Source organism: Rattus norvegicus, chromosome 15 (assembly GCF_036323735.1).
Source record: "Rattus norvegicus strain BN/NHsdMcwi chromosome 15, GRCr8, whole genome shotgun sequence".
Taxonomy (NCBI): Eukaryota; Metazoa; Chordata; class Mammalia; order Rodentia; family Muridae; genus Rattus; species Rattus norvegicus.
Genome location: NC_086033.1, coordinates 89,699,320 through 89,843,498, shown reverse-complemented (window position 1 = coordinate 89,843,498; position 144,179 = coordinate 89,699,320). Strand labels below are relative to the sequence as shown.

General features: G+C 38.1%; 1 long non-coding RNA gene across 4 annotated transcripts; it reads right to left on the bottom strand.

Moving 5' to 3' along the window:
* Window positions 1-64,881: 64,881 nt before the first annotated feature.
* LOC120097072 (uncharacterized) lies at window positions 64,882-115,080 on the bottom strand. 4 transcript variants are annotated; one of them, XR_005494263.2, is made up of 4 exons: window positions 114,867-115,080; window positions 98,111-98,288; window positions 80,211-80,275; window positions 64,882-65,160 (listed from the first exon to the last, which is right to left on the bottom strand). It is a non-coding gene; the product is annotated as an uncharacterized LOC120097072 (long non-coding RNA). The 4 variants fall into 4 exon arrangements; XR_005494265.2 differs by lacking the exon at window positions 80,211-80,275 and having other exon boundaries at window positions 98,244-98,288; window positions 114,867-115,077; XR_005494262.2 differs by lacking the exon at window positions 80,211-80,275 and having other exon boundaries at window positions 114,867-115,065.
* Window positions 115,081-144,179: the final 29,099 nt, after the last annotated feature.

Below are 144,179 nucleotides of genomic sequence, written 5' to 3'. Positions count from 1 at the left end.
AAAAAATTATCTCTGAAAACCATGGCAAAACTCTAAGCTGGGGTTTAACATTCCAGAAGTTCCTTCTTTTTTTTCTTCTTAATTTAAAAGAGGCTCAAAGGAACATCAAGTGTTCAACTATTACCTTGGGAATACCTGAACTTTTTCCTAATAGGCCTGACTAACACAGCCTGGCCTTTGCTAAAGGACTGTCCTTTTGATGAAGTGTGACCGTATGCATCACACCTTTACTCTCCTAGATTCAGTGAAGCAAAGGTGTTTCCATGCTTCATATAGAAATTTTCTTGTTGGGCATAAACAGTGTTCACATAACAACCAAATACGATTGCCAGCAAACGGGTTAGGGAGAGCATTGTCTTCAGTAAATTTATACCGGCTGTTCATGCTAAAGCGATATGTAAGCTCTATATTTCAGTCTTTCTCCACAGCATTCATTTCATTGCACAGCAGATAATGCTTTGAGATTGATTTCAAGTTGGATGTGAGTAAAAGGCAACATTCAAGGTTCTTTACTCTTTCTAAACATTAAGATTTATGAAGCCTACACAACAGCCCGCAGGCTCTTCCGAACGCACGCTTTCAAGAATATGAAGTGTCTGGTTTCCATCTGCAGGCACTTGATTCATTACGTAGTGACTGTGTAAGTTATCACAAATTAACCATAATGATAAATCATGCAATCCTCAAGTTTGAAGTATAATTTAACAAGAGCGGACATCGAGTGTGGAAAATAATGCAAGTAAGTTTGACCTTTGTCCTAATTTGGTCCCTGTTGCTATGATAAACACCATGAAAGCCACTTAGGGAGGAAAGGGTTTTGTTTGTTTGATTGGTTGGTTGGGTTTGGATTTTTCATTTGTTTTGTTTTGTTTTTCAGCTTGGAGATTAAGTTTTTCATCAGAGAAGTTAAGAGAGGCAATAAATTTTTTTCTTAAGTATTCCAAGCTTTTGGGCTAATATCCACTTTTCAGTAAGGGCATATTATATGTGTTCTTTTATGACTGGGTTACCTCACTCAGTGTGATATTTTCTAGTTCCATCCATTTGCCTAAGAATTTCATGAAGTAACTGTTTTTAATAGCTGAGTAGTACTCCATTATGTAAATGTACCATATTTTCTGTATCCATTCCTCTGTTGAAGGACATCTGGATTTTTTTCCGGCTTCTGCTATTATAAATAAGGTTCACAGATCATATGAAGCTCAAGAAAGAAGACCAAAGTATGGATGCTTCAGTCCTTCTTAGAAAGGAGAACAAAATACTCATGGGAGGAAATAAAAGGACAAACAGTGAATCAGAGACTGAAGAAAAGGTCATCCAGAAACTGCCCCACCTGGGGATCCATCCCATATGCAGCCACCAAACCCAGTCACTATTTCTAATATCAAGAAGTGCTTGCTGACAGGAGCCAGATATGGGTGTCCCCTGAGAGGCTCTGCCAGAGCCCTACTGATACAGATGAGGATGGTTGCAGCTAACCATTGGAGTGAACAAGGGGACTCCAATGGAGGAGTTAGAGAAAAGACTGAAAGAGCTGAAGGGGTTTGCAACAACACAGGAAGAACAACAATATCAACCAACCAGACCATATCAGAGCTCCCAGGTACTAAACCACCAACCAATGAGTACACATGGAGGGACCCATGACTCCAGCCACATATGTACCAGATGATGGCATTGTCTGGCATCAACAGGAGGAGAAGCCCTTGGTCCTGTGAAGGTTCATTTCCCCAGTGTAGGGGAATGCCAGGGCATTGAAGTGGGAGTGGGTGGGTGGGACTGGGAGCATCGTCATAGAAGCAAGGGGAGGGGGTAAAGAAGAGGAGGGAAAGGGGATAACTTTTGAAATGTAAATACTTAAAATATCCAAGAAAAATAAAATTTAAAAAAAGAGAGAGGTAGTAAAGAGTAAAGGCAGGAAATTGGAGGCTAGACCTGAAGCAGAAACTGTAAAGGGAAGTTCCTTACAGATTGCTCAACATGACTTGCTGAGACTGGTTGCTTAAACAACGCAGGGCTGCATGTCCAGTGATGGCACATCCCACTCTGGACTAGCTCCTCCAACTTGAACTATTAGTGAAGACAGTAGCCCACACACTTGCCTAGAGGCCGATCTTACCGAGACATATTCTCACGTAATACTCATCATCACAGATATGCCAAGATTGTGTCGCGTTAACAAACACAACCAGCACAGTCTTCCATTTCAACTTATACCAAGTGCTTAGGTTTAGCTCCTTTTTGACATGTTTTGTCTAACATAAAAGAATTATAACTCTTATAGCAATTAAACACTTATGACCTAGTATGGCAGAACCTTCCACTAATGAATAAAGATTTCAAGGAGCGAAGGACTGGGCAAGTAGGTGGGACTTCCACTTCGGAAAGGGGAAGAGGGAAAGCAAGAGAAAAATTGGTCTTTTGGATGAGAGAGATGATGGAGAACAAAATGTAGGTAGCAACTACCACCCCCCCCAAGCGAGGGACCTGCTATTGGAGGAATTGTATCTTAGAAGAGCTTACAAATTAGGATGCTAGTTGCTGTGCCCAGCAATTGTGTTATCTGTTGATTCTAAACTAAACCTGTGAGGTGTTTTCTTTCATGCAGAGACTCAACTGGGTTCCAGAGCGAAAGGTACTGCAGGAAAGCTTGGGTTCGAGGAGTGGCCCCAACTAGCCGTGGGAATTTGGAAGTGTGGGGCTGTCATGACAGTCACCAGCCATGGGAACTTAGCAAGCCAGGTGGAGAGATTTCAGAGCTCTGGGTCAGAGAGTCTATTGGGATGACAACAGGTCAGCCAGCCTGCTGGGCTGAGAACAGGCCAACCTGTCCGCAGGGGCCCTGATGGCAGTAGCATGGTTCTCATCCTTTTTTTTATTTCACATTACAATTAATTAGTTAATTAATTAATTAATTAAATTTGTTTAATAACAAACATGTTTCTCAATAAAAAAATTATTGCAATACATTTAGTATTGCATATAGTAAAAAAAAAAAACGCATACAAACACAATAAGCTCATGGAAGGAAAATGCAACCCGGTTGTATATTTATTAGCTGAACACCTATATTGGGCAGATCTGCCTCTATACCACTTTCTTTCCCAGCTATGAAATCCCGGCTACTTCCAGTCTCTCCAGGCCATGTGCTCCACCTTCTTCCAACAACTCTCCCTCTGTCTTCCTTTGCGGTCTTGTCCAACTCCTCCTCCTCTCCTCCACTTCCTGTCTTGCTGGGAAACCCCGCCTCCTTTTTTTCAAGTGATTGGCTATTTGTCATCCTTCCCAGCCAATCAGATAATTAAGGGAAATTCCTCTACACGGCAGTATAAAAATTCACTCAAAATATGCCTCTTACTTTGAAATTATGAATTAGCATTAATTTATATTTGTGCTGCTTTTATATGTGCCTGTGAGATTATTAGTAATAAAAGCAAAACTAGCACGCCATTTGATAATTTTTCATGAGGAATATCATAGATCTTGGAGAATTTTTTTCCACCGTGTAAGAAAGCAGGCAGGAACAGATGTGCAGAGATTTTCCACAGATCCTGTGGAAGCTCTGCATTCTTCCTCAGAAAGTCAGAGATTGCACACAGGAGAGGGGGTGGGGCATAAATCCTGAAACATACGCTGCTTAAAGTAAATGGATAGACAAGTTTCAGAGAGCAGGGAGGGAAGTAAAGGCTGGAACAGATTATGGATTTACCTTCTCAAATGTCAGGATTTGATATAAGACAGAGTCATGGTATTTCCTAAGAGGTGAACAAGGAAAGTAGAGAAGAAAAATACCTTTCAAGTAATTGAGCTGAAAGAGAGAAGGTGAGACCTCCTCTGCGGGAACACGGAGAAACAACAAGCAGGTGACTGTCTGAACGTCCTTTCTAGGTGCTTCATTGTAAATCATGCCCAAGGCTCATTAAAACATTGTACCACTCTATCTACCATGAGAGGAACCAGGCAACTTACCATAGAAATAGTATAGAAAATTTGGGGAAAATGTGTGTAAGCAAGTTAATTTCCAAAATTGACTCTTGTAAAGTGTTTATCTTTATATGAGTTGATTCCTTTAGATGGGTTGGTTGGTGATAATGTTCATGGTGTGTAGATTAGAAGATTAAATTCACATCATTTCCATGACCCTCTCTCCAAATAAGCCAAGTTTTGCATCTCTCTAACTCCATCCCTAGTCTAGACCATCCCCCTATCTGTGTGAGGAGCGCCAGTCGTTTACTGCTGGTAACTGATTGTTAATGAAAAGAAAACATCAAATTGTCAAATATCTCCTGACTATGTGTTTCTTATACCGGCGGGGTTATCCTACGATGTAGTGAAATATCAAATCTTATCGTTTAAAATTAAGTATTCAGAGCCTACAATCTCAAGGAGATTGTCAGATTCTCATCAGAAGTTTAGAGATGTGTGTGTGTGTGTGTGTGTGTGTGTGTGTGTGTGTGTGTGTGTGTGTGACTTGATGCACAATTTAAACTTATTCTGGGTTCTAAGATGATGTAGGGATCTTAGACATGTCATCAGGCAGTTAAATGTGCCCATTAAAACATCTTGTTATAGAATGTAAAAGGACTAGAATTGAAGGGGCTCTCCATAAGTGCACATATTGGAAGCTTAACCTCCAATGTAATTATGAATACAGGTGCACCCTCAAGAACTGATTTGGTCATAAATGCTATCTTCAAGGTTCAGATCATACCATTGTCATGAGAAAGAGTTTCTTACGAAAGGACGGTTGCCCCCAGCCATCTTTCTCTAGTGGTCTATATTAGAGTCCATGCTTGATTATGAACTTCCTGCCTTCATAAAAATGAAACTAAACATATTCTTATTTATTTATCTGTAATCTGATCTGCAAACATTTAAAATGTCAGAAACCTGCCTGAGCAGCAATGTCTGCATTCTTCTTTGGCCCCAAGTAGCAAGCAGAGTTTCAAGGCTGCCCAGAGCTTCTGCGCTGTATTCAATTCTTATTCTGTTGAAACTGATTCCCCACCACACCAGCTCAAGAAGCACTTTGTGATACTGGATGAATGGATGTCCATGGAGTAGTTTTAAGAATGAGATGTACAGAATAGAATTGTAAATGCCAGCAGCAAACCACTGAACTGAGAACAGGACCCCCGTTGAAGGAATCAGAGAAAGGACTGAAAGAGCTGAAGGGGCTTGAGACCCCATATGAACAACAATGCCAACCAACCAGAGCTTCCAGGGACTAAGCCACTACCCAAAGACTATTCATGGACTGACCCTGGACTCTGACCTCATAGGTAGCAATGAATAGCTTAGTAAGAGCACCAATGGAAGGGGAAGCCCTTGGTCCTGCCAAGACTGAACCCCCAGTGGTCGTGATTGTTGGGGGGAGGGTGGTAATGGGGAGAGGATGGGGAGGGGAACACCCATATAGAAGGGGAGGGGGAGGGGGTAGGTCGATGTTGGCCCGGTAACCGGGAAGGGGAATAACAATCAAAATGTAAATACGAAATACTCAAATTAATAAAGATGGAAAATAAAAATTCTCACAACAAAACTTACCTTTCATTTAGTCAATAGTGGCCAGAACTGTGGTCAGGCACAGACAGAAGCAAAGGCAGCCTACCACAACCTTGTTATAGTAGGAAGCCCAGAAGAGCTAACCACACAGACTTCAGGTTCTTACTAATTTTGAACAAAACTGAGTTGTAGAGAAATTTTTAAATATTCAAATGTCAAAACACAGACTGGTTTTCAGAATATGCTAAAGCCTACCTTCACACTTGTCTTTTCTCTTAAATCGTCTTATATTTCTATATATTGATAAAATGGGTGATTGAGACATAAGGAATAGACTAATCAAATTTCTCATTCAAGTGGCATCTCTCCAAAAGCAACTGAAATATTATGGGTGGTTTTTCCTAGAAAAAAATTATATAGACACTTTTCTTATGAGTCCAACATTTTTCATTTTATGAACAATAGGTTCTTTTCTCATATACTATATCTTGATTACATTTTCCCCTCCCTCTACTCCTCCCCATGTCCCTTTTCATCTAGATCTAACTCCTTTCTGTCTTTCATTAGAAATGAACAGGCTTCTGGGAAATAACAAAATAAAATGTAATTAGAGAAAAAGCCATTACATTGAAATCAGACAAGGCAAGCCAATGGAAGCTAAGAGCCCAAGAAAAGACTCAAGAATCAGAGACTTGCTTATTCCATACTCAAGAGAGACTTAAAAATAATAAACTGAAAGCTATAATACATATGTGGAACACCTAGGGCAGACTTGTGCAGGCCATTGCACACTGATTCAATCTCAACGGACTCTCCTACATTCTTAAAAAATAGCATTTTGATGAGGAAGTAATCACAGACCATGTACTAAAGTGACTTTGGAGTTAAATTGTTTATAAAGATTTATTTTTACTATACATTAGCCATGCATGTTATCTGTATTTGGAGATACATTTGGGGGCAAATGTCCTTAGAAGCCAGAGATATTTAAACATATTAGCCCAATGAAGGCGGACATACACGCAGTCCTGAGCTGTCTAGCATGGCAGTCTGACTATACTGCTTACTGCTAACTATTCACAGTGACCTAGCTATGTAATCATCCCAGGTATCCATTCATAAGTGATTGAATAAAGGAAAATGGTACATGCATGAAATAGAGTTTGTATAAGAAGAATTAAGTTATATCATTTGGGGAAAATATATAAATTGGGAGATAGTATGAAAAGAAGTAGCTGGACTAAGAAAAGCAAATATTGAATGCTTCCTCTCCTCTGTAAACCTAAAACTCAAATCAAAATCACAGGTTAGTAGAAGAGGGATGTACTTGGAAAGGGAAAAGAGGTTGGAGAAAGGAATTATATATGGGTTACTAATTTGAACAAAGTACCTTATATATGTATTACAATGTCATAATTTAAACCATTTATTTTTATATAATCCCATCAACAAATAAAAGTCAAATAAACGATGTATGATCTAACAGTCAGATATATCATTGCGACAATTCTCATCTAAAGGACAGAGAACAGATTCAGAAATAATGTGAAGAATTTTTAAAAATCTATTAAACCATGACAAAAGTCAGAGGTCATTACCAAAAACTCCTCTGAAGAAGGAAAAGACAAACCTGGAGAGTGTTTATGTATTTTGAAGAGAAAAGCAAGAACTAAATGTATCCTTGCAAGGATATGAATGCTGACGAATTACTGTACTGCTTCCAAGATGGTTTTATTTGACGTGATTGGAAGGACTTCTTTATGTTCTGTAGCAGTGGTTCTCAACCAGTACATGAAGACACCTCTAGGGTTCCATGAACTTTTCACAAGTGTCACATACCAACTATCATGCATGTCGGATATTTATATTATGATTCATAACAGTAGCAAAATTACAGTTATGAAGTAGCAACAAAACTAATGTCATGGTTGAGGACACCACAATGTAAGCATCTGTATTAAGGAGTCACAGCATGGAGTAGGTTGAGAACCACTGCTCTATTGGCTGCTTCCAAAGGTACAAGAAGGCCATCATCACCACCAGTTTAAATTCTAAGCTGAGTGGCTTTTGCCAGGCATGTATATGCTAGGCTCAGCCAATAAAAGAGTGAAGGTGACACACACAGACCTCACTCTTCACATTGTGTTATTTCACAAGGTACCATTTTCTTTATCCTTGACTTGAAATCTTTGTTACTTTGGACTTCTCCAAGAATGAACTATTTCACAACTTCTCCTTTCTTTGACTATATTCAATCTCTTACACATATATTCAAAACTCATACCTACATAAAGTCCTGGAGCATACATTGTCCTAAAATTTAGCAAGGAAAAAGAAACCATTAATGGTTAAACCAATATATTCAGGAAGCAAATAATTTAATATTTGCACTATATCCCTAACATACTCTAGGGGCAATGTCCAGAATGTTTTACATCCCTTTGGTCAGAATTGCAAGGATAGAGTATCTGAGATAAAAGTGATATGCTTTTAGGCTGAGTTGTAACAATATTTTCTATTGAAAAAATTGTCAGTATACTGCAGTTACTTGTTTAATTATTTTATATTAGCCTGATATATTATAGATTTTCTCACAGTCTTATATGTAGTTTCAAACAAAATAATAAAAGGTGACATTTCTGAAAAAATATACTCAGACATAAAGATGTATGAATACAATCAATATCTCTTGTTTCTTTGCAGGCTATAGTGATAGATCATTGTAAGGAAACATGAGATTTGGTTCTCAGGAAAGTTTCTGAACAAAAAGTAAAGGTCTGTTCATGTTTGTTTCTTCGTTTCTTTGTATTTACTTAAAAATCTTTTTCAATTAGATATTTATTTATTTGCACTTCTGCTCATGTTTTTATGAATGCATGGAAATCTACACACGCATTGGAGGTCCAAATAACAGAGATGTAACAGAAGATGATAAGAGTCTTATAAAAGTATAAGACCAACACTAAATTCCAGAAATTGTTCGGAGACAGAATTCCTGCCTATATGTTAATGAGAGCTCTTACAAAATAGTGAGAATACCGGTTATATCAACAATGCATTTTGTCTTCCAGATTCCAAATGTACTAATATTCATAATAAATAGCTAACGAGTAAGGGATAAAAACGTCATATTGATTCATTTTGTGTTCAAGACATCATTCATAATCAGGTACCAGCCTCAAATTTTCCAGAGAATAATTGCCTGACTATAGGAAAACAATAACAACAACAACAAAAGCCAATATAACATCATTTTCCATGCATAAATGTAATTTTGTATTTTTATCTGACATGAAAAGTTACAGTAAAATAAATTGAAATATTAGAAAGTCCAATGTTGTGAGACTCTAATGTGTATTGAAACATCTCATGTGAAATTGGTAATAGGATTTGCTAAATATAAATTGCACCGAACTCATTTATAGCTCCAAGAAGACTTATCCATAATAAAATATACATTTCCAAGAAGACAGAGCTAGATATTTCTTTCTGCTACGATGCCTACAGTGATGTTTTTAAGATTTCCACCCAGAACACGCAAATGAGGCAGTAGTAGGTGTCCCAGTGCTATTAAAGGTCAAGTAAAGAGTGCCATGACTTATCCGTGACGACTCACATAATTAGCTTCAAAATTTTATAAATTTTCAGTATTTCAAATACTTATGTTGCCACCATTTCACCGAATGGGTTCTAGATTTATTACCTATTCCCAGTGAATGGAATGTGATGCCTTGGTATCGGGGTAAGGTTAAGAGGAAATTCTATGATACACTTTAGGACCTATGCCCAATGCCAAAAGACTAATGGCAGCTTATGTCCAATATGTAAGGAAGCAAGGAAAAAAGGAGGTCTTAGCCCCGCTTCAGTCCCACCATGACCACCACCACTACTACCCATCATGGAAGGACTAAAGCCTGCAAGAACTACACAAGCTCTGGAGGTTGATCCTCTCAGTAAAGAATTTAGATAAGACTATAGCTCTGACTAAAAGTTTGACCAAACTTTATACGAGATGTGATTTTAACAAACAGGTTAGACTGCGCCTTCATTTTAAGCACAGATAAAAATTACAGACAAATAATCGATGGCTGGCTTAAGTTGTTAACTTTTAATCCAGAAAAATTATCAGTTGCTTGCACGGTGCTATCTTCCATGTATTATACTAATGAAGCACTAATTCCCATAACTACTGACACTTCTCTTTACTGACAGCTTGATGTCCACACACCCGGAATACATTGAAACACATAGCAAATATCGATATGAGCCTTCAGTTGTCCCGCAGAGGTGGAAGCTATCCCTATTGCTAAAGCCAGCATGAACTTCAGACACAGGCCCCAGAACTCTTTGAACTGGAGCTAACCAGAAATACTCCTCCTACGAACTTTCATGGACTCAGTAAGGACAGTGAAAAGATAGAGAGGTATTGAACTTGAAAGAGAGCAAGGGAAACAGTGTGTACAAGGTTTTGAAGGGAATAAAAGGAAGAGAGGGGTGATGTCGATGCGATCTCAAAATTATAAAAACACGAGTTAAAACTTTTATAATTGTAGTTTTCACATCAGTGCAATGCAGTAATGCTGAAAGAAGAAACCAACTGAAGCCATTTTGAATACAGCTACCATCTTCAATAGGGGTCAAATAAAGTTTAAATTCCCAAGACTCCCCTGCATAACTGACATCATGCTTGCCAGAGAAAGAAATGTGTATGGGTAACTGATATCCTGAATAACAAATTGAGACATGAATGCTAGACAGGTCACCCTAGGTCCGTTGAATTACGAATAGGATGAATATACCACATAGAGAAATGATCCCTAGAAAGTCTCCTCTCCCTAAATTCTGACTGGTCAAAAAGCATAACTGTAACTTGACAAAGATGTTTGGGGTTTCCCAGCTTTAGAATGACATTGTGGCTCAGAGTCGCAGTGTAGCTCCCAGATCTGTGCTGCTTCCCTGATCTAATCAGTAGTGGCTTGAAAATAATGAATTTTTATTATCTGTATTGACCTGGTACTGGAGTTGTGTTGGTTCTAGGTGGACCCCACAATAATGCAAATTCAAAAACTTTCCATGTTTCCAGCATAGCTGATTTTTTTTTAATCTCAGAATTCTTTGTTTTCCTCTATTGTTTTTTTTTTTTCTTTTTTACAGAAATACTGGAATGAAACTCTTTTTTTGTTGTTGTTCTTTTAATTTTATATTTAAATTGGCACACTTATTTTTCTCTCTCTCTCTTTTTAATTGGGTATTTCTTATTTACATTTCAAATGTTAATCTCTTTCCCGGTTTCCTGTCCATAAGCCCCCTAACCCCTTCCTCATCCCCTTCTATAAGGATATTCCTTTCCACATCCACCTCCCCCTTACCTGTTCCCCGACAATCCCCTATACTGAGGGTCCAACCTCGGCAGGACCAAGGGCTTCTCTTTCCATTGGTGCCTAACAAGACCATCCTCTGCTACATGTGCAGTTGGAGCCATGGGTCAGTCCATGTATAGTCTTGGGTAGTGGTTTAATCACTGGAAGCTCTGGTTGGTTGGCATTGTTGCTCTTATGGGGTTGCAAGTCCCTTCAGCTCTTTCAATCCTTTCTCTAATTCCCCCAATGGGGGTCCCGTTCTCAGTTCAGTGGTTTGCTGCTAGCATTGACCTCTGTATTAGACATGTTCTGACTGTGTCTCTCAGGAGAGATCTATATCTGGTTCCTGTCAGCATGCATTTCTTAGTTTCATCAATCTTATCTAGTTTTGGTATATATATGGGGCACATGTGGGACAGGCTCTAAATGGCTGTTCCTTCAGTCTCTGTTTGCTCATATTAAAGGTTTTAAAGTTAAGCTACCATGTGGGGGTAGGGGGCATATATGTCATGGCATACATGTGGAGAGACAGATGACAATTTTTAGGACTCAGTCCTCTTCTTCCATCATAGGGGTCCCCAGGATGGAATACATGCTGTCGGGCATGGTGGCAAATTTATTTTCTCAGAGCCATATCACTGGCCCCTAAGGATTTTTTTTTTTTTGAGATACAGTCTTTCTACACAGCCCGAGCTTTCTCGGTACACCCTTGGTAGACCAGGCTGGCCTCGAACTCACAGAGATCCACCTGCCTCTGTCTTCCAAGTGCTGGGATTAAAGAGTGTGCTACCACACCTGGCCTTAAGGATTTCTTTGTTTGTTTCTTTGTTATTTATTGGATTTTTTATTTACATTTCAAATGTTATCCCCTTTCCCGATTTCCCATATGGAAATCCCCTATCCCATCTTCCCTTCCCCTTCTTCTATGACAATACCCTCACCCACCCACCCACCCGCTCCTGCCTTTCTGCCCTGCATTCCCCTACACTGGGGCATCAAGCCTTGGCAGGACCAAGGCCTCTCCTCCCATTAATGCTGGACAAGGCCATCCTCTGCTACATATGTGGCTGGAGTCATGGGTCCCTCCATGTGTCCTCTTTTGTTGGTGGTTTAGTCCCTGGGAGTTCTGGGGTGTCTGGTTGGTTGATATTGTTGTTCTTCCTATGGAGTTGCAAACCCCTTCAGCTCCTTCATTTCTTTCTCTACCTCCTCCATTGGAGACCCTGTTCTCAGTCCAGTGTTATAAGAACAATAAATTCCAAAAGAATTTGCATTTCCTTTTAAAGTAATAAGGAGAAAAAACAAAACAAGTAATGGAGACATGTTTTCAATGGTTGAGAGATTGCCAAGCACAAAAGAGTCCATGAATTTAATACCCGGTATCAGAAAAATAAGAAATCAAATGCTTTAAATTAATTAAATTACCTAACTAAAATATTATTGGTAGTGGTATGATGTGTTGTCTATAATAAAAATATGAAATTTTCATTGATAAAAACACTATTTCACTTTAGCTGTTGCTTTTACATGCTTTAAGATGCATTCTTTTAAAGAACAGAAAAGACTAATAGAATTAAGTGGTTAGTCTACCTAGTCAAGCTTTAATTTATATATATAACAAACAGACTGTTGTGACCCAGTAATAGATAAAGAATTGAAGATGAAAAGGTAAAATGAATGTCGATTTAAATGAAAAGGGGGTCATACACCCTTCATAATAGACCCAAACAATATAAAGTACCTCGGTGTGACTTTAACCAAGCAAGTAAAAGATCTGTACAATAAGAACTTCAAGACTCTGAAGAAAGAAATTGAAGAAGACCTCAGAAGATGGAAAGATCTCCCATGCTCATGGATTAGCAGGATTAACACAGTAAAAATGACCATTTTACCAAAAGCAATCTTCAGATTCAATGCAATCCCCATCAAAATGCCAATCCAATTCTTCAAAGAGTTAAAACAATTTGCAAATTCATCTGGAATAACAAAAAACCCAGGATAGCTAAAACTATTCTCAACAATAAAAGGACTTCAGGGGGAATCACTATCCCTGAACTCAAGCAGTATTACAGAGCAATAGTGATAAAAACTGCATGGTATTGGTACAGAGACAGACAGATAGACCAATGGAACAGAATCGAAGACCCAGAAATGAACCCACACACCTATGGGCACCTGATTTTTGACAAAGGAACCAAAATCATTCAATGGAAAAAAGATAGCATTTTCAACAAATGGTGCTGGTTCAACTGAAGGTCAACATGTAGAAGAATGCAGATCGCTCCATGCTTATCACGCTGTACAAAGCTTAAGTCCAAGTGGATCAAGGACCTCCACATCAAACCAGATACACTCAAACTAATAGAAGAAAAACTAGGGCAGCATCTCGAACACATGGGCACTGGAAAAAATTTCCTGAACAAAACACCAATGGCTTATGCTCTAAGATCAAGAATCGACAAATGGGATCTCATAAAACTGCAAAGCTTCTTTAAGGCAAAGGACACTGGGGTTAGGACAAAATGGCAACCAACAGATTGGGAAAAGATCTTTACCAATCCCACAACAGATAGAGGCCTTATATCCAAAATATACAAAGAACTCAAGAAGCTAGACCGCAGGGAGACAAAAAACCCTATTAAAAAATGGAGTTCAGAACTAAACAAAGAATTCACAGCTGAGGAATGCCGAATGGCTGAGAAACACCTAAAGAAATGTTCAACATCTTTAGTTAAGGGAAATGCAAATCAAAACAACCCTGAGATTTCACCTCACACCAGTGAGAATGGCTAAGATCAAAAACTCAGGTGACAACAAATGCTGGCGAGGATGTGGAGAAAGAGGAACACTCCTCCATTGTTGGTGGGATTGCAGACTGGTAAAACCATTCTGGAAATCAGTCTGGAGGTTCCTCAGAAATTTGGACATTGAACTACCTGAGGATCCAGCTATACCTCTCTTGGGCATATACCCACAAGATGCCCCAACATATAAAAAAGACACGTGCTCCACTATGTTCATAGCAGCCTTATTTATAATAGACAGAAGCTGGAAAGAACCCAGATGCCCTTAAACAGAGGAATGGATACAGAAAATGTGGTACATCTACACAATGGAATATTACTCAGCTATCAAAAACAATGCGTTTATGAAATTCATAGGCAAATAGTTGGAACTGGAAAATATCATCCTGAGTGAGGTAGCCCAATCACAGAAAAACACACACAGTATGCACTCATTGATAAGTGGCTATTAGCCCAAATGCTTGAATTACCCTAGAACATATGCATAGAACACATGAAACTCAAGACGGATGATCAAAAAGTGAATGCTTCACTCCTTCTTTAAAAGGGGGAACAAGAATACCCTTGGCAGGGAATAGAGAGGCAAAGATTAAAACAGACTGGAAAATATCATCCTGAGTGAGCTAACCCAATCACAGAAAGACATACATGGTATGCACTCATTGATAAGTGGCTATTAGCCCAAATGCTTGAATTACCCTAGATCCCTAGAACAAACGAAACTCAAGACGGATGATCAAAATGTGAATGCTTCACTCCTTCTTTAAATGAGGAAAAAGAATACCCTTGGCAGGGAAGGGAGAGGCAAAGATTAAAACAGAGACTGAAGGAACACCCATTCAGAGCCTGCCCCACATGTGGCCCATACATATACAGCCACCCAATTAGACAAGATGGATGAAGCAAAGAAGTGCAGACCGACAGGAGCCGGATGTAGATCGCTCCTGAGAGACACAGCCAGAATACAGCAAATATAGAGGCGAATGCCAGCAGCAAACCACTGAACTGAGACTAGGTCCCCTATTGAAGGAATCAGAGAAAGAACTGGAAGAGCTTGAAGGGGCTCGAGACCCCAAAAGTACAACAATGCCAAGCAACCAGAGCTTCCAGGGACTAAGCCACTACCTAAAGACTATACATGGACTGACCCTGGACTCTGACCCCATAGGTAGCAATGCATATCCTAGTAAGAGCACCAGTGGAAGGGGAAGCCCTGGGTCCTGCTAAGACTGAACCCCCAGTGAACTAGTCTATGGGGGGAGGGCGGCAATGGGGGGAGGGTTGGGAGGGGAACACCCATAAGGAAGGGGAGGGGGGAGGGGGATGTTTGCCCGGAAACCGGGAAAGGGAATAACACTCGAAATGTATATAAGAAATACTCAAGTTAATAAAAAAAAAATAAAATAAATGAAAAAAAAAAAAAAAAAAAAAACAGAGACAGAAGGAACACCCATTCAGAGCCTGCCCCACACGTGGCCCATACATATACAGCCACCCAATTAGACAAGATGGATGAAGCAAAGAAGTGCAGGCCGACAGGAGCCGGATGTACATCTCTCCTGAGAGACACAGCCAGAATACAGCAAATACATAGGCGAATGCCAGCAGCAAACCACTGAACTGAGAACGGGACCCCCGTTGTAGGAATCAGAGAAAGAACTGGAAGAGCTTGAAGGGGCTTGAGACCCCTTATGAACAACAATGCCAACCAACTAGAGCTTCCAGGGACTAAGCCACTACCTAAGGACTATACATGGACTGACCCTGGACTCTGACCTCATAGGTAGCAATGAATATCCTAGTAAGAGCACCAGTGGAAGGGGAAGCCCTTGGTCCTCCTAAGACTGAACCCCCAGTGAACGTGATTGTTGGGGGGAGGGTGGTAATGGGGGGAGGATGGGGAGGGGAACACCCATGAGGAAGGGGAGGGGGAGGGATTAGGGGGATGTTTGCCGGGAAACCAGGAAAGGGAATAACATTCGAAATGTAAATAAGAAATACTCAAGTTAATAAAAAAAGAAAAAGTTTAGGAAAAGGGGGTCCTATTCCCTAAATATAGCCATGGAAGGATCCGTGACAATCAGAAATGTGGAGAATATGTATTAGCTGAGTTGCTAACAGGGACAATCAAGCAGAGAAGTGAAAGGAGCAGGGTTGTTTACTGGCACATCTGCATTACATGAACAAGTCCTCTTTTGAGTCCTCAGTGTGTGCAACTATTTCACAACTAGAAATGTAACATGTATTTTTAATTTAATCTAATAATACACTAGTATTGATATAATTTATATCTTAAAGTGAGTCCTGTGCAACACTTTAGAATTATTGTTTCTGTGACACGCTTTAACAATACGATTTTGACAGATCCATAACCCAAGAAATCTAGTGTCCAGTGTTCCAGAATTCATTAGACAACCATTCTCACAGATACCCTAATATCGCTTTACCACGTGACTTTCAAACAGGAAATAAGTCATTGCCAACATCTCAGTCAGATCTCAATGTACCACTAAAAGTTTAAAGAATTTCCTATTTTCTGCTATTCTAATAGGAACTCTAAAATTTTGGTCTAGGTCAATAATACTGAACTGAGGAAGAAGGGGGGAAATGCATAAATGCCATATGTACAAAAGACGAAAATCTTAAATGAAATGAAAAACATTACGATTAGCAAAGAACGTATTTCCATATTAACATAGATTGAAAATGGAGAATAAAACTAAACAAAATTAAGAAAGCATAATTTAGCACAAAAATATTGCATGTTAATAAGACTGTGTATTAAGCATAGTTAAAACTAGAAAAATGAAATAGAAACAAACATTTCCTAAACAAACTTAAAATTGACAAAATATTTATATAATTAAACACATCAAAATAAACTTTGAAGAATTTTACAAATGAATACTGTGTGCTATTGGAAAGGAATATATCTAGGGCCTTAAGATTAAACAAAATTTAAATATTCTTAATTGCTTAAAAAGGGGGAAAGGAGAAAGAAATTTTCAAAATCTGTTTGAAAAATAAGAGGGGAGATCAATTGCTCTTCTTTTCTTAGGATGGGAATTTCCCCAGAAAATACATTCTGAGGAAGATCTTGGGAGTTCATATTTTATAAAGTGGTAGAAATCCATGAATACTGTATTGATTGCACAGGTAATAAGACTCAGAATGGAAAGTATTTTTCAAGGTGCATATTGAGCAAGCTTTCATTTTTATCTTCTATGATTTGTTACTGCACTTCTCAGGAATTTTATCTGGGAAGCATTTCTGGAAGTCCTTTCCACATAAAAAAAATGGAAAACCATTTATTTTTTTCTTATACTGTAACTCGGATAAAAAGCTTTTCTCTATGAGAGATGAATTCCCCTTTACTTCTGGTTGCATATGATTGAACAAAGTGTTGTTCCATGCAGACATACGATTGCATGCCAAGGAGAAAACTTAGCATCCTCACATAACTAATGCATCATAATGAAGAGGAAAGAGTCTTGGCTCAGTGACGATTGCATACACATTAGATGATTCTCAATGAAAGTGATGAAAGCATAATCTGTCAAATGACCCACAGTTAAAGACATGAGGTGGTCATAAAACACTGGTTCTGCATATAAAGAGTTAAATTACATTATTCATTTCCACTATCTAGCATCAATTCTGTAATACATCCCTGATTTCTGTAATTTATATCTAATTTCAATACTTTCCTGGGAAACTAAATAGAAATGTAGATTGTTTCAGATTCCTTTTCAGTTAGTTTTTGTTTCTATAGCTAATTTCAAATATGTACTAAACACTATAACTATTGATTCTTCAGCAATCCAGCTCCATTGACTAATTTTATGTCAACTAGACACAGGCTAGATTCATTTATAACTAGTGAACTCAATTGGGACCAGAACCACACCATATTGGCTTGTGGAAAAGCTCATAGCTCATTTTTAAATTAATGATTGACATAGGAAGGCCTGTCTCACTAAGTGCTGGGCCACCTCTGGTGCCAAGTTCTGCATGGCAGTGGATAGGACTCTGGGAGACAGTTCTTATTCCTGGAGCAGAGGCCGCAGTTGCTAGGAATAAAGCTTGCTTGTATAATAATGTATATATTTTTATGCTCCTCCATCAGGTAATGTTCTCCCTGTTAAGGTTAATGACTCCATGAAATAGAGTGAGTATCTGGAGCAAGAATATGTTCCCCAACAGGATGGTAAATGTTGTGACCTTCAGGATAGTGCTTTAAGAAAATCTCGAAAATCATAAGTTCAAGAATGCATAATTTCCCAACTATGCAAAATATAAGGATGCAATATGAATTGAGTGAGGGACTTCACAGACCTAATAAGACAAAGGAAGTTGCACTAATGAGCGAGCTTGTCATACAAAGACACACAGATTTCTGAGTTCAAGGTCAACTTGGGACAGTGAAAATTTAGGTCCAGGCATGGTAGAAGTGGTGATTTCACAGCCAGACCCCACCCAGCTAGCTCACTGTGCTTGCAAAGGCAGGAAGATTCCTGAGTTTAAGTTCAGCCTGAGACAGAGCAAGTTTAGATCCAGACATGGTATGTATGATAATATCAGAATGGGATTCCACACAGCTAAACTTATTGTTTGTACTCACAAAGACAGGCAGATCTCTGAGTTCATTTGCTATGTTAAAAAAAAAGTGCTTGCTGTCTCTTTAAGAATCAAAGGGCTAAGGTCATAAAATGATGATTCATGGAATAATCAAAGGGAGCCTGGGATAATAATTGAATTGCTATCTAAATGAAAGACTGGATTTTGGTCGGCAAGTGTGGAACTATCTATATGTATATATAGAAAGCAGCCTAGAACAGAACACAGAACTGTCAGTTTGTACCCATGATTCAATCCAAGTCATTTCAATGGCTCTCAAACATCCCTTCCTCAAGATCTCCTCTCCATGCTGAGGCTGGTCCTTGGCACTCTGGAATGGTAAGCCTGGGTACTATAAGAAGGCAGGCTAAGCAAGCCATGAGGAGCAAAGCCAGTAAGAAACATCTCTCCTTGATCTCAGCATCAGGTTCTCACTGGAGTGTTTTCTCTTACTTTCCTGAACGATTGGACTACGAGCCTTGAAGCAAAAATACATGCTTCCCTCTTCAAGTTGCTTTCAGCCATGATGTTTCATGATAGTAATAGTAGACCTCAGACACTATTCTAGAATCTTTCCCTTGCTAAGCATTTCAGCTTTTTTGGGTTGCTTTCTTGATAGAGGCAAACCAGACCTTTAATCCTTTTACTGTCTTCTCTCACATAGCTCATGCTTACTGCATAGCTGTTCTGAGCTTGTCCCTGTTGATGCCACAGGAAGGTTTTGGCATACTTTTTCTGCCTGTCATTATCCTGACATTTTATGCCCCAAGGTGTCCACCATTTCTGTGACATAGTAAGTCATCCCTTTGGCTATTGATCCATGAAAACGGAAACCCGGAAAGGGAGAGATGAGGCACAGAGTTCGCATTCATTAAATGAATCCTTACTCTCCCGGTAGGTAGTGTGAATCATTGTCACCATCCTAACCCCAAGAACAAAAATTTCTAACCCAAACCATTAAAATATAGGGATGGGGAGTGTGGAATTATAAAGTAAATCGCATGGGCTTGAGTGAAAGTATCAGTGCTTCACTTACCTCATTCCTTGAACACACTCATAGGTCTCCGTGACAGTGATCTATCACCTACTCAATGTCACCTATCATCTCCAAATTAGCAGTTCATTCACACTTTTCATAAAACATCCACATAATATATAGATATAGATAGATATGGATATTATACACATATTATACCAGAAAATGGTCTCCATGTCTAGGAGACCAAAATAAACAGTAAATTATGGAAGAAATGATACATTTTAGGGATCAGAAAGTAACTTGGCACTGCTACCTTTATTTCCTCTATGGAAACTTTAAAAAAACTGCATTCTCTAGGTGAACAGCTGTTCAACAATATCTACATGGCTCTGTTTCACTCAAGAAACCACATGTGCGGCTAGTGAAGAGATTCAGTGGGTAAAGAAATTGACCTCCAAAGACTGACAACTTGAGTAATCCCTGGGATCCATGCAATGAGAACACAGAACCATTCACACAAGTTGTCCTTTGACCTTCATATGCACGGCCATCCATAGACAAAGAAAGCAAGCATGCAGAGTAGGGAATCATTTTTAAAAAGAAACCTCATTTTTTGAAAATAAATACAATATACTTCACCTCAGTCAATATGGGATAATGACAAATGATCTACTACGTTCCACTTTCCCCTTACTCGAGAAATCTGACAGCATGAAGGAAAAAGAAGTATGACAAATGACCCCTCTTACCTTTAAGTGTTGTAGAGTGTGACTTCTGAACCACTGGCATGAGAGATGTAAAAATTCTCAAGGTTCTATTTTCTCTGCTCTATCAACAAGACTCATAGCAAAGATTAGAAGAGCTTATAGCTATCTCATTAGCTGTATGGTGTTCCCATCTAAGTTTTGTTCCTATAAAGAATAAGAGTCACTGGAACAACAATAAGATGCACTTTGGATGGCAATTTCACTGAATACCTAGAAAATTGCCATGACAGATAGAATTCTCCATTCTCTCAGACTATGTTATGTATCATGGACCCAACCAATAATCTTCATAACTTCCCCTCACTTATCACTGCATTGATAGGTTTATGCCACTGTTCTCAGGATAAATACAGAAAAAAAAATTTAATTTTTATTCTAAAAGTGACATAGATGCTCAAAGTGACATGGAAATTCTAAGCTTAGCCGTCCTCCATTGTCTCCATGTCTTGAGAGTCTAAAGACTGTCAAACTAGTCTTTAATTTGCTCAGTATTTTCCCATTAGTCTTCCTCTTGTATGCATTTTCTTTTCCAATAATGCAAAGAATCAAATATGAAGACTACCATTACTATACAAATAAAACTCAATCATAACAGAATTTAAACATTCACAACTAAACCGGATGAAAGATGGTGAAGATAGAATATAAACTTTGGTCAAAATAATCTTGCCACATGTTACAGAACTTATTGGATTGTTTGTAACATAAATCTTATATCACTTTTAGAATTTAGATAGAAAAATATTACTTTGTGGCAGGATTTCAATTATTTTAACATTTGCGAAAGTTTTGCCTTTGGGAAAGACAGGATAAACTGATGAGTAACACTTTATAAATTAATAACCAAAAATATGTTTACCAAAAATCATAAAATTAAAAATTCATAATGCCCCCTAAGAAAAAACACACCAAATTACACATATCATTAGAAAGATTACCAGCTAGATAAAATTTATTTGGAGAACATAGGGAACAATTCATTATGTCAAGTGTGAAATAATAAGGAAGAAAATTTAATACATAAAAGAAAGTATTCCTCAGAAGTGAAATCATGAAGATATATATATATATATGTATATATATATACACACATATATATCTTGAATATATATATTGCATTTTATGTTGCCTAAGATCATTGGTTTCCTTAAGAAACAAATATTTAAGTATTTCTAACCAAGATATTATCGTTGAGATGAATGATTCCAAAAAGATTATTTTTTTCAAATTAATATGTGTAACTCAAAAATGATGATTTGTAACTATTTCTGACAGGTAAAACATTACTGCATGCTAATCCATAAATTTCAACAAGCAAGAAATATCACAAACATGTTAAAATAGTGGAGGAAAGTTATGTCTGCATGTATGTGATGAAAATTTTTACCAATACACACTAATGGAGGATAATATTTAGAAGGAAATATTTCACAGTTTTGTAAAAGAATAAGCCCTTTCTTGTCCTGAGAGTTCTTCATGCATTGAAGAGTAGAGTGACAGGCTTGCTCTTCTGGAGTCTGTGCAAGATAACAAAGAAGCAAAACTTGTGAACACGTCAGAACTAGACAGGAGAGAAGATACTGTAGAAACAACACAGAAGCTCAGGAAGGACCACCTTCTCCAGTTCTGTGTGTCAGCTCCGGAGGAATGTTGAGAAACTTGTGTTAATATCACATTAAAAACAGAGCAAAACGTTAGAAAATCATTCCATAATTCCATAGAGAAACTCGGAGTAACTGAATTTCATTGCATAAAAATTAAAAATAATATCCTGATTCATTTCTTTTAAAAATTGCAGTGAAAGTTATTAATAAGGAGTAATTTTGAGAGTGTAATGCATTTCTTTGTAGGTCATCTCAAACATTTTAAGAATTATACTAGTTAACATAAACTACAAATTAATTGTTATTATATATTGAATTTGGTTTTAATAAACTTATTAAAATGTAATGACATTCATGTAAATATTCAAGATTAATTTTACTAATTATTCTAAAGATTATTGGCTTGTAAAACTAATTGCATAGTAAATTTGTGTTTATTTATGGAACTAATTCTCAAAAACTATGCCTTCTAACAAATTATATTTCTTATAAATTTGAATTTGCTCACCAGTTTTCTTATAATTGTGCTAATTATTTTGATGTTGGTATAGTCTCAAAATTAGCCTACATAAACAAACACTGAGGACTCAACAGTTAAAAATCCCTGCTGCTCTTTCAGAGAACCAGAATTTTAATTAGCACACATGTTAGCAGTTTATAACTACCAACAACTCCAGTCCTAGGGGATAGATCATGGATCGGGCCTTAGCAGGCATCCACATAAACATACATGTGAATGTACACATAAGAACACATATACGTAAACAATAAAATATTTAGAAACAGGAACTAACATGATCTTGTTATTTAAATATACAATTTCGAAGCATCGCTTCAAGTATAGCCTCCTGGAGCTGGCTGACCTGTTTTGTAGACCCATGACAGAACTTTTCCTAGGAAGTGTTCATCTTTAGAGTCTGTCTTCATGGGAAGAGACTTGGCATAAGACAGTGTATTACAAACTCCCAAGTAACAGTTTAATAAAGGAAGAGAATTGATATAAAAATGTGTATGCTGTACCTTAGATAGTAATAGCTGAATAAAAAGAAAAACACTAGATACAGTGTTCTCTGCATAGAAGGAGCCTGGAGTAACTAATAACTGGCCTCAAGTTGCACTACCTACTCACTCTAGACTCCATCGCTGATGGCTGTCAGCAATGTACTTTGTCCTGGTTACAAGTACCAAAAGAAGACCTGCCTGAAGAGAGACAAGATGAGGGACTTGCACTTGCAAAGAGATGGCTGAAGTGACAGCCTGTGTAGAGGGAGTAGAGTGTGTTGTCACAGTAGCATTGTGATTTGCCATCAGCTCCTTGTAAGGAAGAACCCGGAAAGAAACCACTCCCACTACCAATGGGTCCTGAGGGAACATAACACCATGGACCAATTTTCCCAACTAGGGAGAGAACTTTCTTCAGGGAGAGGAAGCATACTTTCCATATCGCCTCAACAGCGAAGCATAGTAACCACATTCTTCATGCTCTTGCTTTCTTGCACTGCTTGGGGAAGACTCAACAAGAAAACAACTGTCAAGCAAAGCACATCACTCCAGTGTCTGCCAGGGCCTGTGATTTTGTATTTGAAGTGGATGGTAAGAGAAACTACTTCTAGATCTCTGAATGGGTGTACAACTCAAAATCCACCACACCCAGGTTTTTAAAAGAACAAAATCGGGGACTTCAAATCCTGGCTGTGTTAGTTGTTTCATATTTGACTTATTTGGTTGAAAAACAAATCCCACAATGCCCTTTTTAAAGTGACACCCACTAGGTTAGATTATGAGACATTCTTTTTTTTTTCATCTTTATTAACTTGGGTATTTCTTATTTACATTTCGATTGTTATTCCCTTTCCCAGTTTCCAGGCCAACATCCCTCTAGCCCCTCCCCCTCCCCTTCAATATGGGTGTTCCCCTCCCTGTCCTTCCCCATTACTGCCCTTCCCCCAACAATCACGTTCACTGGGTGTTCAGTCTTGGCAGGACCAAGGGCTTCCTCTTCCACTGATGCTCTCACTAGGATATTCATTGCTACCTATGAGGTTGGGTCCCAGGGTCAGTCCATGTATAGTCTTTGGGTAGTGGCTTAGTCCCTGGAAGCTCTGGTTGGTTGGCATTGTTGTTCATATGGGGTCTCGAGCCCCTTCAAGCTCTTCCAGTCCTTTCTCTGATTCCTTCAACGGGGGTCCCATTCTCAGTTCAGTGGTTTGCTGCTGGCATTCGCCTATGTATTTACTGTATTCTGGCTGTGTCTCTCAGAAGAGATCTACATCCGGTTCCTGTCACTTCTTTGCTTCTAAAGGAGAGTTGAATGACAACTGTGACCTGTGATGCTTCTGTAGCGTGCAGCAAACATGCCTTCTCTCAATCTAATGGTAGTCTAGGTACCACTCTGAGGCGATTTTGCAAAGATGATCATAGTTTCTAATCAGTGAGTTTGGGTAGATTAATCAGTGGACCACTCTTGTGGAAAGATAGAGGGTCGGGCTTTTGTAAAGTGTATGTGTCTCTCTGAGAGCAGAGGCCAAGTGAACACAGAGTTTCCTATTGCAGTTAGATTTTCAACAGTCCACTCCACTGCCTGACTGCCTGTCTTCCCAAGGGATTTGGCTTGGTTTTCATAAAGTGAACAATTACATAGCTTGAGTTAGTACTTTATTAGACTGTATATATCACACAGTGAAGATGATGGAGCTGGAGAAATGGGGCATGAGGAAGTAAGCATGGTATTTAAAAGAAGCATCGTAACCTCTCAATTCAGCTTTATGGGGAAAAGTTGTCATTGAAGATTTAACCAAATGAAAGCTATTCAGGCAACCTGAAAAAAAAAAGGTAGAAAAGCAAAATAAAACAAAACAAGGCAAAATAATAGAAAAGCAATTCACTGTGTGATAAACAGCGAGGCCTTTTGTATGCTGCACAGAGAGGAAGCCACCTTCAGTTATTACCATTTAAGGCATTGGATTTTGTGTGAATTTTAAACAGAAAATGTCCTTGACTTGCTTCCCGAGAGCAACAACAAGCAGAAAAATTTCCAAGAACGTGCTGAAAATTGCAAGTTAATAAATTGACTGCAGGGAAAATGAAGTGCATGACACAGAAAATCAGAAATAATAGAGCCCTAGATTGATTGAGTATACAGATCATGATGAAGACCCTCAGAAGTGTGTTTGTGGAGAGAGTAAATTAAAGTACCAGAGGAATTCCACTGCGTAGTTCTGAATGTTATCACCTATACCATAAATTATGTATAATTCCTATTCTGTAACATGCCATCAGTCATCATTAAAAAAATCCGTGATTAATGGGAAAAGTCTCAATTAAAGATACCAAAAATAAATTGCCATAGTTTGATATATGCACAGGAAAAATCGTTTTGGATTCAGGTGGTGAAAACATGCAGGCAAGGGAAATATTAACTTTTTATGCAGGTATCCTTAAAAGAATGAATTATTTCTACAAGCAAGAAACATCAAGTTTATGTACACCAAACACAACATAGGAGTTCTTCCACATAAAGAAAGAGATGGCTTTATTTTTATTCATATTGTCTTAGGGTAGATGTGTGTGTGTGTGTGTGTGTGTGTGTGTGTGTGTGTGTGTGTTGTCAAGGCACAGTAGATTAGAGTGAATTTTAAAATGGAAATGCTTAAAACATATGAACACGTCCAAAATTTAGTTGTAATTTTAGGTATGTCATATTTAATAGATTAATAAATGCATTAATTTTTATTATAATCTTAGAAGTGAAAGTTAAAAAGTTAAGACATAAATATTACTTCAAAATTCAAGAGATTATTATGAATACATCGTGATCCTAGGAATCTTTTATGTTTGCATTGCATTCTTCTTCTGTGTCACCACCTACAATTATAAAAAGCTCTGGGAATGTTTGGTTCTGGTTTTGTGTAAATGCATTGATTCCTCACTTGGGCCTACAAGGTAACGAAAGCATAATAAAGTGTAGTACCTGAGCTTCATTATGCTTACCCTGTAGCATGGGTCACATACTAAGTGCTGCCTGTGGGGATCTTAATCCGACAAATGTTAAGTCTAGAACTGGTGAAATGGAAGACATACTTTACCTACTGAGTGTTCAATGTACAATGATACGAGAGATCCACATATCTTACTACAGTTTTTAAGAGTGTCCTTTCTCAGATTCCCTAGAAGGCTTGTAAATCTGAAGTCACTTAAGAATTCATCGAATAGCAAAGGAATGTAAGACAGACACCATGCCCTGTCCCTCCTCTTTAGATAAGCAAATGGTGAAAGTGATTCCTGACATAATGTCAAAGAAGATATACCCTGGATTGGGAATAAACTCCTGAGAATCAGCTTGTCCTGACAAGCAACAAAGGTTTCTTCAGGGTATTTGACAGAACCAACACTGAAACAACGATCAGTCAGAAAAATCTTATGTGACTATTAATCGTGTGTGTGTGTGTGTGTGTGTGTGTACATGTGTGCATGTGTGTGTACATGTGTGCATGTGTGTGTGTACATGTGTGCATGTGTGTGTGTGTGTGTGTGTGTGTGTGTGTGTGTGTGTGTATTTTGTGAATGGTACTCCATTTCTTCCTTTACTTAAATTTGAAACTGGAGTGCATAACCCAAAGATGAACTAAGGTGTATCAATTGTATCTGCTTCTCTAATCAATGCAGAACTTGATTAGAACACTATCCTCTTTTATTCATAAGAACACATCTTTTTAATTGCATAGAAAGGAGAAAATAAACTGATCAGCTGAGGACAAGAATCCATCACCCCTTGCTTCATAAGTGAGTGAAGTGGAGGCAGCCATCTTCTATTCCTAAGCCAATATCTATCTCTTCTGCCACAATGAACCATGTTCCTTTGAACTGCAGACAAAATAAACCCTTCCTTATCTTGATTTCAGGAGGTGTATTTTGGTAGTCAGAGAAAAAAAGTAACCACCACAACATCCAAAATTTGTGATCCTTTGGGAACCTGTACTGGCTGGTATTGTGTGTCAACTTGACACAAGCTGGAGTTATCACAGAGAAAGGAGCCTCTCTTGTGGAAATGCCTCCATGAGATTCAGCTGTAAGGCATTTTCTCAATTAGTGATCAAAGATGGGAGGGCCATCTTTGGGTAGTGCCAGCCCTGGGCTGCTAGTCCTGGGTGTTGTCAGAGAGCAAGCTGAGCAAGTCAGGGGAAGAAAGCCAGTAAGCAACACCCCCTCCATGGCCTTTGTATCAGCTCCTGCCTCCAGGTTTCTACCCTGTTTGAGGTCCAGTCCTGACTTCCTTTGGTGATGAACAGCAATGTGGAAGTGTAAGCTGAATAAACCCTTTCGTCCCCAACTTGCTTCTTGGTCTTGATGTTTTGTGCAGGAGTAGAAACCTAACTAAGACAGACCCTAATCCTAGAGCTTTTCCCCTAAAACTCGATTTATTTCTCTGAATGTGTGTGTGTGTGTGTGTGTGCGTGTACTTTGGTGTGTGTGTGTGTGTGTGTGTACTTTGTGTGTGTTTGTACTTTTGTGTGTGTCTCTGTGTGTGTGTCTCTGTGTGTGTGTGTCTCTGTGTGTGTGTGTCTCTGTGTGTGTGTGTGTGTGCGCCCCTGTGAAAACTAGTTTGAAAACAGGCTGAAAGCATAGGCATAGATTGAATCATACTCCAAATCTAGTACAATAAAGTGAAATCTGGGTTATGTCAGTGAGAAAACGACAAGTAAGTCTTGGGAAAGTCTGAGAAAAGGATCTAGAGGCACAGAACCAATCCTTCAACAAATATAATTTCAGAAAATCTTGGCAGAAAACTACAATAGATGTGGAGAGATTGGAAAGTTAATTCCCAAATCATCTTGGCTTCAATTTTCTTTTTCTGGTAGAAATCCCATATCCCATTTTTATTATTACTTCTTTATAAATACCCCCATGACCTTATTTCTCTTTCCTTATACTTTGTTCTCCTTACAAATCCCAGGACTTGATGAACGCTCTCACTTTCAGAGTCTCTTGTCTTGAATCTTGATGTAGCAAAAAACCCAGGAGCCTTGACTGGCTTCATGTAGTAGTTTATGGCCTCTCATTGGACATCGGCTATTTCATAGCAGCTGTCTTAGGCTGCACAATGCCATACTCCATCCAAATATTTCACGAATTGATTACCATCCCTTGACACATTTCACCCCGATCTGAGGCCAGCATAGCATAGTTCATTGTGCATGTGGAAGACCACACTGAGGAATCTTTACTCCTCCCTGCCACACCTAGGCACCATTCTCCCCTTTTCTCCTCTGGACCTTACAACAGACAATTACCACAGTTGAAATGATGCATCAAATGCTTAATCCTCTGTTACATGTAAGGTCTTAATTTATATACTTATTTATATCTATCCAAGAAAAAATTTCTTTTTCTGAATACACAGCATAAAATCCAAAGTCATCTTTGTATTCTTGCTCTTTTCAAATTATCTTTAATTCAAAAGATTATATTATAGTATAAAAGTTAACTGTGGTATATATTCATACATAGGTAATGGATGGGTTGCTTAATACAGTTAGGACTCTACCTGAGAATAAAATGATTCATTCAAATTTTGTTCTTTAATGGTTAGATGCTGTATTTCTATGTTATTTCACTTTAAATGTAATTGTCAAAATACCATAAGTGTGTGTGTGTGTGTGTGTGTCTGTGTGTGTGTGTGTGTGTGTCTGTGTGTGTGTGTTTATGGGTAGGCTGAGAAGTTGAGAGGAAAAGTGTAGTAATAACCAAATGTAATAATTGTGGATAATTCCTCTAAAAGAAAAGGCCTATTTAAAATGTATGAACATAATCAAAAATTAAATGATGGGTACTGCTGCCATCTTTGTGGGCATTCAATTTTAAATACTCACGGGTTCATAAAATAGAACCCACATGCAGTCTCATTTACACACACAAGGTATACTGTTTGAGCTAATTGGCTCTTCTATGGTGCAAATCCAATCTCTGTGTAACCCTCAAATGTGAAGACTTGAACATTAGAATGTTTATTAGCATAAGTTCATGTGCAGTGGTGCACTATACCTCCATAATCACCGTCTCTACATAAGAAGTGACAAGACAGATAGTCATGGGAGAAAAGCAATAGGAAAGCACAGCAAGACAATGGCCACTGCCAAGCCAAGGAGAAAGCTCTCAGGAAGGAATCCCTCACAGCACATCCTTCATCTTCGGATTTTGCCTGCACTGTATGAAAAAAATAAGGTTTGAGTTTGTTTTTGGCATTTATCACAACAGCATCAGCAAACTATGCATTGAACTACAACTAACATATGTATAGACTACAGCTTTCCTCTTCTAAAATCACACACATACATGACTGCATACAACTGCCATGTACCAAGTAAGATTTTTTTCTTTAAGATTTTCTATTTTATTTCTAGAATGCCAACCTCATATCTATGGAAAGGGCTTTCAGCATCGTTCCTATTTTACTCAAATTGCTTCTCAAATTTTGCGAATTCATCTTCCTTTCAAGTACTATCTTACTTGCTCCTCCCACACTGTTACCTCCACCTTCTACAATGTAGAGTTTACACCATTATGTTTCTCCATTGTGGCTTTATCCAAAGGCTGTGCTATAGCTTGAAATCTCATGATGTTTTGATTCTCTTAGTTTGTTTAGTCTTCTAGTCCAAATGGGGAATAATTTCTATAACAATAAATTTATAGTTATGTTCATTTTAAATTTTCATATCCCTAACACCAGCACAATGCTAGAGCATAGGTAATCTCATAGTTTGTGAATATATGAATATAAAACATTCCTATATTTATTATTTTGTCTACCAATGAGTCCTTATATATGTGTGGTATTTGACATATGGACATATATGTTCACATTTGTGCAAGTGTGTCTTATTTTCTGCTCAATATAATAAAAATAAAAACAACGAATATAGGCATAATGTTTTTGCACACTGTGTAAGTGTTATCCTTGTGTTATTAAAATGCTGATTTCTCTACCTTCATATCTTGTTTCAATCTGGACATGGCATTGCAATGCTTGAGTGAAGAATCTCCTGTCTCAAGTTGTGCAAACAATTCTTACCATTTATTCTCTGCCTTGTCATTAATGCTGATCACCCAATGGCTAGGCAGAAGAGAGAGTATAGTGGAAGCTTCCACCACCCTAAGTAGAGGGACATGAGAAGCAGGAGGAGGAGTCAGAGAGGTCAAAAGGAGAAGAGTATGTGAGAAGATACCGTAGGAAAAGTATCTGAAGTCCAAAGAGCGAGATCAATATACAGGTATCATGGGACCTTGGCTGCGAGGTAGCAATGATACCTTCCCAAGATATGGAGGTGCAACCTGAAATAAATCTTGGTTTCTCTGTGTGGTTACTGAAAACTAGCAAAGGCAAAGAAATACAGCTGCTAGATTAATCTACTAATTACATTGTATCAAAAGTATTCTTTTTACAAGGGAATAAGTAACCCACAAAAGCTTACAAAATGGTTGTCTTAGTTCTGACATTCTTCAGAACCATTTTGGTTTGTTTGTTTGTTCGCTTTGGTTTTGGTTTGTGTTGTGTTGTCTTATTTTATAAAACAATAATGCTTAATTGCTCAGCTTACTGAATTCTGCATTATATTGTTTGTTCTGTAAGCAGTTGCCATACCTCTTAATATGGCACCAGCATGAGATAATGGATCAGCCTGTGACTAAGTAGCCATGAAGAACATGAGAAAGATAGACAAATAGTGACTCAAGATTATATGACATAAATAATGTTTTTGTCCCTGGTAGAGAAATGTTTCATAAGCAAAACTATATATAGGAATGGAGAGGGTAGATAATTCAGTTTTATATGTGCTCCTTTCAATATCACATTGCTATATCCAAACTAAAGAGTCTGGTCACCTGTACAAATTTAGTTTGACAACAACGATTTTACCCAGGATTCAAAATCCTGCTAATGCAATATGACAGTCTTCTCATTAAAGCTATATAGTAAAACAGAATTGCATATATTAGGTCAAGAATGACTGTAGTTAAACTAACAGATTCCCATAAAGCCTGTCAATGTCTAGTTCAGTAATGGCTCTAAATTACCGCAAGTTCTTCATTCAGCTGCAGCATTGTTTCTACGTAGAGTCATTTCTTTGGTTTCATCATTATTTTCAGCAGAAGTGTTGCTATTTTAGACATCTAGTTGATTTTAGTGTTTAGCAGGTACATGTGTTTTACTGATTGCTAGTTAAGTCATGTCATCAATGTCATTATATAAGTATTAAAAAGTACAACATCAACAGAAATGACTATCACTTTGAGGCCCCATTTCTTCTTGGTCGAAGAAATGTCTTTCACAAAATTCATCTTCTATGATGGGGTCAGCTTTCTTGTAAAACAGATAATAATACTCCAGGTCCTAAGCCCTGTTGTACAGAGGAAAATTCCTTGAGAAGAAAGGTCAAAGGTTGAGTCCTATGAAATAGAGTATGGTAACATGCCTCCCAAAATTTATAAAATAAAGATTGTGCATAATTGTTAATTATATACATAATTCAATGAATGATTAGTCAAGAAAACTAAAATAGCAGTATATCAATAGTTGAATATCATACTTAATGTCATACATAATTGTGCATTGTTAGAGGAAAAAATATCTATTGTGGCGTTCCAGTAGTAACTATACTACAAATTTAAAGTACACAGAATTGAAAGTTAGACTTCCAATAGCTAAAATTTAAATTATTTTTTAATAATTGATTTGTGGCAAGAAGTTTTACTATATCCCATAAAAAATACTACTGGTTTTTATAATGGTAACTTAAGAGTAGCTCAGATTTAAGAATTTAAGTTTGCATTGGTTTTGCTTTTAAACTGCAAAAATGTAATAAAAATTGAAGCATTTAGTGTCTTATTGTTACACAAATTCTTCAAATAGAAACAAGGCTAAAATTGACGGTATATATCACAATTTTAAAGACAATACTGTCTGAGCCATGGATATATCGTACTTGAAAATAAACCTAGGGAAGCAAACCTGAAAATTCCAGACCCAAGTGCCACAGAAAGTTCCATTACCAAAGCATTCTTCAAGACCTTTGAGTTTAAAAAACAAACAAAAAAACAAACAAAAAACCAGGGCTTTGGTGTGTAGCCTTCCTTTGATGGAGTTTGTAGGTTCTTTCCCCTAACACACCCTTCCTCTAACTGTTCCCAGATCTTTTGGCAGAAACAAAATAGTGAATAGTGAACACCTGATTACTAGCTACAAGCCAACCTTGCAATCTTTGCCTCTGTAGAAATAAAGTTTGAATCTTAGAAATCTAAAGCTCTACCATTCTTCTCTATGATACAATGTCTTTATTTATGAGAAGACCATATTGCTTAAAGAAGGAATCAATTAAAACACAGCTTAATATTTGATACTGTGTGAGCAAGTAGAAATGTGGTTAAGATGGTCTGCAACCTACTTGTCATTGTAATGTGACTCTATTCACAGGGAGACCTGAACAAATTTCTATTCACATCAGATAGATAACCAACAGAGCCCACCTTAGTAAAACAATACTTACAGGAATTATGGGCAAGGTTATGTATAGTAGCAAAAGTGACTCAAATAGATCTTCATCAGCAAAAGCTGACTCCAACATGAATGAGAGTTCATGAACACCTGGAGCATACTGCACAGCCAGCAGGTAGCTCAAAGGGTTAGAGAGTGTCATTTCTAAGTAGCTCAGTTGAGAGCCTCTTCCGAGAAGCACAGATAGTCTATGCTTCTGCTAGGCAATTAATACAATCTGTGTTTCTTCCAAGGAGCTCTGCTGGCCTGACTTTCTTCTAGGTAGCTCAGCTTGTTTGAGAGTGTCTCTCAGAAGTCATCACTGCTTTTGTGTACTTGAAAAGGATGGGGCCTAGTGAATCTGTTCAGTTTCAGGGAGTTTCTCAAACCTTTGTGTTGCTTGCTTCCAGAAATTAATGAGTTCCCATACAGGATAGACTATTTCACCTCCCTTTAGATTTTTAAGTTTAGATTCTAAAGTTCTAGAGTTTAGACCATCCTATGTCTTAATGAGCTTCTTTTCAAGATGGAAGATTTTAATCTCAAAGGAATTGCTACACAATAGAATAATATCATTTACATATTCTTATATATAAATAATTTCACTTTAACATTCTTTCTCTCTGCTTAATATTATGTTGAAATGAAAGTTTAGGGGACCATGAGAAATGTTAACTGGAATTAACATTCATTTTTAAGTCAATTATATGTGTTATGTGTGTGTGTGTGAATATTCCACATACTAACAATCATGTTAGTCTGAATAAATGCTTTATCAACTATGCCTCAACACTTACACATTATTTTCCAAATTATAGCCAGTGTTCTCTATCTTCATGGAAGAATGCAGATTTAAGGAGACTCTAGTATTAACCTTAAGAAGCGATGTTAATTAATATAAGTTTATTTATGAGTGTAAAATCATTAATATATAATAAAGTGTATTAAATAATATAAGAGCTGGCTTTACATTTCAATCATCATAATTGGCTTTATGTATTTTTTTATGAAATCATAAAAATAAAAGTATGGATCTGATTTTACATACAGCCCAATTTAAAATTAGTTTTCTTACAATAAACAACCTAACTGCAGCTGAACTTGTTGTACTTCATGTAGTACAGGTAAATATAATTAAAATAATGTTATGTCTCTCAGTAACACTAGAAATACAAAAAAAATCTTAAAATTAATTTTATTTGGTAACTATGGGAGTGATAAGTTATTGCATATGTCTGTATAAGTAATCCATATGTATCAGAGAAAAGATGTCTACCTCTGTTGCCTACCTGTAAACAAAACAATTAGCCTTGGCCTGGAAGAATATACCAGGAGTAGGAGTGGCATTGCCAATACTGTAGCTGACACAGCTTCGTGGATCTGTTTCCTTCAGACTAGTGAGCCAATGGAGAATTTATCAGTGGTCTAGATTGGCGTAAAGCACTTTAGGCATAGGAAAACACCAACTGGAATGATCCAGAGTCAAATATTCAGTAGATTTTCACAGTCTTTTCTTTTTCTTTTTCTTTTCTCTTCTGTCTTTTTCTTTTTAGCAAGACTATGCCTTATTAAAATATAATAATGTTCTAGCCATATATACATACATAGGTACAAGCTGAGACATGAACTGTAGTTCATTTTTTTATATTATTCACTTGACAGCCTAAACACAACCTCCCATCCCCCTCTCCTCTCATTCTCATCCTCAAACCACCTCCCCCATCCTCTTATTCCCTTATTCTCCGAGCCCCCACCCCATGGATACCCTCCCACCCAGGAACATCAAGTCACAGCTGGACTAGTCCATTCCTCTTTCCTAGAGGTCAGGCAAGGCAGTCCAACTATGAGAAAGGGATACAAAGGTAGGCAACAGAGTCAAAGACAACCCCCTTTCTAATTGTTAGGGAACCCCATGAAGAACAAGCTTCACATCTGCTGCATACGTGTAGAGAGCCTTGGTCCACCCCTTTTGCATGCTCCTTGGTGGGTGGGTCTGTCTCTGTGAGATCCTAGGATGCAGGTTAGTTCACTCTGTAGGTCTTCATGTTGACACTCATCCCACGACAGTGAGCCAACCCCTGACTCTAATTCATGATACTCTCTTCTCTGCTTGTAGACAGGAGCCTAGCATGACTGTCTTCTGCGAGGCTTCATCCAACAGCTGATGGAAACAGATGAAGAGACCGACAGCCAAAGGATAGGCAGAGCTCAGGGAATCCTTTAGAAGACTGGGAGGAAGGAGAGAGTGACCCGGAGGAGTCAAAAACACCACAAGATAACATTCTTAATGAAAATTAATAGAGTTTCTCTTAAATTCTGATTTTCCTTGTATAAAACCACGCAAGTGAAAATTAACACCTAGGTAAGATAACAGTCATTCCAAACACCTTTCCTTGTTGCTATTGTGGTTTTTCATTTTAGATTATAACATAATCATTTCCCCTTTACGTTTCCTCCTACAGAGCCCTCCTAAGTAACCCTCCCACTCTCCTTCAAATTCACGACCTCCTTTTCCGTTAATCGTTATTGCATTTCATTATGCATATTTGTATGTATATGTATAATACATATTCCTAAGTATAACCTATTCGATCTATATAGTGTTACCTTGCATGTATGTTTTTAGGGCTGACTGTTTGGCAAGTGCAACCAGTATGTACGCTCTTCCCTGGGGAACCACTTCTCCTCCTCCCAGTTTTGCTCAGTTACATATGTTCCTTTGTATAGAGCTGAGGTCTTGTGAACTTTTCTCATTTGCTTCGACATGTTCATTGGTGTCCAGATTGTTCAGTTAAAGTTTCACCTTAAGCGTTCTTTTTTTAAACTTAAGAATCCTATACCGACCCGCGGATCCCGGCCCGCAGCAGCTCTCTGCTCCCAGACCCGGTGAGAGAGAGACCCAACCGCCTGGTCAGGTGGGCACTCCTGAGGCTGCAGAGCGGAAGAGACCACCAACACTGCTCACCCCTGCCCACATCCCTGGCCCAAGAGGAAACTGTATAAGGCCTCTGGGCTCCCGTGGGGGAGGGCCCAGGATCGGCAGGACCCCTGCGCCTGAGACACCGCCAGACCCTGAAGGAAACAGACCGGATAAACAGTTCTCTGCACCCAAATCCTGTGGGAGGGAGAGCTAAACCTTCAGAGAGGCGGACAGGCCTGGGAAACCAGAAGAGACTGCTCCCTGCACACACATCTCGGACGCGAGAGGAAAAAGCCAAAGACCATCTGGAACCCTGGTGCACTGAAGCTCCCGGAAGGGGCGGCACAGGTCTTCCTGGTTGCTGCTGCTGCAGAGAGCCCCTGGGCAGCACCCCACGAGCGAACTTGAGCATCGGGACCACAGGTAAGACCAAATTTTCTGCTGCAAGAAAGCTGCCTGGTGAGCTTGGGACACACGGAAGCAGAATTTCTCTAGAACCGGGCACGTTCTGGGTTTACCGGAAGTCCCACACCCGCGGATCCCGGCCCGCAGCAGCTCTCTGCTCCCAGACCCGGTGAGAGAGAGACCCAACCGCCTGGTCAGGTGGGCACTCCTGAGGCTGCAGAGCGGAAGAGACCACCAACACTGCTCACCCCTGCCCACATCCCTGGCCCAAGAGGAAACTGTATAAGGCCTCTGGGCTCCCGTGGGGGAGGGCCCAGGATCGGCAGGACCCCTGCGCCTGAGACACCGCCGGACCCTGAAGGAAACAGACCGGATAAACAGTTCTCTGCACCCAAATCCCGTGGGAGGGAGAGCTAAACCTTCAGAGAGGCGGACAGGCCTGGGAAACCAGAAGAGACTGCTCCCTGCACACACATCTCGGACGCCAGAGGAAAAAGCCAAAGACCATCTGGAACCCTGGTGCACTGAAGCTCCCGGAAGGGGCGGCACAGGTCTTCCTGGTTGCTGCCGCTGCAGAGAGCCCCTGGACAGCACCCCACGAGCAAACCTGAGCCTCGGGACCACAGGTAAGACCAAATTTTCTGCTGCAAGAAAGCTGCCTGGTGAACTCAAGACACAGGCCCACGGGAACAGCTGAAGACCTGTAGAGAGGAAAAACTACACGCCCGAAAGCAGAACACTCTGTCCCCATAACTGACTGAAAGAGAGGAAAACAGGTCTACAGCACTCCTGACACACAGGCTTATAGGACAGTCTAGCCACTGTCAGAAATAGCAAAACAAAGTAACACTAGAGATAATCTGATGGCGAGAGGCAAGCGCAGGAACCCAAGCAACAGAAACCAAGACTACATGCCATCATCGGAGCCCAATTCTCCCACCAAAACAAACATGGAATATCCAAACACACCAGAAAAGCAAGATCTAGTTTCAAAATCATATTTGATCATGATGCTGGAGGACTTCAAGAAAGACTTGAACACACTTAGGGAAGCACAGGAAAACATTAATAAACAAGTAAAAGCCTACAGAGAGGAATCGCAAAAATCCCTGAAAGAATTCCAGGAAAACACAATCAAACAGTTGAAGGAATTAAAAATGGAAATAGAAGCAATCAAGAAAGAACACATGGAAACAACCCTGGATATAGAAAACCAAAAGAAGAGACAAGGAGCTGTAGATACAAGCTTCACCAACAGAATACAAGAGATGGAAGAGAGAATCTCAGGAGCAGAAGATTCCATAGAAATCATTGACTCAACTGTCAAAGATAATGTAAAGCGGAAAAAGCTACTGGTCCAAAACATACAGGAAATCCAGGACTCAATGAGAAGATCAAACCTAAGGATAATAGGTATAGAAGAGAGTGAAGACTCCCAGCTCAAAGGACCAGTAAATATCTTCAACAAAATCATAGAAGAAAACTTCCCTAACCTAAAAAAAGAGATACCCATAGACATACAAGAAGCCTACAGAACTCCAAATAGATTGGACCAGAAAAGAAACACCTCCCGTCACATAATTGTCAAAACACCAAACGCACAAAATAAAGAAAGAATATTAAAAGCAGTAAGGGAAAAAGGTCAAGTAACATATAAAGGGAGACCTATCAGAATCACACCAGACTTCTCGCCAGAAACTATGAAGGCCAGAAGATCCTGGACTGATGTTATACAGACCCTAAGAGAACACAAATGCCAGCCCAGATTACTGTATCCAGCAAAACTCTCAATTAACATTGATGGAGAAACCAAGATATTCCATGACAAAACCAAATTTACACAATATCTTTCTACAAATCCAGCACTACAAAGGATAATAAATGGTAAAGCCCAACATAAGGAGGCAAGCTATACCCTAGAAGAAGCAAGAAACTAATCGTCTTGGCAACAAAACAAAGAGAATGAAAGCACACAAACATAACCTCACATCCAAATATGAATATAACGGGAAGCAATAATCACTATTCCTTAATATCTCTCAATATCAATGGCCTCAACTCCCCAATAAAAAGACATAGATTAACAAACTGGATACGCAACGAGGACCCTGCATTCTGCTGCCTACAGGAAACACACCTCAGAGACAAAGACAGACACTACCTCAGAGTGAAAGGCTGGAAAACAACTTTCCAAGCAAATGGTCAGAAGAAGCAAGCTGGAGTAGCCATTCTAATATCAAATAAAATCAATTTCCAACTAAAAGTCATCAAAAAAGATAAGGAAGGACACTTCATATTCATCAAAGGAAAAATCAACCAAGATGAACTCTCAATCCTAAATATCTATGCCCCAAATAAAAGGGCACCTACATACGTAAAAGAAACCTTACTAAAGCTCAAAACACACATTGCACCTCACACAATAATAGTGGGAGATTTCAACACCCCACTCTCATCAATGGACAGATCATGGAAACAGAAATTAAACAGTGATGTAGACAGACTAAGAGAAGTCATGAGCCAAATGGACTTAACGGATATTTATAGAACATTCTATCCTAAAGCAAAAGGATATACCTTCTTCTCAGCTCCTCATGGTACTTTCTCCAAAATTGACCATATAATTGGTCAAAAAACGGGCCTCAACAGGTACAGAAAGATAGAAATAATCCCATGCGTGCTATCGGACCACCACGGCCTAAAACTGGTCTTCAATAACAATAAGGGAAGAATGCCCACATATACGTGGAAATTGAACAATGCTCTACTCAATGATAACCTGGTCAAGGAAGAAATAAAGAAAGAAATTAAAAACTTTTTAGAATTTAATGAAAATGAAGATACAACATACTCAAACTTATGGGACACAATGAAAGCTGTGCTAAGAGGAAAACTCATAGCGCTGAGTGCCTGCAGAAAGAAACAGGAAAGAGCATATGTCAGCAGCTTGACAGCACACCTAAAAGCTCTAGAACAAAAAGAAGCAAATACACCCAGGAGGAGTAGAAGGCAGGAAATAATCAAACTCAGAGCTGAAATCAACCAAGTAGAAACAAAAAGGACCATAGAAAGAATCAACAGAACCAAAAGTTGGTTCTTTGAGAAAATCAACAAGATAGATAAACCCTTAGCCAGACTAACGAGAGGACACAGAGAGTGTGTCCAAATTAACAAAATCAGAAATGAAAAGGGAGACATAACTACAGATTCGGAGGAAATTCAAAAAATCATCAGATCTTACTATAAAAACCTATATTCAACAAAATTTGAAAATCTTCAGGAAATGGACAATTTCCTAGACAGATACCAGGTATCGAAGTTAAATCAGGAACAGATAAACCAGTTAAACAACCCCATAACTCCTAAGGAAATAGAAGCAGTCATTAAAGGTCTCCCAACCAAAAAGAGCCCAGGTCCAGACGGGTTTAGTGCAGAATTCTATCAAACTTTCATAGAAGACCTCATACCAATATTATCCAAACTATTCCACAAAATTGAAACAGATGGAGCCCTACCGAATTCCTTCTATGAAGCCACAATTACTCTTATACCTAAACCACACAAAGACACAACAAAGAAAGAGAACTTCAGACCAATTTCCCTTATGAATATCGACGCAAAAATACTCAATAAAATTCTGGCAAACCGAATTCAAGAGCACATCAAAACAATCATCCACCATGATCAAGTAGGCTTCATCCCAGGCATGCAGGGATGGTTTAATATACGGAAAACCATCAACGTGATCCATTATATAAACAAACTGAAAGAACAGAACCACATGATCATTTCATTAGATGCTGAGAAAGCATTTGACAAAATTCAACACCCCTTCATGATAAAAGTCCTGGAAAGAATAGGAATTCAAGGCCCATACCTAAACATAGTAAAAGCCATATACAGCAAACCAGTTGCTAACATTAAACTAAATGGAGAGAAACTTGAAGCAATCCCACTAAAATCAGGGACTAGACAAGGCTGCCCACTCGCTCCCTACTTATTCAATATAGTTCTTGAAGTTCTAGCCAGAGCAATCAGACAACAAAAGGAGATCAAAGGGATACAGATCGGAAAAGAAGAGGTCAAAATATCACTATTTGCAGATGACATGATAGTATATTTAAGTGATCCCAAAAGTTCCACCAGAGAACTACTAAAGCTGATAAACAACTTCAGCAAAGTGGCTGGGTATAAAATTAACTCAAATAAATCAGTTGCCTTCCTCTATACAAAAGAGAAACAAGCCGAGAAAGAAATTAGGGAAACGACACCCTTCATAATAGACCCAAATAATATAAAGTACCTCGGTGTGACTTTAACCAAGCAAGTAAAAGATCTGTACAATAAGAACTTCAAGACACTGAGGAAAGAAATTGAAGAAGACCTCAGAAGATGGAAAGATCTCCCATGCTCATGGATTGGCAGGATTAATATGGTAAAAATGGCCATTTTACCAAAAGCAATCTACAGATTCAATGCAATCCCCATCAAAATACCAATCCAATTCTTCAAAGAGTTAGACAGAACAATTTGCAAATTCATCTGGAATAACAAAAAACCCAGGATAGCTAAAGCTATCCTCAACAATAAAAGGACTTCAGGGGGAATCACTATCCCTGAACTCAAGCAGTATTACAGAGCAATAGTGATAAAAACTGCATGGTATTGGTACAGAGACAGACAGATAGACCAATGGAATAGAATTGAAGACCCAGAAATGAACCCACACACCTATGGTCACTTGATTTTTGACAAAGGAGCCAAAACCATCCAATGGAAAAAAGATAGTATTTTCAGCAAATGGTGCTGGTTCAACTGGAGGGCAACATGTAGAAGAATGCAGATCGATCCATCCTTATCACCCTGTACAAAGCTTAAGTCCAAGTGGATCAAGGACCTCCACATCAAACCAGACACACTCAAACTAATAGAAGAAAAACTAGGGAAGCATCTGGAACACATGGGCACTGGAAAAAATTTCCTGAACAAAACACCAATGGCTTATGCTCTAAGATCAAGAATCGACAAATGGGATCTCATAAAACTGCAAAGCTTCTGTAAGGCAAAGGACACTGTGGTTAGGACAAAACGGCAACCAACAGATTGGGAAAAGATCTTTACCAATCCTACAACAGATAGAGGCCTTATTTCCAAAATATACAAAGAACTCAAGAAGTTAGACCGCAGGGAAACAAATAACCCTATTAAAAAATGGGGTTCAGAGCTAAACAAAGAATTCACAGCTGAGGAATGCCGAATGGCTGAGAAACACCTAAAGAAATGTTCAACATCTTTAGTCATAAGGGAAATGCAAATCAAAACAACCCTGAGATTTCACCTCACACCAGTGCGATTGGCTAAGATCAAAAACTCAGGTGACAGCAGATGCTGGCGAGGATGTGGAGAAAGAGGAACACTCCTCCATTGTTGGTGGGATTGCAGACTGGTAAAACCATTCTGGAAATCAGTCTGGAGGTTCCTCAGAAAATTGGACATTGAACTGCCTGATGATCCAGCTATACCTCTCTTGGGCATATACCCAAAAGATGCCTCAACATATAAAAGAGACACGTGCTCCACTATGTTCATCGCAGCCTTATTTATAATAGCCAGAAGCTGGAAAGAACCCAGATGCCCTTCAACAGAGGAATGGATACAGAAAATGTGGTACATCTACACAATGGAATATTACTCAGCTATCAAAAACAACGAGTTTATGAAATTCGTAGGCAAATGGTTGGAACTGGAAAATATCATCCTGAGTGAGCTAACCCAATCACAGAAAGACATACATGGTATGCACTCATTGATAAGTGGCTATTAGCCCAAATGCTTGAATTACCCTAGATCCCTAGAACAAACGAAACTCAAGACGGATGATCAAAATGTGAATGCTTCACTCCTTCTTTAAATGAGGAAAAAGAATACCCTTGGCAGGGAAGAGAGAGGCAAAGATTAAAACAGAGACTGAAGGAACACCCATTCAGAGCCTGCCCCACATGTGGCCCATACATATACAGCCACCCAATTAGACAAGATGGATGAAGCAAAGAAGTGCAGACCGACAGGAGCCGGATGTAGATTGCTCCTGAGAGACACAGCCAGAATACAGCAAATATAGAGGCGAATGCCAGCAGCAAACCACTGAACTGAGAATAGGTCCCCTATTGAAGGAATCAGAGAAAGAACTGGAAGAGCTTGAAGGGGCTCGAGACCCCAAAAGTACAACAATGCCAAGCAACCAGAGCTTCCAGGGACTAAGCCACTACCTAAAGACTATACATGGACTGACCCTGGACTCTGACCCCATAGGTAGCAATGAATATCCTAGTAAGAGCACCAGTGGAAGGGGAAGCCCTGGGTCCTGCTAAGACTGAACCCACAGTGAACTAGTCTATGGGGGGAGGGCGGCAATGGGGGGAGTGTTGGGAGGGGAACACCCATAAGGAAGGGGAGGGGGGAGGGGGATGTTTGCCCGGAAACCGGGAAAGGGAATAACACTCGAAATGTATATAAGAAATACTCAAGTTAATAAAAAATTATAAGCCCGTGGGGAAAAAAAAAAAAAGAATCCTATACCATCTTCACAGTAATTGTCAATGTAAAACTCTAGCATTCATGAACTTAATACCAGATTATCTATATTGTATTGCTCTTTTGTACCTCACTTTATCACTATATAATTTAGTAATCCCCACAGGATCCCTCAAGCCTCCCAGTTCTTGCTTCTTTTGTGGTTCCCCAGGGAAGAGCATTCATATTGGTTATGCATGCCAAACAGTGGTTTTAATTCTGCTTGTTTCCATTCTCTATTTATGCCACTCTATTATGACGTGCTTTTATGCTTTCATGATCAACATATATGAGGCCCAAAGTTCTGTTTTGAAGTGAGACTGCCCCTTTTTCTTATCCACTGTGCACATGTCCTCTTTGACATCTTCACATCTGAACACTTCACAAGGGGGACTGAGAAGAATCTCCTTGATTGAAAATTTCCTTCCTAATATTTAAAAAGTTATTTTTCAAGTATACATTATTTAAGACAATTTTAAAGTACTTCACAGTGAAAAGATGTGAATTATTATCAAGATTGCAGTAAATTTATTTCAAAATGATGCTATAATTTATACTGATTTATACGTGATCTATGCATTAATCAGAGTTGCTTACCAATTGATGTTATTGAGACCTGGTATGTTTTCATTTTATTTTACTCGTCTGAATATACATCATTAGAGTATTTTGGATAATATGTTTTGAAGCCCCGTTTTCATTTATGTTGAGTAAACACCAAAGAGAGAAATTTCTGGAATATAAAGCAGTAATATGAAAGTTGACAGAACATTTTTCTCAAAGGAGCTACATTTTATATTCCTATTAAATTCTCTGCATTGTTCTAGTAACAGAACAAAGAGACAATAATCTCACCAACATTTAGCTTAATCCATCTTATCAATTTTACTGTGGTAAGGAAAAACTGACATTATATGATATCCATAATTTATACTTGGTAATGACTAAAGATACAAGAAGTATTTTCATGTGCTTCTTGGCATTTTGTGCATCTCCTTCTGTAAGGTTTAGTTTAAATAATTTTCCTCATTTAACTCAGTACTATGATATTTAATTTTTTTATTTTATTTTTTTAACTTGTGCATTTCTTATATATATTTCGAGTGTTAGTCCCTTTCCCGGTTTACAGGCCAACATCCCCCTCATCCCTCCCCCTCCCTTTCTTTATGGGTGTTCCCCTCTCCACCCTCCCCCCATTGCCACCCTCCCCCCAACAATCACGTTCAGTCTTAGCAGGACCCAGGGCTTCCCCTTACACTGATGATCTTACTAGGATATTCAATGCTACCTATGAGGTCAGAGTCTAGGGTCAGTCCATGTATAGTCTTTAGGTAGTGGCTTAGTCCCTGGAAGCTTTGGTTGCTTGGCATTGTTGTTCATATGGGGTCTCGAGCACCTTCAAGCTCTTCCAGTTCTTTCTCTGATTCCTTCAAGGAGGTCCTGTTCTCAGTTCAGTGGTTTGCTGCTGGCATTCGCCTCTGTATTTGTTGTATTCTTGCTGTGTCTCTCAGGAGAGATCTACATCCGGCTCCTGTCTGCCTGCACTTCTTTGCTTCATCCATCTTGTCTAATTGGGTGGCTGTATATGTATGGGTCACATGTGGGGCAAGCTCTGAATGGGTGTTCCTTCTGTGTCTGTTTTAATCTTTGCCTCTCTATTCCCTGCCAAGGGTATTCTTGTTCCCCTTTTAAAGAAGGAGTGAAGCATTCACATTTTGATCATCCGTCTTGAGTTTCATGTGTTCTAGGCATCTAGGGTAATTCAAGCATTTGGACTAATAGCCACTTATCAATAAGTGCATACCATGTGTGTTTCTCTGTGATTGGGTTACCTCACTCAGGATGATATTTTCCAGTTCCAACCATTTGCCTACGAATTTCATAAAGTCATTGTTTTTGATAGCTGAGTAATATTCCATTGTGTAGATGTACCACATTTTCTGTATCCATTCCTCTGTTGAAGGGCATCTGGGTTCTTTCCAGCTTCTGGCTATTATAAATAAGACTGCTATGAACATAGTGGAGCACGTGTCTTTTTTTACATGTTGGGGCATCTTTTGGGTATATGCCTAAGAGAGGTATAGCTGGATCCTCAGGCAGTTCAATGTCCAATTTTCTGAGGAACCTCCAGACTGATTTCCAGATTGGTTGTACCAGTCTGCAATCCCACCAACAATGGAGGAGTGTTCCTCTTTCTCCGCATCCTCGCCAGCATTTGCTGTCACCTGAGTTTTTGATCTTTGCCATTCTCACTGGTGTGAGGTGAAATCTCAGGGTTGTTTTGCTTTGCATTTCCCTTATGACTAAAGATGTTGAAAATTTCTTTAGGTGTTTCTCAGCCATTCGGCATTCCTCAGCTGTGAATTCTTTGTTTAGCTCTGAACTCCATTTTTTAATAGGGTTTTTTGTCTCCCTGCAGTCTAACTTCCTGAGTTCTTTGTATATTTTGGATATAAGCTCTCTATCTGTTGTAGGATTTGTAAAGATCTTTTCCCAATCTGTTGGTTGCCGTTTTGTCCTAACCACAGTGTCCTTTCCCTTACAGAAGCTTTGCAGTTTTATGAGATCCCATTTGTCGATTCTTGATCTTAGAGCATAAGCCATTGGTGTTTTGTTCAGGAAATTTTTTCCAGTGCCCATGTGTTCGAGATGCTGCCCTAGTTTTTCTTCTATTAATTTGAGTGTATCTGGTTTGATGTGGAGGTCCTTGATCTACTTGGACTTAAGCTTTGTACAGGGTGATAAGCATGGATCGATCTGCATTCTTCTACATGTTGACTTCCAGTTGAACCAGCACCATTTGCTGAAAATGCTATCTTTTTTCCATTGGATGGTTTTGGCTCCTTTGTCAAAAATCAGGTGCCCATAGGTGTGTGGGTTCATTTCTGGGTCTTCAATTCTGTTCATTGTTCTATCTGTCTGTCTCTGTACCAATACCATGCAGTTTTTATCACTATTGCTCTGTAATACTGCTTGAGTTCAGGGATAGTGATTCCCCCTGAAGTCCTTTTATTTTTGAGAATAGTTTTAGCTATCTTGGGTTTTTTGTTATTCCAGATGAATTTGCAAATTATTCTGTCTAACTCTTTGAAGAAATGGTTTGGTATTTTGATGGGGATTGCATTGAATCTGTAGATCACTTTTGGTAAAATGGCCATTTTTACTATATTAATCCTGCCAATCCATGAGCATGGGAGATCTTTCCATCTTCTGAGGTCTTCTTCAATTTCTTTCTTCAGAGTCTTGAAGTTCTTAATCACATTTTATTTTATCATACATTTGTAGTCTTTGTGTGTACATGTGTGTGCTTGAGTGTCTTTGTGTATATGTGAGTGTTTGATGTAATAAATATCAGTCTTTGATCAAATAATTATTTTATCCTGGTTGAATCTTGCTTGCTATGTGTCTGTTGGATTTTTAACAAATAGATATTGTCATTTATCTATGCAAATGTAACTGTATTTTATTTTCTTATTAATACTCTTTATGATAAACATAGAAAATGAAAAACAACTACTCCTATGGTATAGCAAGATGCTCAGTGATCTGTGCTTCCCTCTGGCTTTAATATTCTATTTATATCTATGCTTCACTTTTAATTAATTCTGTTGTATAAAACTAGTTGCACAAGTATATTTTGACACTTCTCAAATCTCATCAGAAAATAAACACATTCCTGGTCATAAGTCTTCATTTTCATACCCATGTTTAGATGAATGCCTAGAAGTAATCTAGGTCACCTCACTTGAGTATAATACATTATCAAAATATAAAATGTTAAAAATTGTATCTTAACCATAACACACATTACTTATTACAGTATAAAGACTAAACATGATGAATGTTTTTGAGACAGGCTCCCTCTACGTAGTCTTGACTGTCCAGGAGCTCATTAAGTAGCCTCAAATTCACAGAGCTCCTCCTACCTCTGCCTCTTGAGTGCTTGGATTGAAGACTTGAACCACCACGCCTGGCTTTGAATGAATTTTTGTTGTGTTTTTTCTTTTGAGTTAGCCTTTCCAATTTTTTTCTTTTATGGGATATTTTCCTCATTTACATTTCAATGTTACTCCCTTTCCTGGTTTCCTCTCAGGAAATCTCCTATCCCATCCCCCTCCCCGTTTCTATGAGGGTACTCCCCTCATAGGGCAGAGGAAGGGAGGAAGAGACCTAGGACCTAGGTGGGAGAGGGTACAGGGAGGGGAAAAGGGGAACCTGATCAGGTATTGGGGGCAGGAGTGAAGGGCTGAGGGCCAGCAGAAAGAATAGAAACAGGCAACGTCAGGAGGTAGGAAGTGGGAGGACCCTCTAAAATGTACCAGAGACCTAGGAGGTGAGAGATGCTCAGGACTCAAAGGGCGGGACCTTAGATGAAATGTCCAAAGGTAGGGAGAGGGAACTCGTGGAGTCCACCTCCAGTAGAAAGATAGGGCATCAAGTAGAGGGATATAGTTGCCATCCCACAGTCAAAAACTCTCACCCCAAATTGTCCCTGTCTAAAGGAACTGCAGGGAGAAAAATGGAGACGACATTAAGGGAAAGGAGGTCTAGTGACAGTTCCAAATTTGGATCCATCTCAAAGGAAGGCTCCATGGCCTGACACTGTTACTGATGCTATGAAGTGCTTACAGACAGGAACCTAGCATGGCTACCCTCTAAGAGGTCCAATAAGCAGCTGAAAGAGTCAAAGGCAGATACTTACAGCCAACCAATGGACGGAAGCCAGGACCACTAAGGTTGTACTAGCGAAAAGCTGGAAGAAGCTGAGGAGGGCCATCCCAAGGAAGACCAGCAGTCTCAACTAACCCAAACCCTTGTGATCTCTCAGACACTGAGCCACCAACCAGGCCTCATACACCAGTTGGTCTGAGGCCCCTAACTTATATACAGCAGAGAACTGCCTTGTCTGACCTCAATGAGAAAAGAGGCACCTAACCCTTAGAAACTTGAGGCCCCAGAGAATGGGGAGGTCTGGTAGGGGAGGGGAAGACATCCCCTTAGAGATAGGGTAGGAGGAGAGAAGGAAAATCTTCCCTTCCTATTTCCATTTCTTTTTAATTCCCTTGGTTTGTTTGTCGGACCAGTGTATTTATTTGGGATTGCCAAGATTTGGGGGCAGGAGTGAAGGGCTGAGGGCCAGCAGAAAGAATAGAACAGGCAACGTCAGGAGGTAGGAAGTGGGAGGACCCTCTAACATGTACCAGAGACCTGGGAGGTGAGAGATGCTCAGGACTCAAAGGGGGGGACCTTAGATGAAATGTCCAAAGGTAGGGAGAGGGAACTTGTGGAGTCCACCTCCAGTAGAAAGATAGGGCATCAAGTAGAGGGTGAACAGGGGCAATTTTCTAAGAGTTAACTACAAGAGAAAGATAGGGCTTCATGAGGTCTTCATCCATTCTTGATGGGGTGTAAGGAAGCAAGCCCTGAGAAGCTGTTTTGCAGACATCCACTACTGCTGTGTGTCCTGTTCAGAAGACGTTGTTTCACAGAACCTTCGCATCTGCAGATCTTTGAGATTATTTTCTGCTCTACCTTCTGAGATATTCCTTAATTATAGTGAAGTCTATGAGCTATTAAATTCTAATTATACTTAATTGTCAGGAAAAATACACTAATTCAAATAAAGCACTAAATACTGACATTTTATTAAATATCAATTTATTAAATATCAAATGAATGTGTGTTTATATATACATGTATATGTACATATTATGTATATATGTATATATGTAGGTCAGTTTGAGACTTGGCTTATTTTATTTACCAATTGTTATGGCAATTACCCCTTTAATCTCTTAATTTTTAATTACTATAAGTCTAAAGTAAATTACATAGTTCATACACTATGGTACTTTATTTTATAAAAATTAAGATTCCCACTTTGTTTGTAATTGTGATCATATTGACACTAATTCATTATGTGTTTTACCCTTACTATGTGGAAAACAAAAACACAGCGCCTACTTCACAGTGAATAAATGATAGTTTAATTCGAAGCTACATATACGTGGTTATTGATGGGGAACACTTACATCGATTATGCCAAGTAATATCTTCTCATATGGTAAGAGTTTATAAACTGGTATAGTTCAAAACAAAGTAAAGTCGAAAAATATCAATAGGTAGGTTACTCAATTGGAGAAATCGCTGTGAGTGGGTTCCAGATGCTGTCTGACAGCACCCCTAGCTTCTGGACTGGTGGGTGCTAATAGACTGTTATAGAACCTTATAGGTTTTACAGGGGGTATGAGGTCAGACGCAAAGAATTATAGTGGCATTCCAAATTTCTCCAAGGTTTTCAGGTAGCTCAACATGAGACAGTGCTGAAGAGCATAGTGTGATTGTATGAAAGTAGGGAAAGCTTCCGATTTGAACTAATTCAGAGAGCGTTACTCACTCTGTAAAATACATGTGCTCGCCCTAGAGGTTAAGCAAGGCACACCATCAATTTAAGATGCTTTCTTTTAGTAACAGTGTTCTGTCCCAAAATCCTGTCAGCGAAGATGGAATTTGCTGCGTTCTGAAGATGGTTGGATAAGTAATACTGATAAATAATTATACTGGCTGGATTTTTTTAACTACAGATATAACTAAAATCAATTTTTAATTCTCCTACTTCCATTGTACCATGTGAATCCCAATGTGAATCCTTACCAGTAAATTATAAAATTCTAAGCATAAGGAATTAAGTTGCCAGTAGCCTTTCACATATCTGTGTTGTAATAATGTCATGAAGAATCATCACAAACCACATGGTTTAAAACTGCAGAAATGACTTTCTTATAGGTCAGATGGTAAGGAATCAAACTTAATGTTTATACACATTTTGTTTTTCTTGTTAATCTGTCTTTTCTAAGAGAGTTCTGTTTTGACTGTCAGCAGACAAGTCTTTCTCCCATTGTGAGCCTTTCTTATGACCATAACTTCTGATGGCACAAAACCTTCCCTAATGCGTGGCATCATTCACAGAAGCTGTCTGACATTATACATTTACCAACCTGACCTTCGGCTCTCCATGGTCCTGATTCAAGCTTGGACAGGCATGGTTTTTGCTTCTAACCTGGATGACCTTACAAAACCTGGATGTCCTTTTCACAGTGGTCCCTCAACTCGTTCTCTTTATCACATTGACTTCAGAAAACATGTATTCTTAAGTTCTTTTCCTCTTATATGAAACAAAATTTAAACAAAATTCTCTCCAAGCATCCTGGGGGCCATCTTTTCAAATGTGGTCATTAAGGCTCTGTAGGAGGCTAGGAACCTGACTAATGTGAATATTATATTTCAAGGTTTTTTTATTCTGCCTGTTTAAAAGCTATGAAAATGTCTATTATTCACAAAAATAAACATTTTCATAGCTTTTTAGCAGAAAGAATTATGTACAAACACCAAGAATCTAAGGTCTCTCAACAACCCACTGTAGCTCTTAGAAACCCTTCAAGCATTTATCTCAGTGTCTTATTTTGTCTGTTTTAATTTCCCTCTAACAGGTGCCTCTCTCTCAAAGTCAAATCTTTTCCTCGGCCTGCTTCATTTACAGTCTTTCTGGTATCTTCCTACCTCGTCTCTATATCATTCTCCTCTCTAAAAAGGCAATAGTTATTGCTTTTATGGCTCCTTCTAAACCCAAGAGCACAATACTAAGAACATCCTCATTCATCTAATCTTCAATAATTCTATTTTCAATCAAGGTTTTCTTCTGACTTTCAGACTGACATTATTTGGAGATGACTATAGTCCACTACATAATCCATTACATATTGATTGGTTGATGCTCCCCGTAGATCCTCCGTAGTCCTCCCTGCTTTCCTTGTCATCTGAACTGGATCAAATGCTTATCATCAGCACACCCCAACTGGCCCCAAGAGTCTGTGAAACAATGGCTGAAATCCTTCTACCTTGTCATGCTGCCTTTCCCACATTATAAGTCTGGCATTTTGTGTGAATCCTTCTACCTTGTCATGCTGCCTTTCCCACATTATAAGTCTGGCATTTCGTGTGAATAACAATTCATGTACTAAATATTTTTGGTGAGAGACATTCAAAGATGCCATTGTAGGATGCCAGCATATGCAGTCTCGAAAGATGAAGTCGAAGATAACTAAGGAGAAGCTTTTGCCTTCTCCATTCACCTAAAAAAAAAAATGATACATAGATTCACAACATCTTGACATCCTATTAATCTGTGACAACAGTTGAGCATGGCTTTGAGCCTCTTAAACATTCAATGCACATTAATAAGCTTTACTATTATTTATCTGCCATGTGCCCTCCTCTTCCATATCTCATTGTCTTTGGAAAATTAAAGCTCTTTCCTTTATAGTATCACTTCTCTAGATTCCTCCTCAGGTTTAGAAAATGCCCTATAAGCTGGAATTCATTCTTTGGCTATCTCCCAAATGCATACGAACTACATGGGTCTTAACAAGCTTTATTTTCCTTGTTGTAATTTTTGAGGTTATTTTATTTTCTATTTATGAGTGTTTGACTAAGTACATGTATATGCACATTTGTGAGGGTGCCAGTGGAGGCCGGAAGAGGGTGCTGAATCCTCTGGCGCTGGAGTTCCAGGAAGTTGTAAGCTGCATGGCGTGGATACTGGGAACCACACCTGGGTGCTCTGAAAGAGCAGCACGTGTTGCTAATGACCAAGCTAGCTTTCCAGTCCCTGTTTTCCATTTTAATCTGTCTTTAATAAGGCATCTCTTCTAGGTATATAACATTGAAGAAGTAAATGAAAAAGTTATAAAATATAGTTGTTTGAAATAAACTATAGATAAAAACAAGACACTGCATACGTTTGGCATCTGATACAACTTTATTTACACAGACAGAGAGCTAGGTAGATCCAGTATGAAAATGTCAGTTCATAGACCTAGTCCTAAAATGATGTCCAGTATTATCTCTCTCTCTGAACGAAGAAAATAGGGAACAAGAAACAGAATTCAATGATTTGTCCATTAGGAGTTTAACATAACTTTCAAGGTATTATTTTCACAGGAATCATTCTCCCACCTCTGATACACACACTAATGATATCATTTCAGCAATCATCCTCACTCTAGCACAGATAGAACAGCAGAATTTAGTATTGTGCCAAACAAAATTTTATTCATATCCAGTGGCCATGCCTTCTTTTCACAGGAAAGGACATAGGAAAACACATTTTATTTCAGTCATTTTTTAATGTGTGCTCTTCATTGTGTATGTATGTGTGTATGTGTGCATGTGTGCATATGTGCATACAAATGTGTAACCTGTCTATGCACATGTGCATGTGTCTGTGAGATGCTCTCTCATTGTGACAGGATTTAACAATATTATTCTTTTTAAAATGAGAGTTTAATGTAGTAGTAGATTCTTTTCGATGATTAAATGAAATAATATATACAAATAACCCACCGTGTTTTGTACTATAAACTTTAGGAAACGTCTCCATTTTTACATTATAAAAATATCATATTTCTAAGGCTTCTAAACCGTCAGATGTAAACTTTGAAAACTGTGTAAGATAAACATGTTTTTCTCTACCACAAAGAGCTATAATCAGAATACTTTAACTTTAACGTTTTAACCAATATAAATCTATCTGAATAAGTTATGATTCAGTCATTAATCAAGCATTTTGCTCATGAAAAATTTGTTCAAAATTCTTAGTAATTATCTCAATTACTTAAAAGCTTATAAGTAATTATTTTATAACCAACTCATGAAAAGAATTTAATTTTCCAAAACAAACCATATGTATTTTCTGAAATAAATTTATGCTTAATTGTAAGCTAACTGAATATTTTATTTATTACAAGAACACAGTAATTAGTTAATTATTTTTCTTGTTTTATATTATTACAAATAATATAATGTTTGACACACACAGTTTTATCTTCACTCATTTTTATTTTCACATAGAGATGGCCTTTTATATCCATGTTCTTTTACTCTATGTATATCACAGATGGCTGATTTTCTACCCAAATTTATCATCCATTCAATAACAATAGAAGTGTAAACCACATGCCCCGGGATTCTCAGAAATTTAGTACACCCATGTGTAATGCACAAAAGTAATGTGAAACACTTCCAGGTCTGAGTCTCAGCATGATAAGCATGTGGGGTTTACTTTTGTTTTGTTTTTTCCCTTTTCTAACTCTGTATCTCATGATGGGAATAATGCAGCTTCAGCAAATCACAGCCATGATCGCAGCACTGCTGTCCCGGAGCTCATGGTGCTCCTCTGAGACCCACAGAATCAGCATCCTCTCAGAAACAGTTACTGACTGCTGCTGCTGCTGCTGCTGTTGCTGCTGTTGTTGCTGCTGCTGTGGCTGCTGTGGCTGCTGCTGCTGCTGTTGTTGCTGCTGCTGTGGCTGCTGTTGCTGCTGTTGTTGCTGTTGCTGCTGCTGCTGCTGCTGTTGTTGCTGCTGTTGTTGCTGCTGTAGCTGCTGTTGCTGCTGTTGTTGCTGCTGCTGTGGCTGCTGTTGCTGCTGTTGTTGCTGTGGCTGCTGTTGTTGCTGTTGCTGTTGTTCCTGCTGCTTTTGTTGTTGCTGTTGTTGCTGCTGCTGTGGCTGCTGTTGCTGCTGTTGTTGCTGTTGCTGCTGTTGTTGCTGTTGCTGCTGTTGTTGCTGTTGCTGCTGCTGCTGCTGCTGCTGCTGTTGCTGCTGTTGTTGCTGCTGTAGCTGCTGCTGCTGCTGTTGCTGCTGTTGTTGCTGCTGCTGTGGCTGCTGCTGCTGTTGTTGCTGTTGCTGCTGTTGTTGCTGTTGCTGCTGTTCCTGCTGCTGTTGTTGTTGCTGCTCTTGCTATAGAGGCTGCTACTGTAGCAACAGCAAAAGCTTAGGTTGTAGGAAGACATACAATGTATGATAAACTCCTTCCAGAACAGCATCTCTTTGCACCAGTCTGAGGAATAGTTTGAACTTGAGGAATAGTAACAACACTGTAGCACTCTAAAAAGCGGTAAGGCAGGCAGGCTGTAAGATGCTGGGGACCTAAGTTAGTGATCAATCTTAGGACAAAAATATTCAAAGAAAGATAGGGGAGAGAGGAGGGAGGAAGGAAACAAAGGAGGGAGCAGAGCGAGGGAGGCAGGCGTGGATCAGTGGAGCAAAGGAGAGTAAAGGGGAAGGGAGGGGAGGGGAGGGGAGGGGAGGGGAGGGGAGGGGAGGGGAGGGGAGGGGAGGAGATGTTATCACTTTCATTTTTGTTTTTGTTTTCCAGGTAGTAAAATTTTAGCTTATAAAATATGAAGAGTTGTAGCTTCTTGCTTACAGGGCGGTCTGTGGTAATCTCCTTTTTAGAACAGGCGATCCTTTCAGAAGTCATCCTTGTTCAAAATCAAGAAAGGTCAATAGCATATATATCACCAGTTTTGTGGGTGGCAGACTTGAGGTTGTTTTTCTTAGAGTCATACCCTATCTCTTAACCAGTCAGATGCAAACCTTCTAATTTATCTTCCTTGGTGGTTCAGGCCTGGTCATTTCGACCCTGACATTCCTTTAAACACTAGCATCTGTTTTCACTATAACAGCAAGGAGCATGGCTACCTGATGAGTGGTATCTCCCAGTTGAGTTCAGAGACCCATAAGAATATTTGAAAGGAGGTGAGCCCCTGGGTCCTGTGTTGGCTTGATCATAAGGGGATGATAGAGCTGTGAGGAGAGGGTGGATGGGTGGGTGAGTAGGGTGGGGGAGCATCCTTTTAGAGGCAAAGGATAGGGGGAGGGTATGGCAAGCTTGGAGAGGGGAGATTGAGAAGGGGGATGGCATTTGAAACATAAATAAATAAAATAATCAATAAATAATGATAATAATAATAATAAAAGAATAGAGCAAATTAGGCAGTGCTTGAGAGCAGTACTTATGTACAGAGGCACAAGATGATTACCCCAAATTTATTGCTGTTTTCTGCAATAAATATGCCACTGAGACTGCTCATTGAGAATTTGCTTGTGTAAGAAAGTGTTTATGAACTGGAAGAGCTTGAAGGTGCTCGAGACCCCAACACAAGTACAACAATGTCAAGCAACCAGAGCTTCCAGGGACTAAGCCACTACCTAAAGACTATACATGGACTGACCCTGGACTCTGACCCCATAGGTAGCAATGAATATCCTAGTAAGAGCACCAGTGGAAGGGGAAGCCCTGGGTCCTGCTAAGACTGAACCCCCAGTGAACTAGACTATGGGGGGAGGGCGGCAATGGGGGGAGGGTTGGGAGGGGAACACCCATAAGGAAGGGGAGGGGGGAGGGGGATGTTTGTCCGGAAACCAGGAAAGGGAATAACACTTGAAATGTATATAAGAAATACTCAAGTTAATAAAAAAAAAAAGAAAGGGTTTATAATGATAGAGATGTGACTAGGATCTATCACAGTAACTTCTGGGTTTTTTCAGATAAATGTAATGAAAGAGAGAACCTGATAAAGGTACCGGCCTGTCATCTCTTAAAGCTAAGGGGCAGGGAGAAAAGAATGCAAGTTATATCTATGTTATAGAGTATTTTAATGGGACATGAAAATTTGGAACTCATGAGAAGCATCTAATAATTTGGGGGAAAAACACAAATCAAAAGTAAGGAAAAGAAGCATCATTTGGGCCTGGCCTATAATAGAAAATGAGGGAAAATCTGCAGGGCTGTTGAGATTTTGTCCATTGTCATGTATTGTAATACTAAATTCCATACCCCAATTGTCTAGACAATTGAATTATCACATTTGAATTATCACAACTATCACAAATGAATTATCACATTTATAAGCTTTTGTTGTGTAAACCTTGGTCCTTGATTTAAAACTATTCGTTTAAAGCAATTGGCTACAGCCAACTGCTGGAGGAATTAGAGGTAGATGGGTTCTGAGCTACCTGGTTGGGGATGGAGAAGAGAGAGGAGCCCAGAAGGTGGAGGAGAGGAAAGAGAGGAGATGAGGAAGTCTCCTTGACCGTGGATGGACCATGGGCACATGGCCAGAAGAAACAGCAAGCATCTAGGGTACACCACTGGGGAGATAGCCAGGTAGCAGGTAGAAAAGCAGATTAGGGGTAACCCCCAGTAATTGTCAAAGCCAAATAAAATAACCATAATCTGTGTGCCATTTATTTGTAAACTATTCATGGATAAGCTTAAATTGGTTGCACTATATTTTGGTGTACCTTTTTTAAAATTTGTTTTTCTTGGATATTTTATGTATTTACATTTCAAATGTTATCCCCTTTCCCTGTCTCCCATATCCCATCCTTTTTCCCCCTACTTCTTTGAGGATGCTCCAACTCCCAACCCACCCACTCCCACCTCAACGCCCTGGCATTCCCCTAACTGGAGAAAGGAGCTTTCATAGAACAAAGGGTTCCTAAAAATGCTGGATAATTCTATCTTCTGCTACATATGTGGCTGGAGTCATGGGTTCCTCCATGTGTACTCATTGGTTGGTGGTTTAGTCCCTGGGATTTCTGGGGGGTCTGGTCGGTTGTTATTGTTGTTCTTCCTATGGGGTTGCAAACCCTTTCAGCTCCTTCAGTCCTTTCTGTAACTCCTCCATTGGAGTCCCCATGCTCAGTCCAATGGTTAGCTGCAAGCATCCTCATCTGTATCAGTAGGGCTCCAGCAGACCCTCTCAAGAGACACCCATATCTGGCTCCCATCAGCAAGCACGTCTTGGCGTCGGCAACAGTGATTGGGTTTGGCAACTGCATATGGGATGGATCTCCAGTTAGGGCAGTCACTGGATGACTTTCCTTCAGTCTGCTCCACTCTTTATCCCTGTATTTTCCCCCTTGAGTATTTTGTTCTTTCTAAGAAGGAGTGAAGCATCCACATTTTGCTCTTCTTTCTTCTTGAGTTTCATATGATTTGTAAATTTTTCTTAGGTATTCCAAGCTTTTGGGCTACTCTCCACTTATTAGTGAGTGCATACCACATGTGATCTTTTGTGACTGGGTTACCTTGCTCAGGATGATATTTGGGGCACCTTATGTCAAGCATAGAACCAAACTAATCTGAGGCAAGTTTCGGGATAGAGAGGCCAATCGTCCCCCCTAAACACAGTTTGAAAGCTACGATGCTTGGACTACAGCTCTGGGAAGGCTTCCTACCTCTGCAGCGACAAAGTGGTTCTCCTCAGAGCTACAAGACGCTCTGGGAAGTAAAGCCAGCAGAAGGTACAGCTTGTGCTGAAGCCCATGGGAGAAAAAAATGGCAGCCTAGTGTAGGTTCATTGAGTCCTGAGCCCGCTGTCTGGTGAGAGATGCTGGCTCAATCAAGCAGGGCAGAGCACATGGGAATTCTGCCAGATGGCCGGGGATGAAGGCCGAAAGCCTCACAGAAGCATATAGGTTGGAGAGGCCTGGCCAGAGCTCGCAAAAATTCCAGCCAGAAGCCCTGAGCTGCCAAACAGCTGGAGCAGGGTTAACACAGCACAAGGTACAAACTAACTAAAAAGTCCCCAAAATATAAACTGATGAGGTATTGAGTTTATAGAACAATAAAAGGGTACCTAAATATAAATAGCCATACAGAAAAATATTTAATTTAAATCCAAGAAAATAAAGACATTAGGGAGAAGTTTTGAAATTATAAAGAAAACTGATTTCTACATTTGGCCTAGAGGGAAGCACACACTGAATCTGGATTCCCTATGATCTTGCTTCGCTCATCAGCATAAAGTGACTGTTTTTTCAGTGATTACAGTTTTGAGTCCTCTTTGGGAGAGATCAAAATGAAGCAGACTTGGAGGAAGAGGTGACTAAGAAATTATATACTAGGTTAGAGACCATAAAACAGAGGTTGAAAGCATCTTTAAATCAAAATTGGAAACCCTGGGAGGAATCCGTCTGGAACATACAACAACATCAAATAACATAGTTCCAGACAGGGAGGTTCCAAGAGAGCTTGAGAAATTAGAATGGCAGCCCATAGAGATATAATATATTAAATTAAGAATACAGATTCTGCTTATTGATGATAACTTAAAACAATGACAAACAAACAATGCTTTGGGTGTCTCATTTTGGAGTGTTTGGAGAACTGAAATATGAAACACATGTTGATAGATCACACACCTGATACATGTTTGGAGTTCCAATGGGCTTCTGCCTTAAGTTCTGAGGGAGATGATTCTGAGATTGCACATTTATTGTAGATGACGACTTCCCTGATGAAAACTGATAATGCTCAGACATATATGCCCATTTAAATACAATAATTTTAAGGGCATTTATGGCATGAAGACTATTCTTACATATAGCTTACATTCCTACAGGTCAAGCCATTATAGAACGACCTATCATAGAACAGAAGAGGGATATGACATCTCCCACACATCGTTTAAAATATGCTTTGTTGACTTTAAATATTGTAAAAGTCAATGAAACAAATAACACAAGTGCTAAGATAACACTGGATTTCAGACAAGACTGCTGAATTAGACCAGCCTACACAAGTCCTAATTCAAAAATGGAAGGAAGGAAATATGTTATGTTGGGGAGGAAATCTTACATTTGTTACAACAGGAAAAGAAAAGCTAGTCGGGGATAAGCTTAAATTGGTCATAGTACACAAGGCAACACGAAGATGGAATCCTTAACATTGGTCCAATCCAAGCCACTGTGGCAGTCGGAATATTCAGCACATGGGCTGAACATTGGAATTGGGAAAGATTTTTCAACAAGCAATAGAAAAGCCTGTCAGGGTATGGTGTCAACGAGGCCACCTTGAATGATATGAAACCCAAAACCCTATCGGTATAATGCACATCCTTCCTTGACATACTAGCTGCACAGACTAAAGTATTTTGAATGAAATCAGTCCATGATGGTCTAGATCACAGGGTGCACTAGGGACACTACGTTACTATAGGTCGAGGTTTCCGTGGTTATCAGAGATGAGAAGACAATTGCGGAAGGACAAGCATTACTGAGGAAGTAATTGTTGCCCAGTTTACTGGGATGCAAAGACTTGTGCTCTCCTGAGAGTTAAGGGCTTATTCAGAGGGGACTAGGACACTGTTAGTGGACTTCAGTGACTTCGCTGAGTCATGTGACTCTTTTTGAGGCAGGAGTGGCTTTAGCAGAACTGGATGATGTAGACCAGTATATACAGTGAATTCATGCAGTGCTAAAGCTCCTGGGAAGATAGGGGAGAGAGAGAGAGAGAGAGAGAGAGAGAGAGAGAGAGAGAGAGAGAGAGAGAGAGAGAGAGAGTCTATTTAGTAAACAAGAATATTTTTCCAGGCCACTCAAAGACAAGCAAGACAAGATTATATTGAGTGGGATTTCCCACGGAAAAATAACAACAGAAATAGAAGTGCTATGGTAGTGAGTTTTTAAAAGGCTTTACATCACGAGCGGCAGCTCATAAAAATGCCCGAGTCATAAATTAATATAGGTAAAAATAGATTAAGCTTGACATGGAGGTGGGTTATTATCTTCCCTGAGTATACGGTGTTGACCTTCCTCTTTAAAATGAATTCTGGTGGTCAAACTATTATCCAGCCAAGAACATGTGTTGTGTTCTATTCATTCTTTGTTAGCCATATTTCTCCATATTTGATCTATTTACCTAATATAGTATTTGGAACAACCTTGTACATTGGTAAGATGATTATCTACTGTATACATCTATGAACAAAATCGCAAGCCCATGTCCATGATAAAAGATAGAAGTATTTTGACAAGCAATTAGTAATTCCATGGTTGATTTCAAGCAGGATTAAAACCAACACAGTCATTATTTTAGGGTTTCTATGAAAGTACATGCTATTATTAGATCACTCTCTGTGCAATGGCTGCATCTTGGGAACAGACATAGCTATTTCCTTGTAATTTTTTCACCTTGCATAGGCAGTAACCAAAGGCAAAATATTCATTTCTTTTGCACCTGGGTTTTCACAATTTGTATCAGGATTGTGGTCAAATTATGGTTAATTTTCTTGACCTGATCTAAACACCTTCTGATAAGATATAAAAATGTTTAAGTTATTTCCTTTTCTTCAAAGCCTCCTGGTTTTCTATAGTGTGCAGGTGATATGTATGTATTTGCACGCATGCGCATACACACACACACACACACACACACACACACACACACGAAAACACACACATCTGAGTATGTATCTTAGCGGTTAATTATAGGTCTCTCCAGGTCAATTCTTCATATGTTCTTTCTCTTTCACCATTTTCTTAAATTAACCTGTTGTATTTGTGAAAATACAACACAAATCAAACAAATAGGAGAAAGAAAATATAAAAATCAGAAAAGTATTGGTTGCAGTGCCCGCCTGCGACCTGAAATCTCAGGAAAAAAAAAAAAAGAAGAGTAAGAGTTGTAGTTAACCTAGTGCTACAAAGAAGGACTGTAGATCAAAACATATTTCAAAAACCATATTCAAACACAGAAGCTGCTAGGTAATACAAATTGGTGGAAAATTGAAAGTCATAGAATCAGTTTGCATTTATCTCTTCACAAACAACCTGAGTCTTCCAGATAGGACTGCTGGTATCATTTAATAGCACATTTATTCAGTTTTTGTCCAAACAATTAAAATTACAAACTAGATACATAAAGACCTAGTAATATCTCAAATCGGGCAACCCATGGGTAAGCCAAGACAGTACAGAAAAAAACAGACAGACATACAAAAACAAACGGGACTGGAAGACCAGTAAGAATGCAGAACAATATGTAAATGAAATGTTGTCTTATTGTATTTAGTTTGTGACATCTCCTTCCCAACTCCTATTTCTTCTTAGAAGAGCAGCCCTTTCTCTTTGTTTTATCCTTTCTCATCATTCTTTCCTGTTTGTGTATTAGTCTTGCAATTTATGCATGCAGAATAATTAAGTTTTCATCGTAAGTCGTCATTACTTTGAGACTTTTTCCTAAAATAGTCAGTCAAAAAGGTGAACTTGTGTTTGTATTGGGAATTACCGAGAATTGACAATAATATTTAACAAGCACTCTATAAACAAAAGAATTATTACTAACTACAAGGGCTTGGCCAGGAATAATTGCTAATTGTCGATTATCACTACAATTTTAGGACATTAAGATCGTTATTATTTCCAGAACCCAGTTCTACATATTAAAATAGGGTTTTTTTAATCTAACATTTTCTGTATCACTATATGCAGTTGACATTATTTAAAATTCACAAAGCAGTCCTCTGTTGCAGTGGTGAAGATTTTATTCACGCTTAACCCAAATCACCTTTATCCACTCACCCCATTCAAGGGGTTAATTGTTTGGGGAGATGGGCATAAGGGAGCCATGGGCAAAGGTTGAAAAACTTTGGAAGTTCACATCACAAGTATACCACAGTAAGCTCCTTACGTCAACCTCAATGCAATGTGTACATTTCAACAGCCTTATCTAACTCCTGCTCTGAAATGGGGCTAATACACGGATAATGTGAAGCATTTTCAGATTGTGAAAGCACCTTTTAGCCCTTTCCTCTCATGTCAAACCCACATTAAATATGTCACTTCTCATTTTAGGCCAATCACAGTGCATACAGAATGTAAAATTGCTTAGCCATAAGGGTCAATCTGGATGCAGAGATAGAATAAGGAGAAGGATCCCATGACTATCGTGCTTGCTGTTGAACTGCATTGAGGAGACAGAGTAACTGTTTAATTTCCTATCACGCTATGTATGCCAAATGTATCAAATGATAACTGTGTGATTGGAATAGTTTCTATGGAAACACCGAAGTCACTGGCATTGCTTACATATAAGTAGCTTGCTAAAGACATAGCCTTCTTTGAAACAGTCTCATATCTTCTCTCAAAAACATTCTCTCATTTTTATTAATTCTTTGAGAGTTCTGTTTAATATATTTTGATCATATTTACTCAGAGTCTTCCTTACCGTCCAATTTTGTGTCTTTTTTTTAATCCACTATTTGCGTAATATTTGCCATCCCTATATTCTTGGAAAACATTTAAAAAGAAAAAAAGGACAGTTTTGAACCTTAACTCACTGTAAATCCATGGAAGCTTGCCTTCATTTGTGGAAAAACAGAACAATTCCTTCTTATAATGATGTATTTTTGTATAAGTTCAGTCAAAAAAAAAGATACAAGGACATCACCAATAATTGATGAAATCTTACGCATCAAGCTCTTCAATATGCTGTCAGTGCCTGCCACAGGCTCCGAAGAGCTGAGATGTTCATTTTATTTTTTGATGGTGAAATGGAAAAATCATAAGAATTGGCATATTTTATTACATTTCAGATTAATGATGACATACATGGTAAGGTACATAGCCCCTCAACGCCAAGACAACGGAAAATGCTGCCAACTGTAACGGGAAGACTGATTCAAAAACACTAGCTCGGCAAGGAGGGAGGTGAGGAAACGTGGTTCCTAGAACATTTGCTGGGAGGAAAGCACCTGCCATGGGCAAACCACCTGGACGGTTGCAGCCCGTTCCTGGTCTCTGACTCCAAACTCCACATTTCCTCCCCTACACCTCACGGACTCAAATATCTTCACAAAAGAAAGCACATTTTCTCCTCCTTCTTTATTTCTGACGGTATTCCTGAGTCTCTGTAACCTTCATGAGGTGGAAGTCAAGTGCCATGGCACTGTATTAATCAGGGGGGAAAAAATGGATTGTGCCTGCCTCTTTCTGTCAATCACTTGATAAGGAAAAACAAATAGCGAAGATTAAATCACAGGCTGCTAGCAGGCTTTGTACTTGGAATAAATACATTTCAGCTCTCACAAAAGTCCATTATGCGCTGTTGGCTTTGATTAGCAGGGGGCCTTTCATAAAGCAGGGCAGAGAGCTACAGCCGGTTGAATAGGGGAGAAACGCAAGTGTTTTATACTATTTAGTTAAACAGATGATTCACCCCAGTTAAAGAAAACACCAAAGACTGTGACAATTACAAATGTCCTTGGAAAAGGGATGAATTTATCCGCCTGTAAAGGAGACATCGCCTGAAAAGGCAGCGTCTGCAGCAAACAGAACACCAGCAGAGCGTGACTCTAAGGAACAATCCATATTTGCTCGCACACTGGAGAGACCCACCATCGCAACCTGATTACGAGCCTCACCTGGGAAATCTGAAATCACCACCTGTTTTCTTTGGACGCTGGTGTGACACACTCCAGTGCCTTCCCACAGAATTTAGAGCCTTCATTTACCCCAGTGGATACTCTTGCAGCTTTGTTCAATTCAATGTATTCTCATTAAGCACCAGACTCACTAGAATTGTTTGCGCTGTTCAACTCATGGTGCTTTCATATTCACATTTTTTTTCTCTCTCTCTAGCTATATAGTACATTGTCTGTGTCCAGTCCATGACACCCTTTCATGCAAGGGTTCCACATGTCTGTACTCATTAAGAGAGGAAAACTATCAAACATTGGAACAGCTATGTATTGTAGAGCCAGTTGTCTTAAGTATAATGAGAAACAGAGCCACCAAAGAATAGTCGCAGTCGTCACCACAAACCATGACGCCTTTCTGATCAGCTCTTCTCTAACTCGGTTCCAGCTCTGTCATCAGAGTCCCTGTTGTTTGATATTTGATTATTATAAAAGCATAGCAAGTTTTGAAATGACTAATACTGGTGGACAAACCGTATGACATAGGTCTGTGGTTCTTATAATACTTACTATAATCTATAATCTTTAGTGTTTGATCTCTGGGAGTTATATTTATCCACACACGCTGCCCAAGAATCATCACATGGACTGCACTGTTGTCTTGGGGGAGACAGAAGATGTACCAGGCGTTCCTCACTATGATTGTCTGACCAAATAGCCAAGTTAAATAAATGAAGGAACAAGGCCTCAGTAACTTCCCTGTACGATGCGAAGTCTGCTAAGTGTTTTGCAGGTAGACCACCAGTTTGCAACATAGTGACAGAGAACAGGACCGCTCTACTCTAAACCAACCTGTGTACGCTCATCAATCTGCTGTCTCTTGTGAAGTGTTTTATAAAGTAATATTAAGGTGATATTTGAACTGTATAATTGTAAAAATAGAGACAACGGTAGCAATATGCTAAAAGTATAACTTCTAATCCAGCATAGGAAAAGTCACCTTAAAGTAGTATTCAAGCCTGTTGCAATCAGGTTTATCTAATCAGTTTAATCTTCCAATGAATAAAGATTCATCGTAGTTAAGCAAATTCTTTGTAATCTCCTGTTACTGAGGAATATTTAGTATAATATAATTATTGTTCAATGACCTAGGGTAAGTTTAACTTTAGTTTTTGCTATTCGTCACTGCCATCTACTGGTTTACTTTGTCACAGTCCTGTCGTGGGTGAGGGCTGGCCATATTTGCCAGGCACAGTCTATCATTTAAGGTAAGGAATAGCTTAAATTACAAAGCTTAAATAGCAAGAGTTAACGCTGAGAGGTTTGGTGAGTCAGACTTTTATGTGACTGTACCTGTTAAAATTATCAGAAGAAGGAAGGATGTTTGAACTAGGCCAAAATAACCATTGTAGGACATTTATGCAATGACGTATATGCTATATGTTTGTAGTCTGATTGTTTAATTTATGACCTGACCATTTGATGTGTTGGTACAATATGATTCAAACTGCTAGCAGACCCATTTAAACCAACAAGTTTAAATAAAAGATGTGAAAGTAGTTCTCGGCCTGGAGTTGATACACAAACATTGTATCCAGACATGAAGCAGTTAATTAAATTTGGCTCAGACTGACTCAGGTGTCTGTTTTGGCTTGTGAGCCAAGGCACAGCTTTTAGTAGCTATTTCGAGAACATTTAAAAGACAGTTGTATGGGGAGGGAAGAGGTAAACAAGACGTAGAAGAACATCTTACACAGAGAACGTGAGAGTAACGGGACAGGAGGCTGTTTTTACCTCAGCATAGAAAGCGCAAATGGATCCTGAGTGCCTGCACACAGCACTGGCTGTTAAGACAGTAGTTGAAGGTGATAGCCATATGGAGTGCATGGAACCTTGTGTGCATTCTTAATGCAATAAAATGCCTGGCTTCGATCATTCACAATTACAAAGAGCAGTTGACATGCTCAGCTGGACTTCACAGAAAGTCCATTCGGTTAGAATAACCTGAAGAGACCCTTTAGTGTCACCATGTTTTGGGAAAGATGACTGGAACTATGCTACCTATACCCATTTAACTCCATGCTCTGGGCTATAAGTTATACTGGTGTGCTCTTGAAAACTGAAGTAAATCATTATTCTCTACACTATGTAAAATTTGGTCACACTTAGAACATTGGTCCGGATGCTGGTGTCTCTAGGAAGTTTCTTGGTTTTCTCTAAAGAGAGAGAATAGCAAGCAGTGGTCAGCAGTGGACTCATTAACTGACTGGCCTCTCTCCCAGTTCAATCAAAGCGGACTACTTCAATATGTATTATGGAACTGAATGTTTGTATGTGAATGCAGACACATACGTGCATAAATATGTTCATCAGAATTATACATAGGTTTTCTTGAAAAACTACTCTGATGATAGAAGTAATTTTGAGTGTTGGTCAGTTTAAAACTGAAAATATGGAAAATTATGAGACAAATATAATGGGGAAGTTTCGAGAACAGCTTTAAGGAATTCCAGAGGAGGGAAATGGAAGGGTTGGCATGGTGTTCTCTACTGGCTGCCTTTTGCACAATAATACATTGAACGCTTCAGAGATTCAATTCGTTTTGACCACAATAATGCGTTCTCCTTTTCCAAATTTCCTTCTTAGCAGCCACAGGTACAGTGACCTGTTCATACGAGTCACCACAGCCATTCTCTGGCCTCTGCCCCGTGCAGCTGGAAATTACAGATGTTGCAAAGATGTGTGCATGCAAACTTAAAGCAAACGACACCTGTCTCTGACAGAATTCAAGATATTTTATTTGAATCACTGAAAGAAAACGAACGAAATGATGTGCTAAGGGTTTTGAAGAGTAAAATCTTTGTGGGGTTTTGTTGTTTTTGATGATGGCCGTGGGGCTGGCGGTGATGACGGTTTTGTTTTGGCAGGAACTGTGTAGGTAGGTTGGGTTGGTCTGGGACTTACTAAACACCCCAAGCTGGCTTCAAGCTCGCTATCCTCTCTTCTCCAGCTTCTGAATATTTGGAGTGAAAACCACGCCCGGAGTTGGCAAATCTAAATAACAATGACACTGTTATTCTCTTTATCTTTCTTTCTTTCCATCTATCATCTGTCTATCCACCTACCTTTATCCCACAGATGTTAACCTAAAATTCAAATATATTAAAATGCATATTCAGAAGATGAAATGTTACAAAATTTTAAAGTCATGGAAAATATCATTTCTCCCACAAAAGCTAAAGTAGTTTAAATTTCAAATTTAAAATATCTTATAAAGACCAACTAAAATAAGGTACCGAATGAAAAGATACGAAGACAATAGATTTCATTGGCTCGCCTGGAAAGGATGAAACAAATTTGACAATTCGTCTGTCAGCTAGGAAAATTAAGTATCATTTATTAGTCTGTCTCTGGACATACATCTCAAACAATGATTGACATGACCCTTAAGGAATAAATTTGGCAGTCTAATTATGCTGGTAAGAATGTAGAAAACCTGACTATCTACCCTAAAGAAGTGGGCATGGAGGAAGCAGTAGATGAGTACATGAAAGATGCATAAGAGTTAAACATAGCAATGCATGTTATAATGCATATAATGGTTATAATTCTAAAATTATAACCAAATGGTAATGCAAACTATAAAATAATATCATCTAGACAATTTTAAATATTCATGGAGAATGATGACAGTTTTAACAGAGAATGTGCAAATAAATGCACAAAACCATGGTGACAAATAATCAAATTATGAAAACACGAATACAATTATGAGTCATGGATTGATGGAAATAATGTGCATTGCTGAAACTGCTGGTTACTTCAACCATCTCAGCTGAGAATTAACTCAGAAAAATGTAACCACAATGATAGCCTTCTACAGGATGTTCAAAACAGAATGAGAACATGTGTAAAGCTTGAGTCCAGCCTTGGTTTGCTGGTTGTCTCCCATTTCAGAATGAAAAGGATATTAGCCCTCGGTTTTGTGAGTGCTTTCGATATTAATTGATTTTTCCCTTTTCATTTGAAAGACCAATCTCCCTTTAGCTCTAAATTATTTTCCCAATTCAATTCATACTGTTGTTTCGTTATACACAGAAATGGATAACTTGGAAAAAGAATTTTAAAATTACCTCGATTTGAGAAAATTTAAAAATTCAGTTGTGTCCTGATGAAATGCTATTCTGAATGTAAAATGTACATGTACAGTCGTGAATGCTGACTTTAAAAAGATGGCATTCACTAGGACAGTGTTTCTGTTACAATATAACATTTATACTTAAAATAGATTAATAACTGGGCCATCTAAAATATATACACTGAATATATTTAGAATATGTTTTATTTTAGGAATATCAATTCTCCAGTCTCTGTCTTCTATCATCTTTCTTTCTGGCTTCAGAAATACTAGAATATGGTTATAGCTAACATAGAAAAAGGCCACAATGACTTCTCTTCACTGCCTCAGAGAATATTCACATGAAGCTGATTTTTGCACTTTAATAATGTTATACATCAAGATGGGAAAGAAACAGGTAAAAGAACGGAGTTGTGGTAGTAATTAATCTAGTACCATCTGATGGAAATCCCTGGATTGTTGTTTTGTTATTAATGATCTTCCTGGTCTGGACGAAGCCTGACCTCACTACATACTTCTCATGAACTTAGCACACATAACCTTATTGTGCCCTCTTGGAATCTACAGGAAATAGGAATAAACATGTGTCAGTTCTTGTTTGCAAATTAAGAGTCTGATGTCTGTATGTGTGATCCTATCAATGCTCCAGTACATTAAAACCCATATGTGTCTCCAACACTTCTGACTAAAGACCAACCAAGTTCTTTCAAGTCTCTCCTTCCCAGCTCTGTACAATGCTTAACTGACTGTCATAGAGTGGAAACAGATCACAGGCAAGCAGGAAATATAGGTTATACACGTAAAACCTTAATTGGTTAAAAATGTGAAACCCTAAAATTTAACATAGACTTTGCCACAAGGGACACAAGGGCTCACTATAAATTTAAAATAAGGGAAGGAAATATGAAAGCCTCATTCTAAGAAGTTTAATCTTCTTGAACTATATCAAATAAATTGAAATGAAAAGGGCTTAAATAAGAGATAAAAAGAAACTATTGTTAACATCTTGCTGTAAGATAAAAGACTGACTTAAGGAAAAGGAAAACCAATTAAGTAGAAACAGAATCCAGATATATTTTAATTAAAAGTGTGATGAAATCACGATATTAATGTAAGTGTGTTAAGTAAACGAAGTATGGTTAAAGACATATCTGAAAAATACATTCAATTTCATTCCTAAGGTAGTATTTTAAAAGTGGTGCTTGTACATAAAATGCTTAATTACTAAACCTTTTTATCTAGAGAAAGCAATATTAATAGACTCGTAATCATTAGCCCCTTCAGAAAGTATTTCTTTTAGTCAATAATCATAAACAATATTTCAAATTATAATTAACAACAGAAATGGGGAGACTATGGAAAGCAGGACATCCTCATTATAGTTATGAAGCTCTGGGTCTTATAAATCAGTATATATGTCTGTTTTAAGTAGAAAATAAATGGAATGTTCAGTGATAAAATGTCGGGACTATGTTGTCTTACATTTTGTTGGGCAAGTCTGCCTCTAAGACTATAAGACAATAGGCATCAATTTCACCAATGTATGGAAAACTGGGAGACTCTGCCTTATGGACAATAGACTATTTTAGATCCTGCAAAGGAATCTAGTTAACCTTAGGAAGTAAACAACTCAAAACAACAATAGGAAGTTCCTGAAACTGACCAGACTCTATAGGGTCCCCCAATCTCCAAGCATATATAAGGAGTAGGCACTGTTTAAAGATACTCAAAAACAAACTGAACTCCTAGAAGATTCTTAGACAAGCTGAGTGTTCTGGAAGAAGCTGAGATCAGCTAAGTTGTCTAGAAAAGGCTCAGACCAAATGAACTACCTAGGAAGGACAGCCTCCAGTCTGTTCGCTGCTTGCCACTGTCCAGTATGCTCCAGGTTTCCATCTTTTGTTAACTGCCATTCATGCTGGAGTGGTTTTTTGGGAGGATATAGCTGTCTCTCAGTCATTTCTGTTCTAACTCCTATCCCATATTTCTATAAGTAACACCAATTAAACTCATTGGATTAATAAGCTAAAATTTAGTAGGATCATTTTGGTCTGTAATTTTCCCCTTTCTGGGGTGAATTGATGATCACATCTCCTGATAAATAGTCTCTCTCTCTCTCTGTCTGTGTGTGTGTGTGTGTGTGTGTGTGTGTGTGTGTGTGTGTGTGTGTCTTTCTGTTACTCTGTGTCCCTACCACAAACACATTCTGTAACAATAAAATATGGTTTTAATGATTTGGGGTGTAGTAGTTTTAAAATTGGAAAATGTGAAATCCATAAAGTTATTCTTCTATTTCAAGATATTTTTCATCATCTTTCTAAATCAGAAGATTAGAAAATTTTTGGATTTTGTTCTATCAATGTATTTATAAGAATGCTTGTACCGTATGAATACTGGCATCACGTCAGAAAATCTTCTAATATATGAACACAAAATCTCTTTCATTTATTTGTGTCTCCTTTAATTTCTTTCACTATTTATTTGTAAAACTCACTATATAGGTCTGGTAGCTTCTTAAATGTATTCCTAAATATTTATTCTCTTTGACGTGATTTCAAATGAAATTATTTCCCCAGTGTCCTTTCGTCTGGTTCTTGTTTCTTAGGAGCAAACTGACTTTAGTGTTAAGCTTGATTCTACACTTTGCTGAATTTGTATATTACACAAATTGTTCTTTGGGGATATTTTCTGGCTTTTCTCCATGCAAAACCATGTCACTTGTGACTATAATTTTACTTTCCCTTTTTTTCCAACTTGAATACAACTTATCTTTTTTACCCTTCCTAGCTGTTCTTGGCTGGGTTAGCAACAAAATTATATATCCCAGTCTTCTTCCTGCTCTTGGGGAACATCTTTCATTTTTTTTACTACCAAATACAATGTCTACAATGTTACCTCTGGGAATTATGTAAGTGATATTTACAAAGTTGACAAAATAAATATCTATTTCTAATTTTTTTCTGCTTACATCATGAAATAACACTGGTTTGCAAATGAACTTCTTGAATCAGTTGAGCTAATATTTGCTCTTCATTGGGTACTTGGGGTGTACCATACTGTGGTGGTTTGAAAAGAATGGACCCCATAGACTCATATATTTGAGTGCCCAGTCATCAGAGAATAGTATTATTTGAGCATTGTTAGGATGTGTAACCTCGTTGAAATAGGTGTAGCCTTTTTGGAGGAAATGTGTCATTGGGGGTAGGCTTTGAGATTTCAAAAGCTCATGCTAGGCTCAGGGTTCTCCCCCTCTCTCTCCCCTTCCTCCTTCCCTTCTCCTTTGCTCCCCCCACTCCCAAAGATCAGGGAGTAGCTTTTAACTACTTCTACTGCTCCACATTGCCTGCCACCTTACTCCATGCTGCCGTGCTGCCTGCCATGCTAATAATATAGTAAGTCCGTGAAACTGTAAGCAAGGTCCTAAGTAAATGGTGTTCTTTGTCAGAACCTACCAAAGTGCTGCATATGGCTTTTTTTAAAGACAATGTGGTGTGACGTTTCCTTTAGAAATCAGTACTCAAACATAGATACGTTTTGTTCCTCCCATAAACACCCTTATGTCCCACGAACTACGATTCCTCAGTACACGGGGTCTTTAAAATCTCTATTAATAACCTCCAACTCCGTTTCATATCGGCTTACCCTGAAAACCTTTTCTCCGACAAAGTCAGAAAACCTGCTTTGACTTTGTGGAGGTCTCTGAAGAGAACTTACACTGCCGTGATACAGAGCTGTGTCTAGAAACTACATTGCTCCACGACTGACCATAACATCCATGATAAACTAGTGCAGCAGATATTCTATTTTATTTTGAAATCAATAACTCACCGCAGAACTCAAACAGTACCTTCCAGGACACTTGTAGCGAGCGTCTGAAACTACACAGATCTCTATTACCTGTGAGCTCTGAAGGTCTTTCCCTCATATAGTGAGTATAATATTCCTGAGAATTTATGCCCAGGAATTTTAGTTGATGAAAACAGTACAAGAACATATGTATATATTATATTGCATTCTCAGACTAGGAATATCTACACAAATTCCGACATCAGACAGTCTAAGTTGACTCTGAGCACTGTCGATTGTGCCCTTTATAACTTCAGAACTTAAAAAAAGTTCATCATGCTTCATTTATTTTAACTAGTCAAGTCAATAAAAAGTATGCTTACCAAGATTTAGTTTTAAAATTACTCGACATAAGACAGCATAGATATTACTTCACATAATTTATTTAAACCATGCATCGATTTCTAATGTCGAAATAATAAATAGTAATAATATATGAATTAATTTTTATTTTATATTAGGAAAATGAATTTGCCAAAAGAAAATATTTTCATAGGATATAAATTAGAAGGCAAGAAGTTTGGAATCATTCAACACTGATACATCCTCAAGGATGGAAATAATACCGAGATTAGAGCAGATACTTTAAGAGTATATATAACTATATATATATGTGCATACAAATTATTTATAATCTATAAATACAGATTTCTAAGATTTTATAATTAAAACCCCTTGCATGACACAATAATTGGCAAAAGAATATAAACTTCTTAAACTTCATTATGATTCTATACAAAAAATTATAGTTTTATGTGAAACTGCTATACTTACTACCTCTGTTATAATAGATGGTCATTTCTTTAAAGGTAAATAAAATATTATGTTCATTTCGGTTTTGAAAACTTTTACAATGAAAATGTTCAGTGGTTGGAGATTTAGAAACCAGTGTTAGAAAGGTTGCCTAGCAAGTGAAAAGTTCAGGATTCACTCACTCTTCAGCACCAGAAAAATGTTTCCATGTTTCTATATATATCTAGAAACAAGCTATGAGAACAAGTTTGTGGAATATTAGAAGATAATAGCAACCAAGACTAAGAAAACAAAAAATAAAAACATATTCTATGATCGTTATATATTTCTTATATTATATTAAACTTTATGAAATATAAATTCTTGGTAAATAATATGAAGGATAAATGTTCTTAGTTATTACAAATAATACTGTAACTCAGGTTGCCCCTACTATTTAAACCATGTATTGTGTACTCAAAAGTTTTCACATCCCAAAAGAATCTGAGCTCACATCAGTATATGTATTAATGTCCACTCATTGATTCTTAGTCAGGTTTCCATAGTGGGTGAAGTTATTCCAGGACTAATTAAATCATAAGGCTTATTATATGATCTAAAGTTTTGTTCATCAACAAATGTTATGAAATTCTTATAGATACATTAATTAACAACTAAAATATAACCTGTATTTTATAAGGACAATTAAAACCTAACATTGTAATGGAAAACCCACATGGTAAAAGGGTTGTGAAATATTGTAAAGCACTTGAAATAACTTTCAAACATTTTACCAGAGGTCAAGTCAAGATTAACTAAAACTAATACTGTTCAAGTATTCAGTAAGTAATGTGTTTGTTTTAGAGAGAAAGTAGTCAGTGATAAGTAGCCTATTGCCTTGTGTGGCAAGCCATAGCAGAAATGTAGGCAAACTGCAATGGTGATCAATGCTAGAGGCCCAGCTCAACCAAGTCTTAATCCAAATCAACAAAATAAAAATAGGAGATAATGTGTGCAGATGCAATAGTGTCAGGAAAAGGTGACGAGTTCCAAAGAGAGAAAAAAAATAGGGATGGTGGGAGATTGGGCATTAATAAATATGTTGGGAAGACTTGAGGACAGTTTATAAAAGCTTAACTGGTTTTCATGCTACAGAGAAACATTTGGATCATTTTCCATACCCATTTGGATGTTTAGTCAGTGGCCTAATACTCGTTTTGAAGCTATGGCTTTGATAACAGTGTGGAACCTTTAATAGAGCATCTGTCTTTGAAACCTCAACAGTCACTGGCCTGAAAAGTGGGCATCCTTCCAGGATGCTTCCCTCTCATCCTTCTACAGAGGAACTCTGTGTGGCACCCTTCACGGAGAGAGGCAACAGATCTTCATCAACCCAAACAGGGTGTGCGAGACAGAGCAAAGTAATGACGGCACAAAAATCTATGTTAGTAAACCGTTGCGCTGTGACTGGGGTAGCTCATAGGAATATAGATACTGGTTACTTGCAAGAGCAGGAATATCTCCAAAGAGCTGAAGAGTAACTAAAGAAAACAGATGCGATACTGGAAATCCCACCATTGCATAGATCACAATTCATGTAAGCAACAACCTTGGAGCGCACTCCACAGCTGCTGTAAGCTTTAGTTTCTTCTCAGTTGGTAAGAGTCTCTTACTTTACTAGTTCATTAATACATATAGAAAGCTGAAAAGAGACCTTAGAAAATCTGCAATTTTACTACTTTCTTAAAAACCTTTTTATTTTTCAACTGTATCTTATGCCCCTTCCCTTCCCATTTGGAAGGGAAATTTTAACTGGGAAGAAATTGCTAAACAATAGTTGTCTCCCATTTTTTCTGAATAATTTTACTTCGAAAGACCAGGGCCATTAGCTCTGTCTCTACTGTAAACATCAATTGCCAGCCCCCAGCCTTGCAGCACAAGAACCTGTCTGTATTGTCAATGTTTTTCACCTCAATGTTAAAATTTTCCATGATCCTAGGAAAAGATGCCCTAGGGTGAGAGAAAATGACACCAAGTCAAAATTCTAGGACAAAATTCTCATTGATGCTTGTATAACCATCTTGGAAAAAGTAATTCATTGTGCGTTTTCAAACCTTAAAGGTAAACCTCTTTCGAACTACAAAAGAAAAATCTTGTGTGGAGACTCAAGACAGACAACACCAGTCCAACCTGAGGTATATAGTGAGCTCCACACCAGCCTGGGTTACAGATTAAATCCATGTCTCAAAAAGAAAAAACTGAAAATCCATCCATCAATCAATCAATCCATCAATCAATCACTAAAGGAATAAAAGTCAAAACAATAAATACTATGAGGCTATTCAAATTACTCGGTTAAACTCTGCTCAGCATTATTTGCATACAGCAGCTTGATTTTGTATCATTCTATAATTTACTTCACATATTTAAAGTAATGTTAAACATGCAAACAATAACATTCTTACTGATATCACACCTCAAACTTTTTTTTAAATGTTGAACCATCTCTCCAGCTCTTGTTTATTGGTTTTTAAAATCAACATACATGCTTTTCTTATTGGTCCTTCTTCTTCTTTATTTTTTTTATTAACTTGAGTATTTGTCATATACATTTCGAGTGTTATTCCCTTTCCCGGTTTCCGGGCAAACATCCCCCTTCCCCCTCCCCTTCTTTATGGGTATTCCCCTCCCCATCCTCCCCCCATTGCCGCCCTCCCCCCAACAATCTAGTTCACTGGGGGTTCAGTCTTAGCAGGACCCAGGGCTTCCCTTTTCACTACACCTCAAACTTTTAAAAGTCAACGGAGTTTAATTAATTCCAGCTATTAGATTACAACGTCAAGGGTCGAGCCCAGTGACCCAGTGGCAAAGTGACCCACTTTTACTCCTCACACTTGTACTCTGCAACATCCTCAACATCTCCACTGTAACTTTTAATGTTGCAAATGGAAAACTGGATTCCTCAGTTTGTCTTATGTTTTCATTTATTCACACATAAAAATAACTTTGAACCATTTCTTCCTCTGAAGCCAAGAAAGACTATAATTCTATTGACCTTTTCCAATAAAAATTTCCAGATATAATTTTTAGTTGACCTGTGATTTAAGAAACTTAATTTCCTTCTTCAGAAATGCTCTCAGTCTTCAATTCACTTTCTGTGATAATATAACAAAAATATAGTATTCCTGTGTAATCAGATCTACTAACCACTTATTCTTTACATTGACTTTTATCTTTGCCGCCCTCCTGGGTCGTTCTATGAAAGGCAATATGGTGCCTTGACCTCTTGTTTGCAGTATGGATGGCTGTTAGAAAGCCACACAGGAGAACAGAAGGGGGGCGGATGTCAGGTCATTTTCTTCAGCTCATCTATTACTGAAGGTCACTGTTCCTTTTAAAATGGCTTCTTCGGGGGACACTCCTTTCAATTCCATCTAACCATTTGCCACCTCTGTGTTTCACATTTGGGGTAGAACATTCTTGGTATTTTTAACCTTAGACTATTACTTCCTTTTGAATATTTTTGTCCAACACAACACTCATGCTACTTACTTGTCCACTGTTAAAATGTTCTCTCTCTCTCTCTCTCTCTCTCTCTCTCTCTCTCTCTCTCTCTCTCTCTCTCTCATTTTCAGTTGTCTTTAAGTATAGAAAGGAGCAGAGGAAAGTATAGGTTTACCTGTGAGATAATATAGATTACTCTTGGTTTACTGGTTTTGTGTGTGTATGATTTTTTGGTTGGATTTTTTATGATTATTATTAATACCACCAACTTGATACTTTTATCCCACATACATATTGGCCCTCTGCTGAGCCAGACCTGTGAGTTTTCAGGATGACCTCTGGTGAGGGGAAAAATTTGCTGAAGAAGGAGGAAGAGAAGAGGGGGGAGGAAGAGAGGAGGAGAAGGAAGAGAAAGATACAACTTGGTTACACGTCTAACGCAAATACGAACCTAGATTCACCCAAGTGCTGCTAGAATCATCTGGTCTATAATATTTTTCAATCTCTATGATGTTTATCTAAATCTTCCATTAACCTGAACATTCATTTTATTTACAAATTATTGGCAGGAAATACATTCAAACTCTTCATTATGACATGCTTATATTTCTTTCTTGCCTACTTCTTAATTTTGACATATTAGAAAAAAGAATTGTGTAAGACTATCCCTAAGAAATCCACATATGCATGTCTGCTTACCCCAGAAAGGGAACACATGGTAAAACAAAACAGTGATTTCAACAAAGTCCAATTTGAGGACCTAAAGTGTTTCATTTTACTAATAGGTATTCAGATGAGGAATCGCTTTCAGGAAAAATGATAACTCAAAATATCAGCTGCATCACTAAATATCCACCACACCAAGGAAAATTATTCATGAAATATTCAGTCCTTAGGGTCTCTGCCTCACTTTGAGGCAGTCTGAGAGATCCCCTCTCTGCAGCTCTGTTGCTCAGTGTCCTTTGCTGCGATCATTTGAAGGATCATTTTATAAAGCTGGAGAGGGTCCTTTATATTCTTCAAACCCCTTCATTTTCCTAGAAATGTGACCCTTTGTTTACCTCTTGAGTCTCAAAGCACTTTTGGTCTTCATGGGAGTATTTCAATCTGAAGGAAACTACTATATAGTAATAATCCTTATCATATGGTTACATCTACAAATTGGACAAAAAACCCTTAGATCCAGTCATAAAACTGTGAGTCCTGAAAACTCACAGGTCTGGCTCAGCAGAGGGCCAATATGTATATGGGATAAAAGGGTCAAAATGGTGAACAGTGTCACATTGAGACAGTCACAAATCTACCAAATAGGTAGGAAGAGGCTCTTAGAACATAAACAGTGTCATCCAAGTAACACGTACCTGATAGATTTTATACTAAATGGTTTTAAAGGTAAAAAATACAAAACAAGTGAAGATTTGAGAAGAATTTATAGAACCAAATGACAATATGTTCATATTCTTAAACTTTTAAAACAAAACCCTGAATGATTTAGTGCCAACTAGCATGACATCATTCCGTTTTACAGGATATGCCAGGATTTGTTGGCTAAGATTTTGGTTGATTACAGAAGCTGAATTATTCTATTTGAAGTGATGTGTTGCCTTGCATGCTTTATATTTCGTCTATCACCCCTCAGGTTATACCCTACGTAGAATGTTTCCAGAATAGTTTTCTGAGACATGTCTATTAAGTTTGAGCCATCACGTGTATCTTTCTCAGTGCATCCAGTTCTCTCCCTTCATTGTCCTCTTCACTGTTCCACAGGTGGTATTATCCGATCTTTAAATACATTACCCTTCTCATCTCCATTTAACACCTTATGTCCTTAGCACTTAATGAATTTGAAGGGATCTGAATAGATAATTCTAGATTTTTGTTTTCAAATGACTATTAGTGTGGAATCTGGGTGGAGTTGTAACTACATATGATGGATGGCATATACTCTCCCATCATGTCTGACTGAAACGTCACTTTAAAGCTTGCCATTGGAATGTTGATGTCATTGGAAAGCATTGATCAAATAACCATCATTATCTCTTGCTGTTATAGTGTCAGTAAATACCAAATAAATCAATCAAGAGACCAGTGTATTAAAGTTTCATTTATAAAGGTATAATCAACCCTATTTCCTAATCCCTTTCTCGGGAAACATAGATGTTCAATTTGTTGTCTGATAACTTACTTATCCAAGGACCAAACACATGTACAGTGAAAACACATCATTGACCATTCATCTATCTGTCTGAATCTTCTTTGTTATTGTTTATGAAGCTATTATAAATTCACCTTATCTTCTCAGATAATTTCATTGCATAAAAATGTGTGCACTTCCTGAAACACCAATGGCTTTTGCTCTAAGATCAAGAATCGACAAATGGGATCTCATAAAACTGCAAAGCTTCTGTAAGGCAAAGGACACTGTGGTTAGGACAAAAGGACAACCAACAGATTGGGAAAAGATCTTTACCAATCCTACAACAGATAGAGGCCTTATATCCAAAATATACAAAGAACTCAAGAAGTTAGACCGCAGGGAGACAAATAACCCTATTAAAAAATGGGGTTCAGAGCTAAACACAGAATGTACAGCTGAGGAATGCCGAATGGCTGAGAAAAACCTAAAGAAATGTTCAACATCTTTAGTCATAAGGGAAAACAACCCTGAGATTTCACCTCACACCAGTGAGAATGGCTAAGATCAAAAATTCAGGTGACAGCAGATGCTGGCGAGGATGCGGAGAAAGAGGAACACTCCTCCATTGTTGGTGGGATTGCAGACTGGTAAAACCATTCTGGAAATCAGTCTGGAGGTTCCTCAGAAAATTGGACATTGAACTGCCTGAGGATCCAGCTATACCTCTCTTGGGCATATACCCAAAAGATGCCCCAACATATAAAAAAGACACGTGCTCCACTATGTTCATCGCAGCCTTATTTATAATAGCCAGAAGCTGGAAAGAACCCAGATGCCCTTCAACAGAGGAATGGATACAGAAAATGTGGTACATCTACACAATGGAATATTACTCAGCTATCAAAAACAATGACTTTATGAAATTCGTAGGCAAATGGTTGGAACTGGAAAATATCATCCTGAGTGAGCTAACCCAATCACAGAAAGACATACATGGTATGCACTCATTGATAAGTGGCTATCAGCCCAAATGCTTGAATTACCCTAGATGCCTAGAACAAATGAAACTCAAGACGGATGATCAAAATGTGAATGCTTCACTCCTTCTTTAAAAGGGGAATAAGAATACCCGTGGCAGGGAATAGAGAGGCAAAGATTAAAACAGAGACTGAAGGAACACCCATTCAGAGCCTGCCCCACATGTGGCCCACACATATACACAGCCATCCAATTAGACAAGATAGTTGAAGCAAAGAAGTGCAGGCCGACAGGAGCCGGATGTAGATCGCTCCTGAGAGACACAGCCAGAATACTGCAAATACAGAGGCGAATGCCAGCAGCAAACCACTGAACTGAGAATAGGACCCCCGTTGAAGGAATCAGAGAAAGAACTGGAAGAGCTTGAAGGGGCTCGAGACCCCATATGTACAACAATGCCAAGCAACCAGAGCTTCCAGGGACTAAGCCACTACCTAAAGACTATACATGGACTGACCCTGGACTCTGACCTCATAGGTAGCAATGAATATCCTAGTAAGATCACCAGTGGAAGGGGAAGCCCTGGGTCCTGCTAAGACTGAACCCCCAGTGAACTAGATTGTTGGGGGGAGGGTGGCAATGGGGGAAGGATGGGGAGGGGAACACCCATAAAGAAGGGGACGGGGAGGGATTAGGGGGATGTTTGCCTGGAAACCGGGAAAGGGAATAACACTCGAAATGTATATAAGAAATACTCAAGTTAAAAAAAAAATGTGTGCACTTGATACAAGCTTTATATCCAAAATGAAGCACACCCCCATGCTTATGAGGTAATATCTTTTGTAAGAATATATATTAACATTCAGTTAATGAACTGTTGGCCTACAGAATTTTGAGCAAATTGGTTATCATTTAATTAGTAAAATTAAGTGCTTAAATATTTCCAAGTCTCCCATCATATATGCAAGTAAAGGTAAAATTAAATGAAGAGAATTATAAGAAACTAAAACTTAGAAAGATAGAGGAAAAATTGTAGACATGAAAGAAAAAGAAACCCTAAAAAATGAGGGAAACAAAAACATTTGTCATATAAATAAAAGAGTGGTAGGAATTTCTGAACAAAGTTATATTGGAAAGTAGATTTGGAATAAGAGAAGCAGAAATGAGAAAAGAATGTAGATGCTAGTGGTTCACAGCCTTGAGAGCTTAATATATCTGAGGTAGGAGGATGACAAGTTTGGAGGTAGCCTAAACTACATAGCAAGAGCCTATCAGAAAGAGGAGGTGGGATGCTGAGAGAGTGTGAAAGTAGGCAGATAAAATAAAATCAATGTACCACAAGCATCTTACCAGAAGCAAGAAGCAGGGTTCATAAAAGAAATTAGAGAAGGACAGAAGTTAAGAGAGATTCAGCCTAAGAGAAGGGGAGCTTGAGGAAAGTAGAAGAATTAAACAAAGTCTAAAGGAATAATAGAGGGAACCAAGGAATTACTCACTCAAAAATGAACATGCAGAATCACTGCAGATAACCATCACAGGCTCTAGAATATATACCACATCCCTACTGTCCACTCCAGTGTGAAGAACATAATCACAAGTCCCTCAAGGAGACTAGCAAGCAATTATATCAAAGAGACAACTGGTAGACAGAAAATGCTTTCAGCTCCAGTCAGCAGAGGCCATGGAGCAACAGTCTGTGTTTCCCATTGCTCGGTGATGTCATGTGGGTGCACTCCACATTTTATGCTACTTATCCTAAATGTATGCTTTACTTTTCCCCGAGAAATATAAATGATGATTTTTGAGTGGATGACAATTACCTAGCCCTGGCAATTATTTTCTAGCTTTTCTTTCAGCCGTAATTTGTTTGAATAAATTTTGCATGATGAGAGTAAATCAGCTAAGGTTGATTACAGAACAGCTTTAATGCTTTCATTTACCACAGAAAATATGGCCAATTGAGTTAACATCTTGTCTTTATCCTGTCCTTTTACCATAAGAGAACATAAGATTTAAATGTACAGAACACACACACACACACACACACACACACACACACACACACACCATTAATATTGAATTTCTGAGTACCTCAACCAGCATTGTTAACCATAAACCTTGGCTCTTTTATGTATAGAATAACCTTTATCTGAATAGGCTTCTTTAGACACTGGCGACACTGGGTCTACCAGTGCAAGTCAAACTTAGTCTAACATTATATGCAACATGTTGTTCCCATTGTAATTCAATTTTGATAAATTAAGTATATCTGATGGATTGAAGCAAAACCACTGGAGGACTGAAGAAAGGAAAAGTGTAGATTGCACAAGCAATACTTAAGAATACCATTGCTCAAATGGACTTCTAAAAGGCAATTTAACAAGCGGCCATTCATAGAACTGTATAGGAATGTAGAACACTAGAGAAGTGACTAAAGAATTGTAAGAAGCATTTTATGTGCAGCAATAAGGGCCGAAGTAACAGAAAGTCTCATAATAATAAAGCAGGAAGGAGATGAAGACATGGCACAACAAACAAGAATTAGAAATGTGTAGTTGATTGAATTCAAATGGCTCCGTCATTTTGGGTTGCAGTTGGTGGGATAGTTTGGGGAAGGAATAGGAGGTGTAGCTTTGTGGGAGAGATGTGTAAATATGGATGGGCTTTAAGATTTCAAAAGCCCACAAAAAGCCCAGCCTTGCGCTCCCTGCCTTCTGATTGCTGACAAGATATGCTACTGTTCCAACAGCGTGACAGTCGTGGACTCACCCTCTGAAGCTATTCATGAGCCCCAGTAAAAGCTTTCTTCAGGAGTTGCCTTGGTCATGTTGCTTCTTCACGGCAATAAAATAATAACAAAGAGACAATGAAAGGAATACTCATTTCTTATCCAAATTGGCATAGGAAATTTCATAATGTGAATCAGTAAGTTCTCCTCATTTTTATAAGATCATATATATGTATATATATATATTATATTGTAGAAAGTATTTCTCTTCATTGTTCTACTGCTTGAGCAATCCTGGTTTCTATTAATTAGACATGAATTATATATCACCGTATTTCTGTGGATAGTAAATTAGCTTTATTCCTTCATTTCAAAGCACCACTGTAAAATGGTCTCTTAAACTTCATGTTACATGTTCAGTTTTTGTAGTTTGTAATGATGTTATTTTTAATTTGCTATATAATTCTTAGATGCTATTTTCCAATTACAGTGAAGAGAACATCACAGTATATAATTTTGTAGAACCTGTAAATTTTATAGTTTCCCCAACATAGGTAAATCCTTGTTGCTTTATTGAACATCAATTGGATTGTGGTAGTTACACTTCGATGTCAGATAACACAGTGAATTAGTGTTATTCTACAAAACACGCCATTGTATTTTCTCAAGCATAATGGCATGTTTAATGGAAAAGCTCTATCCTAAGCCTGCTTGAAGCTGATAAGTGCAGAAACTATTCCCGTGCCTTTGCATTTGGCAATATGTTCCCCTGCATGCTCTCAGGAAATAATCAAACTAAGAAGTCGAAGTGAGCATGGCCCATAGCCACATGCTTTGTCCAGCTACAAAAGCAATCAAATCCTGTTTGTTTTACACAATTCAACTGTGTCCCATGCAAATTGTGAAAACTCATGCATATACATTTTCTAGTAAAACAGAAACCATCACATGCAGACGCATTTAAGATTGAATTACATATTTGAAAGAGTTTTATTGTTGTGGCCTGAACCAGTTCTTTGCTAAGTTTCTGCCATTCTTAGAGACCTTTCTAGAGCTTTCTGATTACAGAACTACTACATTGCCATCTTCCTTTTGTCTGGAGAGAAGACTGAGGACAAAGAGCAAACAGGTTTCTCATCTACAACCTAAGCCTGTGTTGTGCCAGCTCTAGAAGAGAGCTTCTGCTTCCTTTATAGTTGCAAGCCAAACCATGACCACCACTTGAGTAGTCATCCAGCAGCCAAACACATTGTTTTCCTCTGAATATGAAAAACTATGTCTAAGCACCACCAGCCCTTTTCATATACATAGACCTGGTTATGTGGAGCATTCCTTGGTCCTTGATCTTTAGTTATGATTATTAGTTCCCATGCTCACACTATTTTCTAAATGTGTGTCTTGTTGAAACCTGTGTCCTATGTTGAAACCTAACACCTACAGCAATACTATCAGGAGGTGAAGGCTTCAAGAAATAGTGAGATGATAGCCCTTAAGAGTGGGGTTACTATTGGGGGAGAATAATATATGGTCAACCTAACAAGGTCAAGAATAACCTAACTGAGAATCTTCTGGGCTTGTCAGGAAGGAGTTTCTAGCTTGCAGTAAGCAAAATGGGAAGGTCTCTTCTAAGGACGGGCTGTGTCATTCTTTGGACAGTGGTTCTGAACTAAATCAAAGAAGAGAAAAGAGATGAGCGCCAGCATTCATCACTCTCTGCTTGGTGACAACAGACACACATGATCAGCTGCCTCATGTCTTGTCATGCTGTCCCTGGAGTTACAAACTAGGGCATCCAAACTTGGCTAGCAATAGACACTTTCTTCCTTAGGGGGGCTCTCTTCAGGTAACTTATCACAACACACAACACTGAGAAAAATAACTACACTTTTAGCATATGAAACAGAGAGAGAGAGAGAGGAAGAGGGAAAGGGAGAGGGAGAGAGAGAGAGAGAGAGAGAGAGAGAGAGAGAGAGAGAGAGAGAGAGAGTTCTAGGAATCTGAATCTGGACCAGCCAAACAACAATTCAAGGTTTCCAAATTTAACATACAAATATCTCACATTTTGAAGAAAAACGTTAGTGATATAGAAAAACCATCCTCTAGTTCAACTGTATTTCCTGTGTAAGAAAGTATTAAATTATTCCCTAATCTGGGAATTCAGATGCAGTTTAGGCCTCCCATAGTTAAGCTAATGTTGATGTACGCCAGGTTCTGAAGAGCTGTCCACATACAGCAACAATTAAGAACTTTCTATAAAAGTGTGGCGTGCATCACTACCCTGTACGCCGGAAGCATTTGAGAGCGGCAGCCTCTACCACATCGCCAGGGAACTGGAGCTGCTTTGGGTTCCCTGCCTCAGTAACACTCTCCTGTTACAGGACATGATCACTTACCAAGCCTGATGGAGAGCCAGCTCCAGATACCAGCAGTGTCTAAATATATCTGTATTATTAGAAGATAAGTACATGACTGAAGATGTTTATGCGTGTATTCTGAGTGCATTAAAACATAAACTAATTTCCTTAAACCCATACTTCACCTCTGGACCATAGTGTCATTTTATTTTTACTGGAAGCCAGAGTCTCAATCAAAATTAAGGCACAATCTCTACTGAAACTTCCCTTAACATGATGCACAATAAATACAGAAAACATAAACATACTTTTATAAAGGATGGAAGATTTTTAATTTATATATTTGAAAGAACTCTTCTAATAAAATTTTCAGGTCATTTGAAAATTGATATAAATGTTATCCAACTTAGACAGTTTAAAGGTCTCTACCTACTCCTTCAAAATATCAGGTATGATATTACATCAAGTATTAATAATCTGCAGTTCTACCTTACATCTGATGTTGTCGTTTATTAGTATATACCAGAATCAGAGCATTATTGTCTCCTCTGTGTTTGAAAGCTCAACACAGGACAACACACACTCTGGGTTCTCCATAATGATATAAATGTCTCCTCATGTCTGTAATACTCTGGGACCCACCATCCTCAATGTAAGGATCAGTCTTTCTCAATGGAGACATTTCTAAAGCATCCATTCTCTTTCATCAAGTTTAAAATGTATTTAATGTTCATACAAAAGATTCATTTTTCATTATTTTGAGATTTTATGTCACTTTCCGTGGTTAAAAAGATCATCGAACTGGCAGCTTTTTAAAAATATCTTAATTTCTTCTGGATGATTTGGACCGTCCCGCTCGTGGGGTGCATTCCAGTCATGGTGCCCATTCTCTTCCAGCATGTCACATCATTGCCCTGGGGAAGAGGAAATCCTCTCAGCCCTCTTCTGCTATTATGAGGGAGCAGATGGCTCACGATACAGCGAGCCCAATGTTCTGTGTTTCCAAAGCTCCTGGATTTTTTCCCACTATATTATATGAGAGAATGTTGGGTATTTCAGCCTCTTTGCATGTTGGCAACGGTTAAGCATCAGATCCAGTCAGTAAGGCAAACAAATTATTAGAGCAGATTTAACATGTTAAATGCAGAGCCTCGGTGTTGTACAGACATATCCATAAATTTGTCCCCATTCAGTGACAGATAATATGCTCTTTCAAGAAACATCCTTAGAATTGATTCCTGCGTGCATTCTGCAGACTGTAATACATGAATTATCCAAGCCTGAACCCTTTTATAGTAACTCTTTTTTTTATTATTATTATTTCCCTCCACTAAGCTAGTGACAGCTGCTTCCTGCTTATCTGAATTATGTCAGACATTCTCTGTTATTGTTCCTGATTCTCAATTGCATCTTTAGAGAGTATTGATATGTTAAATTCTTTCTGCTTAATATACCTGTTTTATAAGAACTTATCAGGACAGATATAGGGTGGGAGAAATATGTACCTAGACGAAAAACACTGAAAAATAATGTAGAATATGCTGGAAAGGCTATAGTCTTACTAATAGTAAAGTGTCCTATATTGGGCACCATCCAGTTGAACTTCCCATAAGGTTCAGAAAGTCTCAAACCTCGTGGAAATGTTATACAAAGATTAAAAATTAGAATTTTTAATTAAAAAACTCAATGTCTGCTGATTCATATTTATTTTATGTTTCTAATCATTATTTTGCATTCTGTCCTTTAGATTGGAATACATAAATCACACCCAAGAACATGAAGGGCTTTGACAATGTCCGAACACAGGAATGTTCTATGGTTCATTTCATCTCCTCCCAGAGCTTTCATAAGGAAGATTACACTTTACTTAATGAACATTTTTACCAAATTTTCTTAATTAAGATTAGTATGTTTTCTATAATAGTGGGAGTCTTTTCTGACTACCTCCTCGCCCATCCCCTGCCTCCTGAAGAATATGAAGCCCATCGTTTGCTTCACTGTTGATGATAAACACATTACACAGCTGTGAGGATGTCAGCTGCACAATATTGTGACTATACTGTCAGGAGCTCAGCTGGAGGCACCAGGTGTTGGAGCTTCTGGTTAAGACAAGCCAAAATAAAAGTAATGGCCATGCCTGTTAATTGCTTACCGGGATCGTTTGAGCAAGATGCTAAGCCAGGAAAGCAACATCCCTCCTCTGACCCATTTTTTCCACATTCATTGATGCTATAATTAGAGTTAGGTGAATCAAAAGAGATGTGCAAGTACATAATGATCATTCCATTGCCATTGGATGGAAGTCAAAACTTAAGATCCTGAATCCCTGTGAACCAGAGTCCAGGAGAGAGTTAGGAAGATAAGATACGAGTGGAAAGGAACCAAGAACTAAGGATACTAAGAGTGCAGAAAGCATTTCTACAGTTCTCCCTCCTGGAGGAAGTCTTCTGCCAAAAGCCCCATCAGATGGCCTCCGAATAAAGATCCTGTTCTACAAATTCAAATAAACATGAGTATGTAAGTTGTTGAATGAAGCGGCCAGCTCCTTCGGGTGTAAGCAGTTGGGAGGAAAGACAATCTCCATCCTTGTGACTTCTAAATAAACCTTAGTGAATGCTTGGGTTGACTGTAAAAGCCCACTTACAGTGTGCGTGCTCAGGACAAAATACTTCATGATTGTCACTGAATGGTACTCCTAAAAGAGTTACAGTGTTGACTGTGATTGATTAAACATTAGAATATGGAGATGAAAAATAAAACAATACACGGCTTGTGGGTCAATATCAAGGTCATACAAGTCAGTTCAAAGAGACATGGTTGAGTTAAAACTAAAATGTTAAATTATCTGTTTTTTTCAATGATATTTTATTTTCCTGCATTAATAAAATTTAAGGTGAATGAAGAAGGGAGTAGAATAGTATGCTGGCTGGTTTTGTGTATCAACTTGACACAAGTTAGAGTTATCACAGAGAAAGGAGACTCCCTTGAGGAAATGCCTCCATGAGACCCAGCTGTAAGACATTTTCTCAATTATTATCAAAGGGGTGGGGGCAGTCCATGTTGAGTGGTGCCATCTCTGGGCTAGCGGTCCTGGGTTCTTTAAGAAAGCAAACCCAGCAAGCCAGGGGAAACAATGCAATAAGTTGCACCCCTTCATGGCCTCTGCATCAGCTCCTGTCTCCAAGTTCCTGCCCTGTGTGAGTTCCTGTCCTGATTTCCTTTGGTGATGAACAGCAATGTGGAAGTAAGCTGAATAAATTCTTTCCTCCCCAACTTGCTTCTTGGTCATGATGTTTTGGGCAGGAATAGAAACCCTGACTAAGACCAGTCAATAGCCAGATTTGCTGTATCTATAGAGAATCTCATGCATAGGCCACAAATTAAAATGAAGTCTATCACTCACAATACAGTGAGGATGAACTCCACATACAAACTATTTTTTATATTATATTAGGTGCTTTTCTGCTGCTGTGATAAAACACTAAAACAAAAAGCAACTTAAGGAAGAGAATTTATTGTTGCTCCTGGTGCCAGGGCGATGAGTCCATCATGGTGGGGCAGAGGTGTGCCAGCAAGCAGCAGATGTGGAGGCAAAACCAAAAGCCTAGGAAGCACATCTTACAATGCGAGCACAAAGGAATGAGAGTGAACTCTCAGAGGCAAAAGGCACTTTAGCTTCAAAGTCCTGCAGAAAGGCCTCACCTCCTAAACCTGCCCAACCGGCACCAATCAGTGGGAAAAAGATGTTCAAACGTCTGAGTTAATGGAGAACATTTCTCATGTAAACCACTACAAAAATCATGTCCTTCTCTATAAAATTCTTCAGAGAATTCCCATGGGCCTTAGATTGAATGCAATTTCCTGATATTTTGGAGCAATCTGGTTCCCTATGAACCAGCTTCTAGGAGAGTGTTAGGAGGATCAGATACAAGTGCAAAGGAATCAAGAACTAAGGGTACTAAGTGCAGAAGAACATCTCCTCGTGGTAACTGATCTGTTTCAGTTTCACTTTCTTCTATTCTTTAGCATATCTCGTCTCCAGCATGGGGTTGGAGAGACCTAAGCATAAATGCATAGGTCTGGTGTACCACACTTCAATCTCTTGTTTATTCTGCCTGGCGGACTACTCCCTGTTCTGTACTTGGCTAGCATGATAGAATCCATCAGCTCCGGGCTCAATATCAGTTAATTACATAGATTGTCCTTTCTTCCATGCCTAGATTAAGTGTAATGACTTTTACCTCTAAAGAACCACAAGTATCACTCTCACTGAAGTTGATTTTTCTTAAATAATTAGTATCTTTTCTCAAACAAAGATTAGGTTCCATGAAAACATGGACTGTGTTTGATGTATGTAGCCAGTGCCTGGCAATGAAATAAAATAAATATATATGTTATATAAATGAAGTATTTAGTCATAAAAGTGAATGATTCCAAAATGTCTATAATAAATAAGAAATAGTAGGTAATTCAGAACAAGAAAGAAAACTTGTTGAAGGAAACATGTAGTTTTAACAAAAGAAGCAGAGTTTCACCAGGAGCCGGAGTAATAAGCAAAAGGCTGCTAGACAGAAAAGATGGTCTTTTGCTTGAAGTGGACACTGAAGGACCAAAATATCAGAGTAAATACAGCCTCCTTTCCAAGGGCAGGGGTGATTTATTAGTGTTTGCACTTGGCAAATGCTTTTGACCTTCCATCCACAGTGACCTTTATGACTTTTGATATTTTTTAAAATTGTTTCTTTTCTGGCATTTGTTTGATTTTTTTTCAGAAATAGATTTTTGCTCCTACCTAAGGTATTTCATCATCTCCTTCATATTTGGTGGTTCTCATATTTACCTTAAGAAATAAAGAGTTGGGGTGAGATGGATCAGAGGTTAAAAACATGCTGAGGGCCTGACTTGGATTCCCAGCACCCAATGACTCTAGCTTACATCCTACTCCTTGTTCTTTCCCTCCAAGGGCTAGCATAACCTCTTCTGGTTTCTGAGGGCACTAGCATTCTTCCTAAAATCACCCTTATCACTAGCACACAGAGTTTCTGTTGTTGTTGTTTCTTTGTTTAATCACTGTATCCCTCTTTGACAAACAATATTATTCTATTCACTTTTATTTAAATTTGAAAAATTAAAATAAAACTAACCACACAATTTTGCATAAAATGACATTTTGTACTCATTTATGAACTCATTTGTGAGCACTAAAGATATAGATCCAATGAAAGAAAAGATGGGAATACTAGGGGAAGGATTCCAGCACATAATGTAATGATGGGAATAGAAATACCAGAGGCCTGGGGAATGTTTAACCAAAATAAAATGAGCATAAATGTCTCAATAATGCATTAAGGAATCATAAAAGACACTTCCTCATGGAGAAATTTGATCAAGAGTAAACCCAGTTGAAACTATTACATCTCTCCCTGTGTTTTCTGTCTAACCGTAACAAAGGGCTTTGTGCTGTATTTATGCAACAGCGCAGAAAACATTGTATGGGGAAAGAATGAGGGATACTTTCTACAGAGACTTTTAACAGAGGTTTGGAGGGGAAGACTTGTCTGACTGACACGAGATAGCATTAAAAACCTCAAAACTGTTATCAACGTACAGCAGGGATTGCTTGCAGCCTTGTGGCATGTTTGTTTGATTTAAAGTCACTTTCAATATGTCAGGTGCTACTACAAATATTTGCTACAAAATATACACATGTGCATACTTTCTAGCTTCTTCTCCTCTCCAGAATATAGATGGCTATTACGTGACTACCCATTCCTGACCAGTTGTAAGTTATTCCAATAAATCCTGTTCAATAATGTGTATACATTATATTAGTTCTGTTCTTCTAGAAACCCCTAACTAAAACAATGCTACATTGTTCTTTTCAAAGAATTGATCTTCAATGTTACTAAATTATTTTAAAGGGAATACTTAATTCATATTTATGAATCATCTTACATTTGAAACAGTTATAAAAGTTATATAATACTAATTTATTATAAATCTTTATACTATAAAATATAAATATAAAATAACTGATGCAATTATTTTAACAAATATTGATACATCCACATTTTATTTCTCTGTATTAATTTTGTTCTGCATAAATCCTTTAGGGATGGAATTTGTTACCAGAGTTTGAAAATACTGACTGAAATGTCCACTGGCTGTTCTGAAAAGACATTTATGCACTGTTCCTAGGGTCCCATAGGTTGCCCCATGTTCTTGTAGCCATCTGCTTGGAACTCGAATAGCTTGACCCTTTGCATGATCTCTGGAATGGAGATGCCACTGTCTTCACTAGGCTTCTCAGTGTGGCTCAGGACTGCTGCAGAGATGTTTTCAGGATTCCGTGTCCACAGCAACAATGCATTGGTCTGAAAAACCCAACCACTGACCCTGCCTTACCATAGGAAGGGGTCAATGGGTGGCAGTGTACTGTCTGAACTCTAGGTGTGGGGCATTGTTACCACCAGCTTCCTACCTCTAAGCTTTAAAGGTAACCAAGTCTTCCTCCTGGCAGGTCATAATTCCATGCTTGGAGTCCAGGCTCACTTCCTGCTCTGGTAATGGGATTTCCAGTAAAGGGTGGATTTCCTAAGGCTAGCTCAGGGTGACTGATAGATCCTCATGTTTCTAGTGGCCAATCAGGGTACCTCTTACCCTCTGGAATTTTATCTATTTCCAGTTACTACTGGAAGTTATTGCTTGTTGACAGAGCTTTGCTTTCAGTCTGTGAATGGACTGCAGTCTCTATGCTCGGTCAGCTCTGTCTTTAGCCTTCCTAGCTATAATGCATGCCCAGTAGAAGAGATTACCGAGCTGAAACATATCTTAGGGGACATTCCTTCTAGAACTGGATGCCTTCCACCTCCTCACATTAGGCCTTAAAAAAGCTACTTTCAGAGCCCCAGAATCCTGACCCTCCCCACTTTAACATGTTCTGTTCTTTCAAAGATTCTCTGTGCTGATTGCTGCTACAGGCCTAACCACGTGGGATGAAAACACAGAAGCTACCAACACTTCCTTGGTCCTTCCCTTTATTCCCTGGTACGCTGTTCCCTTAGCCTCCCTTTCATTCGCTGTCAGCAATGGGCAGTGGACAGTCTCATGCAGCCGAAGCCAGTCCTGAGTGATTCCATGGCTTCTTTTTGTTTTTCAACAGTCCTTCCTTCCTTCCAAACAACAGGTGTTTGGAAGCAGAAGGGAAATTCAATTCTCACCGATGGTTGCTGTTATGGTTAAATAAAGTCCTGTATTTACAAAAACTAGGTTAAAAGGTGCTTGATTCTAATGACAGAGAAGGATGCCAGGAGCTGCAGCAATTGGGAAGATTCATGCACTGGCAAGAAACACACCAGGGAGAATGAATTGTTTTCAGAACAATTTGTATCAGGGCTACCTGCCAGAAGGTGCCACCCACAATGAGGTTCTGATCGCAGTAAATCCTTTCTGAAAATGCCTATACAGTCATGCCCATACCAGCTTCTCAGCTGATTCCAGATCCAGTCAAACTGACAATCAAGATTAATGATTATGAGTGTTCTGTTCAAAATATGAAATGAAATTGACCTAAAATGACCAGATGTTCAGCAATTCTATTGTTTCTGGGGAAGAAGAGTCATCTAGTATTTTTATTTGTTTGTATTCTAGTTAACAACTGATGGTTCTATGTTTGTAAAGATTTTCCTATCTGATATCATTCTTCCTTTATAAGAAAATATGGGAAGAATTTGGTACTTAAAACATGTTCAAGAAACTAGGTAGTGTCCCTTTTCTTAGAAACATTCTTAGCAGAAATTCCTTACCTTTTTTGAAAATCTAATTTCATAATTTCACACTTGCACTCAATATAATATGAATATACCACCCACCCCCAGAACACCCAAACATATCCTCTTCTCCTAACCTCAAGAACCTTTTTAAAATAATCACTAAGTCTAATTAGTACTCCCAATGTGGATGTGAATGAGGAACCATCCACTGTAGCATGAACACCCAACCGGGAGTCACATCTATGAAGGATGACTGCCCCTACCCCAAATGCTTTTCATCTAGTGAGGTCACCTCATGTTCCACTCCCCTGTGTACAGTGGAATTTTCATTAGCTTTGTTTTATGCAGGTTTGGAGCTCGGGTCAGTTTATGAGTGCAATAGCTATGTCATCTTCCAAAGACAGCATTCTTCCTCGTCCTGCAGACCTTACCTTCTCCCTACCTCCTCATCCATAATGTTTTGGGATCTACAGTCGGACCCAGCAGACTTCATAAAGAGGTCTCATCTTTATGACTAAACAGCCACAGTCATGAATTATGAGTCCTTTACCCAGTTTTGCATCCTAGCCTTGATTGCAGGAAGAAACATAATGAAGTTTGAGATCAACCCAGGGTGTATGACCTCCCAGTTGTGTACTTTTGTTCACATTCATATTTATATTTTCTATTCTACATCATTATAGCCAATATTTAATATTATACTACAAAATCTATTAACTGGGCTCTAAGGATATCCCAGTAGCTATGAGAATGCACCACTGTTGAAGAACAGTGTTGAGTTTGGTTCCCAGCATTTACACTGGTTGTCCTTTAACAATCTATAACCCCAGCTTTAGGGGATCTGACTTCCCCTCTTGGTTTTTGCAGATAGATGAACAGACAGACATCAATGCATGCACATACACATATAAACACACACAGAAAGCCACACACACACACAAACATACATGCATACACATGCACACACACAACTAAAAATAAAATCAAACTTCAAAGCATTCATTGGCAGACCTGGATTCATCAAGTGAATATCAAAAGAAGTCAGCCTTCAGGAAATAAGCTTATAACTGGTCTCTCTCCTGAAACTTTTTGAATAAGATTGGGAATGCTTGGCTTTCATTCTTTAAATGTTTGATAGAATTCTCCATTTAAACAATGTATGACTCATGAGGCCGCATTACTAGCTAAGTAGCTATTTGCAATTGACAGCTACTGGGTGCCATGGTTTGGAGAATTTTAATTATTGTTTTATTATCCCCTTGTTAATTATTCTGAGGGTTTTTTTAGTATTTCTTTATTCAGTCATCATTAACTAATGCTTCAAGAAAAGTATTCATACCTTCTAGTTTTTACATTTTGTCTTATGAATGCATATTGTACTTAATAATCTTTTCTTTCCTGATTTTAGTTTTAATGGTTACACAGTGCATACTGGATTTATTGTACCTTTTTGTTCTTCAAGTTACTCTAGCCACAGGTCAATCAATTTCATATTCTCAAAATTACCCTTCATCATTCTCCTTTGCTACTCTACTTTTCACTTAATTTCTGCTCTAACAAATGCTATTTCCTTCCTACAATTAATGCTGAATTAAACTGGATGTTCCGTTGTTTTGTTATTGTTTTTGAGATACAAATTTTGGGTATGGTGACATATCTTCTGCAGGAGTTAATGTTTAAATAACCCACCAGAAACACTGCAGGAACTTACAAAGCCTGCAGGAAAGTTGAGCAGTTACTTCTATTTGGTTGTGGAATTTTTGTTGTTTATTTTGGTTGAAGAGTTTGGTCCACTAGTGATGGCGGTGGTTACATAGCCCAGTCAGGATTCTGGAAATCAAAATCCTCTGTCCTCTTCTTTATGTTGGGACTAGAAACGTGCACTGCTGTGCCTTAGATTTAAGTTTTATTTTGACACTGAAAGTCAAAAGTCAGCTGTTTACCAAGAAGGGGGAGACAAGATCCATTAAAAGAATATTTGAAAACATGTACTCTATTAACAAAAAATGTGTGTGTGCAGATAGGTACATACATATATGTGCAACTGTATACATAACAATAACTTGATTTCCAAATTAAGACAAAAGAATTCAATAAGTATTTATTCAGAAAAGATATACAAACAATCAGCAAGTACATAAAAATAAGAACAATGTCTTTAATCATAGTGGAAGACAAATAAAAACCATGAAGGAATTCCAACTCATTGTTAGGAGAACCATAGTTTTAAAATAAAAGTCAAAACTGTGGATGAGACTATGGAAAAAATGTAACACCTACAAACTGGTGGAAGGATGTATAATTGTATATTTCTATGAGGCTCCACAAAATTTAAAGTTGAAGCTACTTTATGAGCTAGTACTCTTACTTCTGGTAGATAACAATACACACACACACATACATATATATATGTATATATATATATATATATATATATACACTCAGAGAGATATCTGCACTCATATGCTTATTACAGCATCAGCATTCAAAATAACTAATTATAGAAACACAAACAAATACTCATTGATGGATGAGTTAATAAAGAAAACATGGCATATGTTTATGACAAAATATCAATCATCTTTGAAAATAAGGTAATTAATTCTAAGGCAACAACATAGATAAACTAAACGATACTGTGGTGAATGACGTAAGCCATTCTACTAAGGCAAAATGTTTCCATTTATATCATGTCTCTGACATTGTCACACATTGAAAAAAAGCAGAATATAGAACTCTAGGCTCTGCAAGTTGAAAGGAAAGGAAAATAAAAAGAAATGGTTCAAAGGATGTATATTGTTATGGACCCAGAATGAATAATTTCATATACAAACACAATTTTAAATGTCACATCATCCTCCTTAGAGCTCGCTTGTTATTTGGCTTCTTTGGGACTGTGAATTGTAGCCTGGTTATCCAATACTTTATAGGCAATAAGCACTTATAAATGAGGACATGCCATGAATATCCTTTTGGGTCTGGGTTAACTCACTCTGGAGGATATTATCTAGTTCTATCCATTGCCTACACGTTTCATGATGCTATTGTTTTTAATAGCTGAGTAGTATTCCATTGTGTAAATGGATCACATTTTGTTTGTCCACTCTCCTCAGCTGAGGGACATATGGATTGTTTCCAGTCTCAGGCTATTATGAAAAAAGCTGCCATGAACATAGTTGAGCAAGTGACTTTGTGGGGTAGTGGACCATCTTTTGGGTATATGCCAATGAATGGTATAGCTACATTTTGGGGTAAAACTATTCCCAATTTTTTGAAATACTTCCAATTGATATCCAGTGTGGTTATACAAGTTTGCACTCCCACCAGAAAGGATAGTGTTTCCCTTCTTCTACATCCTCCTTGCTGGCTTGAGCTGTCACTTGACTTTTTTATTTTAGCCATTCTGATGGGTGTAAGGTAGAATTGCAGTGTCATTTTGATTTGCATTTCCTTTATGATTAAGGATGTTGATTATTTCTTTGAGTGTTTCTCTGCCATTTGAGATTCCTCTACTGAGAATATTCTGTTAAGCTCTATACCCATTTTTTAACTGAGTTATTGGTCTTGTTTATGTCTAACTTCTTGAGTTCTTTATATATTTTGGCTATTAGCCCTCTGACAGATGTAGGTTTGGTAAGATCTTTTCCCATTCTGAAGGCTGCTGTTTGGTCCAATTGACAGTGCTCTTTGCCCTACAGAAGTGTTTCAGCTTCCCAGGGTCCCATTTATCAACTATTGATCTTAGTGCCTGAGGTGCTGGTATTATGTTCAAGACATTGTCTCCTGTACCAATGTGTTCAAGGCCATTCCCTCTCATTCTCTTCTATTGTATTTAGTGTACTGGTTTTATGTTGAGGACTTTGACCCACTTGGGCATGTGTTTTGCACAGGGTGATAAATATGAATGTATTTGCATTCTTCTACATGCAGACATCCAGTTAGATCAGTTTCACATATTAAAGAAGCTTTCTTTTTTTTCCATTGTATGGTTTTAGCTTCTTTATCAAAAATCATGTGTCTGTTTATCAACCAATCCCATGCACTTTTATTACTATTGCTCTAATGCTTCAACCTCATCATAAGGGGAAAAGAGACATCAGAGGTGGGTGGAGGGAGAAAATTAGGTGGAAGAAGGAATGGGAGGGGAAAAGGAAACGGGAATCTCACATGTAAGGAGAGAGAATGGAAGTTCCCTAGGAGGGGTCATCTCTAGAACGTGCCAGAGAACCAGATCAGGGAGACTCCATGGAGTCTATTGGGGTGACTTTAACTAAAACTCCTAGCAGTGCAAGACATGGAGCCTGAAGTGGCCAACTCCTTTAGTGAGACAGGACTCTTAGTGGAGAAATAAGGACATCTAACCACTGACAAATCCTTTGATCCAAAATGAATCCTGCCTTCTAGATGTACAGGGACAAAGATGGAGCACAGGAAATGGCCAACCAATGACTGGCCCAACTCAAAACCATCCTATGGGCAAGAACCAATCCGTGATACTATTTATGATACTCTGTTATACAAGCATAATTAACGTATTAACTATAAGATTCCATGCGTTCTATAGTGGTTTTAATAGGAATAGTCCCTACAAGTTCATGGGTATGAATGCATGGGCTCAGGGAGTAGCTCTATTGGAGATGTGGCCTTGTTGAGGGAAATGTGCAATTGTGGATGTGGGTATAGGTGGTCTCCTCTGCTCAAGCTATGCCCAGTGTGACACATAGTGCACTTCTGGTAGCTTTAGATCAATCTGATAAAAGAGTCTCAGATCCTTCTCCAGCACCATGTCTGCCTGGATGCTTAACACTATGATGACAATGGACTAAACTTCTGAAACTTTAAGGCAGCATCAGTTAATGTTTTTCTTTATAGTTGCCATGGTCATGGTGCCTCTTAAAAGCAACAAAACCCTAACTAAGACATAAGTGGGTACAAAGATGGGTTGCTGTGTCATAAACCTAAGCTTCTGTTTGGGGGAATATGGATTTTGGAACTTTAGCAAAGCAGTGGAATGCTTTAAGTGGACCTTAATGGACCATATTAGTAGAAACATGGAAGTCAGTGGTGCTAAGGATGATATAAGCTGTGGGAGCCTGGCTCAAGAGGTTTCAGAGGAGAAAAATGTTAGTATGTTGCCTAGAATTCATTCTTGTGATATTTTAGTGAAGATTGTAGCAGTTTCTGCTCTTGTCCAAAATATTTGCCTGAGGTTAAAGTGAGGAGGTTTTGGTTAATTGCAATGGAAAGAAACTCAAAACAGCCTAGTATAGACTCTTCCAAGTGGTTACTGTTTGCTTTTATGAAGAAAAGGAGCGAGCTGAGCAAGGAAAAATACTAAATGAATGTTTTAAGAAGAAGAGCACTGGAAAGTGGAATGGAGCAAAATTCTGTGTTCAAGGAAATTGATTATATTAAATGGAATAAAGGGAGTGGTGACCTGAGGACAAGATCCTACCCATCTAAGTTTCAATCTTGTGGAAAAAAAATAAAAGATTAAAGACAAATTTAGTTTAAAGAATAGTGGTATACACCTTTAATCCTAGAGCTCAGGAGACAGAAGCAGGTGGGTCTACAGATCAAGTTTCAGTCCATCCAAGTTTAAGCAATGAAAGAAACCAGGGAAAACAGAAAGCTGGTGAAGATTTAACTGAATGAGGGGGTCATGTTCCAGTACCAGCAGGTAACAAAATTTGTCAACTTCAGGCATGTAGTTCTGACTTTAGAATCAAAGATATAAGAAAAGGGCTTTAGAGCTTTCCTCCACAATAAAAAAATAAGTCATGTTCTTATTACAAAATATATATAAAATGAGCAAAAGCAGAAAGCAAAAGAAAATTAAAAATGTAGAGCAGTAGTAGATACAGTTATCATATAAAGTGTAGTGACAAAGACATGAGTCTAAGCATGTCTCCAAATCATCAAAATCATTAACTATAGTCAACCTATACAAGCTACAAATCACTGCAATGGTTTGAAGAAGCTATAATACTCAGTAAAGATTAATAAGGCTATTCAAAAGAATTTTAAAAATCAATTTCTGAAAATTATGTCAGTTTATTTTTGTATCATTTAATGTTGTGGTTTACTGGTTTTCAATGAGGTATTTTATGTGATAATGTACTATGAGAAAAATTTTAAATAATTATTGTATGTTGTCAATTTATTGTCCAAGTATTTATTGTGTATATGTTGATGTATATATGTCTACATTCAATCTTGTAACATCATTACTTTTAACTCATAATAAGAGTGTTCTAAAAATAGAATAGTGTAATATTAAATAGTAAATCATATATTCATACAAGCCTGGGTATCTTAAATAAGTGAGCTTTTATTTTTATTAGAACCTCCTGTGTGTTTGCTGAACTTTCTCGTAATTTTTATTATTCACATAAAATTCAGTTTTAGCAAGAAGGGAAAAAAGGATTACAGCCTTTAAGGGGATAAGAATCCCACAGGAAGACCAGCAGAATCAATAATCTGGACCCGTGGGCTCTCAGAGACTGAACCACCAACCAAAGAACATACAGAAGCTGGACCTAGGCCTCCCCACACATATGTAACTAATGTGCAGCTTGGTCTACATGTGGTCCAGAACAACTGGAGGGGGTGGGGGCTTTTTGCCTGTCTGTGGGATATGTACTTCTAGCTGTGCTGCCTTGTCTGGCCTCAGTGAGAGGGAAAGTGCTTAGCCCCACAGAGACTTGAAATGCCAGTGTTGGGAGATAACCCGGAAGCCCCCAGCAGCTCAGAGGAGAAAGGGGATAGGGAAAGTGTGGTTGGACAGATAACAGGGAAAGGGGTAATGAATGAAATGTAAAGTGGAGAGATAGATAGATAGATAGATAGATAGATAGATAGATAGATAGATAGATAGATAGATAGAAACACCTGTTTTATTTTGTCATAAATTGAGAATTCGTGTGTGTGTGTGTGTGTGTGTGTGTGTGTGTGTGTGTGTGTGTGCATGTATTGGACAATATGTATATATGAATATATCCTTATTGTATTAGATATACAAAGTTTGTATCTATGCCTGCTACACATAAATACAAATATACCTCTAAAAGAAAAGTAGATATTAAACTCCACAAACTATATCATAATATAAAGTTGTGGTTTTTAACATGTAATATGTTCTAAAGATAGAGTAGGTTTTATGAAGCAGCATCCTCATCTTTCTTCCTCTGAAAAATTATTTTAAAAGGCCTGAAAATAATTCTGACAGCTCTCTGCGAAAGCATTGCATTCTGTAGCCAAAGTAGATATTTCTGAAAACTGAATGCAGATAATGAAGCAGAGTGTTTTGTTCTATCAACGACGACACCAATTCTATACAAAAATATAACATGAAAGGGCAATGGTGTAATGGACTGCACAAAGCTAATGGTCTTGTTATTGCATTTAGCCTGGTTTCCAATGGAAACAAGAATTATAAAGCTACTTAGTGCTCTTATACTTTAGGTACCAAATAAAAGTTAAATAATAATTATTATTATTAGGCTATCAGTCAGACTGTCAGTCTTGCTAATGTTAATAACATTTGCCTTAGCAGGCAATTTCAGTAAAGTTTTCAATGATCAGAGTCTCAGTATTGGCACGGAATATAAAACATTAAGAAAATAAAATCTCTGAACTATATAAAGAGAAAGTGACAAGAAAATGTCTGACAATTACGTATTTGTTCTTTAAGTATAGATGTCAAATATTGGAACAAACATGCTGCAAAGCTAATTTTGAAGTGTAGGTGGACCCTCTTAGGAATTGGTATTGAAAAGAATTACTAAAATACCTCACCCTTCCAACATCATTTACCTCCCAAACGGAATTATCCCATCAGTTGCATAGCTTCTGTATGCATAAGAAGCAGTCTCTAAACACTCCAATGGATAGTCCCACGGCATCTTGCCTGATCAGAACTTCTTGAGGAATCCTCTGCTATAAATACCTTTCATCCTCATTATGGCTCCTTCACTGTTGTCTTGGCCTGGGTCTAAAACAATAATTTTATATCTTTATGATACTTGTATTCAATATATTTTGACCATATTCACATACCAATCCTACTTTCCTACTCACAGAACTTTCTGTCCTGTTTTGTTTCCTTCACTCATGGAGATTAATGTGTGATGCCCAAATATTCTTGGGTGGGTGGACTTCTGTTGACTTACCAAGGCCTACACTAAGAAAAGAAAGAAAAAAGAAAGCAATTTCTCCTTTCCAATAGCAAAGATTTGTAAATATCTGCACAATTAGGGGTTGATTTTGTGCTCAGGGATTTTTGTCTGGCTTAGGTTTGCATAGGTTCTATGCATGCCATTCATTGCATCTACCATGAATTTATATGTGTTTCCAGAAGTGGCTGTTTCCTTGTAGTCATTCACTGCCTCTGGGTCCTAAGTTCTTTTGACCACTCTTCCCTTGTGATCACCAAGCCTTCAGCTATATGTTTCTTTCAGGGGTGAGATTTATGTAGACTCTTGTTCTCTTCACCTTCTCCAGTTCTGAATTTCTCTATTAATCACTATCTAGGGTAAATAGAAGCCCTCAGATGAGCATTGAAAGATACACTGATCTATGAATATAGTGATCAGTCACTAGGACTCAGTCAAACTCTATGTCCATTTAGTAGGATAATAACATTAGCCTCTCCCTAAGACCTAGATACTGCATATTCATAGATTGTTGGCCTGATGATTGAGCCAGAAATACATTTCATCTTATAAAATGGGACTTATGTCCAATAAGAAACTGATTGGCTACTCCGATGTTCATACAACATTATGCCAGTGGGCATGTCTTCTGAGCCTACCTACTATTGTAGCTCATAGGGTTTAATACTGGAAATGATTGGTGATTACTGTTCTCCTCTGGTTACTTGCATAGAATCCTCCAGTGTTGTGAAAACTAGCTAAAATGTATAAAGTTTCCTACCTTATTTCTCCAGGTTTTAGGAAAAAAAGGATGCAGTATCCTCAGCAATAGATTCTTAGTCAATCCATGGAGAGTAACCAAGAGCAATAGCAACAGCTTGTAATGTTTGGTGGTCATGGAACCTCTCTGAACAAGTATAAAGAATGGAATAGAAATGGAGACCCAGAAATAAAACCACACACTTACACAAATTTAATTTTTGACAAAGAAGCCAAAATTATGCAATGGAAAAAAGAAAGCATCTTCAATAAATGGTGCTCGTCTAACTGGATGTCTGTATGCAGAAAAATGAAAATAGACCCATATTTGTCACCACACACAAAGCTCGAGTTCAAGTTGATCAAGGACTGCAACATAAAACCAGATACTTTAAATTTAATAGAAGAGAAAGTGGGAAAGAGCCTTGAACTCATTGGCACAGGGGCAAATTTCCTAAACAGAATTATAATGGATCATGGTCTAAGATCAAGAATTGTTAAATGTGATCTCATGAAACTGGAAAGATTCTGTATGGAAATGGACAGAGTCAATAAGACAAATCAGCATCCTACCAATTGGGAAAAACTCTTCACTAAACCCATATCTGGTAGAGGGTCAATATCCAAAATATATAAAGAACTCATGAAGCTTACCACCAAAGAACCACACAACCCAATCAAAAACTGGGGTATAGAACAAAACCAAGAATTCACAACAGAGGAATCTTGAATGACTGAGAAGCGCCTAAAGAAATATTCAAAGTCCTTTTGATGATCAGAGGAATGCAAATCAAAATGACCCTGAGATTCCACCTTATAACAATCAGAATGGCTAAGATAAAAACCTCAGGTGACAACACAAGTTTGTGAGAATGTGGATAAAGAGAAACACTCCTCCATTGTTGGTGGGATTGCAAACTGGTACAACCACTCTGAAAATCAACTTGGAAGTTCCTCAGAAATTTGGAAATAAACCTATCTAAATATCTAGATATACCACTTTTGGGAATATACCCAAAATATGTCCCACCATGCCACAGGGGCACATGTTCCACTATGTTCATAGGGGCCTTATTTGTGATAGCTAGAAACTGGAAACAACCCAGATGTCCCACGAGAGAAGAATGAATACAGAAAATGTGATTCATTTACACAATGAAAGACTACTTAACTATTAAGAACAAGGACATTCTGAGTTTTGCAGGCAAATGGATGGAGCTAGAAAACATCATCCTGAGTAGTGTAACTCAGACCCAAAAGGACATGCATAGTATATTGTAGAGGGCCACAATAACATTTGCCACCATAAGATGGCGCTGGCCTCCGCCGCACCAGCCGACTTCCTTTCAGGAAGTTAACTGTGTGCGCATGTGCAAGAGTGCCTTCGTGCAAGGTCTTTGCCCACTCCGGGGCGTGCCTAATGAGATCATGGGTAAGCGAGCAATCAGGTGTGGATGCGCCACGCTAGGGTGTATATAAGCCGCGCCATGCCGGCACGCCTGGCCCTCTCTTTAAGATTCAATAAACGTTTTGGCTACAGAAGGATTCATGTGTCCATGCGTGTTCTTGCTGGTGAGATAGCTTGGGACAGTATATGTTCACTAATAAGTGGATATTAGCCAAGAAAGTACAGAATACCCAGGACAAAATCCACAGAACTCAAGAAGGTTAACAAGCTGAAATTCACTCCAGTGAGGAAAGGGAACATATTGAATCCACCTCCAGCAGAAAGACAGAGCATCAAGTGAGGGATTGGGTTGCTCTCCCACAGTCAAAGCTCTGACTCATAATTCTCCCTGTCTGAAAGAAATGCAGGTATGGCTATGAAGAGGAACCCGAGGAAAAGAAGGTCCAGCAACAGGCCCAAAGTGGGATCCAGCTCAAAGGGAGGCCCCCAAGACCTGATACCATTACTTAGGCTATGGAGCACTCACAATAAGGGACCTATCATGACTGCCCTCCAATAGACCCAACAAGCAACTTAAAGAGTCAGATGCAGATATGTGCACTCAACCAATGAACAGAAGCTGCTGACTCCTCTGGTTGAATTAGGGAAAAGCTGAAGGAAGTTGAAGGAGGAGGGCCACCCTGTAGGAGGACCAGCAGTTTCAATTAACCTGGACCCCTGTGATCTCTCAGACACTGGATCGCCAACCAGGCAACATATACCAGCTGAGATGAGGCTCCCAACACATATACAGCAGAGGACTCCCGGGTCTGGGTTCAGTCAGAGAAGATGCACCTAACCCTCAAGACACTGGAGGCCCGAAGAAGTTTAGAGGTCTGGTAGGGTGGGTGGGATGGGGACACCTTTGTGGAAACTGGGGGGCAGGGAGGAGGTATGGGACATGAGACAGTCCGGGGGTGGACCAGGGAGGGGAGAATAAAATCTGGAGTGTAAAAATAAAAAAAAAATTAAAAACCAATGAAAAAGAAGTAACCAAGCCTTGGCACTGGAGTTTCTATATTTAATCTCTGTCATCAAGTGGGGAAAGTGTTGCTCTATTGTAGGGTAACTTTATTTCAATGAGCAAAACAAAGAGGAAAAACATGTCTACATTAGTGAATTTCAATGACTGCTTTTATTTTTATTTTTTGGATATTTTTTATTTACATTTCAAATGTTATTACCTTTCCCGATTTCCTGTTCATAAGCCTCCTATCCCATCCCCTTCCTCTTCTATAAGGGTGTACCCCTCCCAACTACCCCCTTCCCACCTCCCCACCCTGACATTTCCCTACACTGGATGGGGGGTGGGATCCAGCCTTGGCAGGACCATAGGCTATTCCTCCCATTGGTGCCCAACAAGGCCATCCTCTGCTACATATGCAGCTGGAGCCATGGGTCTGTCCATGTATAGTCTTTGGGTAGTGGTTTAATCCCTGGGAGCTCTGGTTGGTTGATCTTGTTGTTCTTATGGGGTTGCAAGCCCCTTCAGCTCCTTCAATCCATTCTCTAAATCCTCCAATGGGGACCCCATTCTCAGTTCAATGCTTTGCTGCTAGTATTCACCTCTGTAATTGTCACGCTCTGGCTGAACCGCTCAGGAGACAGCTATATCAGGCTCCTGTCAGCATGCACTGCTTGGTTTCATCAATATTGTCTACTTTTGGTGGCTGTATGTATATGGGCTGGATCCCCAGATGGGGCAGGCTCTGAATGGCCTTTCCTTCAGTCAAGACTGCTTTAATGTCTCTCCTCATACTGTCTCCTCTATTCTGCCCTCATCACTACCCCAATTTAAACTTCTATTCCAGTTTTCACTTTTAACACTATAAGTCTGTTATATCTCTGATGCTGTGAGAGCCCTTCCCCCAAACCCTTCAGTAATTTCTTGACCTCAATGAATATTCATATTAAGATTCTTTATGAGTAGTAACCCAGGCATCAAATAGTTAAGTACCCAAATCTTTGTTGTGGAATAACAAATTCATTAGCACTTAATAATGCAATTGGATATATATTTATGGTAATCCTTAAATTTTTAATTTCAATGTAAAATGCAACTTTTTAATAATTTGAAAAACTAACATAAAGATCTAAGAAAAACACTTCCAGTTTTCCACTATTACTTGTCTCCATATTCTAGTGTGATTACATTTATATTGCTAATAATCAATCATTGTATTACATTTGCATAACATTTAAAAGACAGTTCAAATCTCTTCGATGTTGTTAGTGCTCTTTAGCTTAAGCTGAACTGGAAATCAAGGCAACCACCTGCTTCAGGGCTCCCAGTGATCTTCAAAATTATTAAATTCACAAAATTAGGCTCCTTCCAGGAGGAATATTCATTTTTAAAGAAAATGTATGAGAGAACTTCTAGAATATGTCTCTTTCCAGCTCATAAAAAGTAATTATTTTAAACTTGGTTATTATTATTTCAATTTCTGTTACACTCAACAGATTAAAATTCTAAAGACGAACTGTCAGGTTTAGAAGCACATATCTCAATTTCATAATAAGACTGCTTTAATGAAATCTGACTTGGAATCACTTTTTATATATTGTATTTATAATATATATACATACATACATACATACATACATACATACATACATACATACATTTGGGGAATATGGTTTAAGGTATTATTCAATAGTCCACTCTGCAAAGCATGACCATGTTCCTTCTGTTGTCCTGAAAATATTATATTTGCCCTGTTCTCTCCCAGGAGGCTTCTTGTCTATTACTCAGATTAATGTCACTTCCAATGAGAGTTGCCTGACTACTGTCTCTGCTGATCTATCATGACATAATCCATTCACTCTTGGTGCCAGGTGGCCTCTGCTTTCAAAGTAACTCAGCCCCACCTACTAATACAGGAAAATGTATGAAAAAGACCTGATCTCCCAAAGCTTAAATCCACTTGTTCAAAGCACTGCATCTTTACAGAGTGAGGTCATGCCTTTCCATTGTCCTTCCAGCAAATGATGGATATCCATGTCTTTTTATTATCATTACAAAATCAAAATTTCTCCATTCGTTGCCTTCTATATAAATAAGCTTACTGTTTAGCTGTGTACCTCATGCATTATCCCTACTACTGAGAAAGATATTATAGCAATAAAAGGAAGACAGTGCTGTATTTCAAGCCATCTAAATCTTTGTCTTACCTCATCTCTCTGCTCAATATATATGAGCATTGAACAGGTATCATATACCTGTTATTTTAAAAAAAGCTGGCAGTCCACACCTCCACCTGCAATAGCAGTTCGACACTACTCTCCAAACCACTCAATTCTGTTTGCCTCCCAGGATGTCTGCTCTAACTCTGGACACACAGGTAAGACACCCATGCCTTCCACACCACCTGGACCCGAACAATGTCTGCAGCAATGAGGTCTACATTGCCCAGTCAGAATCCCACCTTCCTTCTGGCCCTTACCTCCATCTGTAATCAAGGATCTACACTCCACACCCCAAGTACTGCCTACATTGTGGGAGGCCTGCAACTCTCTGAGACAACCTGTCCCAGAGACTTACTCCTCCCAGGAACTACCAGGCTTGCCAACACCAGACACAACCTGGTTGAGAAAGACAAACACAAGAACCTAATCAATCAATCGAAGCCAGTGTAATACGGCACCATCAGAACTCAGCTCACCTACTACAGCAAGCCCTGGATATCCAACCCTACTGAGGAGCAAGACTGTGACCTTAAATTTCATATCATGAAGATGGTAGAGGCCCATAAAGAGGATATAATGAATCCCTTAAAGAAACACAAGGAATCAAAATCAAAGTTAGAAGCCCTTAAAGAAGAAATATGCAAACCCCTTAAAGAAATAAAGGAAAGTACAATCAAAGAAGTGAAGGAAATGAATAAAAGATCTAAAAATGGAAATAGAAGCAACAAAGAAAACAGAAACTGAGGAAACATAGAGATGGAAAATCTAGGAAAGGGAACAGGAACTGTAGATGCAAGTAACATCAACAGAATACATGAGATGGAATAGACAATCTCAGCCATAGAATATACCATAGAAAACGTTAAAATATCTGTCAAAGACAATGCCAAATGTAAGAAGCTTCAAACTCAAAATATCCAAAAAATATGGAACACTATGAAAAGACCAAACCTAAGAGTAATAACAATAGAAGAGGATAGAAATTCCCAGTTCAAAGGGACAGAAAATATTTTCATCAAAGTCATAGAAGAAAATGTCTCTAACCTAAAGAAAGAGATAGCTATAAACATAAAAGAAGCTTATGAAACACCAAATAGATTGAACTAGAAAAGAAAATCCTTCCACCACACAATAATCAAAACACTAAATGTTCAGAACAAAGAATATTAAAAGTGTCAAGGGGAAAAAACCAAGTAACATATTAAGGTAGACCTATCAGAATTACACCTGATTTCTCAAGAGACTCTAAAAGCCAGAAAATCCTGCACTGCAGTCTTACAGACCCTTAAGGACCACAGACACCAGCCAAGAATACTGTACCCAGAAAAACTTTCAACCACCATAGATGGAGAAAACCAAGGTATTCCATGGTAAAACCTAATTTAACCGATATCTTTGTACTAATCCATCCCTACAGAGGATACTAGATGAAAAACTCCAAATCAAGGAAAGTACCTACACCCAAGAAAACACAAGAAATTAATCATCTCAGAGCAAAACTAAAACAAGAGAAACACACACACACACACACACACACACACACACACACACACACACTATAACTACTAACACAAAAATAACAGGAACTAATAATCACTAATAACATCAGTAACATCTCACTATATCAATGGTCTCAATTCACCAACAAAAGACACAGGCTAGCATACTGGATATGCAAACAGGATCCATCATTCTGCAACACAGAAGAAACATACTTCCGCGACAAAGATAGATACTAGCTCAGAGTAAAAGGCTAGAGAAAAAGTTTACCCAAGCTGGACAAAAGAAACAAGCTGGAGTAGCTATTATAATATCTATTAAATCAGAGTTTCAACCAAAATAATAAAGAGATGGGGAAGAACAATTCATACTCATCAAAGGAAAAATCTACAAAGATGACATCTCAATTCTGAAAATCCGTGTCCCAAATGCAGTGGAACCTACATCCCCCACAAAAAAATTACTAAAACCAAAATCACACATTGAACTTCTCACACAATAATAGTGGGGGACTTTAGCTCCCCACTCTCACCAGTGGACAGGGCACCTGAACAGAAAATAAACAAAGAAACAATGAGACTAACAGGTATTATGAACCAAACGGATCTAAAAGATATTTATATACCCTGTCCTAAGCACCAGACAGAACTTTCTTCAAAACTAGCCTTATAATTGGGCAAACATCAACAGATGCAAGAAGATTGAAATAAACCCTTACACCCTATCGAGTCACCATGGATTATGACTGAACAACAACAATAGGAACAACAGAAATCGAACATACTCCTGTAAGCTGAACATCTCTCTACTTAATGATCACTTTGTGAGGGAAGAAATTAAAGACGTTCTAAAATTCAATGAACATGAAGGCACAACATACCCAACTGTGTATGACACAATGAAAGCAGTGCTAAGAGGAAAGTACATAGCACGAAGTGCCTTCTTAAAGCAAGTGAAGAAATGTCATACTAGCAATTTAACAGCACTCTTGAAAGTTCTAGAACAAAAAGAAGTAACCACACTAGAGGAGTAGACATCAATAAATAGTCAAACTCATGGCTGAAATCAGTTAGAAAGAAAGAAGAATACAAAGAATCAACCAAACCAAGAGCTGGTTCTTTAGGAAAATCAAGCTAGACAAACCCTTAGTCAACGTAACAGAAAGGCACAGCCACAGTATCCTAATTAACAAAAGCAAAAATGAAAAGGGAGACATAACAACAGAAACTAAGGAAATTCAAAGAATCGTTCCATCTTACTTCAAAAGCCTGTACTCCACAAACTGGAAAATCTAAAATCAAAAAACAAAACAAAATAAAAAGACAAAAAGCACTTACTGAAGTTAAATCAAGCAAACTATCTAAACAGTCCTGTAATCCCTAAGAAAATAGAAGCAGTCATTAAAAATCTCCCAACTAAAAACAAAAATACCCAGAGCCAGATGGTTTCTATGCTAAATTCTAACAGACTTTCAAAGAAGAATTAATACCAATATTCTTCAAACTACTCCACAAAATAGAAACAAAAGGAACACTACCTAATTTAGTCTATTAGGCCACATTCAGCCTGATACCTAAAACAGAAAAAGACTCAATGAGGAAATAAAAGGGAAATTCAGACCAATTTCACATATGAATCTCAGTGTAAAAATAATAAAATTCTACCAAACCAAATCAAAGAACACATCTGTAAAACTAATTTTTAAATCTGTTTTTCCTTTTGGTCCCTTAGTTCCTACCAATATCAACTCTTAAACTAATTAGTTATTGTTAAATATGTAGATCTTAAGGTTTGGCTCATTCCCTGACTAGCTTATAACTTATTTAACCCATTTAAAATATTCTATGTCTACCACATAGTTAGCTACCTCTCCTTCATCTTGGCCTCCCTCTTTAGTGTCTCCTCAGGGTTTCCCTGCTGATTACATCTGTCTTCTCACTCTACCTCCCATCTCATCTCTCTCAACTCTTCCCCACCTCTCTCTTTTCTCTCTTACTATTTTCTAAAATTCACTCTCTTCCTGCCAGTGTACCACCTCCTATTACCTGTCTCAGCTTATTGGCCATCAACTTTTTTATTAACAGGTGATGTTTATAAGAGAGTCTCTCTACACATATCAAAAACATCATTCACCATGATCAAGTAGGCTTCATCCAAGGGATGGTTCAACATCTGAAAATTCATCAATGTAATTCACTATAAATAAACTGAAAAAAATTACATGATCACCTAATTAGATATTGTAAGAACCTTCAACAAAATCCAAAACCCCTTCATGTTAAAAGTCATGAAGAGATCAGGAATTCAAAGCATACACCTAAACATATGAAAGCAATATATAGCAAGTCAATAGCCAACATCAAATTAAATGGAGAGAAACTTAAAACAATACCACTAAAATCAGGGACAGGACAAGGCTGCCTACTCTCTCCCTATCTACTCATCATAGTACTTGAAGTTCTAGCTAGAGCAATAAGAGAACAGGAGAACACAAGTTTGAAAGGAAGAAGTCAAGGTATCACTATTCATGGTTGATATGAGAGTATATATAAGACACCTCAAAAATTCTGCCAGAGAACTACAATGGTTGATAAACAACTTCAAAAAGTGGCTGGATACAAAATTATCTCAAAGAAATGAGTGGCCCTCCTTTATATGAATGATAACAGGGCTAAGAAGAAATCAGGTAAACAACACCCTTCACAATAGCCACAAATAATATAAAATACCTTGCTCTGACTCCAATTATTCAAGTGAAAGATCTGTATGACAAGAAAATCAGGAAGATATCAGACGATGGAAAGATCTTCCATGTTCATGAATCAGTAGGATTAACAGTAAAAATGGCCATCTTACCAAAAGTATTCTACAGATACAACAAATGATTTCTAGCAAAATGCTAACATAATTTTCTATTGACCTTGAAAGCAAATACTCTCAACTTCATATGAAAAAAACCAAAAGAACAGAAGAATAGCTAAAATATTTCTGAATGAAAGAACTTCTGGTGGTATTACTATCCCTGATCTCAAGCTGTACTACAAAGCTATAGTTACCAAAACTACATGGCATTGGAATAGAAACAAATAGGTTACAATGGAATTAAATTGAAGACCCAGAAATAAACCCACATACCTATGGATACTTGATGTTTTTGATAAAGAAACCAAAAGCATACATTGGAAATAGCAAGCATCTTCATCAAATGGTGCTGGTCTAACTGGATGTTTACATGGAGAACGAAAAATGATCCATATTTATCACCCGGCACAAAACTCAAGTCCAAATGGATCAAGAACATCAACATAAAACTGTATTCACTAAATCTAAGAGAAAAAAATGGGAAATAACCTTGAACACGCTGGCACTGGAGACAAGTTCCCAAACAAAACACTAATGATTCAGGCTCAATGATCAACAATTGATAAATGGGCCCGCAGAAAACTGAAAGGCTTCTTTAAGACACTGGCAATAGGACAAAATGACAGCCTACAGATTGGGAAAAGATCTTCACTAACTAACTCCACATCCAACAGAGGACTAATATCCAAAATATAAAAAGAACTCTAAAAGGTAGGGTCCAACAAGACCAAATAACTCAATTGAAAAGAGGGAGCTAAACAGAATTCTCACCAGAGGAATCTCAAATGGCATAGACACATTTAAAGAAATGTTTCGCATCCCTAGTCATCAGGGAAACACAAATCAAAATGACCCTGAGATTCCAACCTACACCAATCAGAATAGCTAGGATCAATAACTCAAGGCACAGCCTATGCTGGCAAGAATGTGGAGAAATGGGAACACTTTTCCATTGCTAATGTGGGATTGTAAACTTGTACAGTCATTCTGGAAATCAATCTGGCTGTTTCTCAGAAACCTGGAAATAGTTCTACCTGAATACCCAGCTATAACATCCTGTAAATATGCCCAAAATATGCTCCAACCACAAGGACGCATGCTCTACTATGTTCATAGCAGTTTTATTCATATTAGCCAGAAGTTGGAAACAACCCACATGTCCCTCAACCAAAGAATAGATACAGAAAATATGGTGCATTTTAACAATAGAATTCTATTCAGCTATTTAAAAAAAGAAGGGCATTTGGGAATTTTGTGGGCTACAGTGGACAATCCCTTTAAAACACACAAAAAAGCAAAGGAAACATTGTAGAAATTAATTTATTTAGAAAATTGAAAGCCTCTTAAATATTTATAAAGAAATATACTAAAACTATTATCTTATCCTTCATACCTTTCAGGAACCAAGAGTCAGACTTTATCTGGGCTTTTGTGTAAATACAGAAAAACACATATAAGTCAGAAATAGAAAGAGAAATCTAGCTTTATTTTAAAAAATACTTTTGTAGAATCTTACTATGTAGCTGTGTCTTCCTGTTACTTACTTTGTATACCAGGATAGTCTGTTAACATCTATACTGAGATACATATTATCTTATGACCTTATTTTTATCATAGTCACATGGGTGCCCACTAAGAAGTTAAACACTCATTACGTCATTTAAAACATGGTTTAGAAGTTAAGAGTACTAGCTGTTCTTACAGAGGTCCTAGGTTCTGTTCTAATCAAGAGCTAGTAATTTACATCCCACTATAACTGCAATCTCAGGAGATCCAATGCCCTCTTCAATTCTGTTCAAGAACTAGACATGCATGTAAAACATGGAAAGACCTGGAGGCAAACACTCAGATACACACAATAAAATATATAAAATGAATTTTAATACCTGCCATTATTTTTGCTGAAATGCTTTAAAATAATTACTTTTTATTAATTATTTTGTTTATTTACATTTCAAGTGTTGTCTGCCTTCCTGGTCTCCCCTCCACAACCCCCTCCTCATTCCATTTCCCCTCCCACTTGAAGTAATTTTGTGATTTTGAAATCATAAAATGTATAGTTAGCAGTCTATATACAATGAATAACGTGATATAACTTATCTATTGTAAAACTAATATTTGGAATAAAATAACACCAAGTTTAAGGTGTGATACTAGTTTTAAGTATAATGCAGTTACAAGGCATGCTTATTGTAACATACATTCAATTTTTATAGGTCTTAAAACAAGAAAAGGGAATTTAGAACTGCTGAGTCAGAAATGTCTAAGTTGATTTAAACAGTAAAAGCCAAGTTGATTATTTTTCAGGGTTTTCTTCCAGGATAATTTGGAATTTCTTTAAGAATTACAGAGAGTCTATGAGATAACAACAATTAGCCGTGGCATAATTTGCTTGGTGGCATGTCAGGAGCAAGGGTCAGCATTTCACAGTCTTTACCATAGTCAACTTTAAAAAGCCACGGTGATGTCCCTCGAATAGTCACGTCTGCCTTTCATTAAGTGAAACAAATCGTTGTGTTACTGAGCAGTAAAATGGAAGGGTTGATAATCAGTCACTAATGTGACCAAGGAAGTTTCATTACAGCTCCCAGCAATACAGAACTGCTACCGAACTAAAGCCCGATGAACCCTGCTGTGACTGCGTGAGTCAGAGGAGAGGACGGTTTCCTCTGGGAACTGCACATAGAGCTTAATTGTGAATCTCGAATTTTAATCTGTGGCCACAGATGTGTGTGTGTGTGTGTGTGTGTGTGTGTGTGTGTGTGTGTGTGTGTGAGCCCATTATGGCACTGCACAACTGTAACCCCAGAGCTTGAGAAAATAGAACAAGAGGATTTAGGAGATGAAGACCTGACGGGGATACATAAGGGGCTCTGTTTCAAAACAGAAAAAAAAAAAAAGAAGATAGGACGATTGAAGAGGTAGAGATTCAGACTGAACTGTCAATCATATCCATTCACATCAACTAAGAACAGTCCAGTGAGCCAGGACTAATGACAAAGGCTAATGGGAAATTTGGTTCAGTGGATGAGCATGGCTATAAAGTTAGTACAAAATGTCCAGGATGTCTCTGTGCCACTCTTCCTTCAAGCATAAGAAGGAATGGATTCTTGCCAGTGTAACTCTAAGAAATGATGACATCAAAGGTAATCAACAGTGTATATAACCCTATAGAATGTCTTCCCAGGGGTAAAGTTTAGTTTTCACCCCACCGTTTTCTCTATTTGCAGCGTTGTAGGTTCTGATCAGATGGAATCATGGCTATTTTTTGTAAGGTTTTATGTGCAGACCAAAGAATAGGTTTGTGCCTCCTCACAGTCTGTTTTGGAGTCTCACTATAATCCATATTTGATAAAATATAAAATAATTCTATATTTAATACAAGTTTAGTTAACATGTCCATATTCTATTTTTTCTTTTTCTATATAAAATGATTGAAGTAAATGTAAGAATAGTGTGTAATATCAATCTTTTAGATAACAGAAGAAATAAATGTGGCGTTGCAACATCTATCACAGAAAATTATTCATTAAATAAAGCATTACATTTCAATGTTTTAGAGATATGTTTCAATCTATGTTTCTTGTAATGTTTTAATGGTTCATGACATTTGATATTAAAAATACTAACCTTGACTTGTTAACTGAAACTATTTAAATTATGAAGTCAGCCTTGAATTTGTACCAAACATAGGAAATAAATAGCATGCCATCTGAATTTAAAACAAAAAAAGAACCAGCAATTAAAATACATTTAAAAGCTTTAAGCAAGCCTTTAGAAGCTTTATTTCTACTTTTATGTATATTATGCAATTAGTCATTAATTAATCGCATTCACAGGTAACATTTCTGGAAGACTCCCATGTGCTCAAACACCGTTTATACTCTACAAATGGTAACAAAATTCATCTTTCAAGTAGTTTTAATATGCAAGTACTGTTACCTTCATTCATAGTTGACTAAAGCAGGAACAGATAAACAAATTGCCCAATGACTATGTCTTCAACATGCCTATGTAATATCTCAATAGTAAAATCAAAAGAGTGATAAAATAATGTTCACTGGATAAAACTCTTTAGAATGTCATATAATTTAACAAAAATAATCAATGACATATATAAAATAATGTATAAACAAGAAATATAGAAAGAAAAATATTTGAGATGAAAAAAAGGAGGAAAAGGAGAAAGCACAAAAAATATCAAAGACTCTTTTCTTTCAGTCCCAGGCGCTGTGTGAGTCACGGGTTATCCTGAAGACATGATCAAGTCCAAGAACCACAACACAAAAATGACAGTCACAAAAATGACACAGAGAAGGCATCAGAAAATCCCGGTTACAAAGATAGGAATCTTTTGAGGAAGTTGACCCCAAGTTCCTAAGAAACTTGTTCTTTGCTAAGAAACACAAGAAAAGTCTGAAGAAGAAGCAGATAAGCCATGAGAAGGCAGAGAGTGCACACACAGAGGCCATTAAGACTCTTGGGAAGACCAAGGTAGTCAGCCCCAAGATGTCAGAGGGCCCCAGCCACAAATCTACCCATCTTGCTTTCATCGCTCACCCAAAGCTCGGGAAGCAGAATCAAAGCTCCATGAAGGCTCATAGGCTCTGCCAATCAAAGCTCAAGTTTGAGGCTTCCAGAGGTACCCAGGAACCTGTGAAGCCCCCATAGAAAAGAGTTCATATCTGCCAATATGAAGACAGGTGAACTGCTGTGGCACACCCACACACTATTTGCATCTGTAGAGCATCCTCTGCTGTTTATTTTTACAAATAAACTTGAAGCAAGGAAAAAAATGTATCAAGGTCTAGGCTAGTTGTCTCCGAGAGTAAGTTGGGCATTTTTATTTGTACTTATTTAAATTCATTAAAGAAACTTTCACCCTCTGTCAACAGTTCTACTAGAAAGCACAATTAGACCATACATAGAACAAAATCCAAATGTTGATTAGGAAATAGTTTTAAAATAGGAAACAGAAATAAATTATAATTAAAATGAAACAAATAAATTAAAGGGTTAGAATAAACTATAAATATCACTATCAGTATGACGAAGGATGGACTTGCATGAGGCTAGCGATCGACCCAACATGAATACATACAAAAAGCTAAATATCTGTGCACTTCATCATAGAAGCTCACCACAGCAGGAAAAAAAGATATATCAGACACAGCGTAGGAATAAGTTAACAGGAATAATAACAGGAAGTTATACTTTTTAACCTGAGAGGGTTAAAAGGTCTTATAGACCCTGATGTTTATTGGCCCAGGTATTCGAGAAGAGCAAAATACAGAAAATACCGTGACCTGTAGCAAACTACGAAAGTCATCACCATTTCGTAAATTTTATTTAACAAAGATTATGATACAGAGTCTTAACTGACTCTCATCTATCCAAGGATACTTCCAGATCGAGGCATAGGAACTACATGCAGAAGGGCTCAGCTCAACCACCAACCACATCTAAGAATGCCCAGCACAGGCTGAGGAGTCCCAGCCTGCTGTGAGAAAAGTAGCTTTACATCCAAGGCCAGTCAAATAACATCTTCTCAGGGGATTTGCATGCTAGGAAAAGAGTGTGTGTGTGTGTGTGTGTGTGTGTGTGTGTGTGTGTGTGCACGTGCGCGCGCCTCCCTGTATTCATCCAACCATATTTTTTATTTTTATTTTTATTCTTTAATTTTTTTACAGTCCAGTAATTATCCCCCTCCTTGTCCACCCTCTATTCCTCATCCCATACCTCCTTCCAACCCTCGCCCCCAACCCACCCTCATCTCCAAAAAAAGTCCTCAATCCCTCACCCCAACTCCACCAGACCTCCCTTGGGGCCTCAAGTCTCTCGAGTGTTAGGTGTGTCTCCTCTCACTGAGGCCAGACCAGGCAGTCCTCTGATATATATGTGTCGGGGGCCTCATATCAGCTGGTGTATGCTGCCTTCCAACCGTATATTTTAAAAGGAAATGTTTTTATCTCAAATTAGTTCATAGACCTTGTAATAACAATGTGCGTGAGCTCGATGCCAAGGTTGTAATGTTATTCAATTATATTTTTTATTTATATGTAATAGATAATTGTAATAAGATATCTCTCTCATTCGCCATTCAAATTAAATGTGTGTGCAGCATTAAAATGAAAAATTAGAGTGTCTACGGTGATAAATATGCATTTGAATTGAACAAAATACAATTCACTTAATTCTCTAGGGAAAATTCAGTCATTCATTTTCCAAAAATACTTCTACAGTTATTAGTATAATTTGTTGATATTTAAACCCACTAAAGAAATCTTCACTTTTCTGTCAAAAAATATTTTTGCTTGAAGGATAAAGATTACAAAGATCCAGAGTGACCAACTATTTTTGTTAAGGATATTATGCACCAATCCAGAGACTAGTTATAGCAGGAGTTAATGGTGTACTCATATGTCACTGTTTAAACACCCAGACAGACATGGGTACCTCACTGGAATGACTATATCTGTTTTTATCATTTCTGGTATTTTGCAGACAAGTTTCTTACTGTGTCTTTTTTCTTATGGTTTAAGCTATAAGCCATTTCTCTTTATTCTTTCAATTTCCTATGACCACTTCTATGGCAACTTTTCCTCAATTTAGTACCTCTTTTTTTAAAAAAAAATATTGTGCAATGCATTTTGATTATAATTACCTTCTCTCTCAAATCCACTTAAATCCACGACTTTTCTTTCTACCCAACTTTGTCACCCTTTTTTAGTTTGCTGGTTTTTATAGCCCTACCAAGTACAGCATGGCTGCCCATCTAATCCTGGGTGGATTACCTTCAGTGGAGCACAGTTGACCTACCAGGAACCATATGTTTCAGGAAAATACATCTCCCTCTCCCAGCAGTTGCTAATTATTACTTAACAAAGGGTGTAACTTAATGCTCACTTCTGTGTAAAGGCTTAGCTTGAGCAGGTCTTGGACAGGCTGTCATCATCCTGTTCATATGTCCAGCTGCCCTGCTGTGTCCAGAAAACACTGTTTTCATGTAGTCAACCTCTGGCCCTTAAGCTATTTCAGTCTCATTTTACACAATGGTTCTAGAGCATTGGGAGGATTGGGTGTGGTATTGATATCCTGTAGTCATATATTTTTCACAACCTACTTTAGTAAGGGTTCTACCTCTCCTCTATCCCACTGTCCACCAGAGGTAGTAGAAAAGAAAGGTTGTTAGGATATGGGAGAAGAGGATCTGTTCAGAAATAGTTCTTTGTGGTGATTCCACTGTTAATTGTTCTCAGTCCAGTCCACTAGCAAAACCACGAATGACCCAGAAGATACAGTCCAATTCGCACGCCAGACACCACACATGATTAGCAAGGGCAATTTGGTCTAGAAGAACCCATTAGGCTTGTCACTTGGCCAGAGTCCATGAAAGCAGCAAAGAAATGGCAAAATTCTCACAAGAAGTTCTTTGGTGAGTTTTTCTCTATGACATCACCACAAGCAAAGCTCAAAAAGACAATGTAATACAAATCAACACATGTGTCGTCCATGAAGACTAGCAAAATGGAGCAGAGCAAACCAATGCTCCAGTTCCCACTGTCTGTGGGGTCATGTTTATATACTCTTTAAATATTATGTGTCCTTTCACATGCTGGCTATAACAAAACATCCTTTCACCTCTGTCTGCTTCAGCAAAACATTCTTTCATGTGTCTACTCTGGAAAAACATTCTTTCACCTGTCTGCCCCAGCAAAACATCATTATAACCTGAGTCTCCAAAGAAGCCAGAAATTTCCAATTTAATGTCTCATTTATGACTGAATATTTTACAACCTCGTTATCAGTTCTGGTTCTCTCTGTTTGGACGTCTTCTGAAAAAGCTTTGCTGATGAGGCTGGTAAAATTCACTTATCTATGACATAATAAGTCCTTAGGAGTCAGCCATTTATAAGAGTAATAGTAGGAAGGGGGTGTAGTTGATATCATGATGTTGTATTGCTGTTGTTGATGGTGGTGGTGGTGGTGGTGATGGTGGTGGTGGTGGTGGTGGAGGAGGACGAGGACGAGGAGGAAGAGGAGGACGAGGAGGACGAGGAGGAGGTGGTGATGCAATTTTAAGGCATTCTATGGAAAAGTTTTCAAAATAATGCATCATCACTCTGAGACTGTTCTATCTTTGATTAATTTTTCAATGAACTTCAAACTTTAAACTTTTCAGAGTTTATTTTCCTTCCTGTAATGATGGACCAATAAATCAAATAAGCCCTTTCCTCCCCAAATTGTATTTTGTCTGGTGTTTTTCACATCAAGAGAAAATAACCTAGAAACCCTAGGTCAGGTACCAGGACAGGAAGCTAATCCTGATACCTTACCCTCCACACTCCCAATGTACCTGAGTCCACAAGTTCCATTAAAGCCACTAGGGATGTTCTGTTCACTGTCCTGCATATGTCTGCCCTCAAAGCTGTTTGTGGTTTTGTATTTTATGTCTTATTTTAGAGCCTTTTCAGGAATATGGATAAATGTAAGGATATGAAGTGAGTGAATTCACAGAAGACAGCATCTGCTAGGAAGATCAAATGAAATAGAATAATGAGACAGAGTTGCAATGCATTATTTAAAGAATTGGATGGCAAGGTTTAAAATGAAACTACACAATTCTATAATCTTGCAGTTTTTAATCTTTTAATACATTATGTGCCTGTAGAAATAGTGGGCTCTGATTTATGCCTAAGTCAAATAGTTAAGAGGTCTAGGATAAGAAAATCAATTAATACATTATGTTAATTACCACCAGAGCATAGGGGAAGTAACAAGTCAACAGACTCATCAAATCCGTTATCTCTTTTCTAGAAGAATAATAGGGTAAGTGAATTCATAAATGCACAGAATTGTTCTTCTTTAAGAAAAGTAAGGTAAAGACTACTCTAAACACTGATGTTCATTAAAGATACTTTTAAACAAAAAAATCATACTACAAAGTAGAAGGAAAAAAGGAAATGTAAACAATGTATTTAAATATAAACAATGTATTTCAATTTCTATTTTGACAGGCTACACTGAAAGAAACACTTGATTTTTCTATTACATTGAAGTATCCATTGTGCAATCATGATCATTTCTTTATTTCTAAGAAGATTTTTTGTTTTGTCTAATTTCTTGAAACTCTTGGCCATGCTATAGCTCTCTGTTCTTTGGGTCTATCGGGGTAATGCAAGTCAATTAAATTTCAGCAGAACATGTAATTACTGTTGGGAGTCCCTCTGCAAGGTTTTCAATTTCTCTTTAGGGATTTAGAACAGAGCAATGAATACTTTTGGTTTAATTAAAATTCAAGTATCAAATCCCAGAAGGCTCATTTTACAGAGACCTGCCAATCAGTCAATTGACAGGTTCATAAAACTCGCTCACTCTGTGATGGTCTTTTCCCCAATGTTATAACCCTTAATGAAAATTTTTGTTTTCCACTATTTCATCCCAGATATCTTGTAATTTGGCAGTATTATAATAAAAGAAACGACATTCAATCCCAAACTAATGAACTATCTAGCACCAATTTACACCAGGTTTCTTGAATAAGATGACAATGTGGATATTTTCTTTCTTCTTTCAGGATTCATTATAAATTTATGTATGTACACATATGGTTACAGCAAAACCTGAAGTCTGAACAACCTAATTGAGATAAACTTAGTATGTCAGAGGATATTTACTATTTAAATATTCCATGAGTGTGCATTTGTTATCTACTACATCATATATTAAATCTTGAAATCCAAGAGAAAAACAGTATAATTTCTAACAGTCCTAATAAGGTAGTTAGGAATGCAGATAGCAAAATCTTTTTTTAAAAAAAAGGTACTGTAATTTGAAAGATACTGAACCCTCCAGGAACCATCAAAGAAAGTGCACGTGATTCTGAGCATGAAGACTGGGAGAAAAGGAACCCTGTCACAGAACACTGTGCTGTGGTGAAAATAAGCTTTAGACATGCCTTGTGAGAACAGTGAGTTGGAAAGACTTATCCAGACAATAATAATACTGATTAAAATTCAAAGACTAGAGGAGCAATACACTAGACATACCTGCTATCTGGGGGCAGAATACTAAATATAAGCTAGTGATGACATTTAAAAGACTGTCACTAAACCACACACCCATAAATCCAGCACTTGGGAGCCCAAGAAAGAGGACTAAAGGTCGGAGGACTGTAATAAAAGAAAGGAAGGAAAAGAAGGTGGAAAGGTAAGGAAAAAGAAAAGCAAGGTGGGAGAATACAGAGATTTCTAAAGGAGAGAAACTGTAAATCTCTGCGTCCTCTAAAGTCATTCAAATATACTAGATTACTAGTCATTACTGAAATAATGGACAAAACACAGAACATAAATACTAGCCACATTACTGCATGTATGTAATATTTAGACTTTGACTGTATCTTCATGAGTTTTTTTTTCCAATCTCTGATACCAGGCCTGGTTGTAATAACTGTGTCCTCAGTAAACGACATAGTTTGCTTCATTACCAATTGGAAAAGCACAAAGAAACAGTTGAAAAGTCATGAAACTTGTAATAATACATTTTATTTTGAAAAAATAATTTAAGCATTCAAGTAATATATCTTATTTTTGGTACTGCCACCCAATAAGGAGGCAAATCACATGTTAAGAGAGAAAATAAAGAAAAGGGTAGTACCCCTAACATATCACATTATCCTCTGTGGCTATTTTAAATGCTGTACTTGAAGGGTTAGAATGGCCTCTCATGTGCATTAAAATTAATCAGAAGTGTAATATAATCTTTCAAACTTGAGAAACAATCCCAAAACATCAAGACCATTATCCTATTTAGGATTAGAACAATTATTAACAAAATAAAACTTAGACTGATAAGATTTGAAATAATTATGAATAACCATGAGAGTTTTCTCAATATAATAATTTTTTAAAGGTATTATAAAAATAATGTGTGAACAAAGCAGAAAATACACTGTAGCGTCTGATCTTACCATGCCCCATAGCCTCAAGGAAACTAAAAAGAGTATTATACTGACATTAAGTTATACATTAAATATGTCTGTTTTTTAAGGTTGATGATAACATGGATCTGTTGATTTTGGACATGTGTTGACAATCGCAGTAGATATTTTGTGGACTAAATTACTCATCTGCATGGAAACCAGATCAATTTATTTTGCTACTCCCATTTTATTAATTAGAGTTCTGAGATACCATGTCGTTAAACATCTTTCCCAATTTCTCAGCAGTTTTGGAGACAGGACTATGAGCGAGATTCAACCAACCACAACTATTGTCTCAAAACCTAAGTATTCTACCTTGTAAGAGTCTCATTTTCTGCCAACTGAATTACCCAAGCACATAATTACTCTGTGTGTGTCGTGGTGAGTATGCTCATACATATGTGTATCCACATACACATGTATCCACATTTACATACTTGTATGCACAGCACATGCATCAGAGGTCAAAACTTAATATTGGGTGTCATTCTTCAGGAGTTGTCATTGTCTTATGGAGATAAAGTCCTTCTTTCATCTTAAAACTCTGTGAAGAGGCTAGGTTGATTGCTGAATGACCTGCAAGCCTCTTGACTCCCCAGGTGTAGCATTTTAAGAATGGACCACTAGGCTCAGACTTTTATATGTGTTTATATGGGACTAAAGTCAGGTTCATGGTTGTGTAGTAGGTGCCTCATCCAATGAACTGCTTTCGGCATTGTTAGCTGCTGCATTGTAATCTATGAGGAACAGTTTATCCCAAAAACTTTTAAATAGACAAATAGATTGCGTTCGAGTTTTTCTGCCAGCTTGCTAAATTATCAGAGTGTCCTGAATATTATTGTATTTCTGCCACCCACAGAAAAATAATATGGAAAGAGGAAAGAAAGATCTGAGGATGCAAACAAGTGTTATAATTAGGGAGTTGCCTTTGGGTGACCACTGGTGGTCAGAAGGAATGTTTTGGCATGTGATGTGGATCAAACCAGACCCCTGAGAAAGATTTTAACATGATGTTGGCATACATAGCAAGTCTTTGTCTACTTACGTGTTGCCAACGTTGGTGTCAGAAATAATCAGTCTTCTTTGTTTGTTTGTTTCTATTGACCTTTTGTTACCAGACAAACTTAACATCTTAATGCAAGTATTACACATTATAAGTTAAAAGTGATTTGATTTTTTCCCACAGAAGTATGTATTCTTTGTGCAATAATAATTGTAATTAGCAATTATTTGAATAATCATTTGAAAAGATCCTCCTGATTTCAACAGGCTACTTATTTTATCATTAATCTAATAAAGGTTACTAGATAGATTATTGGTTCTCTATGATTCTTCACCTAACTACACACACACACACACACACACACACACACACACACACAAACGTGTATTAGCTCTTTGCTCTTGAATTAATAAATATTATATATCATATACTAACAGTAAGAATAATTGCATTCATTTTCATTTTCTTTCATTTTCTGCTTGTTCAACATTATTGGCATTATATTTATGTAGAACTATAGAAATTGCATGTGATTATATATTTAACCATTCACTTGGTTAAATCTCTCCAGAGCTTAAAATATTAATGGTGTAATGATAACTGAAGATGAAGGTCTCAAAACACCAAAATATCCAGGAACTATTTCCTCAAAAATCATCACTCTGGGAATTGAAGTGAATTTGCATGACATTTTTTAGTACTCTTTTCCCTGTCTAGGCTGAGAACATACATGATATATTTGTACAATTTCATTATAAATTGTGTGGTTTTGGATACATTAGTCAGAGGGGAGAGGAACAGAAAAAAATCAGAATGAAAATTAGAAAACTACATGAAAACAAGTTTTTGTCTTCATTGATATTCCTATGTCTTAATGAGAAATGTTATTTAGAACTGTCTTACTACCCTCTCCTAATCCTGGCTCACAACTCCAGCAGAAGACCCCTGCTCTACCAGGGGTCGTGCCTATGCTAGAAACCCATGTAGGACATTGCTGACCACCCACTAACACTCCTTAAAGTCCATCCAAGTGTTCCTATCAGCATGCCCTCCCCTTGGTTCCATATCTGAGCCACAACACTAGCAGAAGACCCCTATTTTGGCATTTCCCCAAAACTCATTACTCTGAGAATTGAGGAAAGCCTGCACTATAAACCTCAGAGGACAACTGGTACTGGAATCCCAGAAGCCAAGACATGATCCATAATCCCCGAGGCCACTCAAGTTCCCAGAAACCCAGAGGCAATACCATTATCCAAATCTCCAATGAAGACACTGTACTGGACCTGAAAAGTCAATAGTCAATAAAACCACAGGTCACTTAGATGAGAACACCAGAGGAGACACAGAAACCAAGGGAAACATAAAAAAAAAATCCATTAAGCAATATAAACTGAGAACTTGTCACCTAAACCTAGGGTGTATTACCCTAAACTCAGATCCCTAGAGGATGGTATTAAAACCACAACCATGAACAGCTGGTGCTGTATGGTACCTCCAGAGCACAGCTATCCTACTATAGCAAGCCCCAGATAACCCAACACAGCCAAGGAACAAGAACATGGCCTTAAAATCAATCCTATGAAGATGACAGGGGCCTCTAAATAGAAAATGAATGAACTCCTTAAAGAAATCCAGGAAAACAAACAAGAAATAAGTGAAAGAAATGAATAAAACTGTTGAAGATCAGAAAATGAAAATTAATGCAATAAAGAAAGCACAAGCTGAAGGAATCCAGAGGATAGAGAATCTAGGTATGGAAATCGAAATTATATACAGATTGCACCAACAGAATGCAAGACATGGAAGGGAGAATCTCAGGCATAGAAGGTAAAATAGGAACAACTAGACATATCTGTCAAAGAAAATGTTAAACCTAAAAACTTCCTGACACAAAACATCCAGGAAATCTGGGTCACTATTAAAAGATTTAATCTAAGGATAATAGGTATAAAAGAAAGTGAAGAGTTCCCGCTCCAAGGCCAAGAAAATATTCTCAACAAAATCATAGAAGAAAATCTCCCTACCCTAAGGAAGGAGATGTCTATAAAGGTACAAGAAGCTTAGAGAACACCAAATAAATTGGTCCAGAAGAGAAGTTCCCCTTGCCACATAATACTCAAAGCATTAAACCTACAGAACAAAGAAAAAATATTAAAAGCCACAAAGGAAAAAGAGCAAATACCACATAAAGACAGACCTATTAGAATTACATCCAACTTCTCAATGGAGTCTCTGAAAGCCAGAAGGACTTACAACCTCTAAGAAACCACAGATACCAGCCCATACTACTATACCCAGCAAAACTTTCAATCACAATTGATGGGAAAAAAGATATTCCACAATGAAGTCATATTTAAACAATAACAACAAATCCAGCTCTAAAGACGGTACTAGGAGGAAAACTCCAACCTAAAGAAGTTACCTACACTCACAGAAACACAGAAAATAAATAATTTCACAGTCCTCACTGACAATGCTCTTGCGTTACTTCACTTTATTTTCTTTGCTGCTCTTTGCTTGTCATGGCTTCATAGAGAAACATACTGAAGAACTTCTGGTGGTGTTCCAGCTGCTTCTTGCCACTTCAGCAGAGCCTCAGTTTCCTCTGGATCAAGCTGCTGATGATGATTCATGTTTGGTTTTTTGCTAGTGCTCTGGATGGCTGACAACAAAGATTGGAATCGCCCCCAAAGAACTACATCTAAAAAGGTTTACGTTCCCCTAACTTTGTTTGGTAGGATATAAGGGAGGTTGAAGGATTCACGAACCCTATTAAAATAGGTTTTGAAAAATATTGGCCTACATTCCTATATACAAAAGATAAGCAGACTGAGAAAGAAATCAAGGAAACAACATACTTCATAAACACAACAAATAGTATAAAATATCTAGGTGTAACTCGAACCAACAAAGTGAAAGAGCTGTATAACAAGATTTCAAGTTATTGTGTGAGGTGCAATGTGTGTTTTGAGCTTTAGTAAGGTTTCTTTTACATATGTAGGTGCCCTTGTATTTGGGGCATAGATATTTAGGATTGAGAGTTCATCTTGGTGGATTTTTCCTTTGATGAATATGAAGTGTCCTTCCTTATCTTTTTTGATGACTTTTAGTTGAAAATTGATTTTATTTGATATTAGAATGGCTACTCCAGCTTGCTTCTTCTGACCATTTGCTTGGAAAGTTGTTTTCCAGCCTTTCACTCTGAGGTAGTGTCTGTCTTTGTCTCTGAGGTGTGTTTCCTGTAGGCAGCAGAATGCAGGGTCCTTGTTGCGTATCCAGTTTGTTAATCTATGTCTTTTTATTGGGGAGTTGAGGTCATTGATGTTGAGAGATATTAAGGAATAGTGATTATTGCTTCCTGTTATATTCACATTTGGATGTGAGGTTATGTTCGTGTGCTTTTCTTCTCTTTGTTTTGTTGCCAAGACGATTAGTTTCTTGCTTCTTCTAGGGTATAGCTTGCCTCCTTATGTTGGGCTTTACCATTTATTATCCTTTGTAGTGCTGGATTTGTAGAAAGATAATGTGTAAATTTGGTTTTGTCATGGAATATCTTGGTTTCTCCATCTATGTTAATTGAGAGTTTTGCAGGATACAGTAACCTGGACTGGCGTTTGGGGAATAACACTCGAAATGTATATAAGAAATACTCAAGTTAATAAAAAAAAAAAAAAAACTAGAACAACAAAAAAAAAGATTTCAAGTTGTTGCAGAAAGAAATTGGAGAAGATATCAGATGATGGAAAGATCTCTAATTTCCATATTTGATAGGATTAATATGTTTAAAAAGATGTATATCCTACCAAAAGCAATCTGCAGAGTCAAGTCAATCCCCATCAAATTTCCAAGAAAATTCTTAACAGATCTTTAAAGAACAATTCTCAACTTGGAAAAAACAAAAATACAAGGTCGGCTAAAACTATCCTGTACAATAAAAGAACTTCTGGAGGTTTCATCCTCCTTGACTCTGAGCCATACTGAAAGAAAACCTTAGCCAAGCAGGCCCAGTCACAATGCTGGCACATATGCTGCTGATAGTTCCTCCCTGAGCCAACCTAGTATCTGCTGGCATAGCTAGAGACCACTGATGCCGGATCAAGGGATGGAATGAGCCAGACACAGCACCACAGCTGGCTGGTTAAGAGCCAATGAGATGCTGGGAGGTAGGTAAAAAAGTTTGCCCAGTTCCTGCAATAAAGGAGACTGTTTTTGCCACTTGCCAGACTCCTGGACTCTGTCTTATTGACTCTGCACCATCTTACCCCTACCCCTAAGGGTCTTGGTTGGGCTTGCAAGCAACACTGTACTACAGAGATATAGCAATAAAAACTACACGAGACTAGCATAAAAACAGACAGGTTGATCAATAGGCTCAAATAGAAAAACTAGATATAAATCCATACACTTATGGACACAGGTGCTCAACTTCCCTAAAATAAAGACTCTGAAACTTCTTATGTATAAATAAATGTTTATGTCAAAAGCTTTGGATTGTTCCCTGGCAAGCTTATAACTTAATTACTAGGTTACTGTGTTCTAAGTCCTGCCAAGTGTTGAGTTACCTTTCCATAGGTTCTTGTAATGGCGTCCATCAGTTTTCAACAATGTGCCCACCCTCAAACCCTGAGAGGCAAACAACAAACAACAACCATCTATATTGTTTTAGGAGTCACTGGACTACCCTGACCAACAATTTACAAAGAGGTTTCTCATGCACAGTATTGGAGTTTTTATTAGTCTAAGGTTCTTGTACAGAAAATTCCCAGCTCAATATGTATACACATATTCTTATGTGTTGTATAAAACTTTAGGTAACTAAAATGGTTCTTGGAAGTTTTCTTAAACAACCTTGGTGTTGTATTCTCCCTTCATCTTTTTTGTGCTGACCTCTCTCCACTCCACCCAATTGGCACCCACTTCAGCTTCTCGTTTCTTATCATCCATATCCTGATAGTCCTCTCCTAAGAATCCACCCCAACCTATAGCCCCTTAATGCTTTTCTGTTTCTCTCTTATGTTTTAAAGTCACATGTGAGGATTTGGAACCAACAACCTCAGCAAAGATCAAAAGGTCATGGGGTGCTCACTCACAATGCACACATTTACATAACGGCTCCTGCAATGGTGTCTACAAAGTTGTATCTATTTCTAAGAAAGGAAAGAAGTAACAAGTGAACAAAGGAACAAATGGATGAAGGAAGAAAGGAAAGAGAGAAAGAAAGAGAGAGAAGCAAAGAAACAAACAAACAAACAAACAAACAAACAAAGAATAAAGAGAAAAGAAGACACCCTTGTACATTTCCCTATAGGTGTTTCTTGAAACAGTTTCCTCCTGAGTTTGTTTATAACTGGTTTTAAAAAGTTTCAGCGAGACTAACATTTTATGAACTAAAGAGTTGCTGAGCAGCACTTTTCTCTTTTATTGGAGCATTTCGGTGCAGACTGAGTAAATTAGAATTTACTTCACAATAATGGGTAAAATAGATACTCTTTGATCCAGCGGGAATAGAAGATATACAGCATTGTCCCCATATGCTCTTTGGAAATCATATTATTCACTTCAGTATTCAAACAAAGAGTAATTTGTAAAGGTGGCATGCTCTGCAGAGTCATTTTGTCAAATTGCTGAAGCTGACTGATTTCTTCAGGGACACCTTCAGCTGCCATGCCATTCAGGACACATCCAGAGGGCAGTTCATTTGACAGTGGTTTGGGGAAACATATTTGTCTGAGTATCAATTTTCTGTCACCTTACAGGCTATCTCTATAAATTATTAAAGCAATTGTACCAATGGGGTGATTTTTGAGATGTGTTATTTCTTGGATTTTATTTGACTGTGATATATTAAAGTCATGATCTGCTTAAAATTAGTATAATTTGTTTGCTGCCTTGTGAGCAATGTTCTTATAAATCTTCAGCAGTCTGATGAGGTTTACCACTAAACATATGACTTAAAGCCCCACATATTTTGGAGCAGCTTAATACTTCCTTTAGAGGGGGTATGTGAGTACTTATTTGTGGCATTTTGATTTTCCAGAGGAATAAAATAAGCCACCATGATGTTAAATCATTCTCCACAATCACCCTGATATATCTAAGGATGAACACCAAACCTTAGCGGAAACCCCTAAGTCCTGATCTGACATTAGTTTTAGTTACATCATGGGAAAATCTATTTTCTACTCAGTGTCATTTAAAACACTTAAATTGGGAAATATGACTGTTGAGACTTATGGACGTGATGCACTTTTTATGACCCCCACCTCTCAGGGTATCTGACTCGGAGTAATTGTCATAACCTGTCTGAACTTCAGTTTTTTCATTAGTAAAACTTAGTTTTGACACAAACCTAAATCAGATAATATGAGTCCTAAATTTAGGCACCTAGAATACCATCCAATACATAACAGTACATGTAATATTCATTACTATAATGCATTTTGGTCATCAGAATAAGCCTCCAGGACTCACTACCTAAAGCCATAAAAATCCATTTATTTATTCACAAAGCACTAACTTTGAGGGAGTTTAGGAGTTTCCACCTGTATCTTCCTCTCTCAGTGTCATTGAGGAGTCTTGCATGTACACCTTGACTTCAGGTCCACTATAAAGACAATAAATTTAGATAAGGAGTACAGTGATAGCAAGCCCGTGGTATCAATACAAGATTGTTCACATTCATTGAAGCTTGAACATCACTAGGCCGTCATCTGAGACTCTTCCTTCTCCTCTGTCAGGTCCCAAAGCTTCATGTGGTCTTATTGGTAGAAAATTGATTGAAGGTAATACTCCCTTGATAGTGTTTCATGATGTTGTCACCCATGCTAAGGTGGAACTTTCCAGGGACATAGCTGCTTTGGAGTCACCAACCTTTCCCAAACTCCTATAGGTAGCCAGTAAAACCACTGGTTCGGCCTGTCCATGTTCTGTTTAGGATAATTGAATGCTTCTTCACATCTCTCAAGGAAAACATAAGACAACCAGTGTATCTGTATATGGATCATGCATATTTATAAACATATACATTTACATATTTATAAGTGAAAACAAATAGAAGATAAACAAAATGAGAAAAGTTTCAAGTTCTAGATTGCCATGACACTGATTTTTTAATAGTAAATTATCTCTCTTTTTGGTTATTTTATTTATTTACATTACAAATGTTGTCCCCCTTTCTGGTTTCCCTTCGGCAAACCTTCCATCCCATCCTCCCTCCCCACTGCCTCTATGAGGATGCTCCCTCACCCACCCACCCATACCCATCTCATCGCTCTAGCACCCTCTTAAGCTGGGGTATCAAGTCTCCACATGAGCAAAGGCCTCCTCTCCCATTGATGCCAGATCAGGCCATCCTCTACTACATATGTAGCTAGAGCCATAGATCTCCCCATGTACTCTTTGGTTGGTGGTGTAGTCTCTGGGAGCTCCTGGGGGTCTGGTCAGTTGATAATTATCTTAAACATTTATTAAGAAGTGATAAGGATAAAAGAATCACTATTTTCCATTAATAATTATTTTACCTGTATGAAGGATAATTGAAAATTAATCCATGGGTTATTTCAATCTTTCTCATTGATACATTGGTTAAGGAGTTTGTACTGCCATCTACATTTATTTATTTTATTTGTTTTCTATACACAAAATGAAAGTAAATTGAATAGGGATTCATCTTAATGGCAGAGTGTGTGTCTAACAAATATAAGGTCCTCAGTTTGAACTCAAAAAACATGGATAAAGATAACAAGAAAAGACACACATTGAAGATTTTAATATTCATGGATAGATTAAATAGATAAAAGACAAATGCATCCAGAAATATTACCTGAGCAGAATGAAAATTTTCAGTCAACTCCATGCTGATATACAGGGGAAAAAAATAAAGGGTATTGCTAAAGATGAAAAATTCAGGAACACTCAAATGTATACAGCAAGTAGAATAAGAATTTGAAAGTTCCCGTTAGAATAGACACATGATTTAGCATTTTGAATTTTTACTATAGAGATGTAAAATTCCTTTCAACCATGTTTAGCAGTGCTATGCTGACTTCTAATATATCTGAGATAAGGACAGATGCCAAACGGCTTGACATATAAGCTACAGCTGCTTGCAGACTTGGCTGGGCAGTGATGACTGTCACGGGAGCAGGAATTTAGCAAAATTAGCTCATTTGTGTCTAGGCTATGAAACTGCCATAAAGGTCAGTAGTTAAGGTGAATATTTTTCCACTTCACCAGTCATACTAGCAATACACTTAATTCAATTTTGTAAAAATGGCATGGGGCCATTTTCCTGCACAGTACATACAGTGTGCTGTTTCCTTAAATAGTGCATTTTCTTTTTTTTTTAATTTCGTCATTTTATTTTATTTATATTTCATTGGATTTTTTTATTTATATCTCCAATGTTATTCCCTTTCCCAGTTTCCAGACATAAGCCCCCTATCCCCTTCTTCTATAAGGGTGTTCCCCCTCCCCAGCCACCCCCCTTCATATCTCCCACACCCTGACATTCCCCTACAATGGTGGATCCAGTCCTGGCAGGACCAAGGGCTTCTCCTTCCATTGGTGCCCAACAAGGTCATCCTCTGCTACATATGCAGCTGGAGTTATGAGTCTGTCATGTGTACTCTTTGGATGGTGGTTTAATCCCTGGGAGCTCTGGTTGGTTAGTATTGTTTTTATGGGATTGCAAGCCCCATTAGCTCCTTCAATCCTTTCTCTAACTCCTTCAATGGGGACCCCGTTTCCAGTTCAATGGTTTGCTGCTAGCATTCATCTCTGTATTTGTCAGGCTCTGGCTGTGCCTCTCAGCTGACAGCTATCTAAGGCTCCTGTTACCATGCTCTTCTCTGCTTTATCAATATTGTCTAGTTTTAGTGGCACTGAATGGCCATTCCTTCAGTCTCTGCTCCAAACATTTTCTCCATATCCCCTCCTGTGAATATTTTTGTTCCTCCTTTTAAGAACCAAAGAATCCATACTTTGGCCATCCTTCTTCTTGAAATTCATGTGGTCTGTGGATTGTATTTTGGGTAACTTGAGCTTTTGGGCTAATATCCACTTATCAGTGAGTACATACCATGTGTGTGTGTTTTTTTTATTGTGATTGGGTTACCTCACTCAGGATGATATTTTCTAGTTCCATCCATTTGCCTATGAATTTCATGACATCATTGTATTGATAGCTGAGTAGTGGTCCATTGTGTAGATGTACCACATTTTCTGTATCCATTCCTCTGTTGAAGGGAATCTTGGTTCTTTCTAGCTTCTGGCTATTATAAATAAGGCTGCTATGAACATAGTAGAGCACATGTCATTGTTTTATGTTGGAGCATCATCCAGGTATATGCCTAGAAGTGTTATGCCTCAGGTAGTAAAGTTTCCAATTTTCTGAGGAACCTCCAGACTGATTTCCAAAATGGTTGTGCCAGCTTGCAATCCCACCAACAATAGAGGAGTGTTCCTCTTTCTCCACATCCTCGTCAGCATCTGTTGTTACCTGAGTTTTGATCTTAGCCATTCTGGCTCGTGTGAGGTAGAATCTCAGGTTTGTTTTGATTTGCATTTCCCTGATGACTAGAGATGTTGAACATTTCTTTAGGTGTTTCTCAGCCATTCGATATTCCTCAGCTGAAAATTCTTTGTTTAGCTCTGAACCCCATTTTTAATAGGGTTATTTGTCTCCCTGACATCTAACTTCTTGAGTTTTTGGTATATTTTGTATATTAGGCTTCTATCAGATGTAGAATTGTTAAAGATCTTTTCCCAATCTGTTGGTTGCCATTTTTTTTCCTAATGACAGTGTCCTTTGCCTTATAGAAGCTTTTCAGTTTTATGAGATTCCCGTTTGTCAATTCTTGATCTTAGAGCATAAGCCATTAGCATTTTGTTCAGGAAATTTCTCCCAGTGCCCATGTATTCAAGGCTCTTCCCCACTTTTTCTTCTATTAGTTTGAGTGCATCTAGTTTGATGTGGAGGTCCTTGATCGACTTAGGCTTTCTGGGCACAGGAACCTAGGAGCAGTCAAGGACAGGACCCTTCCAGTTTCTGCCTGAGCCCAGAGCTGAAAACCAGTCACCTGGAGCTCCGACACACCTGAGAGCAGAGGTAAGACCAGCTCTTCTGCTCCAAGTCAACCACCTGGAAGCTTCAGGCCACACAAACCCAGGAGCAGCTCTCTGTTCCCTGATCTGGCTGAAAGAAAACAGATCTAGAGGAGTGCTGTCACACAGGCCTACAGGAGGGTCAAGCCACTGTCAGAGACAGCAAGACAAGCTAACTCCAGAGACAACCTGACGGCAAGAGGCAAAAGCAGGAACCTAAGCAACAGAAACCAAGACTACCTGGCATCATCAGAGCCCATTTTATGTTTACATATTGTCATTCTTCTGATCTAACCTGCTAATATGTTTGGACTTTTTAGGCGAAAGGACAGAATGTTCTCCTTTTCCTTCATGTCAAAGAAATTGAAAAATAGAAAGACAGTGTCATCTCTGGATGGAGAGAGGGAATCATGCCCATCCTTTCTCATTAGTGCAGAGAAGTAATTTATTATGATTAAAACATTGTTACTCTAACTGTTTTCATTCTGCCATTATCTTCTTATCTATAACTACTTTTCTTATGCCCTCAGCACTTATAATTTTCTTCTTTCCTCTGTGGTTTCTTTTATGATTTTTTTTTATTTCCTCTGTTTATGACATAGTTTTTAACACTTTCAGTGAAGCTCCTGGTTTGTTTTATAACTGTCTCCTTTCTTTCCTATCCTTGTGGGGGCTTCCTTGGTGCTTCCTATTGCCTGTTCCTTGCTTGAAATACTGTCCTTGTTTTGAATGTTATTTTTGTTGCTGTTTCTTTCCTGAGTGATCCTGGTACAGAGAGAAAGCACCTGCTAAGAATCAGTCACACTGTTAGAAAAGAAATCTCTAAACAGGATCTCTATGGCAACAAGTAAGCAGATCAAAATGCAAAAGCAATAAAAGAAAGACAACGTGACTCTTCCAATGCTCAAACAAGCTAACGTGATTGAAAGCTTGGAAATTTCCAAATACCAAGCTGAATATAATATCGACAAAATGATCCAAACAAAAAAACTGAATGAGATGTGAAGATCAATTTGCAACTAACGTGAGAAATCCAGTGACATTGGTGAGAATTTTCACGAGAAAATATGAGACCCTAAAAAGGAAAATAGAAATATTAAAAATAAAAACAGCTCAATAAATACAAAGAAGGAAAGGTGAGACATGGTGGGTGACGCACACCTTTACTCCCAGCATTCGAAAGGCAGATGAAGGAGGATCTTTATGAGTTCAAGGTCAGCCTGATCTCCATAGCTAGACCTACAGAGTTCCAAAATAGACAAAGATACATAAAGAAACCCTGTCTCAAAAAAAACAACAAAATCTAAACAAAACAAAACAAAAAAAAAAACAAGGCAATGAGAAGTATAACCAATACTTACATCAAGCAAAAGAAATATTATTTTCTTTTTTTTTTTTTCGTGTCAAGCCAGGAGAGGAAGAGAGAAACCCTGGCTCGTGACTACCTGGAAGAAATATTATTTTCTAATACAAGACTAAGGAATGTTTGTTTTGTTTATCTGTTTGTTTTTCAAAACAGACCAAGGAATTATTAAATTTGAGGAGAGGCATAAAGTGAATAAAAAGGATAATTACAAGAATTTTTAAGAATTTTTGGTCTTGATCAAGAGGCCAAACCTACACTGGAAAAGAGATCTGAGATACAGACTAACAATAAAGAAAACGTTTGTATTAAAATTATAGCAGGAAAATCATAGAAATCTAAAGAAAGAGTTGGGCACACAAGTACTTAAGATATTGGGAGCTACAAATGGCCAGAACTCCAAGATAGCAGCGTCACTACAGAGCAAGGGGAAACACTGCAGAGTGCAGTAGGAAAGATCCTGCATCTGCTTGTAATGGCAGGTTCAATTAGAATGTCATCAGAATGCTCAGGGGGAAACTATACCCTAAAGCTTGAAACTGTGGAATGATATCATTTCAATTCCAGATGGTCGACGACCTCTAACCACGAATAACATACCTGACATAGTTATCCTTTGCTGTCAACTGAAGCAGTCAAAACGGGCCTCGATAAGCACAGAGCAAAGAGTGTCAGTAAGCCAGCACAGCAGAAGACACTTGAAGGAACTAGACTCAATGACTGCAAAGAAATAGTGTCACTGCCTTGAGAAGCTGAGACAACAGGACAGAAACAAGTGACCCACACGTGGGAGAATTAGAAAGAGTAACTCAGACTCCATTTAACACACCAGCAATTTTCTAGAGTGAAAGGGAGAAAGAGCAGGCAGTGCCTGGATTCAAATGAGAAACAGTAACAAAAATTGGTGAATGACACCCAAGAAAAGAGACGAATGTTGGCCAGTAAGATTTTAAAATATGAAACCCACTGACCATCTTCCATTGGAAAGAAAGACGGTACTTTCCACAAGGCCGAGAGCAGCACTAATCCATGCAAATAAATAATAACGAAATGCTTTATAGACCATTCAGTCATGGAAAAGCTGAGTTGGGTATGATTTAACCGCAACAAAGATCATTCAGAGTCCTTTCGAATTATTGCAACCCTTGAGGGCTAAGGGATAAGCATGATGATAAACCTAAGAATGTATCAACCTCCCGTCTCCCTCAACACCTATTTACAAGTAAGTATTGTATCAGTCAGACACAAGGAGCCTCCTCATTTTCCTTGTGAAAGATTTCAAGCTCACTTTATTAAGGAGGCAGTGAGCAAAACACATTCACTGCTTAAGGAAATGTGATTGGACCTTGGTACAGACATATTTTACATCACATCATACTCAAGTGCTGTATCAGAAAGGTTCCACACTATTGGATGAGAACAGCAATATTTAAGTTTAGGGTGGGGGAACATTTATAAAGAATGAGTTCGTAAAAGCATACTACTACCTTAACAGGATGAAAATCAATAGAAATCATCCCAGCCTCGACGGGTCAAGGGAGATAAAGAATACAATTTAGATTTAGATTACTGGGGTCTTGGGTAAGCCTCCTGTCTTGTGTAAGGTACATGACTGCAATAAGTTATCTTAGGCCACCAGTGACCCAAGAACGTTTGTTAAAGCCGTGAAAGAAAGATGTAAAGAAAAATCAGTGATCCAGAGAGTTATCTTCAGAGCTGGGGAAAATGCAGGCAACACTCAAAGATAAAGAAAGGACAGAAAAAAAAACAAAATAACACACACACACACACACGAAGAAGAAGAAGAAAATACAGGATCATAGGAGATCAGAGGTAGTGAACTGGGAAATTCATTTCAGAACTAAGGTTTGGCTTAAGGTTCCCTTTCATATGGCTTCTGACAGCTGATAGATGAAGTTATTAGTTTGGAATTTGTAGAGAATCAGATTTCTGGCTGCGACCGGAGTCCTGTTCATCTACAACATATACACCATTTTCCAATAATAATAAATTCAAACAGTAAGGACAGGATTGCCATTAATTGGTCAAAGCACCTTGGTCAGTTCTGAAAATAGTCTTATTCTGGTGTACAATATGGGCAGAAAACTGCAATACAATGGACTACATTCTGAAATAACATGATGAAATGAAATACAAGAAAAATATCAAGTTATAAACTAGACAATAGCGAAACAATACAATTTGAAACAACAGACATCTTTTTCTTAGCAAAAATAAAAACAATGTAGTACAGACAAAAATCGAGTAATAGTAGAACACTGCAAACATAATATTCAGAATTAATATGAAAAGTAAAAAACACTAAAGACAAGTATTAATTCTCCCACATTAAAGACTAAGAAAATGGGAAGTTAGTGCTTGCAGTGTTCAGCCCTTGAGAGGCACTTGGATTTCGATGCTTCACCACTGGTTTTCTGAGACTCCTTCCTTCCTTCTCTCTTCCTTCCTTCCACTCTTTATTCACTCACTCCTTTATTCCTTCACTCTGTCCTGTGCTGTGGCATTTAGTAGTTACAAACGCGTGCTGAATACAGTATCCTAAGTCTGTATGGGTGTACAAGACATAATGACCAAATAGAGGTAAATAAGAATTACTTCTCCTCGAATGTGATTTACAAACTTCCTTCCTCTGTGAAGTCCTCCTGCACATTGTATTTAAAAAGTAAGACACATACTTACTAAATGTTAAATACTTAATCATTAAACATTAGAAGATCAAGCTGGTGATTTCACCATCTTAAGCTCCTACTGCCGAATAGCTCAATCCACTTCGTGATTGTGGGACAATCTGCCCATTTTTTGTGTCATTAGGTTTGGTTAAAAAAATCATGTCTGCTCAGCGTATGTTTTTCTTTATGTCTGCTTATTGTTTGACTCGCCTCTCTTTCCACACAACTATGTTTCTTCTTCAAATCTCAATTTAAATCTTGTTAAGATTTTTTTCGAATTGTCTAGTCTAATTCATTTATAATTTTTCTTTTATTTGTCCCACAAAGCAGGCTATTTTGATTTTAACTAGGAGTTAAAGTTGTTCATTTCCCTGGTCGAGTATAAATTTGATATAATGTTTTTTCTGCTTATTGCTTTCACTGAAGATAATGTTTATATTTCACATAAAGTAAAAATTAATATATGATGGAATAAATTACTATAGAGAAAAGTAAAAAAGTTTCTTGAATCTGAAAGATAATATTTTACTCATATAACAAATAAAAGCAATTGACAATTAAATAGATCCTCTAATGCAGTGTGTTTTGAACTCCTGTAGTCAAAGAAGTCTCTAAGACAATTGGAAAACACAGATATTTACATTACAATTCATAATAGTAGCAAATTTACAATTATGAAGTATCAACGAAATAATTGTGTGGTTGGGGAATCGCTGTAGCATGAGGAACTGGATTAAAGGGCTGTAGCATTAGGAAGTTTGAGAACCACTGTTCTAACTAACGTCACATCTTCTTAACGTTTTATGAACTAAAACTTCCTTAAGTATTTAATTCTCAGAGTGCTTGGAATTAGGGATAAGTTTTTTTTTTAATTTAATGTGTTATTTAGTAAACTGAGATATTTCTCAAGATCTATATTTTCTCTAAATTTCTAAAAATTCTAAGTTATACAGAAATAATTCTTTTGTGACATCAATAATGTCACGATAATAGTAATCTAGAATTCTTCCTGTCAGAAGGAAATGCAGGGACAAAGAATGGATCAGAGACTGAAGAAAAGGCCATCCAGAGACTGCCCCACCTTGGAATCCATCCCATCTGCAGACACCAAACGTAGACAATATTGCTGATGCCAAAAAGCTCTTGCTGACAGGAGCCAGATATAGCTGTCCTCTGAGAGGCTCTGCCAGAACCCGACCAATACAGATGCAAATGTACATAGCCAAACATCGGACTAAGCACGGGGGCCCCAATGTAGAAGTTAGGGTAAGGACTGTAGGAGCTGAAGGGGTTTGCAACCCCTTAGGAAGAACAACAATATCAACCAACCAGACCCCCCCCCAAGCTCCCAGGGACTAAACCACCAACCAAAGAGTACACATGGGGTACCCATGGCTCCAGCTGAATATGTAGCAGAGGATGGCCTTGTTGGGCATCAATGAGAGGAAAGGCCCTTGGTCCTGTGGAGACTTGATGACCCAAGCCAGGGGAACGCTAGGGCAGTAAGTCAGGAGTGGGTGGGCAGGTGGGGAAGCACCCCCATAGAAGTAGGGGGAGAGAGGGCTTTTGGAAGGGAAACAGGAAAGGGTGATAACAGTTGAAATGTAAATAAATGAAATAACCAGTAAAAAATAAAAAAATAAAAATAAAATAAAGGAGCTCTGTGAAGCATTATCACATTTCACTTCTCTAGGCCACATACTTGGCACCGGAGAGTCAGGTTATTATCCAAAGCCTTTGCAACTGCCTTCGGGCTCCATCCCATTTCCTAACCTTCCATTTTCCCAATGCACCCAGAGGCAAATAATGTTCTCTTGCTATCGGAAAAGATACCGAGGTCAGAATACCTGATCCCTATAGCACAAGTGATATACAGCTCTGGTCTTTAAAATTCAGTAGTATAAACACCACAGGATTAACACTCTCAAGACGAAGGTCCCTGTCTTCTCCTTAGCTGCCGATACAGTACACATTTCTATGTTCATGCTTAACCAGTATATAAATCAAGTCACTCTGTCATGCTTGGCAATAGATGCCCAGAAATATCCAGGCAGACTTTGTGTTCACAGATCCCTATCCAGTCCCAAATGAAAGTGCATTCTTTAACTGTTTTGTGCCTTTTGGGCATATCTCTTCCTTATAACCAGTATTTTTATTCCAGAAACTTACAGACATCAAAGACTTCTGTTTCTCCATGTTGTCAGTTCTACAACTGTTTTCCTGCCTTCACATTTCTAACAGCTGTTACCTGCTACGTAGTGAGAGACGCGCTGCAATACTCTAGGATGACAAGACTCAGGACTCCATTTAGAAAATGGATGTTTGACCTAGCTGTATTTAGTACGTGCTATTCATATTCTCCCTCGAGCACAATTAAAATCACCGAAATGATGTTCTCCTATGGACCTCAGTAGAAATGAAATATAACAAATTCTAACTTTCTTCCATATTGCACAAGAATATGTGCCATTTTTTTCCCTTGCCAACAGCCCTGAGAATCCTGTAGTTTCTTACCAGCTGTTACTAAATTATACTAAAGAATAACCAGGGTGGACATTCCTCCGGTGGTTCAGGGAAAGGTACTTTCCACCTCAGACCATGGTCAAGTTCATCCCTAATTTGGCAGAGAAGCCCCCGGTGACCGCACCCAGGACCACCAGTCCAGGACTGGCACCACCCTGAGTGAGTTGGATCCTCTCACATCAGTCACCGAGGAAGAAAATGCACCACAGGCCACACTGCTGCTGTGACTTACTGGAAGCCTCGATTGACCACATGTTGGCATTACACCAAGGTTGACTTGACTGTGTCCCCCAACTCCTGCTGAAATGTCCACAGCCATTCAGAGCGTGAAAAAAATAACTCACAGTACTGAAACTGGTAGCTTCCAACACCTTACAGTTAGTTAGGGAAGCCGTGCTAAATGGTTTGGTGGCCTCTGAGGCGTGGATGTGGCTTTATATCGGGGAGATCATAGGCAAACGTGGCATTGTTGGCTATGGTGTTTGAAGACCAAACCTTTAACTTCCGATTACTTGTTCTTTTTTTTTTTTCCTTTTTTTTTTTTGGAGCTGGGGACCGAACCCAGGGCCTTGCGCTTCCTAGGCAAGCGCTCTACCACTGAGCTAAATCCCCAACCCCTGATTACTTGTTCTTATCTGGATGTTCTTGGACTGTGTATAATGAGACTGTTATCTGAGTAAACTATTAGCTGTCAGGAAAAAAATAAATGAATAACCAGGGTGAGAGAATTAGAGAAAAGTATATTTTTTTCATTGAAAACATGATTGAACCATTACCAGGAAACCGGAGCTCTAACTTTTAAAACTTATTAGTCTTTGTTCTGGTGCATTTGTGCACTAAAGAGTTTACTTAAAGCCTTAACAATTGCCAGGGTTACCTTTTAAATGTAAACAGAAAATGCCAGCAATTCACGCATTTCAAAACAAACTTTAAAATGCTTCCCTAATAAGAGAATATTTTATTATTCTCCTTAGGATCATAGAAGATTCTAAGTGAGAGGAAGATAACCAGGAGGAGAGGAAATGGGGCAGGCATGCTGTTGGATGACCTTTGCTCTCAGTTTTCTCCCGGCAGATTTCATTTATGATCACCATTAATGCGTATTAGATAGAGGCATTGCAAATGAAACTGAGGGAAAAAAACTCTTTAGTAAAAAAACAAAAACAAAAACAAAAACAAAAACAAAAACAGGCAGTTTACCATTCATCATTTGTTGCTATTTACCTGTCAGGGGTAAAAATGTTTATTTTCACACACATATAAATATGCCTTCCTAATGCTACCCTTTGAAATACCACAGAATTACCTACTTGGCTGAAGGATGTGCTTCTCCTCTGAGTATGCCAGGTTACGCAAATTTATTTTACTGATTCCAGTAATGGATTGTGACTGCTTGGGAAACTGTACATCATCTTCAAATCAAAGTTTCAGCAGGAGATGAAACATCGCAGAGTTCTCCTGATCGTGTAAACCAACCTGAAGTGTTTCATTTTGTGGAAATTGCTTGAACTTCCCAGAGCTGATGATACAATATTTAGACTGTTAATAGTCAACTATTCCTTCTTTGTTAGAGAGGTCAATCAACTTCATCGACGCTTTGCCTTAACAAAATTCCCCATTGTTTGGGAGTATGCCCATATCCAATACACTTTTATTCATTTGTTTGAAATGATTGCAGCATCCCAAAATTAGATTCAAAAGTCCACATTTTCTTACAGGGCACAGACTTCTCTAAAATACTTCAGAAGGCACATCTAATGGTTCTAATTTTAAATCACAATTTTCTACTTGCATTTCATTTTGATACCATTAGACTGGGTACTCAAATCAGCCTTTTGAACTTAAGCAAATATTATATAATATTTCCCTGTACTGAGAATTAATGTATGACCAACATTGTACATCCTAACTAGAAGATAAGTAGATCAATGCAGGGTTAAGAAGACAGATGTTGTTAATTTATTCAGCAAGCAAGTACATATCAGACACCGTATCATCTGAACAAAGACTGGCTATCGAAAATTTAAGAACCAGATGTTTGTGTTCATCCGCATTATAACTTCTACTTAAAACATGCTCCTATTATGACGTGGAGGTCAGCAGATAACCATAATAGAGTGAATGTAATCAAACAGTATTGCTAATGATATTCTTGGAGTCTTCTTACATTGGCTTGCAGCCAGAGAAAGCAAGGACCTTTGTGGACATGGTCATGAAATCTGATCAGAAGAGAGGGTTAGGTTCTGAGTTTCAGTTCTGGAGTAGGATATGTATTTATCACCTAAACGGCCTGTGGTGAGCCACTTAGTCTCCTCGTGTATTGTTTTCTTCTGTGTATATAGGAAAATAGAATAAACATATGTTTCAAGATCTGCATATAGCTTCCATAGTTTATGAAACTAAAGTTATTATTATGCAGATTTTTTACTAAATGAAAGATTTATAAAAGTCACCCTATGATATAATGTGTTGGTATGCATGTCATCTTATGTGCTACACACACACACACACACACACACACACACACACACACACCCCATACGTACTGAACTTGGTTGTCACAAACAGTTTACACACACACACACACACACACACACACACACACACACACACAAATAATGGTTGTGTCAGTTTAAGACACAAAATTCTGCCACCATCTTCTCATGGAACTCCTTTGGCTCCTGCAGAACATTCTCATTCAACCAATTTATTCTTGGCATAATTCTGTCTCAGCTCCTTATAAATAGCAGACAATAAGATACAAAGAAGTGGAAACAGAGGGTGTTACAGAGTTTTTATCCACAATGTCATCGTTTTTTTTCTATTATCTCTCTTAAAATTATAGTTATAAATTATAATGAGCTAACAATTACAAGGGTTACATTTTCAAAACGTTACTCCGGGAGTGTCAATAAAATTTCATATCTAAATTCTATTAAGGACTCGCAACAGGTCAATTTGCCAGCCTGCAAAGGGGACACATACATTATCACTAAGTGAGTTTCCTTAATTCTCTGTGATTCTGAATCAAATGTCAGCCTCTATATGCCTCCTCTTTTTGAAAAAATTAATTCTTTCATTTACAGCTGTCATCTGAGATAGAGAAAAAAAGGAATTTCAGCAGAAATGAGATAATTAAAGTTTAGTAAGTCCCCCAGGGTGATATCCAAAGAGGTCCTACCACATACATTTCTAGTTTCCTTTCCTCTCAACTCTATTCAAGGGCATAAGGATTCTCGGAATTAAATTAACTTGAAATTATAAAGTCAACTTTCAATAAAAGTGACAGATTAGTGATTTTTACTGTGTTCTTTCTATTCTCCAAATCATATTTTCTGTTGCTCCTAATGTCCCCTGAGTCCGACATAATTATGCACAATATGTGAAAACTGGCAAGGGCTAACTCCAGGCAGAAGAATAGTGTGCCTACTCTCTACACAAGATAACCCACTGAGAGCATGAACAAGCACACATGACCGATGGCCACCTCAGGAAAATGTTTGGAGGTGTGGCGTTACATTTAATTCACAGCTAGATTTTTGTATGTGCAAAATACAGTTTCAAAGCTGATCAAAAAGATGGTGCTCGTCAATGAACTGCCAAGTGGAAACTACGTTTGACAGTTTTACATCCGTGTATATGTAGCAAGTCTTGCAGGTAACCAGAGAAAAGATTGGCATTCTGAACCAGTTCTAAAAGATTCACAGAAGCCAATTGGATGCACTTTATTCAATTCCACACTGAAAATGACAGCTTTGTTCCTTGAAATGTGTATTTGTCCCAATATTTTTGTTATGAAAATGTGAAATGATTTCATCTTCAACTGGACATCCAGATTAAAATTTAAGTTTTTAAAACTTCTTTTTGTGCATAAATGTGTGTGAAAGAGAGAGAGCTAGAGACAGAGAGACAGAGAAATACATACACACACACACACACACACACACACACGAGAAAGAGAGAGACAGAGACAGACAGATACAGAGACAGAGAAAGAGAGACAGAGAAAGACAGAAAGACAGAAACACACGTGTGTGCACACACAAATATACACGCACGCACACACACATGAGAGACAGAGATAGACAGAGATACAGAGACAGAGAGAGAGACAGAGAGACAGAGACAGAGAGACCAACAGCCCTCCAACTGGAAGAGTCATTCTCTCCTGCCCCCTTCTGTGAACCTCCATGATCAAACTTATGTATCCAGCACCCTCATAAAAATGTGAAATCCAATTCTACAGTTACCTAAATAGTACTTTTCCAAAAAAAGTAGTGATCAATCTATATAGCCACTCATTATATATTTGTGTTTTAATGACAGCAGTCATAACTGCCACACACTAGAATTGTGAGAAGTTGCCTGCAGTGAATTTTAACACTGAGCATTGACTTTGATTTGCCTGGTTTCGTATTCTAATTTCTTCATTATGCTCTTTCTTAAGATGGCCTTTGTTGAGCCCAGACATCTTCTCCCCTTAGGTTATCTACAGAGCTTTAGAAGATCTACAGTTTGTTTTGATGTTTGGGAATTCTTAGATCTGTACTAGAAACTGAATAACGATGACAAAGCGTTGGCACCAAAATCACCTTTTGAACAATTCTGGATGGTTAGAGCTGAGCAGCTCAGAGCCACTGTCCTGAGGGTAGGAATGTCTTTGCATATGGCTAAATATTAATTTATCTTACGTTCTAGTGAGATATTAACTAGTGTGAGAATTTTAGCTGCGAATTCAAGGCTCAGATCACAATCCCTAGTCTGAAGTACTTAAAAAGTAGGTGAGTCAAAGGTTATTTAAGGAGAATGAGGAACTATTTTCTCAGAACCACTGGATATGATGCATGCTGTTTGGGAATTTGTGGAAAACAAGCAGAATGATAGTATGATTTTTCACTAGAATTAAATAGGTAATAAAAATTAAAACGTTCTCTCTCTGTCTCTCTGTCTCTCTCTCACACACACACACTCTCTTTCATATTTTTCACATTTATATAGGTGTTTTGCCTGCATGAATGCATCTATACCACTTATATTACTGGTGTTTCCAGAGAAAGAAGAACAGCAGATCCCCAGGACCTGGAGGTACAGACAATTGTGAGTGTCTATGTGAGTTCTAAGACTCAAATGTAAGTGCTCTGAGAGCAGTCAGTGCTGTCAGTACTGAGCCATCTTGCCATACAGCTATTTATTACAAGCATCCACGTTGGAGTGAAACTGTTATGTATTAAATTTTAGGCATTAATTACAATGCTGTAAATAAAGATATCTGTATTTTCACAACACTGTGAATACAGATAACCTGCCCCAGAGTCTCAAGGCTCTCCCCCAACCATCAGGTTTCCATAACACTTGTCTGATTTTCCATACAAGTGTCTCTTTTACACACTTTAGCACCGACGCGTATATTTCATGGTGCTTTCTCTTCTGTGTGCCTCATAACAATGCTAAGGCGGGACTATGCTCCATAAAAATTGACTAGTGGAATTGGATTCCGCATATGGTGCATTTTCAATAAAAGACTTCCCATAAGAAATAGCACTTTCTATACTCCGCCAGAAATAACCTGCACTACCTACTGGAGAAAAAGACAAAGCAGTGTGTTTTCAGCTCAGAAAATTTCAAAGTTTACAGTAATGTCTTCTATGTAATGTATGCTGCATTTATTACGCAGTCATCAAATCAAGGGAATAGCACATATTCCTCTTTAGCATTACCAAGGTGTGTCTATAGCTTTCCGAAGATTCCTTTCGGTGGTGTTTGTTGATTTAACTCTCCCCCTGAATTGCTAAAACTAGTGAAACATTTGAAAGGCATTGTCTAGCATCAATAAAAGGAGAGAGCCTTGGTCCTGTGAAGGCTCTATTTCCTTCTATTCCCCGGGTAGGGGAATGTTAGAGTGGTGAGGTGGGAGTGGGTGGGTGGGAGGGGGAGCACCCTCATAGAAGCAAGGGGAGGAGGGATGAGACAAGGGGGTTCCAGAGGGGAAACCAGGAAAGGGGATAACATTTGAAATGTAAATGCATAAAATACCCGATTTAAAACAGGAAAAAGAAAAACGTGAAAAGAAAAAAAAAAGAAAGTACTTGAATGTCAGAGCGAAGACTTTTTACGAAGCAATATTTACATTGTCCAAGTTTAAATATCATCGTTTTATACTTCATGGTCGTTCCAGTGTGTATATAATCAGTAGGACAACCCACTGCTGCTTTTAAAAACCAGGATATGAAAACTTTGAAAATATTAAGAAAATTGCAGAGATTTTTGGATGTTTGGTGTCCTAAAAATGTGTTCCCATAAAATTGAAGACAACGTTTATCTATTTACTTACTTGTTTGCTTGCTTGTGTTATGTGTGTGTCACACGCTTGCATTTACGTAGTTGGTGGACTCATGGATCCGATTTGCAGAGCCTTATGACTCACCGCTCAGTCTGTAAAGTCAAACTGATGAACTACAGGTACATTGAGATTGTGACTGTCTGTTTTACTGTCAACTAGTCACCATTTCAAATCATCTTGAAGCGTCTAAATGAAGGCTGTCTTGATCCTGTCTTGACACGCTTGATCTGTGAGCATGTCTAGGGGAGATTAGTGTAACTGCACTAAGTGATATGAGGAAAACCTGCCTACAACTGGCAGCACCATTCCCTAAGAAGAGAGTCCTGAGCTTCTTAAGAGTAGAAGAGTACAATTGTGTATACATTCATCGACTCTGGATATAGCTGGTTGTGTCATTTCTATCACGGTGAACTAAAGTACCGTCTTTCCCCTCAGCTGCTTTTTTCAGTGTATTTTTATTACAGACACAGGAAACAAAACTAACATAACCTCTGTCTCCAAAAATAAGGTGAACAGCGAAAGGGAAAGTCAGTTATCCTGTGACTTCCTCATGAATGTGCATGAATGAACACACATCCGTGATTTCTGGCTTTTGGAGTTTAGTGTCTTGTTTCTCTCTTTCATTCTTTGTCAACTGCCTGTGGTTAGAGATGTGCTCTCGGCTTCCTGCTCCACCTACCTGATGCTATGCCTCTGACACTTTCTTTTATAAGCTGATTTTGGTCATGCATTTTTTTTATGATTATCACAGCAAAAATACTGGTTTTCTGTATGTTGCATGTGTAGGAATCTACGGAGGTACTTGTATGTGTGAAAGGAACATGTATGCATGTGAGAGTCATGTGACAACGTAGGCACTCTGTTGTTTTTACACTAGTGTCTCAGCTAACTGTTTTTTCCAGAAAGTTTTATCATAAAAATTTTCCTTAATCATTTACTACTTAACAGAAGTCCACATTAAGAGAAAATC